Raw genomic sequence first — 144,179 nt, forward strand, 5'->3', positions numbered from 1 at the left:
AAAACCCCGTAGGTCACTTCATACCCCCACATCACACATAAACCTTAGTTTTAACTCGAAATAATTATTTAAAAATGATATAAATAAATAAAAAATACAACTTTAACAATCCTCACTAAGTCATTGTAAGATACTCTTTCAAACTCAAAGCATAATAAAACCAGTTGAGATGTATGACTTTAACCATATTTATTTGTAAATTATTATTTTTATTTTAAAATATCAAATATAGACTACAATGCACCATGATCCAAACAAGTCACGATTTCACAAAAATAAAAATATTTAAGAATATTATTTTAGTCGGGTGAACTACGTTAAAATATTATTCATTCATTTTCCAGCCGAACAGGTCAGGCATATAGTTTATTCCAATATTATTTGTCTGGTTGAATTTAGTTTAGAACAGTAAGATGCTCTGGTTCGAATCCTATCCAAGCCTGATATGAACTTGGAGACTCCAAGCGTGTAGAATTACTGCGACCGTGGCTTGGCTCGAACCTTGGTGGATGAGGGGCCAAAATATCGAGGGCGTGCAAGTTACGAGAAGAGATGACAAGCTCTGCCATTAATTTGAGCATGACTGTCTTGGGGTTTGCAGTGAGTGTGTTGTTCATTATTTTCGTGTGCATACGGCTTCTCTGCGCCAGGCTGCAGCTCATAGATCCAAGAACGGGAAGGCTTCAGCCATCAATATTACAGAGGGAATTCAATGGGGTTAGTAGCTTTAGTTTTACAATTTCACAAATATGGTGTTTCTTTTTTGGTTGGAGGGGCAGGGAGAGAATTTGTGTTGCTTATTCGTACCGATGTTGTTGGTGCGCACCGAGTAAGTTTATCTTTCATTCTCAATGTTACTAGAGAAGTACATTTACAGTTTGCTTATTCTCAGTTTTGTTTGGCAGTCCCTTCATGTTGCACTGAGTATAAAATCAGTTCATTGAAACATGAATCTCACGACTTGAAAAATTGCCGATACTGAATTTAAATTACAGATTGTTGCAAAACTGTAAAATTAAAATTAATCGTGTTTTGGACATGTCCATTAATTTTGGCCAGTAGAGTGAAAAAAGGTAAAACAATAAACTAAGATTATTTATTTTAGTGGAAAAAAGAGAAAATATTTATTTTCTTTGATAAGAAAAACTGCTTTTTATTTTATGATCTAGAAAACCAGTACTTAATAGAAGCTGGGCGCCGGTGCATCCAGCCTGTCAGTGCAATATAAGAAAAACGAGAAATTACATTCTTTATAGATAGACTACCTAAATGTACAGGCATACTGTTCTTCAGAAAATACAGATATATCTTCATTAGAAGGAGCATCATAGAGTATGCTGAGTTGAGTTTATTGGATTTATAAATCTGTACTGCGTCCGAGCTGCCATGTGATATTGGTTGCCTTCCTAGGGTAGTCGCTGTTGAGTAGCAGTAAGCTTCTAGTTCATGTATGTAAGCGGTTGATGGGACCAGCCAGCAAGCGTCTTCAATCAGTACATCCCAGACATTTAGGACCTTCCTCTTAAACATTTCGTCAGTTTGCCACGAATGATTTGTTCCCAAGCAACTGACTGTTGGCAATAAATGATTCAAAATATCAATGTGTTCAGTACTTCTTGCTTGAATCTAATTTGTCTCAGGTAATTCTCGTTGCCTAAAGTCCATTTTTCTCCTTGAAATTTTTTCCAATTGTCTCCCCGCATTAAGGATTCGTTCATTGGATACACTCGGTTCCTGAAGCGTCTTTCAGATGTAGTGGGATTCATTTGTGCCTCTCCATGAAACCTTCTCGCCACTCTCGGGTATAAAAGTGATCTCTGGCTTACATCTCATGACTTTAAGTTAAACGTCTCTGCCGCCTCAGCTCTTGTGCGCAAGCGAATCCTCCTTTTCTGCCAGATCCTTCCTCCATTTCCAATTACCACGGGAGTACAAAGCAGAAATCACTGAATGATTACAACATGGATGAGAGGAACGTCCTCCATGAATAGCAAGGGAAGATGGTTTTCAATTTGCGTCGAGGATGATAAAGAATGCCAAAGGGACTATATAACCATCCTGGGGGAATACCCCTCGCAAACATCTTTGCCCATAAAAAGCCACACCGTACTTTGAGTGATTTTATGATATCGGGGGTGTTGTCACCCGAGGCAATTCCTCTCCCGAAAGACCTCAAGTAAACAACAAGAAATGACGAGGCCGTCCCCAACACAAGTCCATTCTCTTCGGAATCAATTATACTGATTTGCCAGGGAGGGAGGAAGGGTGAAGGGGGGTGCCGGGGGCTGTTCCCTGCCAAATCAGAGCTGAGATATCCAATTTATGCAATGAAATAACTAAAATCTGACTTCACTGATCTGGAACCCTATATCAAAATTCTGTGTCAGCGCTTGTCAAATCAGCTAAGTAAACATTCAGATGTGCAATGCATCTTGGACATCTGAGTTGATATTGCTCTTCAAACAACAGAAATACTTTTAAACCAGTAAATAAATAAATGGAATTTGTTTATAGAACTTGGTCCCAGTTGTAGGTGTTTAATTCACAGCATATGGAGTCAACTCGAAACAAATGTGAGTGATAGAAGAAGGAAAGGAAGAAGAAAAGATTTAATAAGGCAGTGAGTTGCTCTAAATCCTTGCTGACAATGATCTCAGAAAACTGACTATCAAGATCTTAAAGGCCTATGAAATGCAAAAGAATCTTTATATCAATCCACAGTAATAAAGAACTGAGCCACCAACACCAACTGAAATTTGTATTAACCGAAGATGCCAATGGCAAAGTCAAGGTGATACTTACATCGACTGAAATCAATTACAAGAAGTCATAGAAGATCAAAAAAATCATAGACTGAACTCTTTTTTGCATTTCACTTCTAAAAGACAAATCTCCAAAGAAAGTGAAAGTAAAACAATTCTTTCCACCATGAATCCGAGCTCCTACATTCGAAATCTGAGGGATGGAAGAAGATAGAAGGAAGGAATGAGGATGGAAGAGAGAGTCAATCAACATGAAAGCCTCTAGCAGAAATTATGGACTGGAGGGAACACCTCTCAAGTTGATTAATCCCTTTTTTATTCACGTGTTTACTATTTTTCATCCAAAATAAAATTCTCCACAAATAATAATTAAATGTATGATATTATCGTAATCTAGGGCGCCCTCGTTCTGCTGAAATTAGAACTACAGCATGCAAGATAAGGATGCTGGTTTTATCCACAAACAAATATGGTCCTGATTGAGGTGGGCTAAGATCCTGAAAGGCTTTAGCTGAGGAGGAAGGAGAAACGGGGAAGAATAGACCTGCAAATCTGCCATTTAAATCCATGCAAAGAGAAGTTGTAGGTGTGAAGAAAACCAATATTGAAATACACATCGATGATAATTCAAATATTTTTACAAATGGCTGCAAGAAAATAAGCGTGTGAGAGAGAGATGCAGGGAAAATAGAATCTTTATTTACAACTTGGACAATTACAATGCATTGCAATGAGAGCCTAAGCACCGGGTCTCTCTTTCCCAAGTGACAATCTCTCTCTTTACTCATGATGAATCTTTTGACTTTCTCTAGTTGATGCCCATCATTGTGACACCTCATAAGGGAGTTACAAGAACTTATTGAACCTCTTGAATTAGGACTTGGGAATTAATTGGAATTCTTTTTATAACATATCCCCCATTCTATTATGGACTAAATTGTTCGATAATCATATAAACATCCAATAAAAATACGAGAAAGGAAAGAAATCCATATAGGACAAAATCTATATTTGTAATAATGGATGTGATGATTTACAAGAGCTTTTGTGATGGTATAAGTACTCATTCCTTGGTCACGAGATTGAAAGGTTACATCCCTTGGTGATTAATTATTATTATTATATAATGTATTATACATATATTTTATGTATGTTATACTTGCCTTTTAATAACCTAGGCATTGATGACCCAAGGACCTAATGAAGCACCATCGCTAAGATTTGGATCATTAATGAAGAGGCAAGGTTGGTGGAAGGCCCAAGAGTTAGGGGTATTGAGGTTTAAAAGCAAAGGTCAACTTCCTAGGATCATAATTTTCATCTGTCAATTCTGATAGGGGCGCTCTTTGGAAAGCTCTTGATGAGCTCTACGAAGTGTGAGCTTGAGAGCTATGGTTTTGTGTTTCGACCCCCAAATGACACGAGGAAGGGTGATTTAGATGAATCATAGTAAAGAACAGAATGGCTAATACAATCTTGAAATCATTTCTTAGGAGAAGGAACAATGAACTTATAAACTCTGCGGAGGCAAAACTCATGATTGTGAACTAGATCCACGAGACCACCATTAATATCCATTGAGCTTAGCACACCCCCAAGGGCAAGAAGGTGTTGGAGCCCACTGTCATGAGTCAAGACTGATCAGATCAGAAGCAAGAACCTTGCCACAAAGACTATGGACACAACTTGCATCCAAAAGCTTCATTGTAGAGTTCAAAGGCCTTGGAGCATTCACAAGGATCAATGTGGAATTCATCATCCAAATGAGCTCGAGTTGTGACCCACTTACAAAGACAGGTGGCTTTTTGGCATTGGGCATGGAATGAATGCATGGTAGGACAATGGTGTCAGTCCTTCTCATGTGCAAGCCATCAAATCAACTATTGATCTATAACCTATGCACTCCCGTTATGTTTTTAGGCTATCAGACCACAAGAGTGCACAATCTTGACAAGTGGCATGAGGGGAAGACTTGAGTCCGTGGGTAAATTTTTACAAAAATTGAACACACAAAGAAACCAAGAATACAAGAGAACTTGGGAGAGTGAGAATACTTCTCAGAGATCAATTGAGGAACATATTGCAAATCTGCAAGCATTCTTGCAAGCCAAACTACTTCAAATGTCCCTTTTACTACTGCTTTGTATTCTGGTTCTCTAGAGGAACGTGAAATTGCATGTTGTTGCTTGCTGATCCGAGAAACTCCCCTTGTGCCAAAACTGAACACATAACTTATTGTAGACTTCTTGTCATCCATGGATCCTATCCAATTCTAGTCTGAATAGACATGCAACTAAGGATCATTGCTTTTCCATATAGAATGCCTAAATCCATTTTTCCCTTGACATACCATAGACTCTTTTTTTTGTCACCGTTGAGTATTTTGTTTTTGGAGCTTGCATAGATCGGGAGATATAGTTGACTGCATAGCTTAAATCATGTTAAGGGGCTGTAAGATAGATCGAGCTACCTATTAGTACCAAATTTACCTACATGAGTCTCAGTGTTAATTTTGAACATATGTTCATGGATATTATTCGGGGTGAGCAATTACAGAGTCTATCATCTGGCATTGACGATTCATGAACATTATATGGGATGGACTCAATCCTATAGAGTTCATCATTTAGCTTCGACGTTTTGTGAGTAACTTAGTGAAATGGGTATCTTGTTGGAAAGCTTTGTTCTGGCCCTACCTTGTTCCATAGTTGCAATTTATGAGCTTTGAGGAGTATTTAGAGATGAATGTTTTAGGGGAATAGCACATCCCATGCTATGTTAGGAGATTTTCAGTTCAAGATTTTGAAATTCCTCCTTTAGCAGTTTTCCCAATGCATTAGATTCACACATAGACTTTGGAGGATGCATGGGGGATGGAGGATAGTCAAATGGGTGCTTTCAGATTCTTGATTTCTCTATTTTAAAAGGTTTCTAAATTCAGAAACGTGATATTTTTAGTAGCAGATGATAGTTTTGGAGACCCAGTATTGAGTTTTTCAAATGGGTACTTTCAGATTTTTAGCATTCACAATCTTGAAAATTTCTTTATTTTTTAATTCTTTCTTGAAATTTGAAAGTGGATTTGGATATTGGGGAGATTAGCAAGGGGTTTGTTTAATGAAATTCTAACATATTCCTGGCCTTAGGCAAAGCTGATCAAACTTAATCAAACTTGAGATCTAAAAATAGAAATTTTTAGTTCTTACTTCTTAGAGATGATCACATTTTTGGAGACCTAATATCAAGTAGAAAATGGGGGGTGAAATATTTGGCGGCAATTAGAGACTATGAATTTTTTATTTTTGTTTTTGTTTTTAGCAATGATATTTTTTGGATTTGGCACTCTTTCGGGAGGCCCAATATTGCTTATAGCACATGGGTCTATTTTTCAGTCCATTTTGAGAAGTTTGGTTATTGGTCAAATTTTCAAGGCTCAGATCTTTTTTGAACATTCTAAGAGGTTATAGGTGGGCCCCACTTATTGATGAGTTGCAATGTACTTGCTATTTGGTCTTTAGTCCTTAGGCTAATTCGCACCACACATTGGAGGAGTCATGGGGACCAGCACATGGCTTGAGGAGGCTTTCATGAAGGAAGAAAAGCACATCCATCCACAAAAGCCCACTTTTTGTAAACTTTTCCTTTGCACATTCTTTTCTACCCAAGGAGTAAAGCACATGCTTTGAGGGATCTTTTGCGCTTTGGAGGAGGGTTACTTGTGGACTTGCTTATGTTGTATGGGCCATCCTTCTCAAGAAAGGAAGTGCATGGAAGAGAAAAGCTTTGACATAAACAAAAGTTAGACTAGGAAAGTAAAAACTCTAAGATGCACATCCAGCCTTCAAAGGCCTCCCAAGGGCTTGTCTCCTCCACCAATCAAGCAACTCTTCCAAGTCTTCCTCCAAGGTGGAGTTGAAGTCTTCAAAAGTCAAATGTTTCCAGCGCAAGTCATGAATGGAATCCCTTTAAAGATGGATTCTTCAAGAAGTCTTCAAAACATGCAAGGAAGCCTTCTAGGCTTCCTCCAAGTATGGATATGTGGGAATCCGATTACTTTCAGAAAGGATGGCATCTCCAAATCAGTTCTATTTAAGAAGGAAAAGGCCATAAAATGATTTAGACACCTTAACTCATCCAAGTTGGGTGCTCCTCCACTTTGTGCCTTTTCTTCAACAAGACTAGCAAATTCAAATCAGGCTTCATGAGATGATACACAAAGAGGCTCTCAACACAATAAGAGGCGAATTTCTGTATATGTAGGATAATTGCTTCTTTGGGATCATCATTTTCAAACAGATCTGAAACCCAGCAGTAAAAAACACCTGCATTTATGACTGAAGACTATCCCAGCAGTGCCCTCAAGAATATCACCACATAAAGTGTATCTTGGAATCCTTCAGCACTTCAAATGTGCTGGAAATGACCTCAGGAAGTATATCATAAGTCTGCTTCTATGGAAATTGAGTGTTTTTTCTCTTACTGATCTGAAGTAAACCCTTTACACCTGCTGTGTATTCGCTTTGCCAAATATATATGTCAGGTTTGAGTGCATTACAGGGACTACAGAAACACACCAATTACTTTCAGCTGCTGAACTGATCCTTTACAGGCCAAAACTGGTCCTCAGGTATCCATTCCAGTAAGTGTGGATAATCAGGTAGGATTTGCCCATTTTGCTCTTGTGTGCACCAGGTTGTCCTTTTTTTTAATAATTTAAGTAGATCTGAAAATTCTAAAGCTTACACATTAGATTTCAGCCCTAGAACCCTAGATGCCTTGGTAGATTTTCATTGTTTCAAAGCTAAAAATTGTTTTTCACTTGAGAACCTATCTTGCTACCCCTTCATTTCTGCATTTAATTAGGGTAAATAACTCTTCTTGTGGCTGTTTTGTTGATTTAAATTTCAGATCAGTATATGACATTGATTTTCAGATTTTCTCTTTGTTTTAGCTTTAGACGACCATCATTTCATATCTGTTTTAAGGGCTGAAACATGCTGCTGCAACTCACTTGTTTGTGGTTCAATTTAACTTCACTTTTTAGACAAGTTTTATAACAGCATTGATTAAATTTCAGGTCTGGAATTTGTGGGAGTTAAATACACGGAGAAACTCTTCATAAATCCCCAAACTTGCTCAATCAAAGTCAACTTGAATTTGGAATTAATATTAATTAATCAACTTGATCCCTAAATCTCTTATCTTTCAAAGTTGGTTTTAATTGGGTAGTGACTTAGGTAACGTTAGACTTGGTTTGTCTTACCTTAGGGATGCTAATTGCTGCTAGGGAAACGTCCCTCGTGTTAAATTTATTCCAACCTAAAAAGAGGGAAGTGGTTGTCTGGGTAATAGTGCAACTCTTCTGAGTTATACTTAAGCTTAGTACTTTGCAATAGGGGGTGCAATTTTGTGTGATACTGACAGCTACTACTTGTTGTGTTGAGAGACCTTTTCTTGTGACTAATTTATCAACTTTGGTTGACATCCATGCTGTCATTAATCAAATGGAAGACTACAAGGGTTACTTGAGCATTAGTGTTTGCTTTTTGTGGATAACCACTTGGGTTGTAACATCTCTGGCCCCATTTGCAACTCTTAGCATGCTATTGTTGGATATGCATGATGTTATCAAAAATTTTGCTAGAGCATCTTAATGACTTTTGGAAAAAAAAAAAATTAATTTATTCAAGCAACCTAACGTTATATGCTATTATTTTTTTAGCTTGTTTTGTGGGTTTGATCTCATGTACATTATTTTGTGAGCTTAACGATGTTAAAATTTATTGCATTATAACTCTGCATCTGCTTTGTCACTTTGAAGTTTCAAGCTTTCGGTAAAATGCAAAACTTTTGATCTTCTTCATAAAACATTTTGATTTTTGATACATTTATTTCAGTTCGCTTTCTTTAATGTTATGTTGACAGTTGGCGCAAGAAGTAAATGGGATGGAACCCCTTGAGGTGGCTGCATTTCCAATCATGAAGTATAACAATGAAGTTTTTGTCTCTAGAGAAAATGCCATGTAAGTACAGTATACCTCTAGGCATGATCTGCGTATGCATGTCTATTTGCATTTCTTGCTTGGGAATTCATACTTTTGATTGAAAATTTGAAACAAACCCAAATGGGATTTGCCTTAAAATCTTAGAGAGAGTAATAAATAACGTTAACCGCAAAAATGCTAGTATGGAAATTGGATGGGTGTTATTAGAAGCAGAACCTGGTGAAAAGCTTCGTTTATGATTTAGATGCACATCATCTTAAAGTATATAAATCACCAAGGATGGCTATCATATCTGGGCAATTGATATTCCATTTACATGCCCGATATTGCCATTATGCAGTTTTTGTAAAGAGATTGTGACAGAAGTTTTATTTGAACAATCAGCCTTATAAGTGCTCGCATTTTTTCAGTTTGTCATGGAGGCACATTGCAATCCGTCCTTTATATATACATATATATATATTTATATATTTATTGAATAAGTCATATTACTTGGCTTAACTTCTTTTGTAACTGGTAAATGGGATGCATGCACAAACCTGCCACCTATAGAAATGGGTGTCCATGCAGGTTCCATGATAATTATTTTATTATAGAGCAAAATATTAATAAATATATCACATGATGGAATACTATTGTTCCACCAAGTCTCCAGGATGCAGGGATGTGGGGACATGTTAAGTGACCCCCAAAATTTCAAGGGATTTCTTAGAGTATGTTGGTGTTGAGAATTTACTTACAAATTTGGAGCTGAACTAAACTGCACCGATAGTAAAATAACGACAGTACAAACCATAGTAGCAAGATTTGAATACAAATGCAGATTCAAATATGATTTGGTACGACAAAAATAGGTTATGAAAAAAATCTAGTATGGCTCCAATATGGAAGTAAATATCTCATGGATAAGGAAATATGTATTTTTTTTCCAAATTTTAAAAGAATTTCAGCCTCAGGAACTCACATTAAATAAAAAGTTCTTCCTTGAAAGTTTGATGATTTGCATTTTTTATTGGTTGCTAGCGTGTCCGTGACTTACAAGATTAGCCTGTGGTCTAAGGAACTGTGATCTAGAGGCATCTAAGCCGTCAAAATTACCTAGGGATCGCACCCGGCCTGGGCCACACCAGCTCTTAATGTGACTGGATTTTAGGTGTTTCCTCCTTGCCACCACAGAGTTTCAAATTTAGGTTATTGCAAAATGAGTCCCTTCGAAACCAATTTTGCTACCGGGATTTGAATTTTATATTTGAAGGACATGGGGGTGGACTTTGATCCACTTATGTTGCACACAAGTCACAAGATTATTTAATTTAATTTCTCTAGGTGCAACCACACATTCAACCACTACCTCAAGGTGACTCCATGGCTTCCGGTTAAGCCCTCATGAGAATTGAACCTTACCCAATGGTGAAAAATTCACTTTCCACCATTGGATTCAATCCCTCTGGACAATTTGACAATTTACTTTATATTTATAGAATTTTAAAAGTTTCTTTTTAATGTTTTCAGATTTTTTTTTTTGGTATATGAGTGGATGGGTATCAAAGACATGAGGTCTATTTTTTCTATGTGGTTCATGGACCCCCGAGATCGGTGACCACTATGTCCATGGAATATTTGTACCAGCCAGATCCACCTGAAGGGATCACTTCCTGCCAACTCAACCATGGAGCTTGACCTCGAGAGTGTCAAGAGAATTGAACCCACGTCTTCTCAATAACAAAGGTGCTTTAACAATGGGGGCTCAACTAATTGAGTTAACCCTCGACGCTTAAAGACATGAGGTCTATTATCAAAGACATTAAAATTAAATTGAATGTACCTATCTGTACACATGAGAAATTCACCACATTTTATATCGTTGCTATGGCTGGATCTTGCTACTATGCTGGACGCCAGTGAACTGAATAACTTCTGCTCTTTGGCACAGTCTTAGAAAGAGGATTGATCATTCTGAGTATTTTACTTTGGATATTGGTCAATGAATGCAAATATAAATCTAACAATCTGATAAGTGGAGCAATCTGTGGACAATATTCCCAAGAGATGAAAAGTTAACTGGTAGAAAAAGGAAGCAGTGCCTTAATAATACCCGTGCATATTATGGACTTTCCACTCAACATGCTTGATATTGCCCCTCAATTATAATAAACAAATTAGTTTTCTATTTGAAAACATTTTTAGTAGGATGTTGGTTTGTATCTAACCTAATGTATTTTGTATCTCAGCCAGGAATTAGGTTAGGCACTGTTGGAATTTCTAAGTTTAACTTGTTAGAAATTCTTCCTATACTTTATGATTTATTTCTTCCTACTTGTTCAATTACATAACGAGTTATTTACCATGTAAATACTGAAAATAAATACAAGTACAGTATCAACACATACAGATCATCAACTGAAAGTAAACAAGCACACAAGTGACACCGTTTATTTTGGACTAATGTCCCCGGAAAAACCCAATGCGGGAAAACCGGTGCAACTATTCAGAGGGTTTTATTATTATGCAGTTTCAAAATACAACCTGGGTGCCAGAAATGGCTTACCCAACAAAGAATGCCCTCGACAGTAGTACCTCTCAGACGGAGACATATTCTGGCTAAAACACCGGATGAACGATCCCACAGCGACAATGCAACTTCTGTTGCTCTGCGTCACTCTGATAGGGACTTCGTCACCCTATCCGGCTCTCTAGCTGTCAGTTTGTCCCATGAAATGCTCCCAGCGCTGCCTCTAGGCCCTGCGCCAGCCTCTCTGGCCCAACGTCAACCTCTCTGGGCTTTGCGTAAGCTTCTGGAGCCTCTGCGTCAGCCCCTGAAGCCTCTGCGTCTCACACGCTGGCCCTCTCTAGCTTTGCACAGCGCCTGGCTGCCTCTGTGTGGCCTTTAGCTGGCTCTGCGTTCTTCTCCCGGCTTTGCGCTGATCCTTCTAGTACTAACTCCGCCTCTCTGCTATGTATTCACTGCCCCTTAGCTGCAACTCTGATCACTCACTCAATTTCCTCAGCAAACCCTGCCCCAGAAAATCGAGTTCTTGATCTCCAACGGTGTGTTCTCTTACTGACCCTCAAGCCTCCTCTTATACTTTTCTCGTTGGTCCATCAACAATCGAGATTAAATCTCTAATCAACGGCTAAGATTAGATTTGGCTTGATCCATGAGTTTTGGACCCTTCTAACCCAATTTTATATTAATACCCATTAATATTTTATTTTTCCTAAGTTTAGACTTAGGAACTCCATTAAAAATATTAATTATTTTAATATCTCCCAAATCGGTTAGAATTTGCCCAAACCATTTCTGGGTCTTGGAGATCTCATGTGCTTTAGCCTCTCCACCAATTTTCATGGCTAGAGCACATCCGATGCTACCCCAAATCAACACTCCCTCTTAGTGAGGACTGTGCTCTAGTAATACTCCTCATTGAGTATCACCCTGATCATCCAGCATCGGTCCCTGTGCTGATGCTAAGCCTTCCCGCCTAACATTCTCTGCATTGCTGCATTATGTACTGTTACCCATGACCCTGCCACTGCCACTGCAGCATTTGTACGACAACTCCCTCTACATCCGTGTTGCTGCCCATGGCCCTGCCACTGCCACTACTGCATCTGCACTGCATCCCCTTCTCCTCACGCTGCATTGTGCTGCCCATAGCACTGCCACTGCTAACTGCTGCACTGCAACCTAGTTACTGAGAAGGAAGTAATTGATCCACCCAACTTTGACATCCCTATCAGGCTAGAGACTCTCCCGATGCTAAAGCTCCCTTTGTCGCTAGCAAGTGCTCCCTCTACTGACCTCTGCGCTGCTGCAACAACTCCATGCATCTCGCACTGTTGCCTCACACTGTCTCGGGACTCCTGCACTGTAGCACCCTTTGTCACTCCATCCGCATCTGTCTCTATCGACATCTGCCAGTCTTGCTACTTCTCTTTGGGGCTCCCGTATCAAGGTATAATCCAAGAGGTTGGGTACTTCAAGGATCCTGCCCCTCATCGTCTGTAGTCCGTCTGACTACAGCTCGATGTCTCTCCACTTCCTCTCAAGTGGCTCATGAGCACTCATGGCACAGTCGTCATTTGTCTCCACTTCTTTCTCTACCCTCACTGGCGTTGCTTTGGTCTTAGAAGCCTCTCCCTTACTCTTCTTCCTCAGACATTGGTTCACATAGTGACCTAGTTCCCCATAATGGAAGCATTTGACCTTGGAGAGGTCCTTCTTCTTTCTCTTCTCCTGCTTTCCCGTAGATGCGAGAGCCGCATCTTCTTCTTCCTCCTTGATTTTGACCCTTTCCCTGCTACTCCTTGCCTGGGTCACTCGTCTGATCTCTTCTTGACGAAGAGCCGCCCATAGTTCCTCCCAATCTGGAAGGCGCGACCTGCCTAGTATGCTCTGGACAAATACCTCCCAGTCCTCTGAGACTGCATTCAATGCGGTCCTCACCATCAGTTCCTGATTCGGCGTGGCCCCTATGGAAGTTAGCTGATCACGCATCTCCTTCATTCTACTGAGGAAGACATCTATCTGCTCTCCCTTCTGCATCTGGTATGACCACAACTGATTTTCAAGTAACATCTTCCTCTGCACAGAAGTATGCTGGTACAATTTCTTCAGGGCCTCCCACATCTCATTTGTCGTGTCCTTCTCGGCAATATGCGGCACCACATGATCCTTGACCCCATCAAGGATGATGCACTTTGCTTTGACCATTACCTCCTCATACTTCTCATTTTCAGCTGGATCAACTGGGATCGCTATCGTTTTCAAGGCAAAGTGCTTGATGCGATGCCTATCTAGAATGGACAAGATCCTGGCCTTCCAGACTACGAAGTTGGAAGCTCTGTCCAGTCTATCCTGATCTCTTAGCCCATTCACTGCCATCTTGCTGCTCTTCTTCCGACTCCTCTGAGTCTCTTTACTTCCCTCCTGGGAGTCCTTGGTTTGACTCCCTTTGAGTCTCGATTTCCGTTCTGGAAATCCCTCCTCCTTGGTCTTGCCCTGTTAGGTAATGTTCTGACCACAGTACCCCACTAGCTTTGCTCTGCAAATTATTTACAACCCCCTATACCTCAGCAACTTGAAGAACCGAGCCTCTAGGCTCTGTGCAATCCCGACACTACAAAATCTGCACCTCTTGGCCACAGCGTCAATTCTTCCTGGCTAAGAAAGATGACCGAGCACTGCGTAGGTCAGGTCTGCTCCTCTTTGCCACTGCGCTGATCCTCCTCCTGGCTCGAACTGATGACGCAGGCACTCTGCGTCACCCCTTCCTTGTTGCTTTCTGCTAGGAACAACTTCTGTCACTCGAGACAACTGTTTTTTGCTGCTACTGCTCTGCTCAATTGATGCCTTCAATTATCCTGTGATCTGCAACCACGCTTTGATACCATGTTGGATTTCTAAGTTTAACCCGTTAGAAATTCTTCCTATACTTTCTGATTTATTTCTTCCTACTTGTTCAATTAATTAACAAGTTATTTACCATGTAAATACTAAAAATAAATACAAGTACAATATCAACTGAAAGCAAACAAGCACACAAGTGACACCGTTGTTTTTGGACTAATGTCCTTGGAAAAACCTAATGCGGGAAAACCGATGTAGCTATTTAGAGGGTTTTATTATTATGCAGTTTCAGAATACAACCTAGGTGCCAGAAATGGCTCACCCAACAGAGAATGCCTTCGGTAGTAGTACCTCTCTGTCGAAGATATATATTCCAGCTAAAACACCTGGTGAACGATCCCATAGCAACAATGCAGCTTCTGCTGCTCTGCGTCACTCTGAGAGGGACTTCGTCAGCCTATCCGGCTCTCTAGCTCTCTGTCTGTCCCATGAAATGCTCCTAACACTGCCTCAAGGCCCAGTGTCAGCCTCTCTAGCCCAGCATCAACCTCTCTGGGCTATGCGTCAGCTTTTGGAGCCTCTATGTCAGCCCCTGGACCCTCTGCGTCTCACACGTTGGCCCTCTCTGGCTTTGCGCAGCTCCTAGCTGCCTCTGCGTGGCCTATAGCTGGCTTTGCGTCCCTCTCTCGGCTATGCACTGATCCTTCTGGTACTAACTTTGCCTCTTTGCTATGTATTCACTGCCCCTCAACTGCAACTCTGATCACTCACTCAATTTCCTCAGCAAACCCTGCCCCAGAAAATCGAGTTCTTGATCTCTCTCGGTGTGTTCTCCAACTGACCCTCAAGCCTCCTCTTATACTTTTCTTGTTGGTCCATCAACGACCAAGATTAAATCTCTAATCAACGACTAAGATTAGATTTGGCTTGATCCATGACTTTTGGACCCTTTTAACCTAGTTTTATATTAATACCCATTAATATTTTATTTTTCCTAAGTTTAGAATTGGAACTCCATTAAAAATATTAATTATTTTAATATCTCCCAAACTGGTTAGAATCTGCCCAAACCATTTCGGGGTCTTGGAGATCTCATGTGCTTTAGCCTCTCAACCAATTTGCATGGTTAGAGCACATTTGATGCTACCCCAAATCAACAGGCACTAGGCTCATACAATGTTTTAAAAATCGAAACCGGTGACTGGAGCAGTCCACCTAATGAATCGGGTTTCGAAACGGAACTGGTCGAACTGGGACTGGTTAGGTCTAAACGAACCGGTTTAAAAAAAATACATTAAATTATTAATTTTTAATGAAAAAAACTATTTTTAAGATTTAAAACCATGATTCCAAGCCAATAGAGACAAAATATCCAAAGATTGCTCATTTATATACCATGTAAAGGTGAATATATCAAAATGGCACCGAGTGCAATACATATCTTCGACAAAATACATAAGAAAATGAGGCTCTAAATGGCCTCTAGAGTGCAAAGCCAAAGCCTACAAACTATGGGGCTAGTGGCCTACTACAAGTCTACATATATGATAATAGTGATCGACATTATCACTTGAAACTTCTCATGAGTCATCATGATCAAACTCAGTTGGTTGAGTCTCGACTCCCAAGCTTTGCAACTGCTTGAGTCACAAACTTCTCTATTGGTTCAGTGACTTGAGTCTCAAACTTCCGAAGGTATTTTGCCCTAATATGCCCTATTATTTCATTTGGTGCTCCACATGGCTTTACATGGCCTCCTATCCCAGCCAAGTGTTGCTTGAACCTGTTAATACCCCCTCCTTCAATAGATTTTTGGCAATGTTTGTAGATCATTTTGCCATCAATCATATCACAATGAGCCCATGCAGCATCCTTGGCTTTTGGAGGCATGATGACTACTACTTAGCTTAAACTCTTTGCTGTTTCACTACTCCAGCAAAAGCTCAACACTCTCCACGCTCCCAATCAAACTCACAAATACTACAAATGAGATGTGTGAGACAAATGAGAGGGAGAAGGGCCTTTTGAAGGCTTGGAGAGGGTGTCTTTGGAGGGAAAGAACCCTTACTTTCCCTCCAAAACACCCTAAAAAATTGGAAAACAGTGCTACGTGGGTCCTCTGCCGCCGTGGCAGCTAACCGGCTGGTTCCATCCTAAACTGGCCAGTTAGGGCGATTTTTAGGCGAAATGGTGGGTCAAACCAGGTTTTTCTGCTGGTTTGATCCGATGGGCTTGCTAACCGGCCGGTTTGACCGGTCACTGGTTCAGACCGGCTGGTTTTTAAAACACTGGGCTCATATGAGTAACAAGTGAAGCTGTGTTATTAGTATGTATAAGAGATATTCACACATATTACTTGTGTATATTGTATATTTTAATTTTTTACCCTTTGGGGATATTTGGAGTTATTCTCTGATTTCTTTGCGGTTGTGCAACTCCTCATCATTATTATGCTTTGGAGCTGCGCTCTTCCTCTATATTTGACATATTCAGTGTTTATTGTGCTATTTCTGGTATCAAGTCGTGTTAGAGTGAGCGATTCTCAGATCAACTTCTGAAAGCAGTACCTTTTAATTATGTGGCTATAACTTTCTTCTCTAGACAAATCGAACTTAATTGAGACCTGATTTTTTGGAAAGAGGAAATATCAGGCTTTCACAGGTCCAAATTTCAGCATATTTGGCATGGAATTCTGGGAGCTAGCTGCTACAGTTGATGCATGCTAGGTTGACGTGATTTATAGAGACCCAAATTCAGTGTGACCTAGTTCATTGTAAAAAAGAATATGAGTCTGTCACAAGATTAAAGTTCAGATTATATGGCGTGGATTTTAAAGAGATACAATCCATACAAGTTCTCTCTATAAGGAATGGAAAAAATAATCAGGGTTTCATAAATTGAGCGTAAGTCTTTGTTGGCTGATCCAAACTAAGTGAGACTCGATTCATTGTAAAGAAGACATTTCATGCCTTACACAAGAATTCGGTACACGGTCAACCTGTAAAGTTTAAACTAGTGCCCACAAATGGGTGAAAGACAACAAGCCAAGTTAAATTAGGTGTAACTATTTTTGGAATATCCAAAGCATGCGATTTAAAAAATGTTTGGAAGATAAGTTTAGTTTATTAATTAATAATGACCAACAAATGACCAGAGGTAGGTCAACAAGACTGCTTGGTACACAAGCAACAATCTACCATACAAAGTGGGAGTGCAAAGGCCACTCCTATAAAAGCAAGAATCAATGCTAACCCACAAGATCTAAAGCACAACTATCACAATGTCAAAATGAAGAAATACAATGCTCTGGAGCTGAGTACTAAGGAATGAGCCTCAATGCTCCAAAAGCCTGCTGCTAGACAGAGAAGAGTGGGGGTCTTCTTTTGAGGTTGAAAGGGAAGCTCTCCTACCATCTGAGGCTGAAGGAAAGAAACTCTATATAGAAAACTATCTGGAGGATATCGATCTAGTCTGGGAGATGTCTCTTTGTCTAGAAGAGATGGGCCCTTGCACAGAGTTGGTAGAAGGGGGCTTCTTGCCAGTGTAGTGTGAACTATCTTGAGATCCCCTACAACCCTACAACAACTTTGCATGTTTTGAAGAGGACACTAAGAGAAATTTTATTAAAAAAATGGGACCAATTTGGATGGTTGGAGAGATCTTGAATTTTTTTTGAGATACTTAATATATTTATAAGAAATATTTACATCAAGAGAAAACAAAAAGTGGAAGAGTATATACAATGGTATTATATCCTTTTCCTTAAAGCAATAAACATAACAATAAAATTTGAATAGGCACTAGAGTCTAACAATTTGGCATCCTTGATCCATAAATCCTTTTTGCCATCAATTGCATACGTTACCCTTCTCTTCACAAAAGATTAAACATAGACAAAGAGCTAGCTTCATTCTCAAAAACATATTTGCATCAAAGCTTCCAAAGAACAAACAGAGCATCAATTCTCAAGTAGTGCCAAATATCACTAAGAGAAGTATGAACCATAGTTTTGGAGTCACCCAACAACATTGCACGCCAATGACGATGCCCTTGAAGAATAGCAGACAAATAAGTTTGAACATGCTCCCAACGCGACTTGGCCAAAAGACAATCCCAAAAAATTGCTTCATCATTTCAGCCCTAAGGCATGCAGGGCAAATTCCATCCGAGGAGCCACTCTTAGTCAGGCGGGCCTTAGAAGAGAGGCCCTAATAGTCTAATAGATCACCAACTAGGCAAATACTCGAAACTTGTATGACATCCTCATTGACCATGCACCATGCAATTGTTGGATCCAATGACTCATAGTGTCAGAAGACGCCTACCATGCATTAAGCACTAGAGCAAGTTGATGGCCTCAATGGAGAATGGAGGACAGTTTGTGAGAATCATAACTAACCAAGGGACACCCAAAACTCCATTCCCAGTGACATCAAAGGGGCATGACATATACATATTCATTTTAAAAATATCTTCCTATGGGATTGTTAACCCCTAGGTTACATATGGTGTTGACTACTAGAGCGCTGAGATCTATGGTTTCACAGTTATTGGAGCTTGCCACATAGTTTCTTCAGATTTTGAGAACTAGGTATTTTTAGCAGTTCTCCTATGTTCTAGGAGCCATGGTTCCAGGGCCTACATGTTTAGAGTTAACTACATATTCCTGGTCGTTGTGAGTTCATGATCTTGATGAGTGTCTTTCAGGTGACATGCAAGGTGTTTCACGAAAATGGTGTTTTTTGTGATTAGGGTTATACAAGGCTCACATATTGAAACTTGAATTAGACAACTGATAAAAATATATAGTTCTCAAAATCTAAAGAAACTTTACATGAATATGATACTAACGGGACTATTTTCAATGACGTGAGTAGCAGCTATTTTTAGATGTGCTATTTGTAGTAAATGTTGCCATAGCTATTATCTTAACATTTCAAGACTGCAAGTTTTTATGTGGAACTACTATTTTTGACATATCTGTTTTTATCAGGTCGATTTTTAGTGGTGGAGTGTAGTGTCATGGTTTTGATGCACAGTGCTGGTTTCATTGTTGGGTTCCAATTTGTATGGAGGATGTGTGGTTATATTTCAGGATGATCATCAACAAGTCACAATTACCTCACATTTGGACATGCGGTAGCTAAATATAGATATACCAAAATTCTCATGATGGTTGATTTATGATATCAAATTTATGACATTATCTAGGCGTAGCGAATTGCTTTCCTAAGATATCTTTGCACTATTTGGAGGTTTGAGTTGATTAGTTTGGTATGTGCATGCATGTGAGTTGTTATTCTAGGAAAATTCAAGTTAACTCCAAGAGTTATCCACTTGACTTGATCTTGCATTATCTTTTTGGATACTGAAAATCATAAAAATGGAATCTATATGCATAGAGAGAGTTTGCGTGGGTTGATTTGCATGCATGAGTGTTCATGCTTTAATCTAATTTGGCATTAGGAGAGGTCAAGATATGCATGGTTTATGGCTAAGTTTACTAGTAGAGTGAGGGAGTTAGTACATGATGCAAGGGATTGACTTGGAGTTCAATATCTTCCTTATCTTATACCTCTAGTGCACATGCATTGGGATGCTCTTCTCCCATACTTTTATAAAGGAGCACTGGAGACCACTATTTTACAGATGGATTCTTCTTGCAGGTTTCAGGGGTAGTGCTTCCATCTTTCTTCCACCCTTTTGTATTGACGTTTGTAGCAATGGACAGGAACTTCCTTATGGGTCTAAGTGTCTAGACATGTGGAAGTTGTCCAAAGCCTTTAACCTTAGAAAATTCATTTTAATGAAAGTGAATTGCTTCTTATAAAAAGTGAGTTTATCTAATGAAATGTAAAGGCTTTTACTTTAGTGAATTAGATGAATCTTAACTGTTGATCTCAATTGAGGTGAGATATAATCTCAACTGTTAATCACTTTGGAGATTAGGGTTATGGATTTGGTCAATGACTCAGGATTATATAAGCAAGGCTAGGTGAAGGAGAAAGACACGAGAGAAAGATTGAGTGATTGAGTCACAAACGAGAGTGATTAAAGAATACAGCAAGGGTGATAAAGGATCTTCATCTAGTGTTCAGGCTAAGGGAGGAAAAAAACAGGGTAGCAGTGAGGATAATTCCAGCCGCAGAAAAATAGGTGGAGGCTGTACCATATTTCTAAGCACAAATTGCAGGAGTTGAAGGGTACTGTACTCAGCTGTACGAGTAGTAGCATGCAGCAACAGCTGAGCGGAAGGACGGGCTGTTGGACTCAGGTTGAGGAGACTGTATACAGGCTGCAGGGTTGCTGAAGGTTTCCACCAGTCTGTATGAGGGCTGTATGGAGCAGCATCGATGTAGATTAGATATCTTCAGGGGCAGATTGGCCATGTTCTAAATTGTTGTAATTATTACCAGTTTTCTTTGAGGTCCATTTTCCCAGTAAGGGAGCCCTTGTTTGCTAAGATATTATTTTAATGAACAGTAGATTTGAAGGGCAGAAAATTTCTTTGTGCATGTGTGAAATTGGTGTCTAATTTGCTTCTGCTGAAATTTATTTCTTTTACCAATTAAAATCCCAACAGTGCATTTTATTCAGTAAGTTGCAATTTAATTAATTCACAACAAGGAAATTACTAGGAAAAAATCTGCCTGTTTTCTAGGGTTAAGGAAATTGAACATTTTCGACTTGACAGCTCTTTGAGTACTACTTGCCAGAGATTGACAGGGTAACTCCTGGTGTATTGTATCTTTGGATAGTTTCTAACACTATATTTATATAGCAGATAACTTTAACTATGCTTTTTCCTGGCTCCTTGAGTTTTGTTGTTGCTTCCTGAGAGCAATCCTGTAGCAGGGTTTGTGTTGTCATTCTTGTGTACTTGTTTTGAATCTCTTTCACTCAAGGTGCATCTTTTTGTTTGTTTGTTTGTCAAGTTGTTTGAGATGATACCTACAGGCTTGACTTTTGGCTTGAGAAACTGCGACCCAGGGGCATCTAAGCCGTCAAATTCACCCGGGGATCACACCCAGCCTGGGCCACACCAGTCTTTAACATGACTAGATTTTTGCCCACGGAGTTTCGAACCGGTGAAGTCCACATCCTGGAGTGACTTAGCAGTACACCCCATCACCATCTATTCTGCACCAAGGTGCATCTTTTCTTTTATGCATTTGTTTTGGAGTTTTCTTTCACTCAAATCACATATTCTTCTCCATTTGTTCCATTTTGCAGCTGATTTAATTAGAGAAACTATTCTGCATTCATGCAATTTTCTTTGTAATTTTTATGTTGTTCTTGGGTGCTTGAGGGCAGCTTAGTGGGCAGGTGAAACTTCACACATTCACAATTGCTTTGCAAAAAATAGAGTTAGTGCCAAATTGCTTTAACACAAGAATGCTCAATAATAACCATGATGCCACATAAATTAATTTTGACACTGATAAAGCAAAATGCTAAAGGGACTTGTGAAACTAAGATGGGTAAATTAAACCAGTTTAAGCTTGCAAATTGTGTAAAATACTTGCTTGCTTTAAAAAAAGGATATTGCATGCGTTGTAATAGAAGCTCAATGCAAGCACTCAACAAATTAAAATAAACAAATGTCAAATTTGTGCTAAAATGAAAATGGATGTGAGTACCATGTCAGAAACTAATCATGCATGAGTGAAATGAAATTAGCAAATGAGAACTAGAGTAACTAAACTAAGATGATTAGTTCACCCACAAGCAAAGATCCTCCCTCTAAATGGGGAGAAGGGATTTAGCGTTTTATTAGTGAATAGTTACAATGAAAAGAGACCTCTCAAGAGACTTCGAAAAGAAAAGAGATCTTTACAAGATTTGTGCTTGTGATGCACTAGACTTCCTCCTTAGATGCCCAAAGTAATTGGCAAATGAATGGCATAAAGAAAATGCCTCTAAAGTCTGGAACTTGGAGAAATGTTTACATGTAAAAATCAGATTGTGAAACTTCCCAAATCTGCCTAATGTGTGTACTGTTTTGGTATTCACAAATCAGCCACTCCACAATCACAATGCATGCAAGAGGAGAGAGGCTAAGCCTCCTCTAGCTCTCGGCCCTTGAGAAAAAAAATTAGCAGCCCTCACAACAGCCCACGACCTCCCTTAAAAACTAGTCTTGAAGTGAGAGCCCAAGGTTTTGCACACAAGTTATTAAAAGTTTCAAACAATGAATCCTGCACGCTGCCACAAGAACAAGTTAGAGAGGGCTGCAAAACAAACCAAGTGTTACCTATGAAATTAATCAAGAAAATTACAAATGTATTTGTACAATAGTCTATAAAGGCCAACCTAAAGAGTATGAGTAAACTCTCCTCTTTACTTTGCCATAATTTGACTCTAAAATAGCAAGATTACAACAAATGAAGCACAATACTTTGAGAAATAAATATTAAATGGATTATGCTTGAGATATGAGTCCAAAGCCCGAAAGAAATCACTGCAAGTCAAATTCTAAAGATGAGGCTTTGGAACTTGACAAATGTGGGTTCTCATTGAGTATTTCAAGAGTGGGTTGGTACCTATGAGAATTTCCCCTCATGCTTGAAGCTTGATCCAAAGAAAGATTTTCTACACAACTTCACATAGACAAATTATATCCATATGGGCTTAATCACATGCAATGATGAGAAAATTTTAGAGATTTATTGGACATCAACTAAAGAATTCTTTATCTAGAGTAAGTAAATAATCCTTATGCTAATGTAAGATAGCTATACATCAACACAACTTGAAAAACATAATGAAATAAGTAGAAAGACAAGAGCAAGAATATCAAGATATTACCATAAGGAGAAGAACACCTCAAATATAACTGCGAAGTCTTTTGTATTAATTTGCAAAAGAGTGTACAATCTAGCAAAGTATCAAAGCTCGTATCAATAATTACAGTGAGAGCCCATAACTCTATTATATAGAATCTTGGGATCCAATCCCAAGGCAAATGGTGACAATCCCAAGACAAATAGGTGACAATCCAAATCCTCCCTCATGCAAATTCAAATTTCCCAAATGACAACTTGATTTCTTTGTTCAAGCCCCACACAATCCTTGAGGAGGGAGCTCAAATTAGATGAGAGGACATGTGGGAGAGTGATGTGGAGTGGTAAGAGACCACTCTCCACCTCACTCAAATAAACTCTAATCCAATCTTAAGTCAACTCATAATATCTCCTTGAAGCTCGAGTTAACTTCCGCAAATCGTGGATCTTGTCACTAGAACTCGTTGTCTTCTCCACAAAAATTCAATTTTTTTGATTTGTGGCTTATGTACATCATTTGAGCATGTGTGGATATTTATTTTTCTCTATTTATTTAATTTATGGACCGATTTATTGCCACATGTTCCACAAAACTTAGGAAAAGTGGGTTTTGAGGGTCTAGAACTTATATTTAATCCTTCAAAGTGTGTCATGGTAGAAAGTCGAGGGTGAGAAGTGTAATTTTGAGCACACATAACCCATACAACTTTTTTAGACATCACTTATTACATTTTACATTTAGATTTTATTCAAATTTCCGCCCCGCGGGAAATCTATAGAAATGATAGCCTTGATGGATGAGTACTTGACTACTAGAGCGAAAGTCTTCTTAGAGTCGATCCCTTTTTTTTGCAAAAACCCCATAGCCACAAAACAGGCTTTTAACTTCTCCATGTTACCATCTGCAACATGCTTAATCTTATACAATCATCTCGAGCCCACCACTGCCTTGCCTTTTGGTTGTAGCACTACCTCCCAAACGCTACTCTTCATGATGGAAGAATACTCTTCCACCATGGCATCCATCCACACATGATGCTTGGATGCCACCTGAAAGTTAGAAGGCTCTGCCTCAACCAGTTCACTCAGAAGCACCATATACCCAAAATAGCGCTTAAGAGCCTTACTCTGTCTGATTGAATACTGTGGAGTACTAACATACTCTTGGGCCTCTCTCAGTGTTTGCTCAACCCACTTGTTCCTGTTCCTCCCTGTGGTAGGAGTCTAAGGCTGAGGAATCCTCTGTTCATGTTCCTGATGAACTTGCTCGGTGTGCCTACTCTGCTCTCCAACCTCTATGATTGTACTCTAAGGAATGTGCATTGCCTCAACCTTGGGTACTTGCTCCTCCTCTTGAACCTCCATCAAGCTGCCAGACTTCCAAAGAGTCCTCTCCTCTTCGAACTTCACGTCCTTGCGTACAACTTTCTTCTTGAGGGCAGGAATGTAAACTCGATAGGCCTTCATTGTCTCGCTATATCCTACAAAGAACCCTTCTCTACATTTGGTTCCAACTTGGTTCTCCTCTCCTTGGGAACATGACAATACACAAGTTATTCGATGGTACAAATGTGCCCCAACTCCAGTTTCTTCCCCATGAATGCCTTCTTTGGTGTCAGTTTTCCCAACACCTTGTGTGGGCTTCTATACTGTAGGTATGCAACGTTGTTGTAGGCCTCTACCTACAAAAAGCTTGGAAAATCTTGATCATGGAGCATGGCCTTGGTTGATCCAACCAACGTTGCACGAAGCGGGGATGAAACGGGGACGTTTTTTGGAAGCAAGGACATGGAAGCGTCATTTTCTAAAAATCTAGGAAGCGAAGCGTCTCGAAAGTGTCTACTATATATATATATATATTTATATTTTTTGCATTTATATTCAAAACAAACACATCACAAATACCAAATTAGTTGTAGAAGACATGAAAACATGCATATTTTTACATAAATCATGATAGATATGGCATCCATGATTCCATTGTACATCAATGATTAATTATTTGAGCATCAACCATCTATATTCTAAAAATTACAAATATACATCAAATTTTTAAGCATATTATAAAACATAAAACATTTAAGCATATTATAAAACATAAAATGTAAAGCATATTATCTAGCAAGTGAGCAACTATCAACATTAGTAATGTCCAAAATTCAAATAATAATGTTTACAAAATAGGCCACTTGGCCACCACCAAGACAAAAAGGTTCAAATCCACAACAAGCCTACAAGTCTAATGATTAATCTATGACAAAAGTAGTAAATTCTGAATATATCTACCTATGTTGCACGGGTTCGCGAACCCAGGGTTGGGGTTCTCGAACCCATCTCAGGTTCTCATCCCAAAGTACCGGATTTGGGTACGGGTGCTTCTGAGAAGAACCCATAAGAACCGGGTTCTTCTATGAAGAACCAGGTTCTAAAAAAATTGGGTTCTTTTGTCTTGACTCTTGACGGGTACAGAGAACCCTGATGATGGGTACTTGGAACGCCAAAATCGAGTTCTTTGGGTTCATTTTAGTTTTTATTTTTATAATTTTAATTAATTTAATGGGCTTCCCCTAATAATCCAGGTAGCTAGTTCTTCATCTTGCAAGAGGAATTGGAGTATTTATGCCTTTATCCATTCAGTAAAGATAAACAGGTTGGGCTCAAAGAAGGCAGAGAACTTAGTGTACATTCATAGCACACTTCGTCTCATACCTCGAAAAGACCCTGGGTACAAGGAGGGTCCTTTCAAGAGATGGGACCAATACACAGATGATGCCATGTGTATGGACGAGGAGATACAACCAGATGGCCTTATTGAGCTACCTTCAGTTACTATCAATGAGCAGGAGCCTCAAGATGAGAGTGATTTGTACCTGGAGAGCATGCTAACTGAAGGTCTGAGTGATGCTGATGACATGGATGTTGATGGTATGGCTTCAGGAAGCCATTGTTGACTATTAGCTATTTTTATTTTAGTATTTTAAAATTTTGTAGTTCTTGTTTGGAGATGCCTTAAGGCAAATTTTGAATATAGTATGACAATGGACATATATCATGATTCTTATTAATATGTAAACTCCAATTTGCAATTGATATCAAACTAGAAATTTTGAAATTTCATTGTGAATGTTGAATGTTCAATGATGTGCATGTTTAAATATATAAAGTTTAAATAATAAATATTGTAGTTTTCTATTTTAAAGTTGAAAAATATACAAATTCATATATATTATAATCTATAAAATATAATATATATATATTAATATACTCTCGACGAACCCACACACCCTGTTTCAAAAAATGACCTACCCATCCTCGTCCCCGTACCCGTCCCCAAACCCACGTTTCCTGACAATATAGATATCTACTAATCTCTCCTACTTCCACCACGAAGAGAAAGTGGCGGTGGGCTTGCACGTGGTGGCAATGAAGAAGATGATGCCTGTGGAAGTTGTGGCACTAAAACTAATGAAGATGAACCCCCTGCTGTTGGTGTTGAACCATGGAACTTGTGAACCAAGGGACCAGATGGGGGTGGCATCTCAACTTGATCATCATCATTTTGGAATCGCTCAAAAAATTCGTACAAAAAAAAAACCACTAGTTCACAAAAAAATAAAAAGCAAGAATTAGAGAAATGCTTTATAAGCAAAATTGACACATTTGAATTCAATGGACATAACACTTATTGACTGAATTTTGAAATTCATGCCACAACGGAGATACCTGGAAAAGAGCATCCTCTAATTGCTCTAATTGCAACACTCCATCCTCCAAATTGGGCTCCTTTGGATTCCTGTTCCAAGCCTTAAGGTCTTTATTAGTCTTTGCATCATCACAATAATGGGACAATAATCATAAGTTGTAATGAACATAAACCAAGCTCTCTGCTCTGTCTAAACTCAACCTGTTGTTTTTAAAATTGTGGATGAAAGAATAAGAGCTCCAACACCTCTTTGCAGAAGAAGTGTTTACCACTTGTGATAGCACCTGCAATGCCAAAGTCTATAGAAGTGGAATAGCACCTCCATGCATGTTCCACCACTCAAGAGAAGAAAAAGTCTCTCGATCTCTAATTGCATGCATGCTCCCAAATGGACCAGTGCTAAGCGATAGTTGAGCAACTGTCTTCATACCATTGCAACGTCCTCCTCATCAGGGACTAATTTACTCAATGCAATCATATATTTTTCATGAACCTCTGGATCTAGGTGTGGTTTTCTCCTGCTCCCCCCTGGTGTTGGTGTTGAAAGCCATGATGGATGATAGTATTTAGTTGTCAAAACATATGCTAATGCATGCAATGGAATATTTAGCATTTACCATCGGTTTTCCACCTCTCCACGAATATAATTGTACAAGGTGATATCTCTAGGCTCAACAATGTCTTTAATCTGCCCCAACATGCTATCCATTTGCTCATACACCTCCCCAATTATTGGTCGATCTAAATCTGCAAACCTGATCATGTAATAAATTGGTTTGGTGATTTGCAAAACATATTTAACATGTGACCAAAAGTACATGTCAAGAATAGTGTCCTTGGCTACATGAGCACCATCTCTATCAGTGTTAATTTCCTCCCATGATTCAACGGTCACCATATTAGTTAAAGCTTGTCTCACCTTCACTAGTAGCCTAAAGGTGAGGTAATAACTTGCAAATCTTGTTTTTGCAAGTTTAAGCAACTGCAACTTGGAGTAAGTGCCATAGAAGTAGTTTACCCTTGTATGCCCCGTGATAAATTTAATGAGTTGCTTCCCTCTCGTGTAAAGCTCATTAATCCACCCACATTCTTTATGCTTCACAATATCAAGAATATTGTCCTTGTCAAGAATAGTGTCCTTGGCTAGTGACCAAAAGTACATGTCAAGAATAGTGTCCTTGGCTACATTAGCACCATCTCTATTAGTGTTAATTCCCCCCCATGATTTAGCGGTCACCATATTAGTTAAAGCTTGTCTCACCTTCACTAGCCTCATAAAGGTGAGGTAATAACTTGCAAATCTTGTTTTTGCAAGTTTAAGCAACTGCAACTTGGAGTAAGTGCCATAGAAGTAGTTTACCCTTGTATGTCCTGTGATAAATTTAATGAGTTGCTTCCCTCTCTAGTAAATCTCATTAATCCACCCACGTTCTATATGCTTCACATTATGACCAAAAGTACATGTCAAGAATAGTGTCCTTGGCTAGTGACCAAAAGTACATGTCAAGAATAGTGTCCTTGGCTACATTAGCACCATCTCTATCAGTGTTAATTTCCTCCCATGATTCAGCGGTCACCATATTAGTTAAAGCTTGTCTCACCTTCACTAGCCGCCTAAAGGTGAGGTAATAACTTGCAAATCTTGTTTTTGCAAGTTTAAGCAACTGTAACTTGGAGTACGTGCCATAGACGTATTTTACCCTTGTATGCCTTGTGATAAATTTAATGAGATGCTTCCCTCTCTTGTAAAGCTCATTAATCCACCCACGTTCTTTATCCTTCACAATATCATGCATCAAAAGGTCCAATGTGTGCACCAGGTACCCAGACCAAAAGATGTGTGGATGAGTACACTCAATAACTTTTCCTGCTGCCTTACAATTTACTGCATTATCTATGATCACTTGAACCACATTATTCAGACCAACATCTTTGATTGATTGCAATAGGAGATCTGCAATGTTTTGGGAAGATGCATTGATGGAGGAGGAGTCATAACATTTAATAAATACTGCACCACTAGCAGAAACGCCAAGAACATTTATCAAATGTTGGTTTCTAATATTTGTCCACCCATCTGATACAATGGATACCCCACAATCCACCCACTCATTTGTAAAACGTGTCAAAGCTCTTTGAACCTTTGCTTTTTCTCTTTCTAATAACATTGTTTTAACTTTCTCATAGTTGGGGGACTTGTACCCTTTTGGGGCTTCATTGATGGCCTTTACCATTTCATGCCAATAGGGAGAGCAAAGCACATTGAATGGTATACCGCAAGCACAAAGAAATCGGACTATCTTTCCATCCACATCATCCCTCCCAACAACATTCAGGAAATCCCCTATTGTTCTTTTACCTCCAGAGCTTGCAGAAGTACCATGAGGAGATGAGCTACCAAATCTAGAGGTTGCACTTGATTCAGATTGAGTTTTTTGTTTCTTGCTTTTTTGTTGTGCAACCTCCTCTATTTGGATGTATTTTCTTCTTTGTTCAACTGAAATGTTTGGGCAAATTTGTATCCCCACAACACCATTTTTATCATCACTGCCCATCATCCCACAAAGATGCCTCCTTAGATGGGTATATGAACCACTAAATGGTTTTCCTCCATGACAACCACGAGGGCACAAAAATTTGTAGCTTCCACCACCTTTTCCCCCTTCAAGTTTGGTCACATAGTTCCACAAGGGTGTCAATGCAACTTTCCCCTCTAGTGTTTTAGTGTTCCCTTCAGGTTCATCCCCTTCCTCTTCAAACCCTTCCTCCTCATCATACATTGGGTCACTCATATGGGGACCACTATCCTCTTGTTCTTCTTCCCTTCTATTCCTACTCCCCCTTGCCATCATTAAAACCAAAAGTGGAATGATACATAGAAGCCAAAAGAACACCATCTTGGAATATGAATATAGGTGGTGGACAACTTGCAATTAAATGAGCAAGAAGAAAGAATGGGAAAGAGTAGGAGAGGGAGGAGAAAAATACAAAAAACAATGACAAAAAATGAGGGAATTTGGGGTTTGCACTTACCTCTTTAGCTCTTGTAGGTGGAAGCCCTTCTTTACTCCTCCGAGCTCCTCCTTCTTCACTCCTCCAAGCTCTCCTCAAATCTCTCTTCTCTTTCTCCTCTCTTCTCGTCTCTTCTCCAAGCTCTCATAAAATAGAAGTGAGCAAATGAGAGATGAATGGGCCTTTTAATCCCTTCAGTCCTCACCCTAAGCCAACTTGGAACTACCCACAACCAATAGAAATTAATTTTTTTTTAACAAAACACCGAATTAGTGGGTCGTGCGGCAAAAAAGGCTTGCTGCTCAGCGAAGTGGTCGTGATCCGTACGGATCCGACTTTGAACCTTCGCGTTTCGTACAATCGATCCGCCAGCCGAAATGCGTTTCGGAAATTCCGAAACGCGGATCGGCTGTATAGTTCTGACAAGGCAGGAACCGTTTTTTCTGGCCTGATCTGTGTTTCGGAATTTCCGAAACGTGTTTCGGCTGGTGGATCACCCATGGATTTGTATGGATTGTGTTTCGGGCTTTTGATCTGGGGGGGGGGGGCGTTTCCTGCAACACTGGATCTAACTATAGCCCCGTTTTTCCATTCTGCAACCCCATTTTGCTGAGGGTTGTCCATAATAGTCAACTCTTCGATGCCTTCTTGAGCACCGAAGTCCTTGAAGGCATTCGAGGTGTACTCACCTCCGTTATCTGACCTCAGTGTCTTGATCTTCCTTCCTATTTGATTCTCCACAAAAGCCTTAAACTCCTTGAACCCACTGAAGACTTCGTCCTTTTTCTTTAGAAAATATATCCAAGTCTTCCTAGAGAAATCATCAATGAAGGTAACATAATAATTGTACCCACTCAAGGATATTGTTGACATGGGCCCACACACATCTGAGTGTACTAGATCCAAAATCCTTTTGGACCTAGTGTCGTTGCTCGAAAAACTGGTCTTGGCATATTTCCCTAGTGCACAACCCTTGCGCACCTCATGCTTCTTGACCTTCATCTTAGGCAACCTTGTAACATCTCCTTGAGCACATTAAGTGCTCCATGGTGAAGATGGGCCATCCTCCTATGCCACAATTCTTCTACCCCTCTACTGCTACTCACCAACGCATGCACTAGCCCAAACTGCAACTAAAACAAGCTACCATGCCTGAATCCAATCACTTTTGCTACCATGGAATCCTTGGGACGAATATAGACTTCACCCCCTTCAAGGGTCACAATGTAACCCTTGTCTTCGAAGGTAGAAATTGATATCAGGTGATGATGATACCTGCGTCTTCTGCTTGCCCTTGTTTTTGTTATTCAGGCACTCACTGGCATAATGACCCAGCTGATGGCAACAAAAACACTTCACCTTACTCAGATCTTTCTTCTTTCCACTCTTGGAAGAAGACCCCTCACTTGGCCCTTTCTTGGTCTTTTGCTTACTTTTACTTGCAAGAGCAAGGTTTCCTTTTCTTCAAACCTCTTCTTTTGATCTCCTTGTTGACCACTTTCTCAGATTTCCTCCTGGATGAAATCATCCCAAAGGCTTGCCTAGTTGGGTAGGTGATCCCAACCAAGAATACACTTGACAAAGACCTCCCAGTGCTTCGTAAATCCATTCAAGGCTATACGCACTAGCTCCTCCTCAACAATCGTCTCTCCAACAACAACCAACTCGTCCCTGACCTGTGTCAACCTGGACAAGTAAGATGTCACGCTCTTGCCCTTGGACATTCTTGTGCCATGCAACTTATACTTGAGCATCATCTTTCGACTCTGATAGTTGCTCCGATATAGCTTTGTGAGTGCATCCCATATCTTATTTGTAGTGTCTTTCTTCGATTGATGGGGTATCAGATGATCTTTAACCCTATCAAGGATAATCCTTTGCGCCTTGGCCTATCTGACCTCATGGGGATCTAGGGAAATGGGATCATTCATTGGCGGAAACACTTTTGTACTAACATTGCCCCACAACCTGTTCTCCTTGAGAACAAAAGTGATTCTAAGCTTCAATTACAAGTAGTTCGAAGCACCCTCAAGCCAATCCTCATATCGAACACTAGTTGCCGTTGTAGAATAAAACCCTAGAAGAGATTGAAAATTGAAATATAATTTTTTGTCCTGAAACCTGTGTCAAATATCCTTGGCTTCATATTTAGAGTTTAGAGCTTTGATACCATGTTAAATTTTTATAACCCAGTTACAGATTAATTGCTCAACAAATTTTCATAGAATAGAACCAAAACAAATTTTATCTATCTGATTTGTAACAACCAATGCTCTAGGTTAATTAACCAAATTCACATGAAACCAATCACATCAACAAAATAACACAGATATACCCAGGAAACCCTAGTGTGGGGAAAACCTACAAATGTTGGGCTCTTTTATTTAGCTTCAGGAGCAAGATTTCTTATAGCAGTTACACAAATTCACTATAGAATTACATGGCAATAATTTCGGCCTCAAAACCCTCACTTGGCCCTCTTATACAACCCTCACTTGGCCTTCTCAGTACACACGTGTGTCCCAGCTGATTTACTTCGGCACACAAGAGAAAACTCGACCTCTCAACTCTTGAGAAAAACATGCCTTGCTGCTCAAGGCACTCGACCTCACTCACCCCCCTTGCTGATCAATTCGCTCTTGGTCTCGCTATAGCTAGCTCGACCTCACAACTCGCTTTCTCTGTCCAGACACTCACTCCCATTGAATCTCCAACTCGTGCTCATCAATTCTCTCTTCGCCTCAACCCACAAGCTCAATTTATCAGTGAAACAGGAATCGCCGAGTATGCCGATTACTCGCGATTCATACTTTGCTTGCCAGTGAAAAGTTCCGATCCGAAACTCTGCGAGTCAAATTGCATTGACCGAGTTTGACTCGTGGTCAACACGAGTTTGACTCGCGAGTCTGCTGATTTTTCCGATTTACGCGAGTTTGCCGATTTTGTCGAGTCCCGCCAGATTTTGGTTTAGGGTTTATCGGGGTTCAGATTGTCGTTTTATCGGACCATCGTCAACGTACAAAGCCATTCCACTATGCCGCAGAGCTTCCACCGTCGACGTCGCAGAGCTTCCACCGTCGACGCCGCAGAGCTTCCACCGTCCACGACTCGCAGACTCGCAGACACACCGAAGCTTCAACCTTTAGGTAACGATTTTCCACGACTCCACAGACCACAACATAGTCTTTCACAACTCTGATAATGCTGATTGCTGACTCGATAATGCGTGACATTGGATAGTTTCCTACAGAAAATGTGATAATGCTGATTGCTGACTCGATATCCCAAACGCTGATCGCTGATTGCTGACTCGATATCTCGAATTATAATATAAACTGTTGAACATTCATATATCGATATCTCGATATCTTGAATGGCCATTTGGCAGATCCTCTTTAAATAGACTAACTCTTGGATGAGCTATAACATGCAATAAATTGTAAATGGGCAATAAGTATGATGTTTCTGAATGTTACATCTATAGGTTTAATGGTAAATACATTGTTTAACTAGTGCCTTTAGATACCACCTGTTCTTACTTGGACAGTGAACAGTCTTGTTCTCGTCAATCTTCAACCTTCTCTCTTTTCCCTTTCCCTAATAAGCATTGAAGTTTGCACCTCATCATTTTTGTCGTAAATCTATATAATAAGATATAAAAGAGGATGAAAAATTTTACCCTTGCATGAACTCAGCAAGTTTGCATAAATGTAAGAATTTTGAAGAACATTACTGTGTTATTTTGGACTGGAAATGTTGCTGAAGAAAATTTTCCACACAGTTGTACAAGATTAATATAGGATACTTCTGCAAGTCCTCTCTTACTTCTCTATGCCATTCATGAAAATCACTTTTTGATCTTCATTCTCTATAGAATTGTCCCTGTTTTTAGACACCTTTTGAGATACCCCAAATTCATATAATCTGAAAAAAGCCAATCCTTTCATTTTACAGTTCCAAGTCAGACGTAATTTGATAGCAACCCCAGAGGACACCCATGCTACAACAATACTGACTCTCAAGTTATCAAACTAATCTTCTACAATATGTTTCAACTTTCAGTTGAAGCAGGCTTTCAACAGTTAAGGTTTTGAAGGGTTACGGTATTGAAAATGTTGTAGCATATCCCTACAAGAAGTTTGGTACAACATGAAGAAGATCTTCATCAAGTCTAGGATGTATCTAGCAGCAACCCCATCATTTTTCAAAGTTGCTCCATTGTTACCATAGTCTGGTGGAAAGATGACATTTCTATTTTTAAAATTTTTAGAATAACAGTGATCCCCAATACTGCGCCATAAGTTATAACAATGATCGTCATAGAGTCACACCTATCTATCTCCTAGACTCCTAGTACGTTAGAATACTGCTCCATAACAGTGATCCTCACTCGCCTTTTGCATAGTCTCTATAATATATATGTTTAGTTGTTTATTGACATCTGTCTTCATTTAATTTTTTAGATTTCTAGCATATTTTAAATTTTTGGATCATTTTTAAATTTGATTTTTTATTGTCTTTCAGAGGAGCCACAAATTAAATAAAAGCCACGACACCAAATCTTAACAGAAGCCACAAATTAAACACAAGTTCAAAGCAACAACAATGCCGAGGGAGAAGGACTTTGCTTGGGCTTATTGTGACAAGATTCCCAGAGACCCTAGGCTCCTTTGTAAATTTTGCAAATCAAAATGTAGTGGAGGCATTTATAGATTCAAGTTCCACCTTGCACAAATACCTGGCCATGATATAAGTCTTTGCAGCAAGGTTGACGATAATGTCAAACACCAAGCAACCTTGGCCCTTGATATGTTGAGTCAGCATAATGCCAAGAAAGCAAAGCAAAAAACTGAAATAGGAACTCTTGGAGTTGATGGTTTTTCTACCACTAGCCCCATGTCACCTCACTCTGTTGAATCCTTAGTGCCATTCCCAAGTTTCCGACACATGCCTCCAAGGCCAAGTCAAACTCAAGGCCAAACGAGTTCTTCAACTCCTTCCTTCAACACTGGAGGTGGAAACATAAACACCTTTTTTGCTCCCCGCACAAAACCCGGTTCCCAACCTACCTTGGATGCCATTGGTTGGAAAAAAATATCCATAGTCAGGCAAGGAAGGCCATTGCTAACTTTTGGTACTATTCTGACATACCTTTCCATTGTGCCAGAAGTCCTTATTGGCAAGCTATGCTTGATGCAATTGCTATTGCAGGTCTAGGGTTCAAAGCCCCTACATTAGAGAGCCTTAGGATAGATATGTTGTTAGAGAGTGTTGAAGATGTCATGCTTGTGCTAGCTGAGTTTCGTGCATCATGGGTAGAAACAGGGTGCACCATCATGAGTGATGGATGGACAGATCAGAGGAATAGAACTTTAATAAATTTCCTTGTATCTTGTCCCGCAAGCACAATGTTTCTCAAATCAGTGGATGCTTCAGACAAGGTTAAGACTGCCCAACTTATCTGTGAAATGATGGAGGAAGTTGTTCAAGAAGTGGGAGAAGAACATGTTGTACAAATTGTCACCGGTAATGCAACTAATTATATGGCTGTTGGTAGACTTTTTGAGATTAGGCACCCCACTATTTTTGGGACCTCTTGTGCTGCCCATTGCATAGATTTAATGCTTGAGGACATTGGTAAGCTTCATTGGATACATGAGGTTGTGGAAAAGGCAAAATCCGTAACCAAATACCTATACAACCACACTATTGTCCTAAACACTATGAGAAAATACACTGAAGGTAAAGAAATGGTTCGACCTGCAGTGACTAGATTTGCATCAAATTTCATATCTTAGTAATCTGTGGTTGAGCAAAAGATAAATCTGAAGAGGATGTTCTTGGGACCTGAGTGGATGGGATCTAAACATTCCAAGACCCTTGAAGGCATCGAAATTGCTGCACTTGTGTTTAATGATGGTTTCTGGAAAGATGCCGAAGAGATTATTGCTGTGACGGAGTCCCTTGTTAGAGTTCTCAGGTACTTCAAGTCTTTTAACTTTTTCATTTTTTAAATTTCATTTCAAGCTTCTTTTTATTTACAATGTTTCATATTTCTTTAAATTTGAATGCTTGAACTTTCAGGATGGTTGATGGTGACAAACCCACTATGGGTTACATTTATGAGGCGATGGATCTCGCAAAGGAGGCCATCAAAAGAAGATATGGGGATGATGAGACGAAGTATACGCCTCTTTGGGACATTATAGATGCACGTTGGGATAGGCAATTGCATTCCCCCTTACATGCTGCTGGGTACTTCTTAAACCTACAATATTTTTATGATAAGAACAAATTTAATGAGGATGGGGAGGTTGGCAGAGGACTTATGACATGCATGGAAAGGTGCTTCCCTGATCCAAAACGTCAAAGTCGTGTCTTTTCCCAACTACAAGATTATAGGGCGCCATCTAAATTGTTTGCCTATACTAGTGCTATAAGAGAAAGGTCTAAGATGTTGCCAGGTACCCAACTTGAAGGCTTCATCAATTTATTAAATTTGTTTAAACTTTATTTTGTATGTTAAATGTTTTATTAAATTTTCTTTTCTTTTTAAGTTTTTACTTTTTAGTACTTCTACTCACAAACCCTTACCACTTGCTAGGTCTTTGGTGTCAAAACTTTGGTAGTGATATGCCAGATTTGAAGAGATTTGCCATTCGAATCTTAAACCAAGCATGCAGTGCTTCAAGGTGTGAATGCAACTGGAGCATGTTTGAGAAAATACATTCTAAGAAGCGCAACCGATTGACACAAAAACGCTTGAATGACCTTGTATTTGTCCATTACAATCTATGACTTTGCAACAAACAAATACTAGGTGAGACTCAAGAGCTTGAATTTGAAGGTTTCATAATCTAGTTCGTACTTTAAAGTTCAAACTTCAAACTTCAAAGTGAAACTTTAATTCACATTTCAATGTCTCATGATAATGACATGTATGGATCATTCACCAATTGACCTTGAAGAGATAGATTTGCAAACTACAAATGCGGCAGACTAGGTTCAATTAGAGGAGCCTCCTCTTTTAAGCCTTCATGACTTGGAGAACTTTGAGAGTCAAGCAAGCGAAGGAGTGGAAGGAATCACTTCTAGTTCTCACTCTTAAGAGTCTTAGACTCTTAGTTGCTGATTTTTTTCTGATTAGTATGCAGTTTTTTGTAAACTTTTAGAAGCATATGCTTCTAAGTTCTGGTTCTATGTACTATGTACTATGTAGTCACTGGTTAGAACTTAGGAGTCATGGGTCAAGACTCAAGACTCAGTGCTTTGGATCATGTTTGGACTCATAACATATATGAGATACTTATTCATTCATGATATTTTGGACATCTATTGATATTATGCATTGTTTGGACCTATGTCACAGGGTTCACCGAATTTGAAGGTTCAGGTTCGAAATTCGGCGAACCTAAAAAAAAAATTGAAATTCGTTCAGGTTCGCCGAACCTGAAATTCGAACCCGAAGGCAAACCTAATCGGATTCGAACCTGAACGAACCTGTTCGAAACTGAATGAACCTGAACGCACTTAAACGCGAATTTAATTGAATTTTTTTAAGGTTCGATTTAGGGTTTGATATAGGGCTCTGCTTCTAAATTTTATTAAAAAGGAGCCCCCCCATGTCTTTTTATTCATGTCGCTTCTCGTTGCCACGTGCATGTTCGCACGTCTCCGCCCTCGAAGTCTCCTTTTGCGTTGCGTTGGTTTTACGCTACCTATATGTGGATAACAACAACACGAGTGTGGACTTTCAAACGCTTACTCGCTTTTTCCTTTCATTGATTTAGAATACGTAAGATAATCTGTCGTATAAATTTAAGCAGGCAACTCTTTTGAATTATTTATATTCGTAAGGAGGAATAGCCCACTTTTCGGACATTTTCAGGCGTCTGTACTCAGTTCCTTTTCATTGGTATTCGTGGCACATTCACTATTTTGGATAAGTAGCAACGTTTTAAGTTTTGGTTTTAGTGTTGTAACCTTTTTATTATACGGGCACCACGAGTTTTATGAGGCTATGAACTCTCAAATGAAAATATATAAATATTACTATTCGAGAATCGATTGTCATTTTATGAAATGAGTGTACATGTTTGCCATATAGTTTATATTTTATGATAAATATGTAAATATGTTATATTTGCTATATAACAAAATATTTTTTATTATTTTAAAATTTGTTAGAGATTTCGTATCTCTTTTCAGTTTTGTTTTTCAGTCGAATTGATGGCATATCCATTTTTTTTAAAAGTGAAAACGTTTAAAGTTTTGGACCTTGGTTTTATATGTAAACTTTTTTTAATGATACACGAGGATTATGAGGAAAATATAGAAATGTTTTTTTGATATCCATGGATGTGAACTGACTATACGTGTTTTCCATGAAGTGTGTATTTTATGATACATATTTAAATATGTTATATTTAATATATTATAAATATTATACATACAGATATATATATATAATTAAAAACATGTATAGTCGAACCTAATGTTGAACCTCATTCGAACCTGATCGGAAAATTCGAATTCGAATCGAACTTATCATTGTCGAACTCGAATTTGAACTCGAACCGTGTGACATAGGTTTGGGCATGCCTTTACCGAATATTAATGAAAAATGTTTTTTTTTTTTCAATATCTGTGTATATTTTTATTTAATGAATTCAGCGATTTTTTGCCGATTTTTTCACGATTCGATTAAAACTCTTCGCTCTTTTGCCTCGCCGATTTATTGCCAATTCCGAGTCTGGTAACGTTGCAATTTATAGCTTTTCTAAGCTAAGATCGATGACCAAAATTATCTCGTGAAGTTAACTAAATATAAATTTCTTATCTTTAGATTTTTTTTACTTTAATTCAATTATTAGTCATAAATTTGGCTTGCATTACATGCATATCTCATGCATGCCACATGTAACTCATTCACATGCATGAAACTTCGCATCTAGCATGCAACCCACTTGCACACTCCGCATGTCGCATGCAATCAACATGCAAACTGTGCATGTTGCACGCAACTCACATGCATGCCTTGCATGTTGCATGCAAGCTCCTAAAGAGGCAAAACAAGGACCCTCTAGTTAAGACACAAGGCTAGAAGACCTTCCAGGCTTCCACAACTACATAAATCAACATGGGTCCACATCTTATTGGCACACATGTTGAGGTCACCATTTCTTTGAGGAGTTGTTATAACGACTAATGGATTGTTGATTACACGGTTATCAGTAAGATCCACTTTTACAGGACTCTGATAGCTTTATTAGAGGGGCATCTTAGCTCAAGAGTAGATATCTTTTGATAGAGTGCCTAAATTGTTGCTATATTAATGCCAATAGATGAAGAGGGCTGTAGGATTTCAAAATTGTTGTTACAATAGAAACTCCAACAAATATTGAGGGAGATATGGTGGTTGCAAATTTGCAACCTTAAAACCCTTTCAACATTTTGACTAATGTTATTAGAACCAGACTGGTCAACCCCAAAATTGAGAATTGGGTCGAAACTGAAAAAAAAATGGTTGACCAAAAAATACATAAATATACAAATTTTGAAAAAAACATATACGTTCTTGTGCATCCATAGGAATCCAAACCATTATATGCACAAATGCAAAGTTTCTCATATATATATCAAGAGTGCATATAATCAAAATAGCATTAAGTGCAATCCATCTCTGAACCAAAAATACATCATCAAAAAGGCTCTAGATGGCTTATAGAATCCAAAAATAATCATCCTACAACAAATACATACGTATCATCAAAAACATTGTTTATACTGGGATTCTCATCATCAATATCACTCTCTACGCATTAAAATATGATAGAAAAATCTTAACATGTTAAATTGAGATTTTGTTTGAGTGTTGGGTACATTTTTACTAGGCTCATGATAGAGGAGTTCAACAAGCAATACCACCAACGTTGCTGTACATAGAGGGCTCGGTGCTCTTGATTAAATGCTAGTTACAAACCCTCATATATGACAAAATGCAATATAAATATTGCAATTCCCCCAATCCTGATATCGTAATAATTGTTAAGTTTGCTAGATTTTGAGTGGGTTCTAAATTCTACTTTCTCCATGTGAAATCCAATGAGGTTGGAACCACTTTCAAGCATCCTCAAACAATCAATAGTAATGTTAGAAATATTATTATAAGCCACTTTTATTTTAAGAATTTAACATCACCATTAGTTACATAGCATTAGTAGGGTCCTAGGGTTGAATATTAGTCTACACCCACTCATATATTATTGTTTTTAAATAAAAAGTTGTGTTTTCAGGGTCCTTAGTCACGTTGTACAAAACCGGTTGGTTTGGTACCAAACTAGCTAGTTTCGCATAGAAACCATACTGAATTGGCCATTTCGGTTCCATGCCACTAGTCGGCCCTGTTAGGCCACACAATGGTTTGACCATCTAGTTCAACCAATTCTGGTCCGGTTTTGATAACACTAATTTTGACCAACATTTTGAGGAATGCTCCACTTTTATTGCTTGTTTTTTGGTTATTTGGAAAGAGTAGTCAATAAATGTTTATGGAGGACAACACCTTGTTTGCTTCGAGGCTATCCTTGAAGGGTATTCTAAAGGAGGAGGAGACATATCATCTCATTTGTTTGGCTTCACAATTTTATTGTTGATGTGGATACTTTGCCTTGGAGAGCCTCATTGATGTTTTATTTTAGCATTTTTCTTGAAGAAAAGCATGGATCTAGGAATATTTTATTGTTATTCCTTGGAGAAGGAAGTGGATCAAGAGTCCACTTGATAATATTATAGTATTATACTACAAGGAAGATTCAACTCAAATCTATATAAGGATTTGCTCTTTATTAAAAACATTGAGAGGGGGGGTGAATCAATATTTCTTTTCAATTGTTATTTTTACCAGTTAGATCACTTATAATTAGAACACAAAATGAACAATAAGAATAAATACTTTATTAATCAGGGATAACGAGGACTTCAATCCTCTTCTTTACAATAAATCAAGTACAATACAGTGTAGGGATCCAACCCTAGATGAAGACACCAATCTCCAATCCACCAGGCTCCAACCTGTACTTTGCCAAGCACCGACTTGGACTTCATGAGGCCCTAACCTCTAGGGCTCCAACCCTATCTCTGGTACAGGGTCCAATCTGGTCTTCTTGAGGACTCCTATCCTCTAGGGCTCCAACCATATACTTCAATTCTTCAAGATAAGATCAATAGTTCTTCACGACTCCCAATATCTTTTGCAACAAACCCTGACAATATCTTCACCTTGAGCAAAGCCTTCTCCAAATCACTTCATCAATGACAACTTTATTTTCTCAGAAGCTGTCACCGCTGCTCTTCATGTCACCCAAACAATTTCTTCAAGGTCACATTATGAGGGCTTCATCATGGTCTTCAAGAATCTTTAATAAGCAACTCCAAAAGGGTCGCTTCAGAATTGGCTTCACAATCTGCTCTAGGATGATGCTCCAAGGTCTGCTCAAGAATATCCTTATAACAATTCCAAACAATACTTCAGAATGCTCCAAGGCTGTCCTTCATCTAGAATTGATTCATTTCTTTTGCAAGGGTAAAGACTGTTTCAAGATGTTCCAAGAATTTCAAGGATCTTCAACAAGACTGCTTTCAAAAGTGTTGCTCCAATGCCTAGTGCAAGATCAATCTCCAAATTGCACTTCAAGGAGATCTTCAAGATTGCTGCTCACAAACCAAGAGATAGGCTCCAAAGGTCTCTACTGTTCAAGCCACAAGCTTGTCTATCCTTCAAATTTCCACAGTCCAACTCTCCAAATACTTCAAGGTCTGAGCTTAAAAGGTCAAATCCACACAATTAATAGTCCGAACTTCACAATGTCACTACTCACAGGCAACTGTCCATGCCTTTGTGGTAACGAGCCTCTTCACTGTGACTATCCCATAGGTTCGAGAGTATGATTGTACCAAAGCTGGGCTTCTCATTTTTGTTATCCGAGCTAAGTCCAAGCTCCAAGTCTGCAACACAATCCGAGATATGTCACAGTCCAAAGGTTAAGTTCAAGCTGTCACAGAGTTATCTTGTGTGACTGTTCCACAAGTTTGCTTCTTGTTAGGCTACAGGTCATCCACAAGATGATTGTCCACGAACTGCTCTTGTCCGAGTAGCTGTCCACACACACAGATTTGCAATTCGTAATAGGTATGTTCAGGTACGAGATGAACTCCTTCTACAAGTGGCTTTAATCTTGAGCCTAAACAAATATGACTGTGAATCCGAGCTGACTGTCACACAGATCTGTCCTCCAAACGGTCCGAGCTCCGTAGGCAGATCTATCACAGTTATGTCACAAAAGTATCCCTCCTCAGCCTTCTTTTTACTGTGTGCCTCTTATACATATTCTTCACAAAGATTGATGACTGGAATGATGAGTCTGAGTTTTGTAATTTGCTGGAGGTCCAAGTTTCAATCTTCCACAAGTTGTTGTAGCCTCTGGTCTGTCACAGATCCGAGTTCTAAACAGTATCCGAGCTATAATAAAGAATTAACCCAAAACACCCAAACAACGGTTTCTGTTTAGCTCTTCTCGGTCTTCTGTTCACTTCTGTGCCTCCTCTTCGTCCTCTTCACCGAGATGATGGCTAAAACGATGAGTTTAGACTTCAATATATACTGGTTTTGACCTATAAATGAAAAGACACATCCCCTGGTCATGGGGCCGACATATATAGGTAGGCTTAGGTTGGCTAGGGTAAAAAATATATTTATATCATCTTAAAAAATCATTTTATCACAGACTAGGAGGAGTTAGAGGGCAAGTGATAGCTCGCTAGAAAGGGAATAGTGTCCTCTACAAGTTGGTGTCAATTTCATCCTTCGATGAGGTCATTTTCCTACCAATAAAATTAAATTTGTGAAACTGTCATCATTATTTAATTTAAGGCTAAGGCAACCTTTAGGACTTTTTGTCTAGGGCTCCTTCTTCATAGATTTTAGGACTTCATTCCAGGGAAAACCTTGTAGCTAAGAAATATCACTTCATAGGAGGCTTTCATGCATACATGGAAAAGGCTCCTTCATTCATAAACAATCTAGGGTTTGCCTGAGGTTAGGGCAACATCACAAAAGAGTTATTCATGCATCACAAGAATATTTGCCATCTCCAATAATGCCATATTGACATCAATGACAACTTTGACCAACAATCTCCCCCTTTGTCATTGATGGCAATATTCTTGTCCTTTCAACAATTTCTCCCCCTTTGACATCAATGGCAAATGGGGTGCCCAAGTACTCCCCTATCAAGATGCTTCTTGACATGCTGCTCCATCATATTTTCTTCATTAATGATAGTTCTCCATGATAGATATGTTGCTCCCCCTGTCATGGTGCTCCTTCTTCTGGCAATGTGGTACATGATAGATGTGTTTGCATTTCTTCATGTGATGAACCAACTCCCCCTGCCTGCATAAACTCCTCTAGCTCTTCTTTTTTCTCAAGACAAGAAAGATTGTTGCCTTGTGATCAAGTGGAAGACATCTTCACAGTATCATGATTTTCTTCAATGGAATTACTGCCGAGAGATGATCTATCAAGAGATGATTGTCCATGTATGACTCATCAAGAGTTTCATAGGGCTCTTCACAGATAGCTTCTATAAGAATAATCAAGAATCAAAAGCTCCCCCTAACAGTATGCATGGTCTTCTTCTTGGCAGAATTTCATCATCAAAACTTGGAATATCATATCTGCCAAAGATGCATTCATCAAATCAACAACATGTGTTGTTGGCTTGAGTGTTCAAGAGACTTTCAGATCCAATTTGCTTCTTTCTCCATACTTGTGTAACTTTCTTTTCTTGCTTGGTAGACATGTTTTTACCTTATTTAGGTACCCAAGTCAAGTTACAATCACGAGCCATATGTCCAATGTTATGACAATTGAAGCATTCCATCTTGTTCATGAATGAGGAATCATGACTTCTTCTTGCATAGTTGCTTCTAGGGCGCTAATGTGGACCATTATATTTGTCCTTGTGGTATACCCTACAATCCTTTGCCATATGCCCAAAGTTTGTACAAGAATAGCAATAACCAAAAAATATTCTTTGATACTTGGAGGATGCAGATTGCCTTGATGTACTTCTAAAGTCATTTTGCCTTGGGATCCTTTGATGATATCCATTGCCTCTTGCATTCTTGACACCATCTGCATATCTTCTTGGAGGAGGGTTTCTTCCAATGTCATCTTGACTCTTCTCCTTGCTTTTGCTGGAACTGGGGGCATCAATATTTCTTCCAGGCTTCTCCACATCCTTGTTGTTTGAAGCATTAGGGTTTGCATCATTTTTGTTTGAGGGTTCACCTGCATAACCAAGACCTGATTTATCAAGAGGAGATCTTTGATGACTTAAGATGTCATCTAGGGTTTGAGAGCTCTTTAGACTCTTGTTTAGATGATCAACTTCTTTCCTTAGGAGATCAATTTCTTCTTTCATCATCTTGCATTCTTCATCCTTCTTTGCTAGATGGTTCTTCGTTTCTTCGTTCATCTTGGTTGGTTCACATGATTGGGCCTTAAGTGAGGTGATTTCTGATTTTAATTTGGTGATGTCTTCATCCTTTTCTTCTAGTTGGCATGTCATGGCATTTCTTTCTTTTTCTGCTTCATCGACTTGTCCTTCTAGGAGGGTCAAAACTTCCATCACCTTTTCAGCTTCTTGTGCTTGTTTCTTTGCTTCTTCTGGTTGACATTTAAGGGAGGAGTACTCTTCCTTGTATTGACCATTTTTTGCTTCAAGTTTGTTCAAGTCCTTGTGTCTTTGTTCAAGATGGCTTGACAAAGTGTCTTCCATTTTCTTTGCTTTATCCAATTGATTTGTCAAGGATATAACTTCTTCATGATGCCTTTTCTTGTTTTGATGAAGTTCCTCAAGCTTGGTGAGCTTCTCATCCTTTTCTTGTACTTGAAGCTTGAAAATGTCGACTTTTTTCCTTGTCTTTTCAAGGTCATGGTCACCATCTTGTGCTTTCTTCTTGAGCTCCTCATTTTCCTTTTTCAAACTGCTTATCTCTTCTAGGGCAGCTACAAGTTTTGCCTTGAGATCTTCTTTGAGATCATCTTCATTTTCTTCATCTTCTAGGTCCTCCTTGGTCTTGATGTCTTCATTCTTGTTTTCAGCTTCCTTTATGGGTTCTAGATTTCCTTCTTGCTTTCCATCATCTTCATGAATATAGGTCATGGTCAATGCTCCTTTTGAGTGAAGATCTTGAAGTTTGTCCCACATACCTTTTGCTGATGAACATTTCTCCACTTTGGCCTTTATAGGATCTGGTAGCCCACTCAAGATTGCTTTTATTGCTCTTGCATTATACTCCTTGGATTCTTCTTCCATCGTGCTTTCAATAATCACTGATTCCCAGACTTCAAAGCCTTGAGCCATTAAAAAATTCTTCATTCTTGCCTTCCATATATCAAAGTTTCCATTGAACAATGGAGCTTTCCCAATTTGATTATCATTAGCTTTCATGGTTGAAGAAGAGACATCTTTAGAAGGATTGGAGGCTTTCTTCCTTGGCTTTTCCATTTGTGTTCTAAGGATCTACCTTCAAGTTGTTAGGCTTTGAGTGAAGGTACTGGCTCTGATACCAATTGTTGGAAATACTGAGAGGGGGGTGAATCAATATTTCTTTTCAATTGTTATTTTTACCAGTTAGATCACTTATAATTAGAACACAAAATGAACAATAAGAATAAATACTTTTATTAATCAGGAATAACGAGGACTTCAATCCTCTTCTTTACAATAAATCAAGTACAATATAGTGTAGGGCTCCAACCCTAGATGAAGACACCAATCTCCAATCCACCAGGCTCCAACCTGTACTTTGCCAAGCATCGACTTGGACTTCACGAGGCTCCAACCTCTAGGGCTCCAACCCTATCTTCCCAAGGCACCAACCTTGTCTCTATGAGGCTCCAACCTCCAGGGCTCCAACCCTATCTGTCACGCCCCTACACCTGCGGTAGTCTTCCAACCGCTTGTAGCAAGGTGCGGCACCAACGAACGCGTTCTTTTCACCAATACTAACATTCGTGGACTACGCCTACTTTCACATTAACATACTTAGCTTGTGTTTCGCAACTAAGTAAAAGCAATTATCCTTTATACTTAATGAAGCCCATACCCATTCATTATCATCATGCAATTAAACCGAGAACAACAATTGCAACAAGTATAAAGGGGAGGGGCAACTCCCCGTAATGTGAGTCTGCCTGACAATATATTATATCAGTTTTTCAATAATACAATCATCAAGTATACTTGGCAAAACTCGAAGTCTATACTTAGAATATTTTACAACCAAGGCATAGAACAACCTTTTACAATCATGTGCACCCTTGCACAAAGAGAAGTGCTCACCCGAGCCACTTATACCTCTCCACCAAGTCCTGCACAAATCCGCATCCAAACTGAACCTCGGCACGCTTGCCTTCACCTCACCCGGCACAAGACTTCACCAAAACCGCACTTAGGTAGAGCGCATGAGCTACGCGCAGCTCCTCTTACCCCTTGCACAGTTTTACCCTTTGCTAGTGCGTAGAAGTGATGATCCAATTCGTTGTGTGTCAAATGAGTCTCAAACCTCACTTATATATATGAAATCTTGCGCAGGTTTCAAGGGGTGTGCAGCCCCCTGGCCGACCCCCTAAAGCTGCCAACGCACGCCCACAAGTAACCATTTACAAGTCGGCTTGCTTCCTTTTTAACATCGCATATATGTGGGAGTCCAACACTTAGTCGAATTAAGTGTTCCTCCATAACGTCGCATTATTTTGTCACATTTCCTCCGCACAAGTGTCACACCCGTCGCACACTTTGTCCGCGCGCTCGTGCGCCCGCGCGCGCACCCGCTCTCGTGCACGAGTCGCTGGTGCCCGTCGCACTTTGCTCACGAAGGCCTTACATCCTCCTCCACCTGAAATCATTGTCGTCCTCGACAACATATCATCCCGGTAGCCATCCACCAAGATCATCACTCAACTGTGATGTGAACTCCTCTTCACAAGGCAAACATCCTTGCAACATATGTAGAGACTCTTCTCCACTATGTCCCGGCTCAATGACCAGCTGCCACCAAGCTCACCATACCAAGGCATGTACCTCTACGGTATGCTCTCCATAAGATGTCATCTCGATCCATATGTCATCATGTGAACCTCGTCATGATACTCCAGCATAATGCCAACACATCTCTGTACACTACGCGTCCCCATGTCTGAACTAGTTGGGTGATCAGTCCAACCATACGCCCAATCCATGAGAGTGAACATCCTCATGTCATCATCAGCTGTTCCTCAAACATCTGCCACATCCTTGACTCATCAAGAATCTATCTCCATAATCCATGCTCAGGTCCATGGAAACTCCATCCATCCCATCTGCAACATGTCATGATGCTTGATGCCAAGCCATCCCTGCACCATCAATCATACCTGCTCAAACATGTTTAAGGACTCACTGCCATGAGCAGCTAACAATGAGCCCCATCTTCTTCATCCATCTAAGAAGATGTAGAGGGAGTAGAGCCTGAAGGCTCTCCCTCACTAATCAACTCGATCCATCTATCAGGATCCTCAATCTCCATCCTTTGTATATAAGCAACCTGGTCTTCCTTCTGGACATCCGGCCTCACATATACCTCATCATCATCATCATCCTCCACCAACTCTAGCCTTCTTGTCAAATCCAAGATGCTATCTGAAAGTGTCTTGATGACCAATGACTGCTCCACAAGCTTTGCCTCAACACTAGACAACCGCTTGTTCACCTTCTCCTTATCCTCCATTTGCATCACTCCCAATTTACAATCAGGCCTTGTCACACCAATGGTTGGCACACCAATGGGTACATCTTCCCTTCCATCATAAACGTAGAGCTTCTTCAAATGTGGTACAATCATAGCATCAAATTGTTTCATAAACTCCATCCCCAATACAGCTTCATAGTCATCAATCCGCACTATAGTGAAGTCCACCTTCCCGGTCCATTCACCAAGTGTAGTGTCCACCCTTTCAGCTATACCAAGAATCTCAATAGGAGGAGAATTCACTGTCTTCATTTGTGCCTTTGCCGGTACAAACTTCAACCCAATTCTTCTCGCAGTATCTTCGCCCATGAAGTTGTGAGAAGCCCCACTATCCACCATAGTGAGCACATCAGCACCTCCAACCTTCATTCGAACATACTCCAACTTGTTCCTTTCATGATCCCTTCTAGAGGCCACTTCTGTAGTAGCAGAAGCACCAAGTATCTGCATCATCCCTACAGAAGCATCATCATTCTTTCCATCAGACTGTGCAATAGCGGCCACCTTCGGTTTAGAGGGACAATTCTTCACCATGTGTGGTCCTGCACATATCCAACACTTCAAAGGTTTCTTCGTCTTCGAACCATCATCCTTCTTCTTTTCTTTCGGCTTGTCGGACTTCTTTTTCTCATCAGAAGTCTCATCATAATGATCCACCAACCTATCAACCGCAGCAAAAGCCTCCTCAAGTGTTCTAATCTTCTGCCTCTTCACCTCATTGCGTGCCCAAGGCTTCAACCCAATAATGAAGTTGAACACCTTGTCCCTTTCCGCCATGTCGGGAAGTTCCAGAGCTGCACTTGCAAACTCTCGCTGGTATGCTTGTAGGCTTCCGATTTGCTTTATGTACTTAATCTTCGTCCTTGCTTCCCACGTTTCATCCTGAGGACTGAAATGGGTCTGCAAAGCCTTCTTCATGTCATCCCACGAAGTGATGTCATTAGCACTGCCATTGACAATCTGATCCACCCTCCTTCGCCACCACATCTTAGCATCCTTTGTTAAGAACTGAGCAGCCACCTTGACTTGTGTCTCACCATCAGGAAGACTCAACCGTTCCAAGTACTGCTCCATGTCCCATAGAAAGTTACCAAGAGTCTTTGCATTCCTTGTGCCATCATAAGATTCTGGTTCCTTGACCTTCACATGAGGCACTCCTCCACCTGAGTTATGCCTCACGGCCTTCTTCAACACCGCGATCTCATCCTTGGCTTCATCAAGAGATTTGTTTACCTTGTCAAGAGATTCCTTCAAGTTCACGATCTCTGCAAGACCCTGATCCCTTGCTTCTTCAACCTCCTTGACCCTTATCTCAAGTTGTGTACACATAAGATCAGTGTACTCATGCTGCGTTCGGAGCTCATCAAGTTCTTCCCTTAGCTTTGAGCTGGCCTCTTGCTCCTTAGTGAGCAAGTCCTCCCTCGTTTCCCAAGAAGACCCCATAGCTTCCATCCTCTGCGGTATTCTTTCCATAAGTGATAAAGTCCTAGCTTCATGGCTAGACCCAACATGAGACCCAGCTGCCATTTCTAACAGCTTCTTCTTCCTTTGCGATCTAGTCTCCACCATCCAACAGCTTCACCGAACCGAAGCTCTGATAAGCTCTTCACCGAGCTCTGATACCAACTGTCACGCCCCTACACCTGCGGTAGTCTTCCAACCGCTTGTAGCAAGGTGCGGCACCACCGAATGCGTTCTTTTCACCAATACTAACATTCGTGGACTACGCCTACTTTCACATTAACATACTTAGCTTGTGTTTCGCAACTAAGTAAAAGCAATTATCCTTTATACTTAATGAAGCCCATACTCATTCATTATCATTATGCAATTAAACCGAGAACAACAATTGCAACAAGTATAAAGGGGAGGGGCAACTCCCCGTAATGTGAGTCTGCCCGACAATATATTATATCAGTTTTTCAATAATACAATCATCAAGTATACTTGGCAAAACTCCAAGTCTATACTTAGAATATTTTACAACCAAGGCATAGAACAACCTTTTACAATCATGTGCACCCTTGCACAAAGAGAAGTGCTCACCCGAGCCACTTATACCTCTCCACCAAGTCCTGCACAAATCCGCATCCAAACTAAACCTCGGCACGCTTGCCTTCACCTCACCCGGCACAAGACTTCACCAAAACCGCACTTAGGTAGAGCGCATGAGCTATGCGCAGCTCCTCTTACCCCTTGCGCAGTTTTACCCTTTGCTAGTGCGTAGAAGTGATGATCCAATTCGTTGTGTGTCAAATGAGTCTCAAACCTCACTTATATATATGAAACCTTGCGCAGGTTTCAAGGGGTGTGCAGCCCCCTGGCTGACCCCCTAAAGCTGCCAACGCACGCCCACAAGTAACCATTTACAAGTTGGCTTGCTTCCTTTTTAACATCGCATATATGTGGGAGTCCAACACTTAGTCGAATTAAGTGTTCCTCCATAACGTCGCATTATTTTGTCACATTTCCTCCGCACAAGTGTCGCACCAGTCGCACACTTTGTCCGCGCGCCCGTGCGCCCGCCCGCGCGCCCGCTCTCGTGCACGAGTCGCCAGTGCCCGTCGCACTTTGCTCACGAAGGCCTTACACTATCTCTGGTACAGGCTCCAACCTGGTCTTCTTTAGGACTCCTATCATCTAGGGCTCCAACCCTATGCTTCAATTCTTCAAGATATGATCAATAATTCTTCACAGCTCCCAATATCTGCTGCAACGAGCCCTGACAATATCTTCACCTTCAGCGATGCCTTCTCCAAATCACTTAATCAATGTCAACTTTTTCTTCTCAGAAGCTGTCACCACTGCTTTTCATGTCACCCAAACAATTTCTCCAAGGTCACATTATGAGGGCTTCATCATGGTCTTCAAGAATCTTTAATAAGAAACTCCAAAAGGGTCGCTTCAGAATTGGCTTCATAATCTGCTCTAGGATGATGCTCCAAGGTCTGCTCAAGAATATCCTTAAAACAATTCCAAACAATACTTCAGAATGCTCCAAGGCTGTCCTTCATCCAGAATTGATTCACTGCTTTTGCAACGGTAAAGACTGCTTCAAGATGTTCCAATATTTTCAAGGATCTTCAACAGGACTGCTTTCAAAGTGTTGCTCCAATGCCTAGTCCAAGATCAATCATCAAATTGCATTTCAAGGAGATCTTCAAGATTGCTGCTCAAAAACCAAGAGATAGGATCCAAAGGTCTCCACTGTTCAAGCCACAAACTTGTCTATCCTTCAAATTTCCACAGTCCAACACTCCAAATACTTCAAGGTCTGAGTTTTGTCCAATTAATAGTCCGAGCTTGAAAGGTCAAGTCCACACAATTAATAGTCTGAACTTCACAACGTCACTACTCACAGGCAGCTGTCCAAGCCTAAGACTGAGTTGTGGTGATGAACCTCTTCACTGTGACTGTCCCATAGGTTCGAGAGTATGACTGTACCAAAACTGGTCTTCTAATTTTTGTTATCCTAGCTAAGTTCAAGCTCCAAGTCTGCAACACAATCCGAGATATGTTAGAGTCCCAAGGTTAAGTTCAAGTTGTCATAGAGTTATCTTGTGTGACTGTTCCATGAGTTTGCTTCTTGTTAAGCTATAGGTCATGACTATCCACTAACTGCTCTTGTCCGAGTAGATGTCGACACACACAAATCTGCAATTCGTAATAGGTATGTTCAGGTCTGAGATGAACTCCTTCTACAGGTTATGTCACAGGGTTCGCCGAATTTGAAGGTTCAGGTTCGAAATTCGGCAAACCTCAAAAAAACTTTGAAATTCGTTCAGGTTCGCTGAACCTGAAATTCGAACCCGAAGGCGAACCTAATCGAATTCGAACATGAACGAACCTGAACGCACCTAAACGCGAATTTAATCGAATTTTTTTAAGGTTTGATTAAGGGTTCGATTTAGGGCTCTGCTTCTAAATTTTATTAAAAAGGAGCCCCCCCATGTCTTTTTATTCATGTCGCTTCTCGTTGCCACGTGCATGTTCGCACGTCTCCGCCCTCGAAGTCTCCTTTTGTGGTGCGTTGGTTTTACGCTACGTATATGTGGATAACAACAACACAAGTGTGGACTTTCAAACGCTTACTCGCTTTTTCCTTTCACTGATTTAGAATACGTAAGATAATCTGTCGTATAAATTTAAGCAGGCAACTCTTTTGAATTATTTATATTCCTAAGGAGGAATAGCCCACTTTTCGGACATTTTCAGGCGTCTGTACTCAGTTCCTTTTCACTGGTATTCGTGGCACATTCACTATTTTGGATAAGTAGCAACATTTTAAGTTTTGGTTTTAGTGTTGTAACCTTTTTATTATAGGGGCACCATGAGTTTTATGAGGCTACGAACTCTCAAATGAAAATATATAAATATTACTATTCGAGAATCTATTGTTATTTTATGAAATGAGTGTACATGTTTGCCATATAGTTTATATCTTATGATAAATATGTAAATATGTTATATTTGTTATATAACAAAATATTTTTTATTATTTTAAAATTTGTTAGAGATTTCGTATCTCTTTTCAGTTTTGTTTTTCAGTCGAATTGATGGCATATCCATTTTTTTTAAAAGTGAAAACGTTTAAAGTTTTGGACCTTGGTTTTATATGTAAACTTTTTTTAATGATACACGAGGATTACAAGGAAAATATAGAAATGTTTTTTTGATATCCATGGATGTGAACTGACTATACGTGTTTTCCATGAAGTGTGTATTTTATGATACATATTTAAATATGTTATATTTAATATTTTAAAAATATTATATATATATATATATATATTATTAAAAATATGTATAGTCGAACCTCATTCGAACCTGATCGTAAAATTCGAATTCAAATCGAACTTAATCGTTGTCGAACTTGAATTCGAACTCGAACCGTGTGACATAGTCTACAGGTGGCTTTAATCTTGAGCCTAAACAAATATGACTGAATCCGAGCTGACTGTCATACAGATCTGTCCTCCAAAACTGGTCCGAGCTCCATAGGCAGACTTATCACAGTTATGTCCACAGAAGTATCCTTCCTCGGCCTCCTTTTTACTGTGTGCCTCTTATACATATTCTTCACAGAGATTGATGACTGGAATGATGAGTCCGAGTTTTGTAATTCGCTGGAGGTCCGAGTTTCAATCTTCCACAGGTTGCTGTAGCCTCTGGTCTGTCAGAGATCCAAGTTCTGAACAGTATCCGAGCTGTAATAAAGTATAGCCCAAAACACCCAAACAATGGTTTCCTTTTAGCTCTCCTCAGTCCTCTGTTCACTTCTGTGCCTCCTCTTCGTCTTCTTCACTGAGATGATGGCTAAAAAGATAAGTTTGGACTTCAATATATACTGATTTTGACCTATAAATGAAAAGACACGTCCCTTGGTCATGGGGCCGACATATACAGGTAAGCTTAGGTCAGCTAGGGTAAAAAATATATTTATATCATCTTAAAAATTCATTTTCTCACAAACTACGAGGAGTTAGAGGGTGAGTGATAGCTCGTTAGAAAGGGAAAAATGTCCTCTACAAGTTGGTGTCAATTTCATCCTTCGATGAGGTCATTTTTCTACCAATAAATTAAATTTGTGAAACTGTCATAATTATTTCATTTAAGGCTAAGGCAGCCTTTAGGATTTTATGTCTAGGGCTCCTTCTTCATAGATTTTAGGACTTCATTCTAAGGCAAACCATGTAGCTAAGAAATATCACTTCATAGGAGGGTTTCATGCATACATGGAAAAGGCTCCTTCATTCATGAACAATCTAGGGTTTGCCTGCGGTTAGGGCAACATCACAAAAGAGTTATTCATGCATCACAAGAATATTTGCCATCTCCAATAATACCATATTGACATCAATGACAACTTTGACCAATAGTTCATTATCTGCCATGGTTGGATTTGGGGAGATTGCCCCTTGGAGTTTAGCTGAACATCTCCTATGAAGGAAATTAAATGTTAAGGGTCCCTCTTGTCTATGTTTTGGATTTAATTTGTTGAAGGATGAAATCTCTTCCATTAAATATGTTATGAAGGTCTATAATCTAGGTAACTTTGCTCCTTTTAGAAGAAGTTTAATTGTGTTTTGTTCTCCCCTTAAAATCCGCCTATTGCTGGAACTGTGGTTATGTATCTTCTTTATTAATTCAGATTAGCTACAACTTACATTATCCTTCAATAAACATACTCTCGTGCATGGTGCATGTTTGGAAATTCTCCTTAATTTGGGTTTTCACAAGGATTTTTTGTGTTAGTGGACAAAATATAGGATTGCTTTAGTTACTTCATTTGAGGTACATGCTTCCTTATCACATGAAAAAATGGCCCAATAAGATATCTCTCTTGATTCCTTTTGCCGTAGTTTGGATTGGTGCTAGACTCGGTCCACCCAACAATCTTAATTCTAAATTTATAATACTTTTTCCTAGGGAAACCCCCATTGTAATTTGTACTGGAGGAGATGTGGCCTAAAATGCAAGAGGGAGCTACTGTAATGACAATGGGTTGCCCCTCTTAGTTCCTTCGAGCCTAAGTTGTGTTTCAGGACTTTATCAAAAGAAGTGAGGGCTTGGATGGTAACGCCTCGTTCTGTAGCCCTTAAGGCAATGGAATTGCTGCTGTAAAATCTAGCACGCCTTGGAGAGGGGCACTCTACAAGGCTAACACTAGACCAAGTGACAACAATGGGGTGATGGCCCACTGTCACCATAGCCAAAATCCCCTGCTATTTATGGATTTTCATTGATGGGAGGAGTCTCAGTACATGAAAAGGTTACCTAATGGGTATTCTAAGGTTAGGGTACAAGTGACACAATGAGTACAATAAATTCACAATTTATGCTCATGGCTCCAATAGGAGGCGATTCACTTTCTTGATATAGGCCCTATTAGATGAGACACAAGTCCTAGGGCTTGTTTAGTAGGTTGATTGTTGGGATGACCAATGGTTAAGGCAAGGAGAAAGGATTTCCAACAATGTAAATCAACAAGATCGAGGCACATGAAAGCCTCACACAAGCCCCTCAGTGGAAGCAAGACCAAACTAGGGTTTATGCTAGGGAAAACAACTAGGGAAAAGGAATTTATGAACAAAATTGAAGTAAGAATAGATTTTGTGGAAAACATGATTCTCTTGACATTTAGACTCTTCAATTCCACAAATACACCTTGCCTAGGGATTCACACCAAGCCCTAGTTGGTGTGCTTGGCCTTAAAGGGGCCAAATTAAGGAAGGAAGAGTTTATGGATAAGAAGTGTGTTTGATCACCAACAAAATGGACTAGTGCCTTGTTCCTTGGGAGTATGGGGTCTATGACTTGATAGGATAGCTAAAAAGTTTCTAAGGAGGCCGAATACTTGATGCCCTAGCACCAAAACTCAAGCAATTATGTATGTAATGGATTAAGGAATTTTCATGGGAGAGTTAGTAAAAGTTCACCACTATGATATTCATTCACATATTATTCACGAGTAGTGCATGCAATAGTGACATGTAGATAACATTCAATAAATTTTCAATAACTTAGGGCACAATAGAAAACCCTAAATAGTGACATGTAGATAACATTCAATAAATTTTCTATAACTTAGGGCACAATATCAAACCCTAGATTCAACATATTCCATAAATTAGACATAGAAAAATAAATATTCAATAATAGGTAGACTTACAAGATAACATTCAAAGAGATTCCATCCATTTGATCGAAAGAATAGCTCCAAAGATAAACAAATCAGCTCCAAATGTCAACATGCATTCATAGATCTGAATTCTCCATAAGATAAGAAGGCCAATTTAGCTCAAGAGGTCGAATTCTCTAAGTATGTGATGATCATTTACTGCAATGAATCTCTCCTCTACTTATATGAGGAGTTCAAATGCCTAATTTACCCTAATGGCCCCTAAAACAATAAAATAATTCCACAACCACAAGTTAGGTCATAGACTGACGTAATAGCCAAGATAAAACTCAAAAAATTTCCCACACGTGTGAGCCATAGGGCTGATTTTGATGATATCAGCCATGCGTAGGCTCCTTTAGGCGATGCGTTGAGGTCTCTTGGTGCCAAGCTGAGTGCTCAGTGAAGAGGCCTCCAAATATCATCTCCTAAGTGTTGGCCCTCAGGTTTATGTAAATCTCCTTCTGTGGACACTCAAATTGCATCTTTGGGTCAAAATGTGGTCTCATGGGTCTTTAGGTGGTGGCCAAATGCCTATCTTTGCTCCAACGTTGGCAACTTTCAAGGTGGTGCTAGCTCTCCCATGTCTCAAAGTGTGAGAAGACTTCATGGCGAAGTGCCATGGTCAAAAGGATCAACAATTATGGGGCTCCTCATCTTGAGTATACAGATGTGGGGAGGGAGCAATCGTGGATGCATGATTTACCAACTCCGCCTTTATTTTTCCACCCCTCTTGTGCACCTTTTACTTTTTCTTTATTTTTCTTTGTATTACTGCTCGTAGCTCAAAGGGTTAGATCTTGCTTTGTATGATGTATAACCATGATTACCCCCTTAATGATGAGGCAACTCAATTCCCATTAGGGGTTGGGACATGCAAGGGTTCCTTCTCATAATATGAAGATCAACATGTGCTCAGGAACCGAGTGATGGCCATAATGAGTGAGGTAGAGCTCATGCTAGGCTTTTTCCCACGTGCTAATGTGTATGTCTTGGCCATCTTTTGCATTTTGATATTCTTTTGTTTTTCTTGTGGCCATCATGTGCTTTTTCTTGCTCATTTAGCCGCATCAACCTCCTAGGGAAAAGTTTCGGACTTGCCTAGGTATGAGGATGTATGGTGTCAAATCCTAGAGAACCAATGCTCAATTGAACCCAAAGAAGGGAGGTGGAATATAGGGTTTATAATGTAAGATGGAAAGTGGTAAATATGGAATAAGGAGAGATGGGAGTACGCTATCTCAACGGGGTTTCCTAAGTAGTGCCCCTCCTCTCCTATACCCATTGAGCCATTAGGGGAGATCTCACTGGACTGGGATGAATGATTAACCCCCCCATTTAAGGTGAGGGAACAAGATCATGGTCAAAACCCCCCTTCCTTCTAGGTTACCCAATAATCCATGTCAAATGCCCAAATGCAAACAAGCATAAGCACTCGAATGCAAAATAAATAAAGTACCTTTTGATCGGAAGCCCACCTTCCAACATGTGTGCTTGCCAAATGGGCGAGGAAACATGATTGATGCAGGTGGTGGAGATATGAATGGCACATCGTCATCTCCTAGTAATGGCTGTTAGGGGCTGCTAGCTGTCCAGCTAGAAGAGATGATGGGAGAAAAAAATTCTCCTACGGGGTCACCCATTTTTGGTGGGAAATAGACACTAAACAAAAAATCTCTATAATTGTGGCTAAAAACTCTTCCGAAATAAATCAGCAAGAGGGTGATCTGAAACCTTGGTTCTAAATCACAATAATAGTGATGCTACCAACCAATAGCCTCAGATATGTTGCTGAAAATCTCGAATAATATTAGCAAAGAAACCCTAATTTTGGGCACATCAATTTATGATCCAAATTGGATCCTTAAACATTCTCTAAGTTTTCATGACTGTTTCAAATTATGTCAAGCTTCAAAATCTTATGGATATCGAGCTTATCAGAAATAACCTCTAAACAATGGCAATTTGTGGTCAGCACGGAACAACGAGGACCCTCGGTCAAAGTGTGCAGACCGTTGGCCCATGGTGACCGCGCACTGGCACAAATTGACAAACGGGAGGTCAAATCCAAAAACAGAGGCAGTTTCTGATACGTGATTAGCGCTAAAGTGCTAATCGCGTATCACAGGGCGTCCCCCTCAGTGAAGGAAAGCCCCCAAGCGCTCGGTCACGAGGAAAAGCATAAAATCGTACGGAAATCGCCGATTCCGTCAGAAGGCGGGTCCCGCGCTAAAATCGGTAGGATATCGGAAGGGCTTCAAGCGGTAAGCGGGTTCGACCGAGTCTCGCCCGATGCCATACATTGGGTGACATGCGTCCAGCGGATGAGAGAGAAAACCGCTCACATCGCGCAGGTAAAGGTCATGCTACTTACCCGCCCGACATGGACGGAGACCATAGGATCCGGAGGCTCCATATCAACGGTGGAGAAATGATCCGATGGATGACTGGATTTGACGGGGAAATAGGCTGTCATATAAGATTTGAGGTCTGGCATGACCGATGAGTTGGCAGAGGAATTAGTTTCGCGGGCAATTTTGGAGCAACAGAAATAACGACTGTTCAAAGAGAACTAACACTCAGTTCGTGAGAAAACAAGTGGCCACCTCTCTGTGAAGCGTTACATAGTGATGATGACGCAGAGCAGGGGAATTCAAGCGGACGGAGGTAGGAGATCTAGAGAGCCAGGAAGCAGAAACGAACAGTCAGGGAGTAGATTGGCTTTAAGCCACGAACAAACAAAGAGTAAGGGAGGTAGAGAAAGAGAAGCAGAAAGCCAAAAGGCAAGAAAGAAGTGAATTGTAGAGAACAAAGAAGTTGAGCTGACCTGCAGAGCAAAGGCAACGTTGAGCAGACAGAGACAGAGAGAGTCCGAGAGTTTGTGAACTCCAGAGAAGGCTTGAGAGGTTCAAGCAACTCTTCTGTGTATACTTGTCAGGTATTGAGTACCAAATTGGACTCATACCACTGAGACCAGTTGAGCTCGAGATTCAGTAAGGGGAGTCTGTGTACTCTAGAGATTTGGGGAATCCAAGTACAATCCTACTGATCATCATTTGTTAAGTGAGACTCAAATTGAGCTCCTTATTGTAAAAACTCTGCTGTAAGACACAATAGAAAGGCCACCACTGAAGGCTGGATCAGGAGACGTAGCCCAGAAGGATTGGGTGAACTCCTTATTAAATTTGTTGTGTTTATGTGTTTGCTTACTGTTTCAGTGTCTGTGTATTTTGCAATCTTATCGATCCGTTGCATAAAATAACATAGGCACACCCCAACACTTACCTTCATTATTTTTCTGAGGTCATTTACGGGTGATTTCAGATCAATTTATTGACAAGATTTCTGTTAAATGCGCACAAAATAGCCCAAACGCCTCAAGAAAGTGCCTTTTTCCAGCCAATAATAACACCAGGAAAAGCAGCCCCCAAACTCCTCAATTTAGAGATTCTTCCATATGCCAATATCTGATCACAAAAAGTATATATACTATACCAGCATAAACAACCAAGAAGAAAAGCCTATCCAGCAGCGAAATAGGTAGAGAAATGTTTATACCTGCTCTGATACCACTTTAAGATCACAAGAGAAAGAGGGGATTAAATGAACCAAATAACAACCTAAATACCTACAAAAAAAAGGAGAAAACAGCACTAAACAAGTGTGTTAGAGCTGTCCAAAAGATGTGCTAGAGAAAACATTAAAACAGTCGTAGAACAATAGAATGCGAAAGATACAATACCTGTAGGCTTACTCACTTGTATAACAAAATGTTGTCCGTAGGATAAATAATTTGTACATGATCACATGAGATGGTATTACAAATAAGGTTTGAGTTGTGTATTTATGTGCAGGCATGTCCTTCCAAGAGGGTCATGGACCCATGTAAGTAGGATGCACTCCCCAAGAGGATTATTGAGCCTACATGTCAAAGTTGACTAGGTTACCATAAACTAATTTTACAATAAATGATGGCCTTAGCCATAATTAGTGCCTAACAAAATGCATCAATAATCCAATATAATCAATGATCTAATACAAGATGGCCATAGCCACTTGTGAAGATTACACCATTCTCAATATGCATGAAGTTTTGTTGAAATGCTTGCTACTATTGAAGTCATTGAGGTAGTTTGTTTACAGAAATTTGGATCTGTGCTTCTTGGGATGTGTCTATATTCAAGTGCTTTTGAATTTGTCTCTCTTGATTTACTTTGCTGATTTTGAGTTTGACTAAAATATTATGTATCTTTTAATTACTGAGTATGAAATGGCATTTTCTTTAAATGTGCTTATACAGATGTACAGTATGCCTTGGAGAATATGAAGAGAAGGACATATTACGGGTCTTGCCTACCTGTGGCCATGCATTTCACATTAACTGTATTGATGTATGGTTAAGGCAACACTCAACCTGTCCTGTTTGTCGAGTATCTCTTCGAGGTCCTTATGGTAGAAGAACTTTAATATGTCCATTTTTAAGCATATCAACCCAGCCAAGTTATACTCCTAGAGTCATTTCTGAAAGTCCGTTCGAACATTCTCATGCCTATTTTGACAGCAGCGGAGAAGATCAATATAGAGATAGAAACCCTGGTCAAGAGCAATCTACAATCTCATTTGCCTCAGAGCAAAACCAGTCTGAGAATGACTGTCATGGAACTGATCGATTTAATTCTAAAAGAGAAAACACTTTATGCTACATCACAGAAAACAGTTGTGAAGCTCAGGCTTTTTCCCATATGCAGCTCAATAATGCAATAAATGATGGTACTCAATCTGAATCTCAGGTTCTTTCTCAAAGTATGATTGATGAGATGTCTACAGTGCATGGGTTAAAGCCTTTTAGGGGGTTAGAAAATGGCAACATGGCAGCTTGCATTCCAGATGAAATTCAAGGAAGGCAGGACTTTGTTTCTTTGCAAATCGATTCTAGTGAAACCAAAGGGACTGTATCATCATACCATGGTCAGCAAATGAGAAATATTGGAGATTCTGAACAGATTGTTGAACTGTCCAGTGCACTAGACAAATTTCATAGTGGTTTAACTGCTTCAGGCATTATTGGAACTGGTATTTCCTTGAATTTGGATGGGCAAGAGAGATTGGATGTCATTTCATCTACAGATAACGCTGACAGAAATGAATCTTTGGACAGCAATTTGATCCTGTCCTGTAATGAAGATGAAAAATATGCTCTTGAGGGAAATGTTCCTTCTTGTGAGAGGACAGATGAAGACAGAAGCTTATTGGTTGTTCAATATGTCAGAAATGCTGAATCTAGTTTTACAGCAAACACAGGCAGAAATTCTGATGATACTTCTATTAAGTTTAGAGAATAAATCTGAGTTTGCATCCCAAGTAGCTGCTCCAAAGAGAATGCTAAGGTATCAACATGTGTCTTGTACGGAGCTTAGATGGTGAGCCCACTTTTGTGGGAAAGGGCTTCAAGAACACACTGTGAACAAGTTAAAGCTGGATTATTGAATCTGAAATAAATTCTGGAAACAAAAGTACAGTTCTCTGGAGGTTATTGAATGTTAATATCAGAAGATAAATGAAGTCTCATTATTATCCAACGTTTAGGGGTACAAAAGATACCAGAATTCCTTTTTTGTAATGCAATGGAGCTGAAGGGTTAAAATGTGACTGTACAATAATTTAGAAACATATAAATGAAGACTGGGATAGTGGTATGAAACATAACCTGGTTGAGAAGCTTGGCTACTTGATGTCAGAAGCATGGGATATATATTAGGTGAAGATGAGTGGGAGACAGATTTAACAGAAAAGGGCAGGTGGGGCATCAATGCCTCAAGAGTAAAGGGACTTGAGAGATTAATCTGAGCTTATTCCATTTTCCCAGTCGTTCTTAGAGGTTTCAAAACGAGATTGCCATTGTCATGGGCTGGAAGAGTACTGAGCCACTTCTGAAGGAAACATAGATAAATATGGTTTGGATTATCATTAACAACAGTATGGCATCACGAGAAGAGTTAATGGTGGTTTCCAACACTATGATGTTCAGATAAGTTTATGTAAGTTAAACAACTACTGCATATTGTTACTGAGATCATTCACTTGAGTCTAGCAGGAATTTCAGAAAGACATCTCTGACGCCTAATGAATTGCCAAGATGACTGCCTCTGGCATGGACAGTAAGATAAGCAACATATTGGAACTGATAACCTAACTCCAATGGTTTGACTTTTCTAGATAGGTTGGTAATTTTTCTGAGAAGCAGAGGCATGAAACTTGGATGGCATGTACTGAAGGCAAAATGAATAATCACTCGAGCTTCTCCAGTGTTGCACATAATTAGACCAGTTACACTCACATTAGCATTAGGAGATGCACATTGGAATTTAAGAATATGCTCATGATTGCCTTTTTGGTAGGGATGCAATATACCTATAGAATGATATTTATAAATATGCCAATGCGATGTGGTCTGCATCTTGGCTGAACATGGTCTAACAGTATTGATTGTTTGTGTATATCACTAAGAAATATCTCGTCAGCAACATGCAATCATGTTTTCCAGTGCTATGGTAAATCGATATTTAGTTATTTACTCTTTTGGGTAATCGGGGTAGAGGAATGAACACTTTAGTTTATTGCAATAGAACTTGTTTGATGAATTCTGCATTTTGACTAGTTATCATCTAATCTGCAGTCTAGTGTACTTTACCGTTTCATTTTGTGTCAACCCTTGACTAACTTTTTTGAAATTTAATTAAAATTTATAGTATTCATGTTGTTCAAATTGGTTTTGTGATTAATAAAGTAAAGCTTCATTCGATTTCACGCCACATTATGAAAATCTCCATATTCTATGATTCCATGCCTTTCTGCACCATTAATTTGGCAAATGTTCCATCTTAGTTCGTACTTCTTCCCTTGATTAAAGTTCAAACAGGTTACATCTTTACAAATCCCATGATAATGCTAGTTTTTACATATCCCGGGATAATGCTAGTTTTACTGTTGTTGCCACTTTGTACGTATTATTTCTAACCTCTTCCTATAAAAGTTTCTTGAATCAATTCTTAGCTCTATAATTACATGCTCCGCCTTTCTTCTTACCATCACAACAATTTGAATTGTACAATTAAACAATTTGTCATCTCTCCCTGGTGGACAAGTTTTTCTGAGTTCATTCCGTAAGGCTGATCTACCAAACTATTGATAGTTTGTTAATTACAAACTTGTCCTCCCTATATAACAAAAGTTCTGACCATGCTTTGGCTTTTAATATGCACTAATAATATTTTTGTAATAATCAAACAAGGTATTTTGGGACTGTCAAGGGAAGCCTGGGTAGAAGTAGAACTGGGGAGAGGGCTTGTTGCCGATTCAGGAGGTAAGATCTGCGTAAAATTACTGGAAATCTGAACTCAAATAATTTAGTGTTGGTTATGGGCCTGGAACTGGTACTTCCAAACAATATTAAAGGGTTAAATTGCTATGTTGATTAAAACTTAACCATGGAGATTATGAACAGTTTCTATACCTCAAGGAGTATAAAGTTTAAGCATTTGCAGGCTTAATGAATGGATTAAATTGAAAATTCAAAGATTTATTGTCAGCTTTACCCCTCTCTCTCTCTCTCTATATATATATATCTTGACAAGATGGCAAACATTTTGGCAAATAAGCGGTTCGATTTATCCCCAAAATCTTGATATATAGAAATTTAATTGCACTGGGACAACCTACTCAGATCATAATGATCTTGCTTGACCTGAGATTCAGGCAATCTTCCTTCAACCTGAAATGATTGGAGAGTTGGAGGGATGCAAATGAAGGCCAGTAAAGGAAATTGCAGGGGAAGACATAACATAAGTTGTTTCTGGATAAGTTTGACTTGTATTCATATCTAAATGTTATATAGACCAGACTAGATCCATATAAATTCTGGATTTACCAAGCCCTAAGAGGGATCAAATATCTTTTCACTCTAAAAGAGGTGTGCATATCAAGAGATTTGATCCTTCTAGCTGCTTGGTAGATCCGAAATTAAGATGGATCTAGGCTAGTTTAATTCCCCTCTTTAAATAGGATATATTCCACATGAATACCATGGGTTTTCAATATCATGGTATTTATGGGCTTTTATTTCTATTATGATTTTCTTTTTATAGGGTAATTTTTACTTTGTTATTGTTGTTTTTTTACCGAGTTAAAATGTTTACATTACATTATATTAAACTTTTTATTTAATTTTAATTTCTATCTTTATGTAATTTGGCTTAGTCAAAATGTTAAACATTTCATTACAACATCTCTCCCATAATATGTTTATGATACATTACAATATCTTCCTCATAATTTTTTCTTTTGGATTTAATTTAAAAAATCTTATAAAATAAAATAAAAATAAAATATTTTAATTTTGACATGAGTTTTGTATTTTTGGGATTTGGTATTGATGATACAACATGGTATTGACCCATGGTATTTTAACAAAGTTTATTTATAAGTTAATAATATCCATGGTAAAATGGGGTGAATATCCATGATTATAAATCTTGTTATATCGTAAGTATTAAGTTTTTATGTGCTTATTAATTAAATTTAAATATGGTTACATAATCATTATTTTACGCCTTCCCGTATATTTTTGCTTTTATATTAAATTTAAAAAATGTTGACATACAATCTTTCTTACATTACATCTAACTCTTATGCATCTCCGCCATATTGGGCTCTAAAGCGCCTCTCGGTGCAAACATCTAGGAGCATGACTTCGAAAACGTGTAGGACGCAAACTTCCATTTTCACCAAGGAAGTCGTTGCTCTAAAAGGTAAAGCAAAGTAGTACATAAGGTTGAGGGCTTAAAAGTTAGAACAATATCAAGACTTTGAATTTTGTGAGAGCAAAGCAGCGTTTGTGAAATTCAAGATGGAATTAAGAAGCATGGAATCTAAATAAATGAATGTTGTTGACTTCTCAATGTCGACATTGTTGACGACTCGACTTGAACCCTTGAATTGGTGTAGTGATTGTGGATAATGGAGGGTACCATTCTCTACTTGGATACATTTGTAGAAAATAGAAATAGAGAAAATGATCCATCATTAATGAAGAGAAAATACGACCTTTATTGTTGTTTAGGATATCCTTTTGCATCCACTAAGCTATAAATGGAGGAATATAAAACTTGGTGAGATCATTTAGTGTTAGGTATTCCCTTTTGTATCTAGATCATTCTTGTTGATCAATGGAGGTGGATCATGGCCATGTTTCAAAATGAAAGTTCAAGCTTGGTGTCAACTTTATCTACTTGTGAAATTTCCTTAAATTGCAGCAACTAGAGTTTACTCTTCTAACTGATTAGCAGTTTATTAATTTTCTGATTAATACCGAATAAATCACACTGCAATTCTTCACAAATAAATTCCGCGGAAGTTAAATAAAGTGTTAGAACTAAGAAAATAGATGCACACACAAAATAAAAATGACACCAATATTTTTGGATTAGTAGTCCTCGGAAAAACCTTGAAGGGAAAACTGATGCAACAAATGAGGGTTTATTTTTATTATTTAGTAGCAAAAGTTCTAAGTATAATAATTTGGATGCCAAATTGACAATCCTCTAGAAAATAATATCAGCAAAATAATTTGGAGAAAATTTTTCCCTTTTGCAAAATCATTGAGCCTCTCTCTGGCTTGCTCCAACTGCCTCCAGGTTGTTCTCCCTCCTGGCTTGCACATTTTGTACAACCCTTGGATTTGCTCCAAAATTGGTCGTCTAGCCTTCCCCTACCACTAGAAAAATTCAAACTGCCTTCCAAAATGGATTTCCAGCCTCCAACAGCTGGTCCAACCTTTTCCCAACAATTCGCTCTACTGATATGACTAACTTGCACCACCTTGATGGCTTTCTTTGGAGAATATTTCGGCCTCCTCTCTGTTGGCTCTCTAACACTAGAATAATCCTCTGGAACTCTACTGCTGCTCCCTCAATCATTGATGCTTCTCCTTCTCTAGCTCAAACTCTTTTTTTTGTTGAATTACTGCACTGGATAGCTCGATCTGCCCAAGGAACTCACTCTCCCTCTTATTCGATGTTCTCTCCCCTAATCTCTCATTAGATCACCAACGACCATGATTAAATTTTTATCGACGACTAAGATCTTCTCAAACTCTATATGTGTGAGTCTCTAGAGCTTTCTCGATCTTTCTCAATTAATTACATTTAATTAATTGGTTTCCCTAAGTCAGACTTAGGCATTTTTTAATTTATTGATCAATTAATTTAATTGAGTGGTCTCTAGGTGTTTTCTCCTAAAAGCTTTTTTGGGATTTGGAGATCTCGTGTTCTTTAACCTCTCCGATACAAGTTGAGACTAGAACACTTGTTTGATACTACCAAAACCTAACACTCCCTCTTAGTGCAGAAGGTGTTCCTTGTCCTCTCCACTCCACTATTATATTCATCAACCTGATGAATACCCTGAAGTTTGTTGTTGGACCACCTCACGCTACTGATGTTTGACAACTGTGATACAACTAGTTCTCACTGCCCATCAACCACTGCACATACTCTGATTCATCTGCAAACCCTATAACTGAACCACTTTGCATTTGCGCTATTGCGGACATTGCACTGTGCCTCCTTGCACTGCTGCCAACTTTGCCTCCACTGCATCAGATCTCACGCTGTTGCTGCTAACGCAACTACTACAACTGAGAATTGTTCTTCGAGTCCACTGTGTCCATGTACTGGCTCTACAACTGTTTCTCGAGTCTCTGATTGCAACTAGTCTCTGCATTGTCTACTGAGTAACTGTCTGCGCTGCATTTGTTTCTACGCCCCTCTAGTAACTGATCGCAACTAGTCTCTGCACTATCTCTCAATATTTAACTACGCCTACTGACATTGATTCTCCTGCTACTGAAAATTGTGAGCCCCTATAGCAAAGGTAATGATCCATGAGGAAACACCTATCCTATGTTGTGCCTCCTTGGATCTTGCCCAAACTTGCAACTTTAAATTTATCATGCTCCTCCATCTAGAGGTATAGCTATTATCAATGCAAACTCCTCCAACCTCGAGGTTAACTCATCTATCTCCGTCAGAGCTGCTGTTTGCTGCTCCCCCTTCTTGTGATTCTTTTTCTTTGGACACTGGGTGTTGTAGTGACCAAACTAACCACACTTGAATCATTTTATCTTTGGAAAATCCTTCTTCCTCTTCTCTCCTCCCTTTGAGCCTTGTCCCTAACTGAGACCTTTCTTCGACTTCCCTTTAGATGAAAGGACTACATTCTCCTCATCTTTCTTAACCTTCAGCGCTTTGCTACTGCTGCTGGTGGAATGATCTAAAACGATCATATGTTAAAATAATGTAGAATTGATTATTGCCATTGGTGAACTGAATGTTAAATTAAAATGCTTTAACCGTGAGAATTGATTGAAAGGAAAGACTTTATCACAGATGAGAAACATAAGCAAGATGTAAACAGAAGTGAAAAACAACAAAACACAATGACACCAGACAACGATATTGATTACAGAATTCGTCCCTAATGGACTGTCTCTCCGGGGGCGACCGTTTTATTAGGATTGAATCCGAGGAGGTCGATTACACAACAGATTAACCCGACTGATTGTGCACACAGACACGTCTGGTCACCGTCATAAGAAAGATCTCTGAAATAGCTTTCCAACGCCTGTCACGGTTCCCAACTCTGACTCCGAATGCCCCTGTTACACTGAAAACAAAACATCCTATATCCTTCAGAATCTCCATGCAAAACTCAAAACCACTCTCCCAACCTCCAAAGCACCAGTCTGTCATTATAATCCTTCAGATGCATTTGAACCCCTTCATAATGAGTTTAGAAATGGATGCGCTGATCTTTAGGATTATGTTAGGGTTTATGGCTAAGTTTTAATGTCACATAGTGACATTCACCACTTGTTTTAATTAATTTAACTCGAATCCGTTAGCGACTAGCTAATCGGGCGGAGGAAGCGTGGACAACGCATGTGATCAGGTGAGATAGACCGTTTGTGGTAACCTCTAGGCTGATGGTTCCGGTGACTCACCTTGACTGTTCTCATGCGCAGTGATGGTTGGCAGATATTCCGACAGTTCTGACGCGGTTTCCCCACCGTGGTTTGCAGAGTTGTTCACATGTCAGAGCTAACCCTGACCGCAACTGTCAACACAAACGGCGGAGACTAACCTTCTGTCTACGCGGTCTGCCACCTTGTGTTCACACGCCCGCGGTTCTGACGCGGTCTAAACCTGCGGTTAGGGACCTGTGGGTGTTTTATATGGTTTTGTAATGTTTTACAATGTAAAGTTTTAAATATGGTCCGAGACTTAGGTTTTTTAGGGTTTTAATAATGTTTTATGTCATAGGTTTAGTACTAGGGTTTGACACCATAGTTTAGTGTTAGGACTTTAGCATAGGTTTTAGTCACATATGTTTATGTAAAGACTTTAGGTCTATTTTTAGAACTAGTACTTAGGTTAAAGCATCTCTTTGGTTTAGATACAAAAACCTGTGTACATCAAATTGTCACAATGTGACATAACCCCACATGACGATACATGTTCCCTCTTTGACAACCAAACCCCGGCGGAATTGACGACACCCACATGTCGACAACCAGGTGTAAAACCATATCATCATGAAAACCAACACTGGACAACCATAACATTATTGTCAAAGCTGAAGATACCAGACACTGAAGGCTGACGACAAAACTGGAAAAACTGATAAAGTACAAGACCTCATCGACCAATGATCATTTGATGATCACTTTGATGTTGAACCACTGAAGACTGCGCTCATGTTGGACTGACAAGATCCTCCTGGATCAATCCTTTCCGCTTGAAAGCTTTTGGACCACAAAAGTTTGACTAGAAAGATAGCAGATGAGGGTAGAGCTCCCTCACTTTTCACCTTGCATTGATGATGTACCAATACATTCTATCAACCACATGAAAGTGATGACCTTGATGATGCTGACCATGGCACATTTTGAATTTGTGAACTGTTCCATCCATTTGCAATATGCACAACTTGCGAAGATGGTTAAACAACCTGTTATAAACATGGCAATTGACTTCTTTCCATGAAGTAAAATGAATTAGTGATTCATAAACATATTTGAAAACAATGTTTACAGGACACTGTTCAATACTATTGACATGTATTAACAATCTATATTGCGGAATGACAAAGACAATCAAAGACATTTTTGACATCAAACCAACTACTTGACTTGATATACTTTCTTGATTCCTCAGTACTAAGTGAACTTGTTGCAATAAACTCATCAAACTGTAAGGTGAAAACTGCTGCAACTTAGTTTGATTTTGAAAGTATTGAAATGTCGGATGATTTATTTGAATCACTGTTTCTTCATTCATTAAATGATGTTTCCATTGATTAGCACTTTCCCCTGATGCATAAGTTTCCCTTAGATGTATTGGATACTTTGACACTGCTTTAGAAAAGGCTTTGATATGAAAACAAATGGGCTTCCTCTCCACTTGAAAAGAGGCTTCCAAACTATTTGAAACATGAAATGGTGACACAATACAAGAGAAATTTAACACTGACTTTCCCCAATACTGAATTGCATCCCTGTAACTGATAACTTCAAAACTTGGACTGAATTGATTCATTATGACATTAGGAAGAGGAGCTTTAGGCATCAACTGTAACTCATGTTGTATTCCCTGCTTATGAGTAAGATGTTTGGTTTCTTTAAATAGAACTGAAAAAGTTTCTACCTCTTTGATCAAACTATCTTTAAACTGGGACTCATAACTTGAACAAACATCATGTCAATTCTTATGTTGTTCCTTTACACACATGATTACAAATATCTTATTTGAACTTATTAATCGCTTCATCTGATTAGCAACAACTAAATTCAATTGATTTTTACTTTGATGTGCCTTGACAATAAATTCAAACCCATCTTTCTTAAGGTGATATTTATGCTCTTTCCTATAAAACACTGCATCACGTTCATAAAGATAAGGACTTCCTAAGACAACTCCACATATGTCTACTGGAACCACATCTAATTCGACTTCATCAATGTAATTTAGCTGTAATGGAAAATCTTAATTGACACCGTTTTGTGACTTTTATCTGAGTTGATTTATTTAGCCATCCTAATGGGTAAGTTCTTGGATGATTCTGTGTCTCCAAACCCAAGTTCTTAACTAAATATTCAGATATTAAATTTCCCTATGATCCATTGTCAAACATTGTATCTATTTTTGTGTGCTTAGAAGTTATCCTTATGTTAAATAATTCAACTCTTTTATCCTCATTTGAAGGATTTATGTTTGATGAAGATGCAATAGTATTCAAACTTGAATCAGTGTTAGAAGTTTTACCTGTCGAAACCATGGCAGTTATCCTCCTTTCATCACCTAAATCAGAACCTAGATCTTGCTGGATTGCTGTAATTGCTTTCTTTTCATCCTTCTTTTTAAGGAACTTTTTGGGCTTAAGTTCGAGATAAAGTTTCCAACACCTAGATTCATCATGGCCGATTCTCTGGCAATGAGAACAAGTAGGTCTTTCCTTTTGAGCTATCGCTGATTTCTTTCTCTTCGAATTGTTCTTCCCTTTATTGTCATTGGAATCCTTGATTTCCAACTCTTTGGATGATTGTGGTGAAATCTTGAATGGTCTACCACCAGATTCAATATGTATGGCTTGAACACACACTTCATCAAAATCATAAGGATTAAACATCAATAATGTATGGTGCAAATATGAATGTAAACTGTCGATGTATTTTAATAAAGTTTCACGTGTATCCAATGAAATATCAATTGCCAATGCTTTCTTTATGAACTTTTGAGTAAACTCCTAAGCACTTTGTCCTTTACCTTGCCTCAAGTGCTGCCAATCAATAACAACTTGTTGCATGTATCCTAAAAGATAGAATTGTTTCCTAAGAGATTTTAAAAACTTAGACTATGAAGAAATGATTTTACCTTTCCGCTTTACATCTATCTGAGTTTTACTTTCCCACCATATTAAAGTTGTTCCCCCCATTCTAAGTATAGCTAACTAAATTTTCGTTCTATCATTAGAAATGTTCTGAATACAACAATACACTTCTAACTGCTTAATCCAGTTATCTAACTTTTCAGGATTCATTTTGCCATCATAAATAGGTAACTCAAATTTTACATCAAGTTTCAAAAGAGATGTTTTCTTAGGTTTCTTTTCTGTTTCAGATTCTACACTGGAAGAAGAAGAAGAAGAAGATGATGATGTAGATGATGAGGGTGAAGGAGGTTTATCAACCTTGCATTTACCTTTGTCCTTCTTCGATGTCTTTGAAGAAGAAGCTACATCTCTCACCTTCTTATCTTCGTACAGTTCTCCCAACATCTATTGCATACTTAAAAATGCTTGCTGAAAATGTTCCTCGCTCATATTAGTTTCAGGATTTACACCTGCATCAGATCTTGTCATGGTCGACTTATGAGCGACTCTTCGCTTTTCAATATTTGGATCAATCTCCTCGAGGATTCCTTCTCTACGTTGCAACTTTGACCTGGTTAACATTCACGGGCAAAATTCTACAAACACAACCTGCTCTGATACCAAATTATATGATCTGAAATGATCATATGTTAAATTGATGTAGAATTGATTATTGCCATTGGTGAACTGAATGTTAACTTAAAATGATTTAACCGTGAGAACTGATTGAAAGGAAAGACTTTACGACAGATGAGAAACATAAGCAAGATGTAAACAGAAGTGAAAAACAACAAAACATAGCGATACCATACAACAATATTGATTACAGTGTTCGTCCCTGATGGACTACGTCTCCGGGTCTGCTTTCAAGATGGGCGATCGCTTTATTAGGATTGAATCCGAGGAGGTCGATTACACAACAAGTTAACTACACTGATTGTGCATGCAGGAACTTCTGGTCACTTTCATAAGAAATATCTTTGACATAGCTTTCCAATGCCTATCACGGTTCCCAATTCTGACTCCGGATGCTCTTGTTACACTGAAAACAAAACAACCTATATCCTCTAGAATCTGCATACAAAACTCAAAACCACTCTCCTAACCTCCAAAGCACCAATCTGTTTTTATAATCCTTCAGATGCATTCGAACCCCTTCATACTGAGTTTAGAAATGGATTAACTGATCTTTAGGATTAAGTTAGGGTTTATGGTTAAGTTTTAATGTCACATAGTGACATTCACCACTTGTTTTAATTAATTTAACCCGAATCAGTTAGTGGCTAGCTAACCGGGTGGAGGAAGCATGGACAGTGCATGTGATCAGGTGAGATAGACTCTTTGTGGTAACCTCCAGGCCGACGGTTCCGGTGACTCACCCTGACTGTTCTCATGCGCGGTGACATTTGGTGGATATTCCGATGGTTCCGACGCGGTCTCCCCACCGTGGTTTGTAGAGTTGTTCACATGTCAGAGCTAACCCTGACCACAACTGTCAACTCAAACAACGGAGACTAACCTTCTGTCTACGCGGTCTGCCACCTTGTGTTCACACGCTCGCGGTTCTGACGTGGTCTAAACCTGCGGTTAGGGACCTGTGGGTGTTTTATATGGTTTTGTAATGTTTTACAATGTAAATTTTTCAATATGGTCCGAAACTTAGGTTTTTTAGGGTTTTAATAATGTTTTATGTCATAGGTTTAGTACTAGGGTTTGACACCATAACTTAGTGTTAGGACTTTAGCATAGGTTTTAGTCACATAGGTTTATGTAAAGACTTTAGGTCTATTTTTAGAACTAGAACTTAGTTTAAAGCATCTCTTTGATTTAGATACAAAAACCCGTGTACATCAAATTGTCACAATGTGACATAACCCCACATGACGATACATGTTCCCTCTTTGACAACCAAACCCTGACGGAACTGACGACACCCACATGTCGACAACCAGGTATAAAACCATATCATCATGAAAACCAACATTGGACAACCATAACATTATTGTCAAAGCTGAAGATACCAGACACTGAAGGTTGACGACAAAACTGGCAAAACTGATAAAGTACAAGACCTCATCGACCAATGATCATTTGATGATCACTTTGATGTTGAACCACTGAAGACTGCACTCATGCTGGACTTACAAGATCCTCCTGGATCAATCCTTTCCAATTGAAAGCTTTTGGACCACAAAAGTTGACTAGACAGATAACAGATGAGGGTAGAGCTCCCTCACTTTTCACCTTGCCCTGATGATGTATGAATACATTCGATCAACCACCTAAAATTGATGACCTTGATGATGCTGATCATGGAACATTTGAATTTGTGAACTTTTCCATCCATCTGCAATATGCACAACTTGCGAAGATGGTCAAACAATTTGTTATGAACATGGCAATTGACTTCTTTCCATGAAGTACCATGAATTAGTGATTCATAAACATATTTGAAAATAGTGTCTATAGGATATTGTTCAATACTATTGACATGTATTAACAATCTATATTGCGGAATGACAAAGACAATCAAAGACATTTTTGACATCAAACCAACCACGTGACTTGATATACTTTATTGATTCTTGAGTACTAAGTGAACTTGCTGCAATAAACTCATCAAACTGTAAGGTGAAAACTGCTGCAACTTAGTTTGATTTTGAAAGTATTGAAATGTTGGATGATTTATTTGAATCACTGTTTCTTCATTCATTAAATGATGTTTCTTTTGATTAGCACTTTCCCCTAATGCATAAGTTTCCTTTAGATGTATTGGATACTTTGACACTGTTTTAGAAAAGGATTTGATATGAAAACAAATGGGCTTCCTCTCCACTTGAAAAGAGGCTTCCAAACTTTTTGAAACATGAAATGGTGACACAATGATTCTTGAGTACTAAGTGAACTTGCTGCAATAAAATCATCAAACTGTAAGGTGAAAACCGCTACAACTTAGTTTGATTTTGAAAGTATTGAAATGTCGGATGATTTATTTGAATCACTGTTTCTTCATTCATTAAATGATGTTTCCATTGATTAGCACTTTCCCCTAATGCATAAGTTTCCTTTAGATGTATTGGATACTTTGACACTGCTTTAGAAAAAGGCTTTGATATGAAAACAAATGGGCTTCCTCTCCACTTGAAAAGAGGCTTCCAAACTATTTGAAACATGAAATGGTGACACAATACAAGAGAAATTTAACACTGACTTTCCCCAATACTGACTTGCATCCCTGTAACTGATAACTTCCAAACTTGGATTGAATTGATTCATTATGACATTAGGAAGAGGAGCTTTAGGCATCAACTATAACTCATGTTGTATTCCCTGCTTATGAGTAAGATGTTTGGTTTCTTTAAATAGAACTGAAAAAGTTTCTACCTCTTCGATAAAACTATCTTTAAACTGGGACTGATAACTTGAACAAACATCATGTCGATTTTTATGTTGTTCCTTTACACACATGATTACAAATCTTTTATTTGAACTTATTAATCACTTCATATGATTAGTAACAACTAAATTCAAGTGATTTTGACTTTGATGTGCCTTGACAATAATTTCAACTCCATCTTTCTTGAGATGATATTTATGCTCTTTCCTATAAAACACTGCATCACGTTCATAAAGATAAGGACTTCCTAAGACAACTCCACATATGTCTACTGGAACCACATCTAATTCGACTTCATCAATGTAATTTAGCTGTAATGGCAAACCTTAATCAACGCTGTTTTGTGACTTTTATGTGAATTGATTTATTTAGCCATCCTAATGGGTAAGGTCTTGGATGATTCAGTGTCTCCAAACCCAAGTTCTTAACTAAATATTCAGATGTTAAATTTGCCTGTGATCCACTTTCAAACATTTATCTATTTTTGTGTGCTTAGAAGTTATCCTTGTGTTAAATAATTCAACTCTTTTGTCCTCATTTGAAGGATTTTTATTTGATGAAGATGCAATAATATTTGAACTTGAATCAGTGTCAGAAGTTTTACCTATCGAAACCATGGCAGTTATCCTCCTTTCAACACCTAAACTGGAACCTAGATCTTGCTGGATTGCTGCAATTGCTTTCTTTTCATCCTTCTTTTTAGGGAGCTTTTTGGCCTTAAGTTTTGGATGAACTTTCCAACACCTAGATTCATCATGGCTGATTCTTTGGCAATGAGAACAAGTAGGTCTTTCCTTCCAAGCTGTTGCTAATTTCTTTCTCTTCGAATTGTTCTTCCCTTTATTGTTATTGGAATCTTTGATTTCCAACTCTTTGGATGATTGTGGTGAAAACTTGAATGGTTTGCCACCTGATTCAATATGTATGGCTTGAACACAAACTTCATCAAAATCATAAGGATTAAACATCAATAATGTGTGCTGCAAATCTGAATGTAAACTGTCGATGTATTTTAATAAAGTTTCACGTGTATCCAATGAAATATCAAGTGCCAATGCTTTCTTGCTGAACTCTTGAGTGAACTCCTGAACACTCTGCCCTTTACCTTGCCTCAAGTGCTGCCAATCAATAAAACTTGTTGCATGTATCCTAAAGGATAGAATCGTTTCCTAAGAGATTTTAAAAACTTAGACCATGAAGAGATGGCTTTACCTTTCCGCTTTACATCTATTTGAGTTTTACTTTCCCACCATATTAAAGCTGTTCCCCCATTCTAAGTGTAGCTAACTGAATTTTCGTTTTATCATTAGAAATGTTCTGAATACGACAATACACTTCTAACTGCTTAATCCAGTTATCTAACTTTTCAGGATTCATTTCGCCATCATAAATAGGTAACTCAAATTTTACATCAAGTTTCAAAAGAGATGTTTTCTTAGGTTTCTTTTCTGTTTCAGATTCTGCATTGGAAGAAGAAGAAGAAGAAAAGATTATGGAGATGATGGGGTTGAAGAAGGTTTATCATCCTTGCCTTTACCTTTGTCCTTCTTCGATGTCTTTGAAGAATAAGATGCATCTATCGCCTTCTTATCTTCGTATAGTTCTCCCAACATCTATTGCATACTTAAAAATGCTTGCTGAAACTATTCCTCGCTCATATTAGTTTCAGGATTTTCACTTGCATCAGATCTTGTCATGGTCAACTTATGAGCGAGTCTTCGCTTTCCAATCTCTGGATCAATCTCCTCGAGGATTCCTTCTCCACATTGCGACGTTGACTTGGTTAACATTCACGGGCAAAATTCTACAAACGCAACCTGCTCTGGTACCAAATTATATGATCTGAAATGATCATATGTTAAACTGATGTAGAATTGATTATTGCCATTGGTGAACTGAATGTTAACTTAAAATGCTTTAATCGTGAGAACTGATTGAAAGGAAAGACTTTACGATAGATGAGAAACATAAGCAAGATGTAAACATAAGTGAAAAACAACAAAACACAACGATACCAAACAACAAGATTGATTATGGAGTTCATCCCTAATGGACTACGTCTCCGGGTCTGCTTTCAAGATGGGCGACTGCTTTATTAGGATTGAATCCGAGGAGGTCGATTACACAACAAATTAACTAGACTCATTGTGGATCCAGGCACTTCTGGTCACTGTCATAAGAAAGATCTCTGAAATAGCTTTCCAACGCCTGTCATGGTTCCCAATTTTGACTCTGGATGCTCTTGTTACACTGAAAACAAAACAACCTATATCCTCTAGAATCTACATACAAAACTCAAAACTACTCTCCTAACCTCCAAAGCACCAATCTGTCTTTATAATCCTTCAGATGCATTCGAACCGCTTCAAATTGAGTTTAGAAATGGATTAGTTGATCTTTAGGATTAAGTTAGGGTTTATGGTTAAGTTTTAATGTCACATAGTGACATTCACCACTTGTTTTAATTAATTTAACAAATACTGTAACTAAAAACCCACTTTAGAACTTTAGTTTAGCCCGAATCCGTTAGTGGCTAGCTAACCGGGCGGAGGAAGTGCGTACAACGCAGGTGATAAGGTGAGATAGACCATTTGTGGTAAACTCTAGGCCGACGGTTCCGGTGACTCACCCTAATTGTTCTCATGCACGGTGATGGTTGGCAGATATTCCGATGGTTCTGATGCGGTCTCCCCACCGTGGTTTGTAGAGTTTTTCACATGTCAGAGCTAACCCTGACCGCAACTGTCAACCCAAACGGCGGAGACTAACCTTGTGTTTGCGCGATCTGCCACCTTGTGTTCACATGCCCACAGTTCCGACGCGGTCTAAACCTGTGGTTAGGGATCTGTGGGTGTTTTATATGGTTTTGTAATGTTTTACAATGTAAAGTTTGCAATATGGTTCGAGAATTAGATTTTTTAGGATTTTAATAATGTTTTATGTCATAGTTTTAGTACTAGGGTTTGACACCATAGCTTAGTGTTAGGACTTTAGCATAGGTTTTAGTCACATAGGTTTATGTAAAGACTTTACGCCTATTTTTAGAACTAGTACTTAGTTTAAAGCATCTCTTTGGTTTAGATACAAAAACCCGTGTACATCAAATTATCACAATGTGACATAACCCCACATGACGATACCTGTTCCCTCTTTGACAACCAAAACCCGACGGAACTGAAGACACCCACATGTCGACAACCAGGTATAAAACCATATCATCATGAAAACCAACTTTGGAAAACCATAAAATTACTGTCGAAGTTGAAGATACCAGAAACTGAAGGCTGACGACGAAACTGGCGAAGCTGATAAAGTTCAAGGCCTCATCCACCAATGATCATTTAACGATCACTTCGATGTTGAACCAATGAAGACTCCGCTCATGCTAGACTAACAAGGTCCTCCTGGATCATGGAACCCTGGACAAGATTGAGCCTTAGCTCCTCTTGTGTGAAGTCACTCCATAGGCATTCCTAATCTGACATTTTGTCTCGTCCAATGATTCCCTGAATGAATGTTTCCATTCTTTGGTAAACCCATTTAGTGCCATTTACACAAGTTCACTATCATCTAGTTTCTCCCCTATTGTTGCTAGCTCATCATGAATGTCCCAAATTCTGGTGATATATAGAGTGACACCTTCACCTTTAAACATCTTTGTGGTCCTCAATTTCTCCTTTAGAACCATATTACGATTCTATGATGGATTCTGGTATAGCTTCACAATGACACCCCACATCTCCTTTGTTGTTCCCTTCTCTGCAATATATGGAACAATATGATCCTGAACCCCATATAGGATCATCCTATTAGCCTTGGCCATTTCTTTCTTATAGGTTTCTTGTTGTTGAGGATCTGTCAGTACAACAATAACACTCTCCGCAAACTCCTTTGTCCATACTCATCCAATAGGAAAGTCATCCTAGCCATCCATACACCAAAGTTAGAGGCTTCGTCAAGTCTACTTTGATCTCTGAGACCTATTGTGGCCATTCTTACGAAAATAAAAAAAAACTGGAAATATCCCTCTCCTTCCTGCTTGGCCCTTCTCTCTACTACTCACACTTCCTTAGAAAAAGCGCAGATATACTCCACTTACCTTTGGAAATCCGTCTCTTATCCTCACATTGCCTGCAACACCTCAACTGGGAAACTCACTCAACCTTTTGGAATTCCCTCTTCGGAATCTAACACATGATTTGCTGCTCCTAAAGCTCAGATGATTGGAAAATCTTCTACGACCTACTGCAACTACAAGTCTTAGATCTCCTCCTCAAAACTGTATATGGAAATCCTCTGAGAAATTATGGAAATTCCTCTTCATTGTGCTTTTCTCTTCCACTTAGTGTTGATATGTTGCTACAAAGCAATTGCACCCATATCTGGTCAACAAAATCACTGATATGCTCACTGGAACCCTCTATCCGGAAAATCCACTGCCTGCAAACTCTACTTCTGAGGCTGATCGAATTTTCGTCCAACCCCAATTTGGAAATCGACCTCTCTGCTTCTATAATTCGCACTTCCTGGTGGTTTGTGCAGATTTGAGAAATTCATGCTTAGAACTCCCTTTAAACCTGCACAATTCTCCTTCTTTCTACTAAGCCTATGATCTGATCTTCAATGCTCTAATACCATGTGAGATTTCCTTAAATTGCAGTGACTAGAATTTACTCTTCTACTTGGTTAGCAATTTATTAATTTTCTGATTAATATCGAATAAATCACACTACAATTTTTCACAAATAAATTTTGTAGAAGCTAAATAAAATGTTGGAACTGAGAAAATAGATGCACACACAAAATAAAAATGAAACCAATATTTTTGGACTAATATTCCTTGGAAAAAACCTGAAGGGAAAACATATGCAACAGATGAGGGTTTATTTTTATTATTCAACAACAAAAATTTCGAGTACAATAATTTCGATTCCAATTGGCAATCCTCCAACAAATAATATTGGCGACATAGTTTGGAAAAAAATTCTCCCTTCTGCAAATCACTGAGGCTCCCTCTGGTGTACTTGCATTGCCTCCTTGCTGCTTGCACTTTTGGTCTGCGTAGTTTGTATGACCCCTGGATCTGCTCCAAAACTAGTTATCTAGCCTTCTCATACCACTAAAAAAAATCACACTAAATGGTTTTCTCGCTCCACTGATATGCCTAACTCGCACCACCTAAACAACTTTCTCTACAGAATATTTCAACCTCTTCTTTGTTGGCTCTCTGGCATTGGAATAATCCTCCGAAATCACAGATGATTCTCCTTCTTTGGCATGAAATCTTATTCCTACTGAATCATTGCACTAGATAACTTGATCTTCCCAAGGAACTTTCTCTCCCTCTTATGCAATGTGTCTCTTCTCAACCCATCGACCTGCTCTTATAATCTCTCGTTGGATCACCAATGGCCAAGATTAAATCATTCTCAATGGATAAGATCATCCAAAACTCGATCTGTGTGAGTCTCTAGATATTTCTCAATCTTTCTCAATTATTTTCCTTTAATTAATCGATTTCCCTAAGTTAGACTTAGGCATTTTTTTAATTATCGATCAATAAATTTAATTGAGTGGTCTATAATTGTTTTCTCCTAAAAATTTTCTAGGTTTTGGAGATCTTGTTTTCTTTAGCCTCTCTAAGATAATTCGATATTAGAGCATGCTAATTTTTGTAGCATATGATGGTTTTCTAGTCTCGATAATTATGAGAGGCTAAGAAACACTAGGACTCCAGAACCCAGAAAATGTTTCTAGAAAATCCACCTAGAAATGTATTAATTAAGTTAATTAATCAATGATTAAATTTTTCCTAAGTGTAACTTAGGAAAAATGATTAATTCGCAACAATTAATTGAGGAAGGTGAGATTTCTTTATAAACTCACACGAATAACCTTAGAAATGATCTCAATCATCGATAAGGATTTAATAGTGGTCATTGGTGATTCAACTGCGATTATAAGAGAAGGTCGATGGGGTTGGAGCAAGACACACTCGGAGAGTGAGTTCCTTGGTAAATCGAGCTATCCAGCTACAGAGGTCGAGCAAAGGAAGAGGGTTCGAGCCAGAAGGAACACAGAGGGGCAATGACAGTGATTCTGGAGGAATTTTTCCAATTCCATAGAGTCAGCTATAGGAGGGTTGAGTTTCCTCAGTGATCCAAAAATAAAAGTGAAGGTTTTATTGATCAATTTACAGGTTAGTTTATGTCCTTTGTACAGTAGATTGAGATTGCGAAAACACACAAACTTAAGTTAATTTGTAGAGTAATTAGTGAACTAAGAGGATAAAAATACAACACAAGACCAACACAAGTTGATAACCAAGTTCACCCATCTTGGGCTACGTCTCCGGGTCCAGCTTCTAATGGTGACTGCTTTATTAAGATGCTCAAGTGCTCATTACATCAAAATACAAGCCTCAACTTGCAAAAATAATGCTCCCATGTTGTCCATAATGCTAAAAAACCCTTGTCTAGGCTCTTGTTGTATTAAAAAGAGCCTCAAAATGGCTAAAATACACCCCTTTTCCAAAGCTGTCTGTAAACTTTGCAACACCATTCAACAAAGTTTCCCATGGCCTTTTGGTTGGGCACATTGGTTAGGAACCGGGAGGTCTTGGGTTTGATCCGTCGGGGTCAATTGTTTGGACGCATTGTCATTTTATTGCTGGGGCGGGGGGTGTTGGGTTCACCCTTTGATGTTTCTGGTCGTATATGATATGGGCCCATGGGACATTGTTACACGTCATTTTGTCACCATTAGGAAAATGACCGCCAATCTGGATCTCTCGCTATCCAATGAAATTTTCCAAAGCAATCCATTACAATGTTGGAGGAAAAGCAATCCCTTACAATGTTGGAGGAAAAGAAATCCAAAAGATAACAAGAATCTTGAGTTATCTTGCTTAAAACCCTATTTTCAAGCATTGTCACACTCTTCCTAGTCATTACCTGCCTAAACGCAGTTTCAGTCATTGGTCCTTGTGTAGACTATCGCTCTATTCTCCATTAAAAGGTGTGACAACCTCTCAACATAGGTAAAAATAAAAAGTGATTTCATGAAGCCTTGTTCTGGGAATATTTCCCAATTAGAAGGCGTCGAGCTCCTACCTACTTGGGCCTCATCCCTTGACTTATGGATCAAACTCCCTCTCTTTGTGGAACCCTAATCCCTCTCTTCATGGATCTCATCCCTTGAGAAGAGGATCTCAAACCTCTTCCTCTTGGCCTATAAATTCAACACAGACTGGAGGAGGAGAGGGGACTTTTTAATGTAGACTCATGCTGTCAAATTGAGGCTAGAAGCTTGTCACTTACGGGAGGATTGGAGACTATTGGAAGGAGGTTTGCAACATCAAGGCAAAGGTTGTATTTCTCCTTTTCATTTGATTATAATAAAAAATAATGTTTCTTTCTCACTATATTTTTCATTGGAGTTGATGTATTGTGTGTTTACTTCCATTTTTCCATTGATAATGATATTAGGTACTAGTCTCCTTGATCACCAGTATAGGTTTTATTGAATCATTTATAAGTCATATGCTTTTGATCCTTTGTTGTTATTGCGTTTGCATGTCTAGATTCTGAGCATTGGGAAACTACATCAAATCATAACAAGGATCTTCATCAAGTATTTCCTTTTAAAGGTATGGGTGTTGTACTCAATTAATCTTGCTTATGATTCAATAGGAATGGACTTAGAGAAAGATTTACTAGTTTTTTTTGTTTGTTACTGGATTCAATCATTGAGTCTAGGAAGATCTTGTCTTGTTCATAAGACAAGATTTTTTCTGCCTAATAGACATGGCCCATGTCTCAACGTCCGAACCTTCATTATTCTGCCGGTCTCGTGAACATGCAAAGAACTCAACCGACTAACCCAACCCTGTCCCCCAAATGGTTGGCCCATTCATAATAAATATAAATGACCCATGGCCTTATCCCAAGTCTCATCGTGGCATGCTGGTAAAGGGGTGGAGTAATGAATATGAGGTTAGCGGTTCGAATCCTGCGGAGGATGATTTAGACCAAACAATTTTGGCGCAAATGCTGAGCCACTTGGTGGCCTATCATAGGGTCACGTGACACCCTTTGATTGGACCATGTGGTGGCCTATGATTGGGCCACCTCAACCACCATATGCCTAGTCATCAATGAGTCAACTACCATGTGGCTTCATATGATTATCCCACATGTCGTCCATACACCCAATGAACCTGCCACATCACTTCCACATCAGCATCCATACACTTCCATGTGGCAATCCGTATTGCCCAGTTAACCTTGCAAGTTTTAATTTTTTTGTTGTTTGGCCAAAACCTCAGAACATCATAACTTCCTCATACGATGTCAGATTGAGGTGATTCAAGCGTCGTTGGAATTAAAATGACAATCTCTATGATTTGACACTAGTTTTGGGATATTGTGAGAAATTTTATTTTTGAGCATTTTTCGAATCGCCTAGATCACTCCTCCCCACTAGAAGCTTTTGGACCACCAAAAGTATTTTTTTACTCAGCAAGTGATGGTATGACTCTCTCACTTTTCTGATCTCTATCTACCTTGATTTACTTGGATTGGTACCTTTGAGCCCCACATGAAGATACTCCACATTGCCCTTGCGTGAAGTCCTTATTCTCTTGTCAATAATAGTGTCTTCCGGCAACTCATTCAAGTATTCAGGAGAAAAATATTCTATAGATGGAATCTTAACATTATCCTCTTGATCAACGATCATAGGAGGCTCATACAATCTCAATTTTTCCATATTCATAACAGAGTAGATTTACATATAAGGTGGCAAATCTAATCGAAAAGCATTATTACCAATCTTCTCCAAAATTTTGATAGGACCATATCTGATTGATTTGAGATTTTTACCCTCACCTTGCAATATTTCCTTGTTGATGTATAACCAAACTTGATCTCCACTTAGAAATCATGAACAACTCGATGCTTGTCATGCCTTGCTTTGTACTTGGCTTGACTTTTCTCCAATTGTTCTTGTACCCTTTGATGCACTAATTGGATTTGTTCAATGAAATGTTTGCTTTGTCCACATCACAATGGCCATCCACTGCAATGTCTTTACCAAAGATAAAATCCAAAGGAGACTTTGGAAAATAACCCAAACAAGCTTCAAATGGAGATCCTTGTGTAGATGAATGCTTGGCATGATTGTAGGCATGTTGGATGTAATGTAAATGCTCATCTTAAAGTTTAGGATGTTTACCAAAATATCCACAAAGGAAATGCACTACTATTCTGTTCACTACCTCTATCTGACCGTCGATTTGTGGAGGAAATGTTGTGCTCTTATTTAACTTGGTGTCCATGAATTCCCATAAAATTGACCAAAACTTCATGATAAATAGAGAATCTCGATAAAAAACAATAGAAGTGGGCAACCCAAAGTGAACCCATACATTCTGGAAGAAAATATGTGCAATTTGTTCAACTGTTACCTATTTCTTACAAGGCATCAACACAGACATTTTGTTGAATCTATCCACTACAACATACAAATAATCATGACCTTTTCTAGACATCGGTAGACCCCCTACAAAATCCATAAAACACTTTTCCAAGGACAAGAAGGGATAGGAAATGTAGTGTACAAACCCAATTTCCTATTACTTGGATTACTAGTAGCGCACATAGAACATCTTGCAAAAAATTCAAGTTTGAAATCGTATTGCAACAATTGGAATTAATTATTCTAATTGTTTGTTAATTAACAATTCATTTTCTACAACAAATATCGAATAAATCACACTGCAACCTTAACAAATAAAACTGCAGAAAATAATAGTGCTGGACACTGAGAAATTTTGTAGCACACACACACACAAAAATTGACACAATCATTTTTGGACAAATGTCCCTCGAGAAAACCAACTTGGGAAAACCGGTTCAACAACTGAGGGTTTTTATTATTATGCAACAATGAAATTCTGAGTGCATTTATGGATGCCCAACTGGCAATTCAATCAACAAAATAAACTGACTAAAATATCTATGAGGCAAATACCTCAACACCATGCTTGATCCCGCTCCGACAACTGAAAAAACTAGCTAGTTGTACAACCTATGTGTAGTGCTTGTGCATACTCCAACTCGCTAAGCCCAAAACTATAAGAACACATGACGTCCTAGCTAACACTGCCTCTAGGAGAAATTCACTTGGCCTCCTGGAGGATTTCTGGACCAACAACAACTGAATTTCTCTCTCCTTTATCAAAATCGATCTCCCTCTGAATCCTTCTGTGATGCCTTTGCACAACTCCATTGGGAAATACGACTCTTCTGTTACTGACTCTCTGGATCTGCAAAAAATTTCCTCCTAAATAGGCTATCCCTACCCCTCTTTGTCTTTTCTTCCCTTCTAAAGCAAAAACTCTTTTGACCACTGTTGCTGCTCTCTAGAAAATCGAACTCTCCAAGGAAAATCAATCTCAAGTGTGTGTTCTCCATCTACCCATTGAATTCTTCTTATAATCTTATGTTGGGACTCCAATGATTAATATTAAATCTTAATCAATGGCTAAGATCATTTCCCTGTCGATCCGTGTGAATTTCTAGATGATTCACACCTTATCTTAATTAACTCTGATTAATTAACTAAATTTCCTAAGTTTAGACGTAGGAAATATTAAAAAATAGGCTAATAATCTAATTGAGACACTTCTAGGTGGAATTTCCAGAAACAATTTATGGGTTATGGATAAATCCTGTGTTTTAGCCTCTCCACAAAGTTTCGAGGCTAGAACACCTTTGATGCTACAAAAACCAACACTCCCTCTTAGCAAGGAAGGTGTTCTAGTGCTCCACTATTGCTACAACACCCTATCTATGTATCACCCTTTGTCATGGTGCTGATGTCTGGCCACTGTGATTGAATGCCACTTCCCACCAACTACTGCACAACTTTGATGCTACTAACACTGCAAAATTGCTTCCAACTTTGCATCTACACTGTAACTCTCTCTCATCTGTTACTGCTGCAAATGCAACTGAGAAGTATCCTTAATATTGAATCATCTATGTCTGTTGCATCTATCTACTGTGTCCTGAATGATACTAGCCACTGCATTGTTTATTGAAGAATATGCACTGTTGTTGACTCTGCACTATGCTCCTCAACACCTGACTGCTAGTAGTCTGCAACTGTTACTCCAGAATTTGACAACATCACTGATAATGATCCATCCTGCTACTAAATACTGTGGGTCCCTATAGTAAGGTAATGATCCATGAGGAGGACATCTCAATGGACCCTGCCCAAATTCCGCAACTCTAGGACTTGTTGACGCGACGAATTTTTGCTATGCCAACAAGGGGAACTAACCTGATCGTAGGCCCCGATTAGATCTACTTTCGTTTGGAGTGGCTAGTTCCAACGGGTTTTAAAGGATCCCGTAAACTGTTATAGGTGTTGAAAGATTGCTCCCCGGAGGAAGACTTCAGTTAAATCAACAAAAGAAACAACTAACCTATATGTATTAAGTCCTATCTATACTAATTCTACCCACTTATACTAATCTTAACTATTCTAATCTATCCTGCAGGAGCATAATAAAAGAGATTAAACATCATATATAGATTCCAAGTCCAAATGAATCAATTACTGAGTTCACATATGAACCAGGATATATTAAAGCTTAATTGCAATCTAATTATTCATACAAGAATGCACATTCCTGTTCCTACAAATAAACTTGCAACTGATGTTTAATATAGTTTCGAATCGGGGATCGCTCATGAGTTAACCATGATAAAGAATTACATTCAAATAACCAAGACTAGTCATAAGCTGTACGGTTATCAATCTGTACAAAACAAAACACATTTATATTTATGCTAGCAACAACACCCTGATTCTAAACACATGAAAGAAGAGGAAAATAAATTTGAAAAAGGCTCCTTCTTGACCCAAATAGTCTTCTATATTAGCACAATAAATCAAAAGCCGTTCTGCCCAAAAAAAATTCCTTTACCCACATCCAGAGGTAATACTTATGCAGTAAGACAACTGACCCTTGGTCTTCCATGACTTTCCACCTTCCTGTTCTTTTCAATATACAAATTAAAATATACAAACATAGAATGGTCAATGAAACCGCTGACACGTCGAGGCCACATTTGCTGGAGTGTTTCATTTCTTGGGGAAATGAATAGATGTTAATTAAAAGAGAATGACTGCGTGTGATCTCTTCACACCTGTATTGAGCGGACATTATTCCCTATTATTTCCTGAATGAAATTGAAGACACTGCGCTCATCATCCCACATCTGGCATGATTGAAGGTGTGTTTGGAGGTAATAACATCTTGATGGATCAGTGCTGTCATGAGTGCTTCCTCTTGACATAGAGCGTGCCTCCATTATGCACTATGGCGGTTCGTATCCCTTTCTTGCAGAGTATGTCTTTGCAATATCGACATCGGTGGTGCAGAGGTGTCGTCTTGATATAAATCGCATTTATCCGTTACTGGGTCCACTCGAACTCGCCTTTCTTCTCTTGGTCCTTGCCTACAGAAATAGTTCATATTAGCTATGATTATGAGAAATATGACAAACATGCCCACAAACAAACCTTGCATTCAATCACAGTTTCTATTTAATCTCGCAACACAGAGCAACTATAATTATTAAACCACTGAACTTGTTGTAACATGTATTCTCGTTGCCCATAATATTCATTTTTATTCAAGAATTGCTTGACAATGCTTCAAAAGTGGAGTACTCACTCTATCGGATTTTATTTTAAAAGCCCAGACCGCAACACTTTATCGGAACACATGGGAATACATGGGAAAACCCGTAGTCGAACCCTAAGGTCGGACTTCAAATGCTATACACCCAGATCTATAATTATCTTTGGGTCCGCTCATTGCCCCTTCACATATCGCATGCCACTTCACTTTCTCCGACTGCCGATTGCGATTTGCGATTGGTCGGATCCGAAAATATATAAGTTGCGTTTAATAGTTCTTGCGGGTCCGCCATATCACATCACGCCTTATGTATAAGCCTTGGGCTCCGCCGATTGCGATTTGCGATAGGCCGGACCTGAAAAATATATGCACTGCGGTTAATAATTCCGACGGGTCCACCATATCGCATCGCGCTTTATGTATAAACACTGAACTCTGCCAATTGCGATTTGTGATTGGGCAAGGAGACCTGAAAAATATATGTGTTATGTTTAATAATCCTGGCAGGTCTGGTGTATCGCGGTGAACTTTATGTATCATCGTTGAAAGTGCCGATTGCGATATCCGATGCGATTAGAGACTTGATAGCATCGCAGTAACTCATGGGAGATAGTCTTTAGCCCTTTACCAATGCGAAAAACGATATGCGATGGAGGCATGGTCAAGAGATTGCGATAAGCGATGAAGGCATGCATCAAGAGATGTGAAAAGACCGAGGAAGTGCGAAGAGGGTGAGTTATGCATATTTGTATAGTATTTCTATTATCAAAGCATTGATATAGAAATAAGGATGCGAAGAAGGTTTTGAGGGTTGAGTCCATATAGACCCTTAGTAAAGGGTTGGGGTTGGTTATATGTGTGGGCATAGAGCACCATGAAGGTTTATGAGGATTTAAAAAGTCCTGATGAAGGATATGAATGAAGGGCTAGACTGGGTTATAAATGAACCATGCCATAGAAACTTATTCAGGGGGTCTTGACCATTAAGAATTAAAGATTTAACTCGGCAGAGAGTTAAAATCCCTAGGATAAAAACAAATCATTCTGAGAGTTATCATTCGGAGAAATGAAAGATCAAACTTCTAGGGACCCATTCAAATTTTCTACCATTGCAGGTTTTAGTAGGGTGGTGGTTGTGGCCACAACAGGACTACAACTCCATATCGCGCCACCTCACTTCTGGAGGTATAGTTGCAAAAATAATGAAATATTCCTCTAGCCTGGAGGACAATTTATTTATCTCCGTGGATGCTGCCACCTAGTCTTGCTTTTCCTTCTTCCTGAGAGGACACTGGGTACTGTAGTGACTGAACTCACCACATTTTAAGCACTTGAACTTACATAGGTCCTTCTTCTTCTTCTTTTCCCTTGTCCCTGATTGGGACCCTTTGATGCTAGGGACACATTCTCTTCTTCCTTCTCACCCTTCACGACCTTGTTGCTACTTTCGCTGATGGTGCTCTTTACTAGAGCCTGCCTCAATTCATCTTATTGTAGGTTGGACCAAATCCCATCCCATGTAGGAAATGTGTCTCTTCCCAAGATACTTTGGACAAACACTTGACACTCTTCTGAGACCCTGTTCAGTTCCAACCGTATCAGCTATGTGGGTTGAGGTGTGTCTCCTGTTAGCACTCTGTAAATTCCCTAGGCTGAGGAGAGAAATTGCAGAGGTAACCACAAGCCACTTCTAGGTTAGAATCTAACCCTTCTGGTCCTTGGAGAGGGCTCTCTCACTTACATTACTCAATCTATCTAATATTAGGCTAGGTATAAAGTTAAATAAAGGTCTATTTTCAAAGGTCTGTTGATGAGAAAAGAGATAAATCCATTGGGAACAGAGTCATGTCAAATCTATTTCGGTCTAGTGAGATTATGGAAACATAAAAGGTTTTCTCCATTAGAGCAAGGTAGGCAACATTGATGGTTTAATTTAGGTTAAATCGTTGTAGAGGGTAAGTGTAGAAAGGTGAAAGACAACACATAAAGCATCAATACCATAGATGAATTATAAACTGTTGCTTTATGATGAAAACATTGATAACTTGAAGAACTAAATCAGAGCACCATAAAAGATGAATTCTGAATTAAACATATGTTTTTTCAAGCAAGATGATACAAATTTAAGAGATATAAACACATGAGACAACTTACAAGATCAAAGGAGCACAAACCACCAAGATTTTGACACAGGAATCCCTGCAAATCACCTTCTAACTTTCATTCATTCACTGGAAAAGTTTTCAAATAATACAGTCCACAAAAAGTTTGTTCTTCTCTAATCCAACCAACATAACCCATTACCATGTTTTTCATCTTTAAATACATCATGAGGTTTGATCTCCCACTCTAGGTGGTCAAAATCATTGACCAAAACAAACTTCTAACTAAATACATCAAAGTTTTAGTGCATATACTGAAAAATAGGAGTGGTTTTCCTATCGACCAATACATCTTCAAAACATTAACTAAATGGAATATTTGGTTAACAACTTTAATTACATGACTTAATGCTACTAGACACCTATTCAACTACTCAAAACTTCTTCTAGAAGTCAAGAATTCAAATTTTGAAATGAAATGGTGCTGATTGTCCAGACTTGCAGCGCATTAGGCAGTTTCACAACAAAATGAGTTAGCCTCCATGTTCTACATGGTTGCAACCTTCCTCTGTAAAAAAGAATCAAATGGGTATGCTTCAAATATCCCTGTGATGGTACTGAACCTCTTAGATAATATTCAAAGTGCTTGCAGAACTCCCTTTGGAATATCCCACACTTTTGCAGCAAGATTGTCTCCTTTCGCAGCGCCTTCAAAAATATGAACATAAGGTGACTTTTATCTGATATAAAATGTTGGAAGCATGAGAATGTTGTAACCTTAATATAACTCCCCTTATGACAATAAAACCTTAAAAACTTCACTATCCCACCAGTACCAAATATTATACAAAATTGCAACAAGTCCTTGCTGTGTTTTACAAACTTCACAAAAACTAACTTATTTCTGAGCAAAAGACAAAACTTTAGAGCTGAGTGGTATCGGTCCTACTGAAGATTCACCTTTTTACTAGCCTCTACAAGTATGTCCAACTTACCTCTCTTTCTCTTTCTTCCAGATTGCTTGGCCTCAATGAGCTTTTGCTTTACCAATCTGAGCCTTCTTTTTAACACCAAATTTTGTACATACAATTTTTTCACTTGCCTATGCAGAGGAAAGGTCCACTTCAATTTGTATTTAGCCTTGTTAAGGACAGGCTCAACAACTTCTAACTACCTAAACAAATACAACTTATCCCTGTGATCCTTTTCTGCAAGCTGGTCCACCTGTTGTTGAACTCCTTCAAGCTGTTCCAATAGCTTCTCAAATTCTTTCTGCTCATCAAAAACCATCTTCTATTCAGGCTAAATAATCTCCTTTACTTGCATTTTCACCTTGGCAACAGACCTAGTTCTAGGTCTCCTTGATTGCTCAACTACCTCCTTTAACTCTTCAACATCAATGACCAGTTTACCTTTGCCTTTTTCAGCATGTGCTAATGTTTTATTTTATGGCTGTCCTTCACTAGGCTAAATATTTTCTTGTGATACTTTATGTCTAAGTTCCCTATTCTCTTGCTGCAAATATGCTATTGTCAGACATGCCTTGTCCAACTGATCTTGTAAATCTCCAATTTTCTAGTCCTTTTCATCAATTTCCACTTCCTTTTGTGTACTTTATGATTCCACAACTTGAATAGGTGTAGATGGATGACCTACAGGCAACCTCTTGGATGCAACTCTTGTTCTTGGTACTCTTGCCACTTTTCTACTTCAGGTGAGAAATGAAGTTTCTTAGCACTTTTCTCATCAATTGGTTTGATTTAAGTCAAAGGATTTTTGACTGAGCTTACTGCTGTGGGTGAATATTCTTTAGTCACAATTGATGGGGTGTCTTTCTTGGTCTTCTGGATGTTTGAATATTGTGCTACCCATCCCGAAGAAACCAAAAACTCCTGCCATGTCTGCTCCTTCTTCTTAAGCTCCTTTATCACTAGCAGTTTGGTTAATGAAAAATGAAACAAATTGGCTTCAATGTGATTTCCTTTTGCTTGAACAATTTCAACCATCTTACATAGAATCCTAAACAAATAACAAGCAAGATTCAAAGGTTTCTAGCTAGTAAAAGGCATTAAGAGCCTGATGTGATAGTGATACACTTTATTGAACCTCCCTTCAAATGTCAAGTACCTTTGAATCACTTCAAACAACTTACTATGATGGTCTTGTAGATGGATTCTTGGAACAACATAACCATATCCTTTCTAGTGTTTTGGTTTGATAAAATCTTTGAAATCATCCAAATTAAACTCCATACCTTTGAACCACTCCTCTCCATTCAAAGGGATCTTAGTAGCCTCAGTTACTGATTGAGTAGAGACTGGAAAAATTAGTGCTCCCACCTTTGCTTGAAAACCACCAAAACTCCTAGCAAACTCCTTTGTCAACTATAGATGATACCCCTAAATCCTTTCACAAAACTTCATACACCCTACTTGTTCAAAATCTATTTTGATGGCTGGATCTGCGTTGATGGTGTTAGTGTCAGTCTTTGCAACCTTCCTCCAGTGATCAAACATGCTCTTACAAAATGATTTTAAGGTGTTGTTGAGGCCTCGAAAATCGCTGCCACAACAAAGGGGAAACCACCCGGTCCGGACCTTGAAAGCAGCTCCTTTTCCGTTTGGAATAGTGGCTCCGACTGGGGATAATGGGACCAGTTTCCCAATAATAGATAAAAGTGGGATGGACGAGTAGCCTATGAGGTAGGATAGTGATAAGTGAATAGCTAAAACTATCAGCAAAATATATATAATCTAATAATCTAATCCCGGGACTTATCAATCTTTCAAAGCGTAGCGTTTGATAATCTGTGCTTTAAGGCAGGCATATAGATGACTCTAACACTAAAGCATAGATGTTTAAACCATTTAAAATTGCTCTGCATAATTAGTTATGCAGAGCGATTAAAGCGAATTACTACACATTGTCATTCATATCATTGCTACATGAATGATTAAAAGAAAATCATATCACAAAGAATCCAATAGTGGAATGAAATGAAGATTTGCTATTACAGCGCATACATGTATTCAATAATAGTAAAAGATAATAACACAGCAATTCATATGAAAGGAAAGAGGACAGATGCAGATAAAAGTACCATGTAAGCTGCTCAACATTCCATATATAAATCGCTATGTCACAGTCCTTCCTTCAAACCAGAAAGCATTCCAAACAAGAGACAATAGTGCACAGATGCATAAAACAACCTTCTCGTCAAATAAAGGACTATTGGTTGAGTTTCACAAAAGAATATAGGCTGAAACAAAGTAGTGCAAACTTCAGCCTTTAAGTCTATTACAAAATTTTACGACCCTTTCCAAAACAATGAAAGGGTCTATAAATACTATTCTAATCTAAATATCTAAGAAAAACTGAAAAACTATGAAATTGGCATCAATAAATATTTGTCCATCTTTCTTGGCAATCTGGCAGTCGGCAGCAATGCTTCATTCGGTGGGCTCTTTGCCTTTAAACCTCAACTGACATATCGCAAGCATGGGCTGTACTTCCGGTGGAGTGTTGAGACGCGACGTGAGCTGGGCATCATATGTGGCATCCTGAAAGTCGGGGATTAGGCATTTGAGAGCATCTGTTAAACACTTAAGAGCCGACCTTTGAGTGTGCGGTTTGATTAAAAAGAGCCAATATGCGTCGGAGGTTAAAGTTTTTACTCCAGCGATTAACTTCCTCTTTTCCTCCAGACCATGATAACTTGTTTGTTCAATCATGTTTGCCGTGGTTATGCTTCCAGGTGTACACTGAGAGATTATGTTGGTCCAATAGAGTGTGTTGTTGACCAAATCAATCATATTGTTGGAAATCATTTTACACCTTGAAGCTGCTCTTGCCGCTTTCATCATCTGAGTGTTCCATTCCGTGAAGAGTATGTCTTTGAATGGCTCATAGATCCTAGGCAAGTTTGCTTCTTTTCCCTCATCAGTATCTTGCCAATCAAGATATGAGGTTATGGTTTCTTCGGCCTGATCTAGCTCATTTCTGGCTTTTTCAATTTGCTGACATACTGCTGCAGATGCTTCACATAATGGCTCAGCCTCAGTTAGTTGTTGGCACAAGAGTCTAACCTGAGAGATTAATGCATTATTTATTCGAGCTGCCTCTGCTCTGAAATCTTCGATTTTCTTAGTGCCCTTGATATCTTCGAGCTGTGCTAATAGTCGAGCAATTTGCTCATCCTTTGACTTCGTCATTAGCTCGTTTGCCACTCTCAATTGTGCCAATGCCTCTGTTAACTCTTTCTGCTTCTGGATTGCGCTCTGATCAATCCTCTGTTTTTCAGTCTGTAGTTGCTGGGTTAAGACATTGTTTGCTTTCTGTTGCGCAAGCAACTGCTCTGCTACATGTGCTGCCTTGTTTTGTGCTTCAGCTACCTCTGCTTGTAATGCACAAATTTCCTGGTCCTTAGTTTTTAACAAAAGACTTACCTCCGATGCTTTATCAATAGTCGCTGCAGAATAAGCTCCCGCATACTGTGATAACTTGGTTAGATCATCGGAGGGGTCCAATTCTTCCTTCCAGACTACATTCCCCGTAACTGTATGCTTAGGAAAGATGGAAGGTTGATCACGCCTTCATCTCTTCCTTGAGCGCTTAACAACTGCTTTGAGCCTAGGGCTGTAGAAAACGTCCAGGGGAGGAATATCTTCCACCTGGAGCACAATCTGATCGGAAGGGTCTTTGGTGATCACCTCGAGCTCCTTTGAAATGGGTGGGCCGCTGGTTCCGCTTAGAACCTGAGAAGAAGTGGTGTCTGGTGTGTCTTTGGAGCCTTCCTTTCCACTGATAATGGAATCAAATTGATTCCATTGTTTCAGCAATTCAGGATCTATGGAGGTCTGGGATTTACTCTTCTCCTTTTCTTGTTCCAACCTCTTTTGCTCCTCCAACTCTTTCTGTTGCTGTTCTTCTGACTCCTTTCTTTGCTTATCTGCTAATTCCTTTTTCTGTCTATCTACCAGTTCTTTTCTTTGTTTTTCTTCTTCTTCTTTCTTCCGCTGTTCCTCCATCTGCTTCTGCTTTCTCTGTTCTTGTTCCTTCTGTTCTTTCTGCTGCTTATCCATTTGCTCCTTTTTCTGCTTCTCTGCCTGCTGCTTCTCTTGCCTTTCCTCTTGTTGTTTCTTTTGTTCTTTATTTATAACAGGAGGTTGGCGTGTATGTTTCTGACTTGGCTCGCTTGAGGAGGATGCTGTGGTTAATAACAATAAATCTAGGGGCAGAGTTTGCAACCTTTGCTCCCTAAGTTTACTGAATTCGGTTAGAGCTTCATCATTGTATCTCATCTTGGCAAGCTGCTTGGTTTGGCCTATTGAATCAGCAGCTACGAACAGGTCATCAAACTCGTCCTCTTGATGGTCAATCTTGGTCAATTTGGCCTGTTCTAGGGCATTGTAGGCAGTTTTATGTGGATCATAGAGTCTGGCTGGCATAGTGGGTAGGGATAAAGCTTGCATCTTTGTTGCCTCCTTTTCTGCATGCTGAATATTAAGCAGAGTAAAAACACCCATCCTTAAGGGAAAAGAGGGCCAACCCCTTTTCTTCTCTTTCTTGAGTGTTTGGGTTACACTCTCGGCCATAATCTGGTAGGAGATCTCTCGGGCTAACAGTTTGTATGGAACATATAGAGGGAGAACATGCGGTTTGGCTTGGCTTCCATAAACCCTAATATAGGTAAAGTGCTCTTCTCCAAACCAACTTGCTACAGCTGGTAAGTCGAAGGAAGCGAGATAGGAGATTTTGGGAATAGGCCGATAAAAAATGGAGTAATGAATGGGAACCATAAAACCATTGCAAATTTGATACAAATGGTTCTTGTAAGAGGACTTCCATAATTTCCGATGATACAAATGAATGGGCAAAGGGTCTTGGGTGGTCCATCTCCAACCGAGGATGGGAAACTCAGAGTTAAAGCACAATATGTCCACAATGTAGGCGCTATAATAAAATGGGGGGGATTTTCCTTTCGGTAACTACAGATTTAGCTCTAAAATCCCGGACAGCTACAGTCAATTTATCAGAAAGAATGGTGGCCCAATCCATGATAAAACCATTAACAGCTGCTTCCATTAGGGGAACCATTTCTATATCAAAATTGGCAGAATCATGTAATCCCTAGAGCCTACACATCATAATTCCCGCATAGCAATAGGGAGAAGCCAAGGAATCGACGGAGTACTTACCCGAGCTTTCATGCTTGTGTTTAGCCGGGTTCTGCCTCCAATCCCGAATAGGCTCGGATGGTACTTCATTTTCAGTTGCAAACTTCTCCACGAAGTCTTTGTTGTAGATTTTCTCTGGCTCGGGCAAATGATACATTTCCCTCAGGTGCTCTGGCTTGAACGACCCGAAAATCCTTCCGTCTGTTGTGTGGAACGTTCTGTCAACGATTGGAATTTCCTCAATTGCCCATCGCACTACATCAGTGTAGGGAAGGACTTGTTCTCTGGCCGCTATTCTGTGAAGAAAGGAATCAACCAACTCTTTAAGAGTTGCATCGGACTTTTTGAGCGGGTCCGCAGTAGCCACTATCCCTGAAACTTTTGGTTGCTCAGCTTCTAGCAAATTATATGTGCCCTGCCATGTAGTCTTGTTAAGACCAGTGCATGTAGTGTCTGAAACGAGGCCTTTCTTGCTATTTGCAGCAGCTTGACCTGCTATAGGTATAACAGTAGAGCCCGTAGCCCTCTTGGATCTTTTTCCCATCATGCTTAAGCTTCTCTCAAAAGACGAATTCTACACAATTGCAAGAGAAATCGTAACAACATAATAACAATGACGCTACACAGTGGGATAGATATATCATTTGAAGCGTGCCAAGATTAATTTCCAAAAGTGGCTGCGGATCCAATTGCTGAGAGGATATTGCAGATGCAATTAATGGTGATTTGAGGTCTGCTACCCATTAAATGTGATGATTATACCGTTATCTGAGTGAATGACTCAGTTAAGCGTGCAACAAATATTCTGGCAGTTAAACGCAGGTGTTCATTAATCGAAGGGGTAAAATCTTTTAAATACACACGCATTACCTTATCCCTTGCATTAACGACTTTTTTGGATTTGCGGTTTGTCAACCGGATATGAATATAAAATTAAAGCTTTGAGTGATGGCTTTTAAGGTCGCCGACGGCAGATGAGCGATATCGCATCGCTTCGGGGAATAGGTGCCGCACAATTATTACCAAAAGATCGTGCCGACAGCCGATAAGCGATATCGCATCGGGGGTAGGAACCGGGTACCTTACCGAAGTATGTGGAATTCTGCCGACGGCCGATAGCGATATCGCATAGGGTCGGGATTTAAATCATAAAGCGGTTTCGCATGAGGTATCGCCGATAGCTGATTGCCGACATCGCGTCGCGTCGGGACATGAGTTATGTGCCGTTAGTGGTGTGCATGTAACATTGCCGATCGCCGATAGCGATATCGCATCGGCGGAAACCAAAATGCCATTTGAATGCATCTCTCATATTGTTGCGATATGCGATCTTGCGATTGCTTTATCGCAATAATAAAAATATTATTTATTATTTGAAACATTGATGTCGCAAAAAGGCTTAAATACATGAAAATTCGTTTGACTATGCGACCTTCTTTGAACATGCAAGCATTGATGCCAAAATTTTAAAAGGGACCCATTCCATATGTTAATTTTTTGAACAATAAAAATGATATGAAATGGGGGGTTGTTGTAGGGCACAACAATTGGCGATTCGCTGGAAGAACCAGTTATCTCTGAAAGTAATGCAAACACTTAAGCTTTTCAAAACTAGAAACCTAATCAGAAGGAGAAAACTTCTAATTTAACTGGATATTCGCGCGTCCTGAACCAAGTGAATTCTGTTAACTTCTTTCCTTTTGGTTTCGAGAAAAATAAATACATTCTAAGTCTTTAAAATAGGCCTTTATTGGTTTATAATGATAAAACAAAAACTTTCCCATATTAGCTTTCATAATTAACCCCTCTGTCATAGGTAGAGCCTCTGTTGCCAGCAAACGTTTATAGTCTCGACAGGGATACCTTTTAGCCATAGTATTATTCGCTTTTCCATTCACATAAGCTTGTAGTTAACAGAATGAAACTAAAATATGTTCCCATATTTTATTTTTATCTGTTTTTTCATTCTTTGTCATTGATAAGATAAAAAGCCATTGTCGTGGTTTGGTGGCCAGCTATTGACAATGCCATTCACTGGTAATAATTTAACTGAACAAGCCGGCTCGTGATGAGACCTCTTGTCTTGAAATTTCAAGCCATTACCCTGTTATGATAGGCAGTATTGGTAATGTCAGTCAAACTACTTTCCTATGAACATGGTAAGCAGGCTTGTAATAAGACCTCTTATCTTTAATCTTCTATATTTTAGAATTACACTCTGAGTAACCATAAACTTTAGTGAATGGGGTGAACGATTTTCTCCTTAAGAGTAAATGGATGACAGGTTGCAGAGTTGAAGATGCTGAAAATGGGTTAGTTTTTAATCTTAAAATGAATAACCTTTGGAGACCATTTTTGAAAACCGAGAATGATTTACAGACCTTTTACCTTTTGAGAAGAGTCTTCAAAACGTTAGGTGGTGATTTCAGAACAAACAGATATCTAGTTCCCTAGAAATTATTCCTTTTGGTTGAGGGTTCTACCATCTAAAAGCAAATATTTGTATTATTTTGTGAGACAACTTTTTTAAACCAAGCTAAAGGTCAATGGAGATACTCTACAGTTTTATTTCCTATCGATCCTACAAACTAGACAAATCTACAAAAAGGAGAAGGGATCACCTTCTCAATTAAAGAATTTCTTCAAGACCAGGCCATTAACAGGGAGAGAATCTCTCACCCCTGATAAGTCTTGCAATAAAAAGGTCGAATGGCCTATCTTTTCATAGATCTGAAATGGTCCAAGCCACATTTTCTGAAATTTGGTATGCTTACCTTTATCTTCATGGGCCTTGTCCCATTTGAGAACTAAGTCACCAACTTGAAAGTGTTTGGAATCGGATGAGGTTAAGTCAAAGGATGCTTTGATCATTTGTTGATGTTTGGCGTGGGTGATTTTGGATTTCTCCCTTTCTTCTTCTAATTTGAGGATCTGGTCATGTCTAAGTTGAATAGAGGAAAAAGGAGTCTCTTCGATGTACTGTAGTAGGGCTAAAGAGGGTAGAACAAGATTGGTAGGCAATACTGCTTCTTTTCCATAAACTAGATTAAATGGGGAGGAACCTATAGAAGCTTTTTGTGTAACCCTATCAACCCATAATGCAAACACTAGAGATTTGTGCTAGTTTCTATGATTCTGTTCAACAGTTCGCTTAATGATTTTGATGAGATTTTTATTAGTAGATTCCGCTAAACCATTTCCCTGGGGATAATAATTAGTAGAATATTTCAGTTTAAACCCCCTCTTAATAGCAAAATCATATATAGCATTTCCTGAGAAATAGGAAGCATTATAAAAAACGAGAGCGTTTGGAACACCAAACCTGGTAATGATGAATTGGTCTATGAACTCGATGATTGCCTCTGAATTTGCCGCCTTTAAAGGAATAGCCTCTACCCATTTGGTAAAATAATCGGTAGCGGTGAGGATATACCTGTGTTGTTTGGAAGATGGTGGAGTAATCTCTCCAATGATATCTAATCCCCATTGTTCAAATGGCTGTTCAATGTTGACAGGTTGCAGGGGGAAAGCTGATTTCCGTTGTCTTCCACTAGCAGTTTGGCAATTGAAGCATTTTCTTACGTATTCATGAGCATCTCTAAACAGAGTAGGCCAATAATATCCAGCATGGATGACTTTGTGGGCTGTTGTGTCCGCCCCAAAATGTCCTCCCGCTGGCCCATCATGTAGTTCCTGTAACACCTTTTGAGCTTCAGGTTTCTCAAGACATCTTAACAGGATAGAATCATAGTTTTGTCTAAAAAGCACATCATCAATGAGAGTGAAATTCTTCGCTTTTAACCTAATGGCCCTTTTATTTTTGTAAGATAAATTTGGAGGAGCATAACCATTCTTCAAATAAAATATTAACTCTGCATATTGAGATTCGGAATCATTGACACTTATCTGATTGATTGATTGAGTCTGATCGATGTCGCTTGATTCAGGAATGTTTAATGCTCCTGCCAATATCCTGCAAAAACCTTGACCTCTAACAATCTTTGCTGGCTTTATTTCTAGGTCATATTCTTGAAGTGCTGTGACCCAATTGGCTCTTCTTTCACCCAATTCTTTTTGAATTAATAGTTGCCTTACCGCTGGGAAAGGGACTATTACTTTCGTGTGAGTTTTCAAAAGAAAGGGCCTGTAATGTTTAACTGCTTTGAACACAGCAAAGGCTTGTTTCTCCACATCGGAATAATTTAGTTCGGCACCCTGAAGATTTGAGCTAAAAAATGAAATGGGTGCTTCCAAGTTGTGAGCATTTGGCTGCGTGAGAACTGCAGCATAGGATACATCGGACGCAATGGTATATAATGTAAAATGATTAGAAAAATTGGTAGTATTCAGGGCTGGGGCATTGATTATTGATTGCTTGATAACATCAAAAGCTTGCTTTTCTTCTGGTCCCCATTTGAAGACTGAATTTTCCTTGATCATTGTTTGGAGTGGTAATACAATTTGAGAGAAATCTGGAACAAATCGTTTGACAAAATTAATCTGACCTAAGAATGACTGCATTGATTTTTTATTGTGTGGGAAAGGGATTTCGGAAATTTGCTTAATCCGATCAGGATCAATATAAATGCCGTCTTTGGATACTATAAAGCCTAAGAGTTTTCCTTGGTCAAGAGCGAAGAAAGACTTGTTTGGGTTCAAAGAAATACCATATCTTTTGCATCGCTGAAAGATTTGATTTAAGTCATGCAAATGATTATATCTCTTTTTAGAATAAACAGTAATATCGTCTAGGTAGACGACTACTGATCGATTAATCAACCCTTTGAAGGCTATATCCATGGCTCTCTGGAATGTTGCTCCTGCATTTATGAGTCCAAAAGGCATTTTCTGATATGCATACGTTCCCCATTTTGTTCTGAATGTAGTTTTAAGTTGGTCATCAGGATGAACCAAAACTTGGTTATATCCGGAGAATCCATCAAGAAAGGACATCAATTCAGAACCTGCTACTGATTGAAGAATTTGTTCCATAGTAGGTAACGGGAAATTATCTTTCAAGCTTTCTTTATTGAGGTTCCTGAAATCAATACAGATTCGTATGTCGCCATTCTTCTTCCTAACTGGCACCATATTAGAGACCCAATTTGAATGTCGGACCGGAAAGATAATTTTGGCTTTCAAAAGCTTATTAAGCTCTGATTTTATCTGGGTCTCCAAATTTGGATGTATTTTCCTTAATTTCTGCTGAATTGGTTTCTGATCAGGAAGCATAGGGATGGTATGCTGGATAATAGATGTATCATATGTCTTTAAGTCATCATATCTCCAAGCAAAGACCTGTTTGTTTTTTCTCAATAGTTTAATAAATGCTTCCTTTTCTTCTTGGGAAAGTCCTATTCCTAAGTTGATGTTTTGAGGAGCATCGTCAGTGCCTAGATTTATTAATTCAAACCTAAGAGTGGAACTTTGAAGCTTTGCATTAATCACAGGTTTAAACCTGTCTTTGATATCATAAAGGTCTTCAAGCTTCACCACGGGTTTGGGAATTGAATTTTCTTGAGGCACTTGTTTCATCTGAAGATCGTGATCATCTTCCTCAATGACTTGATTGTCATAGGATTTTTCCGAAGTTAGAAACTGCAAGATATCTTCGTCATGGTTAAATACTCTCCAATTAGTGACATTGTCAGGAATTGAAGGCCTAAAAAGTAATTCTACAGAAAATCTATCAAGGCTGTAGTCTTCGGAAGGTAGAAGCTTAGAAGCTACATTGGCTAGTAGGTCGGCTGCTGAATTCTGTGACCTAGGAATAGAAGAAATGTTAAAGGCTGAAAAGTGTGAGGTAAGATCCTGTACTAACGATTGATAATGCTTAAGGTGAGTCGAAAGGCAATGAATTGCATTTCTGACTTGTTTAACAATGATTTCCGAATCACCGAACACTTTTAGATATCGCACTTCAAGGCCGATCGCTTTATATAAACCTTGGACCAGAGCTTCATATTCGGCTGTGTTATTAGTACACTCAAATTCTAACCTACAAGACACCATTGTCTTTTCTCCTTGCGGACTAACCAAAATGCAACCTGCTCCAGAGCCTTCGCTGGACTTAGAGCCATCAAAATATAAAGACCAAAATAAAGAAGTATTAACTAAAATATTTACATTTTTCTCAGCATCATTAAAACATCTGGACTTATCTGTTTGTGAAAAATTTTCAATCTGAGATGTAAAATGATTAACTGAAAAAGGAGATGGTTGGGCAACAAAGTTGCCAAAGAATGATTCTGACGAATAGTTCCCCAAAATATTGTTGTTGAATGCCACAGGTTGGTTTTCTTGCTCAAATTCAGTAACTGTGTGGGTCATATGCTTCTCCCGATCGATCCTTATTTGATTTGGATTTCCCTTGTAGGGAAGCCACATATGTGACCAATCTGTGGAAATATACCCATGTAGTTTTTCGGACCAATCTCTGCTTAAAATCAAACCATAAAATTCAGGTATTTCAGCAATTAAGATGTCAATCCTTTGAACAATTATGGGGTCGGCTGACAACCTGATGGTTACAGCATTAATTTCTCCTACAACCTGCACTTTAGTCCTATCCAACTGTACAATATGAATGGCAGACTTTTGGGGTTCAATGTTCAGCTTAGAGAAAATTGAAGCTGGCATTATATTAGATGAGGCTCCTGAATCAATTAAACAGTTGTGCAGGTTTCTATTATAAATCTCATAAGTCAGCAGGAAGGGTGGGGTGTGAGAATTTGATTTATCTCCGATTAAAACTGAATCGATAATTTCAACCATACCTGCAGGAGGCTGGCCTGAATCGTTGGCAGCTCTTGCACTGGGAAGGGGAGTAGAGGGAACAACATTTAATTCTTTGAGAAGTAGCTTTTGTTGATGTTTTAGTTTACTAAGTTCAAACATGGTTATATTTGCCTTAGTTTTCTTCATGTCATCAACAATGTTATATTCCATTGAATCGGATACCACTAGAGTCTTGGATGTTGAAGGAGAACTAGAAGTTGAAGGCTGGTTTTGAGAAACTACTACAGGTGACTTCTTTGGGGGAACTCTTTCCTTTGGTGTAGTAGCGCCTGCACTCCTCTTCTTTGAAGTTTCCTGGGCGGGTTCAGGAGTACTTTTACTTCTTGTAGTAACCGGAAAGGCTTCTTCTTCATTCTCCATATCAGAGTTTGGGAGTATAAAATCCCACATTCCGTGGCATTCAGCTACTTCTTCTTCATCATCGGTCTGTGAAGGTGTTTCCTCTTCCTCTTCTTCTTGGTCTGAATCAGCGTTAGATATAACATTGGGTGGCTTTGATTCGGTTTTCTTAAAAGTCCTAAATGGTCTTTTGCTTGAAGTTTCGGCCACCTGCTTTTTTATCTCAACCATTTCATTAGACAATGTTTTAAGGACCTTTTGTAAACCTTCCATGTCATACGGGTCCTTCGGGGTTTTCTTCTTGGAATCTTCTTTAAACGAGACTTTTTTAGCTTTTCTATCTTCTAGAGCAGCTTTATTTTCAAGAGCATTGATGCGCTTTTCAACAGCAAGTGCCTCTCTCATGTTTTCAGCTAAGGTAGGTTTGCCAGCCCTGTCTACAAAAATGGCTATGTTGGCAGGTAGGGCAGTGATATACCATTCGCTTCGGATTTGTTCACTTGGTTTAGAAGCGGTGGGGATTTTATTCAGTAGTTTATTAAATCTGGCATTAAACTCCTTTATTGGTTCCCTGTGCTCTATTCTCAAATTGGAGAGGTCGTTTATTAAAGTTGCCAGGGACCTGTCATCTCCATATTTGGTGAGAAACTGCTCTTGGCATGTATTCCAACTGGTAATGGAACCAGAAGGTATGGAAAAATACCAGGATCCTGCTGATCCTTGTAAAGTGTAAGGGAAAAGTCTTACAACAACATCTTGCTCTGTCACTCCTTTTAGGTTAACTGCTAACATAAAGTTGTTAATGTGTTCTTCAGCCTGGATCCCATCATCTGGATTGAATTTAGGCAACCATTTTTCAGGATCACTGGGTAGATCATGCAATGGTCCAGGCATGTTGACTGCTCCTGGCCTAGTCCATGGATCTGCCATTATGATAGCAACAGTGGTTGAGACTACTGCTGGGATTCCAGAGGATTGGGAAGGGATTAAAGATGAGGAGTGAATAGGTTGGGATATTGAGGCTTGTGATCCCTGGTGAACGACAATTTGTAATGGGGGAGTGGATGGTCGACCTTGCAGTGGAGAAAATGAAATGGAGGACGTGGATGAAAGCCCTTCACTATCAGATCCTTCAGTAACTTTCTTTGCTCTTTTCCTTTTAGGTAAAGGAAACTCAGTGGGTTCAATACCGAGTTTTTCGCTCTGAAGTCTGGTGAGAGGGTGAGTGAGGTTGAACTGCGAAGTCGCACTGCTTTCTGATACCTCAGATTTCTGTGGTGAAATCGAGAAGCTCTGAAGTTTATGGATTAGAGACTGAACTTCAGGTGATTCAAGACTCAATTGTTCTGTGGTATGATGGGTTTGAGCAGTGGTAGTTGATTCCTCTTCTTCTTGTTCGGGTACCGGAGATCCAGTATACAAATGGGAAGATCGAGGGGATTCGGAGGGGGAAGTGCTCTTGGAATGGCTTATAGGTTTGGACTTATGTTCCATTCACAGCTGAGGCCCTCCTTCTAGCGCCAATTTTGTTGAGGCCTCGAAAATCGCTGCCACAACAAAGGGGAAACCACCCGGTCCGGACCTTGAAAGCAGCTCCTTTTCCGTTTGGAATAGTGGCTCTGACTGGGGATAATGGGACCAATTTCCCAATAATAGATAAAAGTGGGATGGACGAGTAGCTTATGAGGTAGGATAGTGATAATTGAATAGCTAAAACTATCAGCAAAATATATATAATCTAATAATCTAATCCCGGGACTTATCAATCTTTCAAAGCGTAGCGTTTGATAATCTGTGCTTTAAGGCAGGCATATAGATGACTCTAACACTAAAGCATAGATGTTTAAACCATTTAAAATTGCTCTGCATAATTAGTTATGCAGAGCGATTAAAGCGAATTACTACACATTGTCATTCATATCATTGCTACATGCATGATTAAAAGAAAAGCATATCACAAAACATCCAATAGTGGAATGAAATGAAGATTTGCTGTTACAGCGCATACATGTATTCAATAATAGCAAAAGATAATAACACAACAATTCATATGAAAGGAAAGAGGACAGATGCAGATAAAAGTACCATGTAAGCTGCTCAACATTCCATTATATAAATCGCTATGTCACAGTCCTTCCTTCAAACCAGAAAGCATTCCAAACAAGAGACAATAGTGCACAGATGCATAAAACAACCTTCTCGTCAAATAAAGGACTATTGGTCGAGTTTCACAAAAGAATATAGGCTGAAGCACAGTAGTGCAAACTTCAGCCTTTAAGTCTATTACAAAATTTTACGACCCTTTCCAAAACAATGAAAGGGTCTATAAATACTATTCTAATCTAAATATCTAAGAAAAACTGAAAAACTATGAAATTGGCATCAATAAATATTTGTCCATCTTTCTTGGTAATCTGGTAGTCGACAGCAATGCTTCATTCGGTGGGCTCTTTGCCTTTAAACCTCAACTGACATATCACAAGCATGGGCTGTACTTCCGGTGGAGTGTTGAGACGCGACGTGAGCTGGGCATCATATGTGGCATCCTGAAAGTCGGGGATTAGGCATTTGAGAGCATCTGTTAAACACTTAAGAGCCGACCTTTGAGTGTGCGGTTTGATTAAAAAGAGCCAATATGCGTCGGAGGTTAAAGTTTTTACTCCAGCGATTAACTTCCTCTTTTCCTCCAGACCATGATAACTTGTTTGTTCAATCATGTTTGCCGTGGTTATGCTTCCAGGTGTACACTGAGAGATTATGTTGGTCCAATAGAGTGTGTTGTTGACCAAATCAATCATATTGTTGGAAATCATTTTACACCTTGAAGCTGCTCTTTCCGCTTTCATCATCTGAGTGTTCCATTCCGTGAAGAGTATGTCTTTGAATGGCTCATAGATCCTAGGCAAGTTTGCTTCTTTTCCCTCATCAGTATCTTGCCAATCAAGATATGAGGTTATGGTTTCTTCGGCCTGATCTAGCTCATTTCTGGCTTTTTCAATTTGCTGACATACTGCTGCAGATGCTTCACATAATGGCTCAGCCTCAGTTAGTTGTTGGCACAAGAGTCTAACCTGAGAGATTAATGCATTATTTATTCGAGTTGCCTCTGCTCTGAAATCTTCAATTTTCTTAGTGCCCTTGATATCTTCGAGCTGTGCTAATAGTCGAGCAATTTGCTCATCCTTTGACTTCGTCATTAGCTCGTTTGCCGCTCTCAATTGTGCCAATGCCTCTGTTAACTCTTTCTTCTTCTGGATTGCGCTCTGATCAATCCTCTGTTTTTCAGTCTGTAGTTGCTGGGTTAAGACATTGTTTGCTTGCTGTTGCGCAAGCAACTGCTCTTCTACCTGTGCTGCCTTGTTTCGTGCTTCAGCTACCTCTGCTTGCAATGCACAAATTTCCTGGTCCTTAGTTTTTAACAAAAGACTTACCTCCGATGCTTTATCAATAGTCGCTGCAGAATAAGCTCCCGCGTACTGCGATAACTTGGTTAGATCATCGGAGGGGTCCAATTCTTCCTTCCAGACTACATTCCCCGTAACTGTATGCTCAGGAAAGATGGAAGGTTGATCAAGCCTTCGTCTCTTCCTTGAGCGCTTAACAACTGCTTTGAGCCTAGGGCTGTAGAAAACGTCCAGGGGAGGAATATCTTCCACCTGGAGCACAATCTGATCGGAAGGGTCTTTGGTGATCACCTCGAGCTCCTTTGAAATGGGTGGGCCGCTGGTTCCGCTTAGAACCTGAGAAGAAGTGGTGTCTGGTGTGTCTTTGGAGCCTTCCTTTCCACTGATAATGGAATCGAATTGATTCCATTGTTTCAGCAATTCAGGATCTATGGAGGTCTGGGATTTACTCTTCTCCTTTTCTTGTTCCAACCTCTTTTGCTCCTCCAACTCTTTCTGTTGCTGTTCTTCTGACTCCTTTCTTTGCTTATCTGCTAATTCCTTTTTCTGTCTATCTGCCAGTTCTTTTCTTTGTTTTTCTTCTTCTTCTTTCTTCTGCTGTTCCTCCATCTGCTTCTGCTTTCTCTGTTCTTGTTCCTTCTGTTCTTTCTGCTGCTTATCCATTTGCTCCTTTCTATGCTTCTCTGCCTGCTGCTTCTCTTGCCTTTCCTCCTGTTGTTTCTTTTGTTCTTTATTTATAACAGGAGGTTGGCTTGTATGTTTCTGACCTGGCTCACTTGAGGAGGATGCTGTGGTTAATGACAATAAATCTAGGGGCAGAGTTTGCAACTCTGCTCCCTAAGTTTATTGAATTCGGTTAGAGCTTCATCATTGTATCTCATCTTGGCAAGCTGCTTATTTTGGCCTATTGAATCAGCAACTACGAACAGGTCATCAAACTCGTCCTCTTGATGGTCAATCTTGGTCAATTTGGCCTGTTCTAGGGCATTGTAGGCAGTTTTATGTGGATCATAGAGTCTGGCTGGCATAGTGGGTAGGGATAAAGCTTGCATCTTTGTTGCCTCCTTTTCTGCATGCTGAATATTAAGCAGAGTAAAAACACGCATCCTTAAGGGAAAAGAGGGCCAGCCCCTTTTCTTCTCTTTCTTGAGTGTTTGGGTTACACTCTCGGCCATAATCTGGTAGGAGATCTCTCGGGCTAACAGTTTGTCTGGAACATATAGAGGGAGAACATGCGGTTTGGCTTGGCTTCCATAAACCCTAATATAGGTAAAGTGCTCTTCTCCAAACCAACTTGCTACAGCTGGTAAGTCGAAGGAAGCGAGATAGGAGATTTTGGGAATAGGCCGATCAAAAATGGAGTAATGAATGGGAACCATAAAACCATTGCAAATTTGATACAAATGGTCCTTGTAAGAGGACTTCCATAATTTCCGATGATACAAATGAATGGGCAAAGGGTCTTGGGTGGTCCATCTCCAACCGAGGATGGGAAACTCAGAGTTAAAGCACAATGTGTCCATAATGTAGGTGCTATAATAAAATGGGGGGATTTTCCTTTCGGTAACTACAGATTTAGCTCTAAAATCCCGGACAGCTACAGTCAATTTATCAGAAAGAATGGTGGCCCAATCCATGATAAAACCATTAACAGCTGCTTCCATTAGGGGAACCATTTCTATATCAAAATTGGCAGAATCATGTAATCCCCAGAGCCTACACATCATAATTCCCGCATAGCAATAGGGAGAAGCCAAGGAATCGACGGAGTACTTACCCGAGCTTTCATGCTTGTGTTTAGCCGGGTTTTGCCTCCAATCCCGAATAGGCTCGGATGGTACTTCATTTTTAGCTGCAAACTTCTCCACGAAGTCTTTGTTGTAGATTTTCTCTGGCTCGGGCAAATGATACATTTCCCTCAGGTGCTCTGGCTTGAACGACCCGAAAATCCTTCCGTCTGTTGTGTGGAACGTTCTGTCAACAATTGGAATTTCCTCAATTGCCCATCGCACTACATCAGTGTAGGGAAGGACTTGTTCTCTGGCCGCTATTCTGTGAAGAAAGGAATCAGCCAACTCTTTAAGAGTTGCATCGGACTTTTTGAGCGGGTCCGCAGTAGCCACTATCCCTGAAACTTTTGGTTGCTCAGCTTCTAGCAAATTATATGTGCCCTGCCATGTAGTCTTGTTAAGACCAGTGCATGTAGTGTCTGAAACGAGGCCTTTCTTGCTATTTGCAGCAGCTTGACCTGCTATAGGTATAACAGTAGAGCCCGTAGCCCTCTTGGATCTTTTTCCCATCATGCTTAAGCTTCTCTCAAAAGACGAATTCTACACAATTGCAAGAGAAATCGTAACAACATAATAACAATGACGCTACGCAGTGGGATAGATATATCATTTGAAGCGTGCCAAGATTAATTTCCAAAAGTGGCTGCGGATCCAATTGCTGAGAGGATATTGCAGATGCAATTAATGGTGATTTGAGGTCTGCTACCCATTAAATGTGATGATTATACCGTTATCTGGGTGAATGACTCACTTAAGCGTGCAACAAATATTCTGGCAGTTAAACGCAGGTGTTCATTAATCGAAGGGGTAAAATCTTTTAAATACACACGCATTACCTTATCCCTTGCATTAACGGCTTTTTGGGATTTGCACTTTGTCAACCAGATATGAATATAAAATTAAAGCTTTGAGTGATGGCTTTTAAGGTCGCTGACGACAGATGAGCGATATCGCATCGCTTCGGGGAATAGGTGCTGCACAATTATTACCAAAAGATCGTGCCGACAGCCGATAAGCGATATCGCATCGGGGGTAGGAACCGGGTACCTTACCGAAGTATGTGGAATTCTGCCGACGGCCGATAGCGATATCGCATCGGGTCGGGATTTAAATCATAAAGCGGTTTCGCATGAGGTATCGCCGATAGCTGATCGCCGACATCGCGTCGCGTCGGGACATGAGTTATGTGCCGTTAGTGGTGTGCATGTAACATTGCCAATCGCCGATAGCGATATCGCATCGGCGGAAACCAAAATGCCATTTGAATGCATCTCTCATATTGTTGCGATATGCGATCTTGCGATCGCTTTATCGCAATAATAAAAGATTATTTATTATTTGAAACATTGATGTTGCAAAAAGGCTTAAATACATGAAAATTCGTTTGACTATGCGGCCTTCTTTGAACATGCAAGCATTGATGCCAAAATTTTAAAAGGGACCCATTCCATATGTTAATTTTTTGAACAATAAAAATGATATGAAATGGGGGGTTGTTGTAGGGCACAACAGGTGTCAAGGTCAAATTTTCTCATTTCAGTGAGTCTTCAAGCAAAATTTGGTCACTAGGTATTAGGTCTAGGGTTTGCTTTTAATCCTTTTAAAGTTGTCCAAATGTCAGTCCATGTCACCATTCAGCTGAGTGTACCATCATTCAGAGGGTTTTCATCATCATGTCAAGTTCCACTGGGTCATTTTACACCTTGTTCATGCTTCAGTTGTGCCTAGGTAAGGTTCATTTCCCTCTCCTAGGGTTTTGAAGGTAATTTCTCTTGGATGGTCAAATCATCAGCAAAACTTGTATCCTGATATTCATACACCTTCCCCTATCCTTAATGTACTTTATTAAACACTTCCCATCACTTAGATCCCTCAAATTCCTCATTTTCGCACAAACCCTAGTTTCTTGCTACAACTCGACAATTTTCTAGACTAGGCCTGTGTTTTTCCCTTTTGGACCCCTTCCCCTCGCTCAATCTTTGAAATTCCACTTTCCCCTACTTTCTAACATCCCTCCCTACTTCCAAAAATTTTCTCAAGAATTTAGAAGCCCTTTATCCCCTTCATTTCACTTCATTTCGACAAATCCCCTGTTCCACACATCAGGATAGGTTTTACTCCAATGATGTTTCTAAGCAATAAAAGATGAATTTGGGAAAACTGAGAGAGGTTTTTGTCCAAAATAGGCCAAGGAAGAAAAAAATCCTTCACTTTTTACACAGGTGTCATGGTTTTAGAGAAATGTCAAAAATACAGTTGCCTCGGGAGAATTGATGCACCTCTGAAGTGACCTTGGGAAAATCAAGTTTTCTCCTAGCTTGGTTGGCCAAATGACTTGTGTGATGAGTCAAATGATAAATAGACACAAATATCTTTCCAATGAGCTATCATGAGCTCAATTTGGAGTTGAGGAAGACCTTCAAAAGTTGACTACAACAACACTTTTCCTTTAGGCAGCCTCATTTTGCACATTTTGACCAGTCTTGGGAGATTTGATTTTTGACAGGGCAAATGAACTCCAAATTGAAAAGTTACAATTGAGTTGGAAATTATACTTAATAACCTTTTCAACGAGCTATCCCATAACCAATTTGGACATCGGGAAGGCCTCCAAAAGTCTCTTGCAAAAAGCGCTACGCATTGGATTTGGTGGCGCGGCGCACATAACTCGCGCGGCGCATTGGGCTGCGATTTCTAGTGCAAATTTACACAGGCACGACGCGTTGGGTTTGAGGCGCGACGCATAGAGCTGCCAAACCCAGTTTCATCCTAAACTCTCTCAAGTTGCCAAAATTGCTCAAATCTTCGAATGTGCAAGTAAGTTAAGCCCTCTTCATTGCTAGTAAAGGAGTTTTTCACACAATCTATGGTGGTTGTCTAAAAGAAAAATCAAATCCTAATACCTTGCAATTTCTCGAAAGTCATTGCCTAGGGTTTACACTTGTCATTTTGCTGCCAAGTTTTTTCTACCACTCCCTCATTTTTTCACTCCTCCATTCATTTTCTCAGCTTATCCACCTATTTCCTAACTCCCAAATCATTCCCTAATTCCCTATTTCCCTAACTAAACCCTATCCCAACAGTCCCTAAAATCCTTCATTTTTCCACCCTCCATAGTCCCTCATATCACTTTTCCCTTGGTGGAAAAAGTAAAAAAACATCACAAATCACCTACTTCTCATCAAGACAGCTCCAAGACAGCTCACCCACTAGCAAACATGGAGTCTGATCCTTCATATGACCGTGATGAAGAGACATACACTGGAGCAAAGAAACAAGCAACTTGAGGATCAACAAGTGATTATGGAGTCATAAAACATTCGGGAGAATCGCCAAGCTGCCCAAAGTAGGAGGGTAGAGCTCACGTCACTTGAGCAAGAGATCAATTCTGATCGGGAATCATACCTTGAAAGAGCTAATATCCACTTGGAGAGGTTGTTGGAGAAGGCCAACAAGGAGAAAAACTTGTTGAGACACATGGCTTTCATTACATGGCGAGGAACAAAGTTTGCAAGGTGAGAATCAGGAGTTTAAAGGCAAAATTGAAGAAGGCATCAAAGAGGCGAAAGGAGCATGATCAACTTCAGATATTGGCTGAAGCTTCCTTGGCCCAACAACATACTTGATGGAGAAGACTCAACACAAATTTCAAAAGATTTGGGGCATTTTTTGCATTTTTGAAATTTTTGGCACAAAAAATAGGATTCTCTGCCCTATGCACCGCACCACGTGGCACTCGCTTTTGCTAGGAGCCTCTAAATCACAAAAACTCAGCATTTTTGGATTTGGCATGAAAAATTATGTTTTTCTACCTATGGCCAAGAAATTTGGGCAGGTTTTGAGCCCTCAAAAAGGTAAAAAACACTCTAAAAATGACCTTACTGCCCCTATTTTGACACACAGGAAGCACCGTTGGGAGAATTGAATTTTGGAGGGGAAGTGGATGCCAAATTGAAAAATTCCACTTGGGTTGGAAAGTAGACAGGTAGACCTTTCTAACAAGCACACTTGGAGCGAATTTGGACACTAGGAAGGCCTCCAAAAGTGGGTCCAAATAGGCACTACGCATAGAGAATCAGGTGTGACGCATAGAGGAAAAATTGCCAGTTTGACCAAGTATTTCTCTGTTTTTCACCTAGCTTTGGCTAGTTTGATTTTTTCACTTTCCTTATGGAAAATTTGTGATGTAATTTAATGTACATTGATGGATCATGATGTAAAGATGTCAAATTTTCACTTGGTAAGGTAGATTCATCAGTTAAAAAGTTATTTGAAATTGAATGAATTAGTTCCCTTTTTTCTAGAGGCATGCAGTTCCATTGCCTGATTTCTAGTTCCTAGTTTAGAATTAGTTGGATCAGCTCCTAAACATGTGAGATTGACCCCTAGAGGCTAGGATGAGCTATGCTTTTTCTATATTATGTGTTTTTTCAGTCATTAGCATGGTTGGACTCTTGAGAAAGTAAGGAACTTCATTGTACATTCACATCAGTATTTTGGCTAAGGATTTGAGACCAGGGTTTGCAGTACTCTTTGGGATCCCTGTGGAATTTGTTTTGGTACAGTTCTTTCTTATGTATTTGTGAATTTATTCATGTGTTATGTATGTCATTTTCTCTCTTACTTCTTCTCTGCTAAATCAAACAAGAGTGTAAGTAGAATACATTGAAATTGCAGTGCTCTACTTGAGGTTTGCTTTAGTTTCTTGATGTTTTCAGCTGTTTGGAGAGGATCCATGGCTTCTCTTTCCCTCTTCAACTCCTCCTTTGTCTAATCCATCCATCTCACTTGATTTAGAGTGCCAAATTCAGTTGCCTACCTTGCCCCATCGAGATCCCTGCAAGACTGAGCCTCATTCCCTGCACCCAAGATCTGTTTTTCCCTTAGAGCCCACAAAATCTTCATTTTATCGAATCAAACTCTTTGCACTTATACCTAGCCTAATATCAGTAGCCATATCAGTCGATCTCAAGCCCTTAGTGATCATAATTCGCTGAGATTGACCCGGAGAGAGCCCTCTCCTGACCTGGTAGGGCTAGCTACCAGGTTGAGCATGGTTTGATGTTGGTCCTGGATCCTACCTTTTCAGCCTGAGGTAAATCTAGGCTCTAACATCTTGTGGTTCAAATCACAGAATGGCACCTCCCTTGTGTTTCTTGTCTTCTGGAGTTGACATGATCTTTCTTTGCAACATTGACTAGATTTAGGGTTATGAGAAATTGGTTTTGTGTATTAATGGAGGTGTTATGATATTTAAAACCTTTGATGATGCCTCAAGAGACAACAATCAATTTCACAAAAAATTAAACAATGCATACAATATGAGGAAACCCCTACAAAACTTGCAATTTCACAAATGTTGATAGAGAGTTTAAAAGGGACAGTGGCAACGTAAAAAAAAAAGAAATGCAACGCTGAAGGTATTTGATCTTTAAAATACTTTCAAGCCTAAGCACTTAAGGGAAGCAACATTGGTTTAGTTTTAAAACCCTAAGAACCTATTGCATGTAAATGTTTAAATAAAGAAAATGTGAATTGGCAGTGGCAAATGAGGAATATATCGCACTGTGTGGAATTGCAAAGAATTAGGATAAAACATAGTGCAAAAGAAAAAACACAACAATTTCAGAAGAGCAATGATGATGGATTTATCATTCTTGTAGGCTCTTTATGGTTTCTCCTATTTTCTACATGCAATGTGAGAGTTCATTTAAAATTGAGGAACAAAGATATACTTCTATTTGCACATGTGAGGCAAGTTTTACCACTGACATGCGAGAATAGTAGCATTATGTGAATTCACAATGCCTCTGCCTCCCTTTCCCAACGAACAAATCGAGAAAACCAAAGCCTCCGATGAAAATGGTGAAGAGTTGAGTGTTGTGGAATGGGGATGAAGGTTCAAATAGACATGAAGAATGACCTGGAGTGGAAATGAGAACGCTGATCGTGATAAGAAAGGGAAATCATGAATGCACAATGCCTTATGAAAATGCAACACTTTTGGAAAAGGGAAGGATTGTCCTTCTGACCATTATTTCCTGCTGAGATCATGAGTTGTCTTTGAAATGACATTCAAATTGACTCCAAAGAGCCTCCAAATCTGTGCATATACCATCCCATGATTGCGTTGATGTAGACATAGCCTCTAGACTTAGGTGACCCACTTATAATGACTAGGATGGTGACCAACTCATAATAACTAAGGATATGCATAACATGATTTTTGTAATGTGACCAAATAATTCCTATGATTACCCTTTAGTAAGGAAAACACATGACTTTAGACATTGAACTCTTAACAAATAAACACATTTACATGACACTTGATCTAAACCTAGACCTTTTAAAACAATAATAGTCAGGTGATTATGACTAATATTTACAAATTTTACCTTAGATACATAGAAAGACAAACATGAGCAAGATTCCTAGACATAGGACCCTAACATCTCCAACTACGGAAAGTTGATCACAATCCTCTTGAATCCTGATGAGGAAGGGATTTATGCCTTCATCCTTTTGCATCCTAATACTTCTTAGCTTCTCTTGTAGAAACATCTTCCACTGCTCGAAATAACTCTAATATAGCTTGGTGAGAGAATCCCACATTTCCTTGGTAGTGTTATTTCTAGGATCTCAGATTCCATCCAAGATCATCTGCTTCGCCTTCACCATTTCCTTTTTGTACTCCTTCAACTAATCTACATCTTGGGGTACTGCTACCACATTCTCCACATAGGATGTCAGGCCAAATTCATCCAAAAGGAAGGACATCCTAGCCGTCCAGATGACATAGTTGGAGGCTCCCTCCAACCTATCCTGATCTCTAAGCCCTGTTGTGGCTATCTCTAAATCTGGTTGAAAATCTACCTCTTTCCCTATGTTTGGCTTTTGAATCTGCGACATGCACTCCCTTCTGGAGTGAGAAACTTTGCTCACAGTTGCTACCAATTTGCAGCTAGACAATTGGATTTCTAAAGCTTGAAATCCCCTAATAGAAATTTCCCTTAGTGTGTGTTATTTCTCTTCCACCCAACGTTGATTCTGCTTCTACAAACCGCAACAAAACCCTCTGCACCCAAAAAATGAATTTTCTCAACAAAAATATGAGCTGCTAATGCTCTCTTTTCCTGTCACAATCACTCAACTGGCAAGCTGATTTTTTCTTCCATCCTGCACTAAAAAATTGAACTTCCCCAAGCAATTCGATCTACTAGACTTAGGCTCTGTGCAACCCCTAGAGAAGTCGTCTTGCTGCTCCCTCTGAACAGTGAATTTTTTGTCTCCACTTCTGAGCTCCCCCTTCTGTCAATCATGCTTTGATACCATGTGAGAATTTCAAGTGTGAAATCCTATTGCAACAATTGGAATTAATTATTCTATTTCTTAATTAATTAATAATTTATTTTCTATGGAAAATATCAAATAAATCACACTGAAACCTTCACAAATAAAACTATAGAAGATAATAGCGTTGGAAACTAAGAAATATTCTAGCACACACACACACACACATAAAATTGACACAATTATTTTTGGAAAGTCCCCGAAAAAACCCAACTTGGGAAAACCAGTGCAACAATTGAGGGTTTTTATTATTATGCAATAGTAAAATTCTGAGTACAATCTATGGATTCTCAACTGGCAATCCATTTAGAAAAATAAACTGGCTGAAATATATCTGAGGCAAATACCTAAACACCACACCTATTCCTGCTCTGACAATTGACAAAAATGTCCAGTTGTACATCCTCTGTGTGAGCCTCTGCGCAATGCTTGTGCAGACTCCAACTCACTAAGCCCGAAATTGCAAGAAAAAATGATGTCCTGGCTGACTCTGCCTCTAGGAGAAATTCACTTGGCCTCCTGGATAATTTTAGGACCAACAACAACTAAATTTCTCTCTCCTTTAGAAAAAATGATCTCCCTTTGAAGCCTTTTGTGATGTCTTTGCATAGCTCCACTGGTAAATACGACTCTTCTGCTGTTGACTATTTTGGGAAAACATTCCTCCAAATTCACTGTTCCCGCCCCTCTCTATCTTTGCTTCCCTTCTGAATCTTGAACTCTTCTAACAACTCTTGTTGCTCTCTGAAAATCGAACTCTCCAAGGAAAATCGATCTCAAGTGTGTTCTCCATCTATCCTTTGATTTATTTTTATAATCTTCTTTTGGGACTCCAATGGCCAAGATTAAATCTTCATAGATGGATATTATTTCCCTATTGATCCATGTGAGTTTCTAGATGATTCACACGTTATCTCAATTAATTCTGATTAATTAACCAGATTTCCTAAGTTTAGACTTAGGAAATATTTAAAAATAGGCTAATAATCTAATTGAAACACTTATAGGTGGGATTTCCATAAACTATTTTTGGGTTATCGAAAAATCGTGCGTTTTATCCTCTCCACAAAGTTTTGAGACTAGAACACCTTCGATGCTACATAAAATATCACATCATCTTACATGCCTTGATACAATTTCATTCATATGAGGCCAATAAAAATACCTCTGTAGTTGAGCAACTGTTTTTCCTATACCAAAGTGACCAAAAATAAGAGAAGTATGGTCTTCCCTTACGAAATTAAATCTTTCATCTTGTAGAATAGACAACTTGCCAAGATGATACAACTACTTGTTATGAACATGATAATCCAATTCTTCAACATGATTGCCTTGACTCAAAGTTACATAAACATCTTTAAAATCTTCATCTTGAGCATATTGTTCAATATAACTTTCATGCATGATTGAGTTATGCTTAAGAATGATAGATGCATTGATTATAGGCCTTGACAACATATCTGCAACTTTGTTGTAAATACCTTTCTTATACCTGATGACCAAATGAAATTGTTGCAAAAATCCCATCCATCTGAAATGTCTAGCTTGTTGTAACTTAGTTTGTGATTGAGTATATTGCAAAGGTCGATGGTTAGTATGAATAATTGTTTCTTTACCCGTCAAACAATGCTTGAATTTCTTCACACTTTGTACCAAAGTGTACAACTCTTTATCATAAGTTGGATAGTTAATTACTGCATTGGAAAAGGTCTCATAATGATAAGATATTGGCTTACTATGTTGCATCAATCCATAACATATTCACTTGCATTAGTTTGAATTTCAAATGGCTTCTTGAGATTTGGAAGTGCTAGAAATGGTGTTGTACTAATTTTCTCTTTCAAAGTGTTGAAGGATTTTTGCTGCTTTCCTCCCCACTGAAAGACCCACTTCACACTTGTCAAAGCATGTAATGGTGCTGCAATAGATGAGAAGTTAGATATAAGCTTTCTCCAATATTGGGCTACATTATTGGGTTTAGTCCAATTCACAATGACTTCAACTTTGGAGGGATCTATTTTCAATTTGAAACCTCCCACAATATGACTTAAGTAAACCAAAGAGGTTTTCCCAAATTCACATTCAGACATCTTCAAATAAAACTTTTCCTTTTTCAAGACATCTAAAACTTGCTTGACATGCTATTCACCAGTCTTACTAAAAATCATAAGATCATCTAAGTAGACTATGACAAAATCATCATGGAATGGTCACACTACATCATTCATACGTCTCATGAATGTAGCAGGTGCATTTCAAAGCCCAAAGGACATTACTAACAATACAAACAATCCTTGTTTTGTCTTAAAAACAATTTTCCAAATATCATCTTCAACAATCCTTATATGATGATAACCACTTCTCAAGTCTAACTTAGTAAAATAAACATAATCCTTTAACTGATCTAGCAAATCATCAATGCAAGGAAGAGGATAACGATTCTTTTCCATAATCTTGTTCAAAGCTTGGAAATACACACATATGCTCCATGTACCATCTTATTTGGAACCAAAAAAATAGGATACCCACAAGGAGATGTACTAGGCCTAATGACCCCTTTGTCAAGCAGCTCTTGGATTTGCTTCTTGATCTCTGCATTTTAAAAGACTGACATTCCATACATGCCAATATTCAGAAGTAGTGCATCCTACTGCAGTTGTATCTCATGTTGGATTCCTATTTTTGGAGGTGATCCTTCAAGTTCTTGAAACATGTTATCATAAGTATTAAAAAATTCAATCAATTCATTCTTTATCTTAGAATCACATCTTGAGGAAGCTTCAGGTTCAACATTATCTTTAGCTTTTATCATCAACAATACAAAGTTTTTCCTAGCATTCACAAGCCTTTTCATTTTTTATGCACTAAAAATAGATAAGTTCATCTTCTTGCGATGTGCTCTAACAATATACTCAATTCCATTTTTGAAAAGATGATATTTGTTTTCATGACGATAGAATATGACTTTTCGGTCATATAAATTTGGACTCCTTAATAAAATCACACAAATGTCAAGTGGTACAACATCGAGCTCAACCTCATCTATAAAATCAAAAGTGATGGAAAATTTGAGTTACATTTTCTTGTCACTTTCAAATTGGCATCATCACATACCCAATTGTTGTCGCTACAACAAACACCCTCCAAAATTTGGTCTACACTTGAATTTTGGAGCCTACCGTGGACCTTGCGATTGTTCATTCCATAGTCACTTTATGTTTGATCCATAAGTGTCAAAGGCACCTGCTCACACATGCTTAGTCCACAAAAAGTTCATGAGAACACTATTTTATTCAAGGCTGAACATGCATGGCACAAGTCCATCAAGACAATGCCTATGCAATGTTCAACATGTGTCGACAATCAATGTGCACTTTCATCAACAACCTCTCACTTTTGGTTGTGATTGTTCTTCTATTTTCTGTGAGTTTTCCCAACTGTTTCTCTTACGCACCTTCGCTTTCGTAATTGTTGATTTTATGTTTTTTACTATCACTTTTACTTGTTTTCGCTGTAATAAGTTTTGTTTTCATGCTTTCCTCATTCCGGCATGTGTCACTTTCAATGTTGTTTACATTTTGCAAGTGTCGTTTTCACTTTCCTCTTACTATCGCAAATGTTTTCTTTTGGTATGGCAGGCATCATACATTGCACAAATTTAGTTTTTGTTTGTTTCAAGGGGTAAACTTGGTGCTAATGATTCATTTTATCATGTAGACATGTATCACACTCATTCACACAGTTTCAAGCACTATCACACAAAGGTTGTCACCATCGTTGCAAAGTGTACATTTAGTTTCACACTTGGGGAAAGTTGTCGCAATGTCATTGCATTAGGGGTATGATGTTGTTTATGTGTTATGAGTGATAAATGTTGTGTCATCAACTGTTCTAAGTGTGTGATCATACTTAAGTTTTATCATTGTTCACTTTGGTCTCACTGATCCCACACTTAGCAAAATATGGAAAAGTTCCCGCCCGGGCAACTTGGCATCACTCAACCTTTCTGAACTGCACACTGCAGAGTCTCAGTCCTAAAGGTTCAACCTTTCCTCTTAGCACTAAGAAATGCGCAGTCCTTGCCTTCCAGAACTTCACACTACATAATCTAAGTGATTAGTCCTAATTCTTCAGCTTTGGAACAACGCAATCCCTACCTTCAGTCAGTATCCTCTGCGTGTTACACAATCTCAAGAATCAAGCCTCAACCTTGAGCCTTGAACTGTGAAAATGTGTAATCCCTTGGCCTATGTCCCTCCATAATTGTGCATTTTGCAACCTCAAGGCTCAAGGCTCAAGCCTAACCCCTTGAGCCCCTCAATTGCGAAATTATCTTGGCCTGGCCTCCCCGAAATGCACATTACAAAATATCAAGGCCCAGTCCTAGCCCTTGACCTATTTATTTGTGAAACTATGTAACCCTTGGCCTTTGTCCCTTTGAAATTATGCATTGGGAAACCTCAAGCCTCAGGCCCTCATCTTGACACATGGAGCCCCTCAAATGCGCAGATGATTAGTCCTGGCCTACCTAAACAACACATTGCGCAATCTCAAGGCTCAGTCTTGGCCGTTGACCTCCTGAGGTACTCAAATGCGCAATTCTTGAGTTTGTCTCCCAGCCTATCACCTTGTTACAACTCAATTAGTGGTTTTCATAAAGCATGTTAGACTAGGGGTTTTATCAGATTGATATCGTCTTGTCATGAGTGGATTTTAGTTGTAAGTATTATATCATGTTATGACAGGATAGTAATGAAGAGATGAAGAAAGGTATCTTGCTAGAAGACACCTTTGTAGTTGTAAAGGAAAGTGGATCAATCAAGAAATATGAAGGAACCCCAGATTGCGAAAATCGCTGGAGATCAAGATCACATTAAATACTCCCTACCTTCAAGCCTTATGGAGGAGGAAGAATAAGAGCATGTTCCATCTTTCAGGAGACACAAAGAAAGAAACAACAAAGAATGACTTGATACTAACACATCATCAAGCAATACATGTCATCAGTTTGATGTCATGTCTTGTCACGAGTCATCATTTTCCACATCATCTGCAGATTATGTAAATTCAATATTGGAGTAATGTAATGTAAAGTGGAAGTCCACGAGACATGCATAGAATGGGAGAAGTCATGTACGAGTTGAAAGGTCATAGAGAATTCAAACAGTCATAAGGATATTCCAAGAGTCATAAGGGAGGTGAATGATCACCCCATTTGTTATATATACACCCTCATCGCTCATGTAAAGGACTTTTCACCTTGGCTCCTCCTACTAGGCATTCGAGAGGAAGATAGTTCTTTCAGAGGAGAAAGTGGTTGCTCTAATGCTCCACTATTAGAGCTGGTGGTGTTCACTGTCTTGAGGTATCTTGGAACTTTTACTTAATTTAAAAGCTCACTGAGCCAACACATTTCCATGAGTATTTTATAAATATTATAAGACTATTTTTTGAATGTTTTTGATGTATGTTGTTTTCATATGTACTAAGGAAATTGAACTATTTCGATGGCCTTAGTACTTATCTTATTGAAGGTTTGTTTTATTTGTTTCAACAATCATTGCTTCCATGTGAACTATTTCACTCGTTCATCAACAATTCATTCTTATGTACATGATCATGTGTATTTTCTAGAATCGTACTATTACTTATCTTCAACATGATCACTTTCCTTTCCCTTTCAGTAGAATAATTTTGATATGTTCCACAGTTGAACATCCACAAGGAAACTCACTTGCTAATTCGAAATTACCTTTGTATTTCTCTCTTGTGCTAAACTTTGTAGCCAAGGAAAACCTATAAAAATATATGGCAACTGAGCCTTATTTTCGGAAGGGATCCCACAACAAATGGTGCAAAGTCTAATTGGGACTTTTCATCGGGGAGAACCCCTTAGTTGACGAATTTCTAGCACCATTAACAAATGGCGCTAGAAGAAGGGTCAGATGACAAGTTGTACCCGTTGAGTCTATTTTGAATCTCTTATCTTAATGGCTCATCCCAAAGTCATAATCCTAGAATGTTTCTCTAACCTATCCCTTGGTAAATTTTCCATCTTCGTGGAACAACTTGATGACTTGTCACAACTGAAGTTTGATAGTGAGGGTGATACATCCATTACCGAGCATGCATCTATTTTCCTTAAGTTTTTTTAGTACTATCAAATTGACTATGAATATGTGTCTTGTATTCTTTTTGGCCTAGCACTTGAAGGTTGAGTTAACCGATGGTGTCATACCCTACCACATGCTTTCATTCATTCTTTTGAACACCTCATCAAGGAGCTTCATTTAGCATTTGATAGGTATGATTATCAGGGTATTCTTCAAAAAATAAATCAACTAAGAATGAATTCTAATGAACCAATTGAGGAATTTTTTAATCAATTCCTTCACCTTTGTTATGATTTCCTGGAAGAAGACACATATTGGGATTTCTTGAAACAAAATTTTGAGCATTTGGTTCGTATCTCTTTGCACGATGAATCTGAACCTCCTGATGTTTCTGCTTCCCCAACTATTGTAAATCATGAGACATCTCTAATTTCAAAGTAGGAACATATTATTCCTTTGGTCCCTTGTCCTCCTCCTTTTCATGTACCAATCACAGTGCCTCTATGTGTTAATGCTGAAGTTGGGAAATCTGCAAATCAAATTACCGATCCGCCTCTTCAACCTTTATCCACATCTCATGATTTGGATTTGATGGAGGAAACCTTGGAACGGTTCATGGAGCCTAGGGTGAAGGCTAATCCTTTCATTCCTCAAGATGAAATTAACTCTCTTAACCTCAATCTTGAATATGGTTCCATTGAAATGGTTACTTCTTTAAGGGACATATATTATCCCCTATCATCTACATGCCATGACTCTTTGTACCATGATTTGCTTGATTGATATGCTCCACCAACTAGTTCTTCTCACTCTCCTAATTTCAAGTTTCTATTTCAAATTTTGATAAGGTACAAGGCAGTCACATTAAATAGATAGAAGAACATAAAAGTGAAGATAATTTTATTCTCTCTTTCCTATTTCAAGGTTCCCCATGTAAAGATGATTTTGTTCCATTCTTGGATGATTTTCAGTGGACTAATCTTGGTAGTCAATCAAATGAAGTTGATTTTCTTAATAGATCTATAGTCATGGTTAGCAATAATTCTGATGAAAATGACTATGTTGATGTATGTGATGATGAATATCTAGGTGCATCAACTGACCTTTTGGTTTCTCATGAAGTTTTTAATTTGAAATATTTAGATCTAGAATCTGATTTGATCAAAGAATATGCTCTTATCTAAACTTCCCCTTCATCTCACTATTCCTTGTTCTCTACTGTTTGTGATGCATCTACTTGCGATGAAGATACTCCATGCTCGTCAAGTTCTTCATCAGATGAGTTAAATTCTTAATTGACACAAGGTAGTGAGGTTATCTATGATGAAAAAGGGATCATTGAGTATTCTTTCCATCCTTCGTCATCTCTTATTTTGCATGAAGACAACTCTTCAAATAAAATTTCTCATGAAATTTTTTTGATTCATACATATCTAGATTTGCGATCAGAAAAATATTTCAACTTAAGTAATCTGGTTATTGAAATTGTAAAATATGATCAAATCAGTGACAAATATGGTTTATATCCGGTTAGTAGTGGTCTCATTGAAATCGGTGGAAGCAGTTATCCTCACACCATGCATGATCTGATTCAATATTCATAATGTGATTTTACAATCCTTTAAATTTCTAGGACTAGTCAAGAAGTCGAGGCACTTCAACTTTCGTTGATGGTTATGTCAAGATCTCGTGACTTTGGTAAGATCCCCAAACTAATTCAGATCTGTTTTTTCTCTCAAAATTATTTTATTCTCTTGGTTTCACATGATGTAAGTTCCTTCTTGAAAGATGTGTGGTATTTCATATATCTTCTTGAAAACTTTCAAGGTTCAGTTTCTGATCCGATTCAAGATTCTATTTCAGTTGATTCTTCTCCATGCAAGTCTCTTGTACTTAACTTAGGTTTGGAGCGTGTGTCTCTCATAAAACCATGGAACTATGAAGTTAATAATTTCAAAGACTCTCTTTAGCTAAAGGAATCATGTCTATCAAATGCATTTCAGAATAGTCAGCTCCTGGTTTTTCTTGTGAATGTTATACGGTTAATCTGTTTCTTCATCACACCTAAAATCCTCTTGAGTGCTACTGAATGCATGAGTAATTGTGCGAATCAAATCCTTCGTTCGTTCGTTGTATCATGATTGTTTTCATCTGTTTTCTATACTAGAATTCCGTTTTACTTCTTTCGATGATTACAATGCTAATGTAGTGCATAACTAGTTACAAGGAAATGGTTTGTTATATTTATCACACGATGGAGATGATTCTTTTGTTCAAGGCATTTTCAAAACTGTTAAGACTAACCTATATTTGTTGTCTTATAATCAAGAATATCATGCCAGAAACGAACCATAGGATCATAATATTAATTTTCATTTGTATTATCATTTTGCCACCAATGTATCTGATGACATCTGTCTCACATTTATTCATATTTATGCTTTATCTCACTATTCAGATACTTGTCAAGTAGTGTAGGCACTTCAACCTTCGCTGATGGTTATGTTTGGTCCTCATTACCTTGACGAGCCTTTCGAACATGATCAAATTCATTTTCCCTTACAAGATTCTCATCTTGATCCTGCACTTTTAATTCAAAATTAATCTTTTTAAAGATTTCATGGTTCTCAAGAGGACTATTTCAAATTTCATGATCCAATCGCTGAGTGGTTTGAGCAATCTTACCTAGAAAGCTCCGTCACAAATAACAAGTTTCGATATTTTCTCATTCTTGCTAAGGAGGATAGTACAAATGAAGATACATTCATAAGAAGCTTCCGAGGTTTGTTTAGTTATGGTTTTCACTAAAAAGGTAAGAGTGCGAGCTGGTTAGAAGTAGTGGATATGACATATCTTTCTACTGAAAGGAAATACCTTCAATTTTTTGTGTAAGTTATTGAAGAACTTATCTTTTCTATTGCACATTGTTTTATATCTGTTTTAATCACTTGTATATTTGTGCATGCAGTTCAATAGCAATTACGATGGTTACATTGGAAATTTCATTACACTTGACCCTGACCTTCTAGCTAATAAGGTTAGGAGTAGGTCTTGCTGCATATTAGTCTTCCCTTGCACACTCATCTTGCACTTTATCTCTCTACTATTTCTTGTGTTTTCTTACTCTTGTATTGCATCTTGTTTTTGGTTAGCCTTCATTTGCTTTGTCCTTTTTATTTTGTTTTATTATTGTGTCTTCTCTCTTCTTTCGTTTTGTTTAATAAGACTTCGCATGAAGGATGTTCCCTTTGGCTCGAAAGACAATGTGGAAAAATAAAAGAGAGTCTTATGACACTGCAACATTTGGCTAAACTGTAGTCCTTCTTCTTCACATTGGTTCATGCCTTTTGGTCGATGATGTTTTGATGGAAAATACGATCCTTGCGTAAGGAGATATTTGTGTGAAACCATGATGCCCACATACATTTTAAGAGCCTCATTTGTATGCCTGGTTATTTATGTTTGGGTGCTCTCTGCACCAATCCAATCAAGTAGAGAAGGACAACGGGGAAACATAAATGAGAAAACCAATATCAAAGGTTTTATATATGCTTCTATGGTGGAACAACCTCTTCTACTCTCAATAAGTCAGGATCCTTATTTCGCCCCATGAAATGAATAAGTGTCAATGCACAGTCCTATATAAATAAATAAATAAAGGGTGAAAGAAGTGAAAGGCTTCGTGCACAGGGAGTTGAAGCAAGCAACTCTGTCGGGGTATAGTCCAGGCTCATTGGAAGTAGGGCAATGTTTGTGTTGTTGAAGTGACTCCATCGGGGAATTGTCCAAGCTTGTTGGCAACTGAGCAACACTAGAGATGAAAAACTATACTCTGAAAATCTAAAGCTTACGAATAAAATTACCGTTCTCATGATTCGAAACATTGTGATATGGCTAGATTTATGAATATGTTCAACCGAGAAAGAGATGAAGGGGACTATATTTATAACCGGGTTAAGTGGGGAAGCAATAGTAATCTATATGATGAATCAATACTTCCTAAAAAAGTAGGCCTTGAACAAAATATTAGACCAAAGTAGAGATGGAGTTCTACCAGTGTGTCACCAAGTGTTGTCGTTGCAAAAAACACTCTCTAAAATTTGGTCTACACTTGAATTTTGGGGCCTACCGTGGATCTTGCAATCATTCATTCCATAGTCACTTTATGTTCGATCGATAAGTGTCAAAGGCACCTACTCACATGTGCTCAGTCTGCAACAAGTTCATGAGTGTGGTATTTTATGCAAGCATGAATAGGCATGTAACAAGTCCCTCAAGACAGTGCATGTGTGATGTTCAACCTATGTTGACAGTCAATGTGCACTTTCATCGATAATATCTCACTTTTGGTTGAGATTGTTCTTCTATTTTCTGTGAGTTTTCCCAAGTGTCGCTCTTGCATACCTTCATTTTTGTAAGTGTCAATTTCATGTTTTTAACTATCGTTTTTAATTCTTTTCACTATAATAAGTGTTTTTTTCATGTTTTCTTCGTTCTGTCATGTGTCACTTTCAATGTCGTTCACATTTTGAAAGTGTCGTTTACACTTTCCACTTATTGTTGCAAATGTCGTCTTTTGGCATGACAGACATCACACATCGTAAAAATGTAGTTTTGGTTTGTTTCAAGGGGTAACCTTGGTGGTAATGAGTCATTCTTAACATGTAGACATGTATCGCACTCATTCCCAAAATTTCAAGCATTGTTGCATGAGTGTCATCACCGTCGTCGCAAAGTGTACCTTTAGTGTCGCACCTGGGGAAAGTTATCACAATGTTGTTGCATTAGGGTTATTATGTGTTCATGTTTTCTGAGTGATCAATGTTGTTTCATCAACTTCTCTAATTGTGCGATCATACTTAGGTTTTATCATTGTTTAATTTGGTATCAATGATCCCACACTTAGCCAAATCTGGAAAAGTTCCTGCCCGAGCAACTTGGCCTCACTCAGCCTTCCGGAATTGTGCACTGTGCAATCTTAGTCCTCAAGCTTCAACCGTGCCTATTAGCATTATAGAATGCGCAATCCCTACCTTCTAGAACTATGCACTGCTCAATATTAGTGCCCAGGCCCGACCCTTGAGCTCTAGAACTGCGCAATCCCTGCCTTCAGTCAGTCTGTGTTATGAAACCAACTCACAAAAAGAAAGAAAAGATAGTTGAACGCCTTAGAATTCAGCCTCTTCGAGGGGGAAACCTTCTTTACATTACACAAATTAACAATTGTTGGATGATTCAAATGACAAAACCTCCTTTCTATATATAGGAGTCTAAGGAGTCACAATATAACCCAGCCGACCTAACAATAATAATATAAAGACACAAAAATAATAATAGAGGGATTCTATGGGGCACAGTAATAACAATATGGGGACAATAGGGGCACAAAAATATTAATAAGGGATACAACTACAATAGTAATGGGGTAATCACTAGTATTATAGGGACCTAACATGCCCCTCTCCTTCAAAAAAAGTGTTGTCCTCAACGCTTGAGTAGTTCTGGATGCTTCTGTATAAAATTCTCATCCTCCCATGTGGAATATTCAGCGGATAAGTTCTTCCACTTGATGAGGTACTCCGGAATTGATCGATTTCGTAGTTGTCGAGTTCTTGTTTCTATGACTGCTTCTGGTTCCAATATAATTTTTCCTTCCTCGTCAAGTTCTGGCAATATTGTTTGAACTGGGAGCTTGTCGCCTATAACCTTCTTTAAACATGAAACATGGAAAACTGGGTGCACTCGAGAAGCTGCAGGAAGCTCCAATTTGTATGCCATAGTACAAATCTTTTGCAACACCTTGTACGGATCATAATACTTTGGTGATAATTTATTATCCTTCTTAGCTTGCTTGAGGGACATTTGTTTATATGGTTGTAGTCGTAGGAATACCCAATCACCTACATCAAAAATTCTTTCACTGCGATGCTGATCTGCCTGTTGTTTCATTCTATTCTTTGCCAACACGAGGTTATCCTTTAAGAGTTGGAGGACTTGTTGTTGATGTTCGATGTGATGTTCCATTACTTGAACCTTATAATTTTCTCTTAAATATGATGTGATGGATGGTGGTTGATATCCATAAAGTGCCATAAATGGGGTCATTTTTGTTGCTGTATGGAAGGAAGTGTTATACCACCATTCAGCCAAAAGCAACCATTTGACTCATTGTGTCTGTTTATCAGATACAAAGCAATGAAGATATCCTTCCAAACATTTGTTTACTATCTCAGTTTGCCCATCAGATTGAGGATGATAAGATGAGCTATGAGCTAACTGAGTACCAAGACAAGAAAATAATTCTGTCCAAAAATTTCTAGTGAAAATGGGATCTCTGTCACTTACAATAATCTTTGGATTTCCATGTAGCTTTTGAATTGTTTCCATAAATGCAGTAGAAACTGTACTAGCTTTAAATGGATGTGATAATGCACAAAAGTGTGCATACTTGGTAAGTCTGTCAACTACCACCATGATGACACTCTTTCACTCAGACTTGGGTAAACCTGTGATAAAATCCATTGAAACCTCCTCCCAACGTTGGCTTGGAATGGATAAAGGATGTAATAGACTCGGGGTCTTAATTGTTTCAACTTTATTTTGTTGGCAAACCAAACATTCCGCCACAAACTTTTGAATATCCGATTAAAGGCCATCCCAAAAAAATTCCTTCTTAACCCTGTGGTAAGTTTTTAAAAATCCTGAGTGCCCTCCTAAGGGAGAAGTGTGCAATTCCATAAGAATCTTTTGTTTGAGTTGGGAATTCTTACAGAGGTATAAGCGATCTTTGTACCATAACGAATCATTTTGCCAGCTAAATGTATTAGATGTACTGGAATCTTGTTGTAACTTTGAATAAGTGCCCACACTTCTTCATCATTCTTCCATTCCTCCCTTGCTTCGTTTATCCAATCTGGTTGGATAATAGAAATGGCGCACAACAATGCTTCCACATCCTCATCCTTTCTTGAGAGTGCATCTGCCACCACATTTTGCTTCCCTTTTTGTAGATGATTTCAAAGTCATAACCCAACATCTTTGTGACCCACTTTTTTTGCTATCATGATCTGTTTTTACCTTGAAGTGTCTCCCCATTAGGTAGGGTTGCCATTTTTTAAGTGCATGTAGTATTGCCAACATTTCCTTCTCATAAATAGCTTTTTGTAAAAACTTTCCCTTGATTGGACGACTTTCAAAAGCAATGGGTCTTTCATCTTGCATTAAAATGGCACCAGTTCCATTTCCTGAAGCATCACATTCCACAATAAAGGTTTTTGTGAAGTCCGGTGTAGCTAAGACCGGTGCTTGGCACATTTCCTCTTTAAGATGTTCAAAGGCCTTTGTTGCTTCTGGAGTCCATGAAAATGCATCTTTCTTCAATAATGTTGTTAGAGGTGCTGCTATTCTCCCATAATTCTTAACAAAATTGTGATAATAACCTGTCAACCCAAGAAATCCTAGCAGATGCTTTATGGATGTTGGGATTTTCCATTCCTTAATGGCTTTAATTTTGCTAGGGTCTACCTTAACTCCTTCATGAGATACAATATGACCCAAATATTCCACCTCTTGTACTCCAACGAAACATTTGGATCTTTTTGCATATAATTGTTTCTCCTCCAATAGTTGTAGCACCCTGTCAACATGTTGAACATGATCCTTCCAGGACTTGCTGTAGATTAGTATACCATCAAAAAATACTAACACAAATTTTCTAAGGGTTTGAAAATGGAATTCAGTAAACCTTGAAATGTAGAAGGTGCATTGGTAAGGCCAAAAGGCATGACCAAAAATTCATAATGACCCTCATGAGTTCTAAATGCTATTTTCGGAATGTCTTCAGTCTTCATTCTGATTTGATGATATCCTGAACAAAGATCCAACTTGGTGAAGTAAATTGATCCATGCAATTCATCCAGTAATTCATCAATGACAGGAATGGGAAACTTATCTTTAATAGTGAGTTTGTTGAGCTCTCTATAATCTGGACACATGCGCCATGATCCATCCTTTTTGTGCACCAATACTACTGGAGCAGAGAAAGAACTTTGACTAGGTTGAATTATACCAGCCTCTAGCATTTTTGCAACCATATGTTCAATTTCACTCTTTTGGGCATAGGGATATTTGTAAGGCCTGATGTTTGGAGGAACACTTCCTAGAATCAGATGAATAGCATGATCATGATCAGGAATAGGTGGGGGACCTCTGGGAGTCTCAAATGCCTTGGAATGATTGTCCAAGACTTTTTGGAGATCTGGAGAAATAGATGATTCCGATGTGGAAACATCTAGCGAACATAATTGCGCAATTACACCTCTTTGTTCCTTTTTTAGAAGCTTTGTCATACCGTTAGAGCTGATTATCTTTCCTGGTTTCCCTGCAATACCCCTTAATTCAACTTCCTTTCCTTTCATAGAAAATTTCATGAAAAGTTCTTGAAAATTAAAAGTTATTGTACCCAAGGATTGTAGCCATTGGACTCCTAGTACAACATCAACACCTCCCATTGGAATGGAAAGCATTGGGCTAGTTAATACATATTCTCCCATGGATAGCTTGATATTATGGCACTTTCCAGAGCAATTTATCGTTCCTCCATTTGAAACCATCACTTGACACTCTGGTGCTGGATATAGGAAGAAATTCAATTCTTTTGCTACCTTACAATGAATAAAATTGTGGGTACTTCCTGAATCAATCAACACTATTACCTTTTTCTTCTTGATTTGTCCTTCTATCTTGATGGTTTGAGGAGTGGTAATTCCAGCCAATGCATTACAAGATATGGTCGGATTCATTTCTTCTTTATCTAGGCTTTGTTCTTGGAGTATATCCTCTTCTTTTGACCTTTCTTGCTCCTTTTCTTCTGCCTCTTCACAATCTATGTAGAATAATTTCTTCTCAGCACACTTATGACCTTTAGTGTATTTGCTATCACAATTGTAACAAAGCCCTTTTGATTTTTTTTCTTCCAATTGTTGTGGTGTCAACCTTATAGGTTGTGGAAGACTAGGGGCAACAACACTTCCATCCTTATAGTTGTGAGTGGTATGCTTCCTGGTTGCCATAATTTTGCTTTCCATTTTTCTTGCTAACCTGAATGCCTTTTCTAATGAATCAGGTTCCCAAAGGTGAACATCATGTTGGATATTATCCTTTAAAGTTCCTATGAACACATCAATCGTATGCTCCTCTGGAATATTTTTTACCCTTATGTTCAATTTTTGGAACTCCTCAATGTGCTCCATTATTGAACCCTTTTGTTTGAGACTTATCAATTGGCTAAAAAAAGTGTTGCTTTTTGTATCCTCATAATGTGCCATCAATTCTTCCGTAAAAATTGCCCAAGTGATAATTTGTTTACAAGGGCAAAGCCATTGATACCATACAAACTGATTTGGTTCCAAATATAAAGTTGCAATACGTACCTTTTGTGTGTTTGCACATTATTGAGATCGAAAAATTTCTCCATCTGTAATATCCATGTTGCGGGATCCTTGCCATCAAACTTCCTCATATCGATTTTTGGAATATGGCGGGTCTTCGATCCAACATTAGTGTCTATGAAATCATGATTAACATTTCCTTTATTCTCATCATGAATTTCCTTTACTACCCTTTCACCATTAGTAATTATTTCTTGTAGAAACTTTTTCAAATCTGTCTTCAAATTTGTCTTCAAATCTTCCATGTCTGTCTTCAAATCGTCCATGCTTGTCTTCAAATCATCCATCTTAGCTTCCATGTCATTCATCTTAGTTTCTATGCCTTTCTTTAAACAATCCATCTTAGCTTCTACGCCTTTCTTTAAATCATCCATCTTAGCTTCTACATATTTCTTTAAACCATCCATCTTAGATTCTGTTGCTTTTGTGCAAGTGACACTTGTTGCACTTGGTCTCGTAATTTTGATATATCATGTTGCATTTCTTCCTCTTCTTCATGAGTCATGCTAGAGCTTTCAGGTTGCTTACTAGGTGTTTGCATTTTCTTTCCTCGGGGCATCAATTACTGATAATAATGCTTTACTATGCCCTTTGAATTCCTTCAAACTAATTTTTCAAACCAAGCTTATTAAAAAATTTGAAAAAAATTACACACCTTTTTTCACTTTGTAGGAGCTTGATATTGAATCTGATGTATCTCTGTAATTTCGAATCATCCAGTTCTAAAATTGCGATTTATGGTAGCCCTCTGCGTCCTCTTTCCAATGCCACCAGTCTGATCCAAATTGGATTCTCCAGGGAAGAGTTATGCCAAATCTCCCACAGTGACCTGATTATAGACTAGTTCAGTAGAGCGAACTTGTACGACATGCCACGAGTCATTGTTTTGACCTTTGACTCTGGAAAATATATACAAGAAACTGCAGTCCGTCTTCTTTCTGTACCTTCTTATCAAATTTCAATCCGATTCTTAGAGAGAAAGTTATGATGATTTTCCTCAGGTCACCTATTTGGAATGTAATTCAGGAGTTTGCAAAAAGACCAAGTTCCTCAGATCATATCTCCGTAAATATAGTGCTAAAAGCTCTGAAATTTGGACCCAAGGTTTAGTGATATTTTGTCTCAAATGGGTTTTTTTTTTAGCTTCTGAAACGTTGCAGAAAAAAAGTTATAGCGAAAATTCCACGATAACCTATTTGGAGCAGCGAAACCCTAGAATCCAAAGGTCTGATACCAAATGTTATGAAACCAGCTCACAAAAAGAAAGAAAAGATAGTTGAACGCCTTAGAATTCAGCCTCTTCAAGGGGGAAACCTCCTTTACATTACACAAATGAAAAATTCTTGGATGATTCAAATGACAAAACCTCCTTTCTATATATAGGAGTCTAAGGAGTCACAATATAACCCAACCGACCTAACAATAATAATATAAAGCCACAAAAATAACAATAGAGGGATTCTATGGGGCATAGTAATAACAATATGGGGACAATAAGGGCACAACAATATTAATGAGGGATACAACTACAATCGTAATGGGGTAATCACTAGTATTATAGGGACCTAACAATATGCTCTGTGCATTGCGCAATTTCAAGCATCAAGTCTTAGCCTTGAGCCCTTGAACTACGCAAATGTGCAATCCCTTGGCCTTTGTCCCTTCGAAACTGTGCATTGGGAAACCTCGAGCCTCAAGCCTTGATCCTGACACCTTGAGCCCCTCAACTACGCATATGACTAGCCCTATCTTGCTTGAACTATGCATTGTGCAGTATCAAGGCTCAATCCTGGCCCTTGACCTCCTAAGCTTGTCAACTGCGCAATTCACCTAGTTACAACTTAGTTAGTCATTGTCATAAAGCATGTTAGACTAGGGGTTTTATCGGACTGATATCGTCTTGTCATGGGTGGATTTCTATTGTAGGTATTCTATCATGTTATAAAAGGATGATGATGAAGGAGATGAAGAAGGAGACCCTGCTAGAAGACACCTTTGTAGATGCAAAAACAAGTGGATCAATAAAGAAAGACAAAGGGACCCCAGATTGCGATAGAAATTAGAAATCAAGATCACATTAAAGACTCCCTACCTTCAAGCCTTATGGATGAGGAAGAAGAAGAACATGTTCCATCTTTCAGGAGACACAAAGAAAACAACAACAAAGAATGACTTGATACTGCTACATCATCATGCAGTCCATGTGATCAGTGTCATGTTGTGTCCTGTCACGAGTCATCTTTTTCCACATCATTTGTGGATTATGTAAATTCAATATTGAAAAATGTACTGTAAAGTGGAAGTCTAAGAGACATGTATAGAATGGGAAAAGTCATGTAGGAGTCGAAAGGTCATAGAGAAGTCAAACAACCATGAGGGCAGTCTAAGAGTCACAAGGGAGGTGAACGATCACCCCATTTTTTATATATACACCCTCATCCGTCATGTAAAGGAATTTTCACCTTGGTTCGTCCTACCAAGAATTAGAGATGAAGATAGTTCTTTCAGAGGAGGAAGTGGTTTCTCTAAAACTTCACTATTGGAGCTAGTGGTGTTCATTGTCTTGATGTATCTTGGAACTTTTACTTAATTTAGAAGCTCTCCGATCCAACACACTTTCACGCATATTTCGTAAATATTGTAAGACTATTCTTTAAATGTTTTCCATGTATGTTTTTTTCACCTGTACTAAGGAAATTGAACTATTTCGGTGGCTTTGGCACTTATCTTATTGAATATGTGTTGTATTTGTTTCAACAATCATTTCTTCTGTGTGAACTATTTCACTGGTTGATCAATGATTCATTCTTATGTACATGCTCATGTGCCTTCTCTAGATTAGTACTATTACTTGTATTCAAAAGGCTTGCCTTCCTTTCCTTTTCGATAGAATAACTTTGATACGTTCCGTAGTTGAACATCCACAAGGAATACTCACTTGCTAATTTGAAATTACTTGTGTATTGCTCTCTTGTGCTGAACTTTGTAGCCAAGACAAACCTATAAGAATATATGGCCTCCAGGACTTAGTTCCGGAAGGGATCCCAGACCAAATGGTTCGAAGTCTAATTGGGACTTTTCATCAGGGAGACCCCCTTGGTTGACAGATTTCTAGCACCATCAACGCCAACCCAAAGGCTAAGGTTTTGCATGAGGAGTAGTCTCTAAATTAGGTTTCTTGACAATTGCTTCAGAAATAAGATTGACTTGTGATCCACTATCATATAGTGTATCAACCTTTGTATTCTTTGTGATGACCTTGATATGACAAATCTCACTTCTTTCTTTATCATTTTGATATTTAATAGAATTATTAGAAGAATTAGTACTTGCATTAGAAGCTATATTTTCATTCCCATGGCCGTTATTTTAGTTTTATCACCTGAATCAGACCCTAGATCTTGTTGAGTTGTAGCAACAATCTTTTGTTTCCCCTTGTTATTAAACTTCTTTGGTCTCAATTTTGGATGTAATTTCGAACAATCGTCTTCATCATGGCCATATTTTGAGAAATGTTTGCAGGTAAGTTTCTCTCCCTCTTTCTTAACTGTAACATTCTTCTTTCCTTTTCCTTTACGTTTCCCCTTTCCTTTGTCTCCATATTTAAATGGTTTCTTGTTGGACCCTTGAGGAACATTCTTGCCTCTTGATTCTAAATGAGTAGCCTGAACACATACTTCATCTAGATTGGTGGGATTAAACATAAGTATAATATGTCTCAAATAACTATGCAATCCACCTATATATTTAGGGAGAGTATCTTGTGAGGTCAAATCAACACCCAATATTAATGCTCTTTTTCTAAATTCTTGAGTGTAACTCTGAACACTCTGACCTCTAGTTTGCCTAAAATTTTTCCAGTCCATTATTTCTTTTTGCACGTAAAATAATGGATAAAATTTCTTCCTTAATGCAACTATAAAATCATTCCAAGAAGAGATAATTTTACCACTTTTCTTCAAATCCTCTTGAATTTTTAACTCCCACCAAATAGTAGTTGCACCTCCCAAACAAAGAGAAGAAAGTTGGATCTTTGTGACACCATCATCAATCTTTTGGATCTTGCAATAAACTTCAATTTGACGAACCCAATTATCCAACTTTTCAGCATTTAATTCTCCATCATACATTGGCAATTCAAACTTGACATCAAGATTAAGAAAATAAGACTTTGCATGTCCTCTTAGAGATGTAAGAGGAGTTGGTCTATTTGAAGAAGGAGGTGAAGAAGGACGTGAGGAAGGAGGTGGAGGAGGAGAAGGTGGAGGCTTTCTCCCCTCACCACCATCACAACACTTTCACCATTTTAGTCATATCAAAGAAATTTTTCTGAAATCTCTCTCATCCTCAGACATTAATTCCTTTCCTTGTCCTTCTTCATGAGCCATCACTTCTTCTTGAGGCAATTTGAGGGTTAGGTTCGTTAAGTGATCCTTCTCCTCTTCTCAATATAGACCTTTTAAGCATTCAAAAACCATGAAAATTATGTCAATCCTTCACAAAAACCATGCTCTGATACCAAACTAATCAAAAAATAAAAGTGACTGTTTTATTGATCAATTTGCAAGTTAGTTTATGTCCTTTGTGCAATGGATCGAGATTGCAAAAAAAACACAAAATTAAGTTAATTTTCTGATTAATTAGTGAATTAAGAGGATAAAAACACGACACAAGAAAAACACAAGTTGATAATAGAGTTCACCCATCTTGGACTATGTCTTTGGGTCAACCTTCCAATGGTGACTGATTTATTAATATGCTTAAATGATCATTACATCAAAATAAAAGACTCAACTTGGAAAAATAATGCTCCCATGTTGTCCAGGATGCTAAGAAACCCCTGCCTTGGCTCTTGTTTCACTCAAAAAGGCCTCCAAATGGCCAAAATACACCCATTTTTCCTAAGTTGCCTCTAAACTCTATAAAAAAACCAAAATTCTCCGCAACGCCATTCAACAAAGTGGCATGTGGCGTATTGGTTGGGCACATTGGTTAGGAACCCATAGGTCCAGGTTTAATCCATTGGGGTCAGTTGTTTGGGAACATTGTTGTTTTATAGTTTGGGGGGGTGAGCGTTGGCCCTACCTTTTTATGTTGCCAATTGCATATGATATGGGCCCATGGGACATGGACCAGGTCCCGAAAACCTTGCCTCTATTATGCTTCCGGTCTCATGAACATGCAAAGAACTTGGACATGGATAATTAGGCGAGCCCGCCGACCCGACCCTCTCCCCCAAATAGTCGGCCCTTTCACAATAAATATAAATGACCCATGGCCTTATCCGAAGTCTCATCGTGGTGTGCCGGTAGAGAGGTGGAGTAATAAATATGAGGTCGACAGTTCAAATCTTGTGGAGGTCAGTTCAACCCAAATAATTTTTGGTGCAAATACCGAGGCCACTTGGTGGCCAATCATAGGGCCATATGGCACCCTTTGATTGGGCCATGTGGTGGCCTATTATTGGGCCACCTCAACCACCATACGCCTAGTTAGTGATGAGTCAACTTTGACATGGATTCATATGATTCACCCACGTGTCCTTCGTATACCCATTCAAATTTCAATGTTATTTCCATGCCAGGGTCCATATTGCCCAGTCAACCCTACAAGTTTGACCTTTTTTTATTGTTTGGCCAAAAATTCAGAACAACATAACTTCCTCATACGATGTCAGATTGAGGCAATTAAGTGTTGTTGGAATCAAAGCAATGAGCTCTACGATTTGGCAGTGGTTTCAAGAGATTTTGAGCACTTTTATTTTTGAGCATTTTCCAAATCCCCTAGATCGCTCAGTGAGGTTACGCAGGAAACTTTAGGGGGATAGTTTGATTTAGCTAGAGCGAGGGTTGATTAAGTTTCTAGAGGGAATGATATTTTTTGGAGGGGCTAGAAAGTCATTTTAAGAGGTTAGTTGGGTTGGACGACTTGATCAGAGTAGCTTCCACACAGTGGCACGTGTGAGCGCCTGCAAAGAGGTGATGCAAAGGCTGATGCAGGGATGCTCATGTGACATGTTTGTGCCAGTTGTGGAGCTTCATAAGTGTCAGGTGAGACAAATTTTGCCTCACTAAATTTTGTGGCAAGTTTATCTTGTAGAGGATTGACAGTTTTGGGCATCCAATTGTTCTCAGAATTTCTCACTGTTGCATAATAATAAAAACCCTCAACTACTGCACCGATTTTCCCACAATGGGAATTTTTGATGACATTTGTCTAAAAATAACTGTGTCATTTTTATTGTGTGTGTGCTAGCATATTTATCAGTTTCCAACATTTTATTTTCCGCAATAATTTTATGGTGAAAAATTGCAGTGTGATTTATTCATTGTTTTTCATAGAAAATAAACTGCATAATTTACAATTAGAAGGACACATTTCCAATTGCTGCAATTGAACTTGTAAAATTTCATATAACACCTATTTTATGCTACCAAAAACTAATACCTATTGTCAAGAAGGTTGCAATTGTTGATAGAATTTTAGCAGCAAGGGACATCTATTAGTCTTCTTATATTTTCCTTCACAATCAACATATAGAATGTTGGAATGTATTTTCATAAGTTTTATTTGGGGCAAGTAGGGTGGGTTGAAAGGGATTCCTTTGGTGCTAGGATATCAATGCTTCCAAGGTGATCAAGGGGGTCTCGATCTCTTTGGCATAAGATCTCAATGAGTGATACTTGTTAATAGATGGGTAGTCCACATAGTGTAGGGGGAAGCTCCTTGGTGACTTCTATTTTTCCACCAAATCCATCAAGATCATCATATTTAGTGTAATGAAGGACCTTTTCCATTGTTTGAAATGAATGATAATGCTAATGCTTTTCATCTATGCTCAAAAGGGCATGTATTACATGGTAGATAGTTTCTAGGCTCCCCACATGTCAATTTAAGGTACCATGAAATGCATGGGATTTGGCGTCAACCCCAATTTGGGTGTTTGTGTCCCTAGGTGGACAACCTAACCTCTTAAATTTGTTTCTAGGTAAAAGGGGGCCTTTTGATCTTAACCATGCTAAAAGGTTAAAATTGGTTAAACAAAGTTGTGTTAGAAGGCCTCTAATATAAGATTTTGAAAGGTTGTCTCATTGAAATTCAATGTCATGCATCAAGGTCATTTTGGAGGTGTCATTGTGAAATTTTAATACTGTTGCAATTAACTGGTTATTATTCTCCTATCAATTGAATATTTTTCTTCTACAATTTATTTGCAACAAATACTAAATAAAAAACTACTGCAACTTCATAGAAAATAAATAAACCACATGAACTGAGAAAATATTGCACAAAAAATAATAACGAACACTAATAATTTTGGACAATAGTCCCTGGAAAAACCCCATTGTGGTGAAAACCAGTTCTGCGTATGAGTAATTTTATTTATTCTTCAACAAAATTCTATGATTGTGTTACCCACCAAAAGTGGGTGACCCTATAGGATTATTTTTCTCCTAGATAGCTCTTTAACTGGTAGCCAATAGCCCTTGATGGACACCAATGTAGCTGATATGTTGTGCCATTTGATCTCCGATCCTTGCATCAGTCATATGCCCCCTTTCCCATCAGTCTAGAGCATATGTTAGAAGGTGGGAAATCCAACCCAAAAGGTATGTTTTTCAATGTTCATTCAAGTGCTTATGGTTGCTTTTCCTTGGGCATCTTGGGCATGGATTATTGTGTGACTTGGAAAAAGGAAGGGCTTTGACCTTGGTTTTGTTCCCTCACCTAAAATGGGGAGTTAATCCTCAATCTTAGTCTCGTGTTATCTCCCTGATTGACCTTTGGTTTTAGGATGGCCACTATTTAGGAAACCTCGATTTTTGTGGTGTGGTCCTCTTTTCCTGTCCCACATTTTTCACTCCCATCCTCACATTACAAGCCCTATTCCATCATTTTCCTTCTCTGGGTGCACATGACCACTGGGCCCACAATGCACTAGCACACCCCCTCCCCTTGTCCACATATCTAGGTTGAGCCTAGAAATGTTGCGTCAGAGGTTGATGCAGCTAAAAGAAAATTAAAAGCATAACATGGTCACAAGAAAGAAACAAAAGAAAAAGAATATTATAAAATTCAAAACATGAGCTCTACCCCTTATCATCATGGCCATCACCTTGGTTCCTAAGGCTTGTGAGTGCCCCCACATCATTAAGGAATCCATGCACGTACCAACCCCTGGTGGGCGATGAAATTCCCCACCTTAAAGGGGTTAAATAACTTCTTTACATCATACACAAAATGCTCTCATTTCCTAGATCCCCGAGCAGTAATATAAAGAAAAAACAAGAAATGGCAACAAGAAAATAGTAAATAAGTGTGGAAAAACAAAGGGCGAGGTAACTCATGTATCCACGATTGCTTCCTCGTACATATATACACCCAATATGGGGACATCCCTCATCATTTCCATCCTTGAACCTGTGGAATTTGGCCTTGAGACCCCCATGTCCCCATACATTCATCATCATTTACATGACACATATCAATTGAAGGATATATTAGGGGCTTGTCATTCCCCTTAGGGGCTGGGAACATCTAATAGGGTTGTTTATTAGCCACTCCTACCTAGGGAGGTAACACTGTTACGAGTCAAAGCCCTAAATTTGGAAGGGAATCACACTATGAAGTCTCAATGTGCCCTTGATAAACAATCTTGGTTCACTTAGATTCACTAATGAATTATTGTACCTGATTGTGAGGATGCAACGCTGAACATTATATGTAATTGGTAGGTTGTTTCATCATGGGTTGGGAAACTTAATTGGGGACCAAGTCCACCGAAGGATCATATTAACACCCCCGAGTGAAGCGTTGAGAGCCATGGGATTCCCATCATGTGAAAAACATCATTTCACACCATGATAACCTTTAGCACCCTCAATAATTTTCTCATTGCCCCACCTTATTCACGAGATGATCCACTTGGACTAGTGTGCCCTTACTGACCCACAATTCACCATATGGTGTGGAGGCTGATCTAAGGACTACAGGAGATTTTTCTTAACCTCTTGAGACATGGGAGGGAAAGCACCATCATCATAGCCCTCAGTATTGGAGCATTACAAACTATTATATCATCAAGAGACCCATGAGACCAGTTTTTGTGCCCCAAACACAAGTTGGGGCCCCACATGATGATTTACATGGATACTGAGGTGTCATCCCCTTATTTGAGATTTATGGATCCCTCTCACACATGTTGTGACCAAGAGGACTCAACATGGCCTTTCAATGGCCCTACATCAACATCACATCTTCATTTCGGTTAGAATTTGGATGGCTAATTCATATTTTTTAAAGGCTACTTGATCAAATTATGACCAAGGAATGTATCTTTCCCAATTTTATAATGTTAGGGGGCTCATAGGAATAATTTGACATAGTAGTACTCATATAAATAAAACATAACTTCATTTTTATTGGATCATCATCACACTTGGGAATTTTGACCTTCTTGGAAAATTCACACTTTTTCTTGGATTGTCTATTGGAAGATATTGGATGCATTGCAATATTTGGAACTAAAATTTTAATATTGTTTGGAGCTATCTCTTGAATTGGGGATGGATATATCATATTGTCATACTGTAAGTGCTTTTTATTGAATTTTTTTCTCTTGGAATAATGTCTAATGTATGGAATTGTTGAAACTACATTAATATTAATTTTCCCCTAATTGTTGAATATTAATTTTTGAAAGCTATTTGGTTGTAAATTGCATATGTTACTAATGATATGACATATGATGAATGTTCATGGTGGTGAAATATTATTTTTCTCCATAAAACTCCATAATTTTTGAGTGGGTAATTGTTGAGGGTTGGTACCTAGGGCATCAATTCTTGACCTACATAAGGATAAATTTGGATAATATAAAGCATCTAGGACTCCATATGCCCAAAGGATAAGGCATGGTTTTAAGAGTTTGGTGATCAACTTCAAATCTTCTCCATAATTCTCTTCTAAATTTCTGTCCCCTTGAATAAGATGACTATGCTAGGGCATAAAGTGAATTGCATTAAAGGAAGAATTGGTGGATTATGGGAGCACATACACCAAGCCTAGGATCTTATCTACAAGACCTAGGTTTGGAAAAAATCCCATAGGTTTTCATATATAAAATCTCTTGCCCTAGATGTGCCCTAGAAGGGAAACCCTAGCTTGTATTTCCTTGACTTGTCAACTTCTTTATGGGTTTTATGAGCTTAGTGCTCGATGGAGTAAATCACAAGAATCCTTTTCTCCTTCTATTCTTGATCTTGGCAGTACTATTGTCCTAGATAATTCACGAAACCCTAAATCTTGTGCAAGTTATTTCTAGGTCTCTTAGAGGGAGTGAAGTACCTATAGAAGTGTCATACTACCACATAGAGCTTCCCTTGAGAGGTCCTATTGTTACATAATCTAGCAAGGGTCTTAGGAGGGGTACCTAAGGGAAAAATACTAGACCAAATGAAAACATTGTGACAAATATCCACTGTCACTTCAGTCAATGTCCCCTGTTCTTTACAAACTTTCACCGATGGGAGGAGTCCCAGTGTGAAGGAAATCACTTATAATGATGGGAACAATGATAAGATATTAAGTGATTTCCATGGCCCATTCAAGGAGAGGTTGATGGCTCAAGGCTTCAAGAGAAGCTAAGGTCTCTTTAAGAAAAACATATGAGGAAGACCTAGACCTAGGGTTAAGGATATTCAACAATAATGAGTATACAAGACCTCTCTAGGGGTTTTGCAAGATGATTCTTCTTCAAATAGGGTTTTCACTCCACTAGAGAGACTTAGAAGGAAATACAAGCAATACCTAGGGTTTTTGAGTAATCGTGGGAGGAAATACTCCAATGTGATAACCAGGTGAAGCAAGGGTGGAAAAAGGGTCAAGAATAATTGACTTGTTTGAGTTTTATGTGAAAATGACCCTTAAGAAGACCTCTCATCTAGTGACATTGAATATGAGCTTCCAAAATTAGAGCTAGGGCTTGCGTTTTCCCATAATCCAATTGTGGGAATTTCTTGTAACCTTGGGTATCCCCAAAGGAGAGACCAACACAGTTCCTTTTCCTGACAGAAGTTGGAAATTCCTCCTCTAATGGAATTCACACAGAGCCCTAGCAAAGATGTCTAGGATGGGAGGCCAAAAAATTTAGAGGAGAAAAAGAGAAATAAAGTAGGGGTGATCGCCAAGTTTTCTTGGACTAGTGCATTACCCTTGGGATATAGAGTCTATGTGATTCGAAATTCAGCTAAATAGTTTCTCAAGAAGCATAAAAAGTGATGTCGTAGCACCTACTGCTTAACAATCAACCGCCAAAGATCTATGTACTTTCATGGAAGAAAAACAAGTTTCAATCCACTAGGAACATTCATCTACTTTTATTCAATGAGTAACATGTGAAATTCCACAATCTAACAATATTTACAATGATTTTCAATAAATTAGGGTACAAAATAAATAGCTAGTTGTAATAATTCCACACATTATACATCATTTATGAAAAATATTCAACAAAATTTACTTACAAGATAAAAAGAGATATATACAATGCAAGATCAAGAAATAACCTCCAAGAGACAATGAATTTTCTAAAAGACAATGAATTCAGCTCCCAAAATATCGAAATGCATCAAAATATATGTAATATACATCCAAGGAAAAAGTGTGAAATTGTCAAGAGATAGATCCAAGTGTGATGATGATGATCTCTCTCAATGGAGAGATCTAAATATATATGATCATCTATCCTATTCGAATTAGCTTAAGATGCCCCTAAAAATATTTTAATGTGCAAAATAACATAACTTTAGTGACAAGCCCACAAATTAGCTCATAATGTAACAAATAAGCCATCCAAAATGGAGCCGAAATGATGAAACATTGGTGTAGGAGGGCCATTGGAGGGCCTTGTTGAGTCCTAAAGGTTCCATAATGAGAATCAAGGCTCCATGAATGATAGTTAAGGTGGCGACCCCTTTATCTCCAAGTAAAACATCATGTGGTGCTCCAAAGTGGCTTTGGGGCACAAGTGGTGGTCTCATGGGTCTCCTGGTGTAAAATAAGCCTGTAGACTGCTCCAAATGAGGGCAGGTGAAATTATGCTCACCCTCCCATGTCTCATGGATGTGAAAAAACTCCCCTGGGCCTCAGATGAGCTGCCAAACTCTATATATATACTCCTAAGCCAGCTGGGGGCACCATCGATCCAAGTGCATCATATCACATATAATATGGGGAAATGAACAAGTTGGATAAGCTATTGAGGTTGCCCATGGCATGAGATAATTCTCTGTCACATGATGGAAACCCATGGCTCTCAACGCTTCCCCAAAAAGTTTCAATTTAATAATTTTGTGGAATTGGGCCCTAGTTAAGTTGCCCAACTGATGATGAAACACCTGCCAATCCTGTATAAGATCCAATGTGTCTCCTCACCTTCAGACATAACAATTGAATAATGCAATTGATTGAATAAGCTTGTTATTCAAGGGATCAAATGAGACTTCATAGTGTGTCTCCCTTCCAAATTTTGGGCTTTGAGCATGTAATGGTGTTACCTCCCTAGGTAGGAGTGGTTAATGAACAACCCTATTAGGTGTTCCAAGCTCGTAAAGGGAAGGACATGTCCAAGGTACATCCTTCAAGTGGTAGGTGTCATGTGGATAATGATGAGGTGGATTGGGACATAGGGATATCAAGGCAAAATTCCATGGGCTTAAGGGTGGTAATGATGAGGGATGTCCACATATTAGGGTGTATGAATGTAGGAGGGAGAAATCATGGTACATGAGTTACCCCAACTTTTTTTTTCCACCCTTCTTCATTTTCCCTTTTCCTTTTATTTTACTACTTGGGGCTCTAATGGATGAGAGAATGATGTGCATGTTATTGTAGTGATAATCCCCTCAAGTTGGGGTAGTTCATCACCCACCAGGGGTTGGGACATACATGGGTTCATTAATGATGCAGGGGGAACTCATAGGGGTCCTAGGAACCAACGTGATGGCCATAATGATAAAGGTTAGAGCTCATGTTTATCTTTTTCCCACATGCTAAATTTTATTTTCCTAACCATCTTTTGAATTTTGTGGTATGTTTCCTTTTGTATGTGGGCACGATATCATTTTATCCTTTTTTTAGTTGCATCAACCTTTGGGGCATCGTTCTAGACTTGACCCAGACATGTGGACAAGGGGAGAGGGAGTACCAGAGCCTTATGGACCCAGTTGGTCATGTGGAAACAGAGAGGGAAGATGATACAATAGGGCATGTAATGTGTGGAGGGGAGTGAAAAATTTGGAATGGGAAAATGGGATCACATTACAAAAATCAGGGTTTCCCAAGTAGTTCCCGTCCTGAAACAATAAGCCAGTAGGGAAGATCCCACGAGATTAGGGTTGAGGATTAACACCATAGTTAAGGTGAGGGAACATGACTATAATCAAAACCCTTCCTCCTTCCAAGTCACCCAACAATCCATACCCAAGCGTGCCCAAGAAAAACAAGCATAAGCACTTGATTGCATGATGAAAGACATACCTTTAGGATTGGATGGCCCAACTTCAAACATATGATCTCGACATATGGGTGAGGAGACATATGACTGGCTTAGTGAGCGGAGACATCTAACACAATATCGTATATAATGGTGGCTATTGCGGTTTCTCGATGTCGACTGAAGAGGAATATAGGAGAAAACATTTCTCCTATGGGGTCACTCACTAGTGGTGGGTAACAACTCCTACCTCATCACCTAACACCATAAACCTTAGAATATATATTAAAAGGCGATTATCATCCTACTAGGACTCCTCCCATTGGTGAAATTCTGTAAAGAGTAGGGGACATTGGTTGTGGTGACAGTGGGCCACTATCCCATTATTGTCACTTTGTCTAACTTCATGTCTTATAGTATTTCCCTCCTTAGGGCTTGCTAGATTTTGTGGTAACAAATAAAAATTACAATTGTTTGTCATAAATTAGCAAACCTCTAGAAAATTATTTATGTCACTTTTACAAGTCGATTTGGATTCTTAGAGACAACTCGACCCTCCTAGCCTCCCCCTGGCTCACTAAATCGTGGCTGAATCAAAACATAGATATGACCCTGACAAATCGGTCGTCTCCAAAAAAAATCACACTGCTGGAAAATAATCTTAGCCTCTACTAGAATTTGACTTCTCCTGGAAATATAAACTTAGCTTGTGTAAATAGTTCACTCCGACAAATATATCTTTTCTCCAGCGACTCAATCTCTCTAAAGAAACTCATACCACTGGGAAACTCAACCTCTCTCCAAATAAAATCAATCTCCTACAAACTCTAGAAATCATTGTGAAGAATTTCTTTCGACAATCTTATCTTAAACCATTATTGATCTTGATCTGTTGTCACCCTCACGCT

General features: G+C 38.8%; 1 protein-coding gene across 4 annotated transcripts; it reads left to right on the top strand.

Annotated features, from left to right (window-relative positions):
• The first annotated feature begins 293 nt into the window (after nucleotides 1-293).
• Nucleotides 294-61,729, top strand: LOC149214759 (uncharacterized). Of its 4 annotated transcripts, none has more exons than XM_089392406.1 (3): nucleotides 294-717; nucleotides 8,688-8,785; nucleotides 59,456-61,729. In XM_089392406.1, the coding sequence occupies exons 1-3, from the start codon at nucleotides 553-555 to the stop codon at nucleotides 60,495-60,497; spliced, it is 1,305 nt and encodes a 434-aa protein (XP_089248532.1). In that variant the 5' UTR covers nucleotides 294-552; the 3' UTR covers nucleotides 60,498-61,729. The 4 variants fall into 4 exon arrangements, with proteins under 4 accessions (XP_089248532.1, XP_089248535.1, XP_089248533.1 ...); XM_089392407.1 differs by having other exon boundaries at nucleotides 704-829; XM_089392409.1 differs by lacking the exon at nucleotides 8,688-8,785 and having other exon boundaries at nucleotides 581-717.
• The last annotated feature ends 82,450 nt before the right edge of the window (nucleotides 61,730-144,179 follow it).

The sequence above is a fragment of the Pinus tabuliformis genome, chromosome 1_1 (genome assembly GCF_031772625.1).
Source record: "Pinus tabuliformis cultivar Carrire ecotype Pingquan chromosome 1_1, CPIR1, whole genome shotgun sequence".
Taxonomy (NCBI): Eukaryota; Viridiplantae; Streptophyta; class Pinopsida; order Pinales; family Pinaceae; genus Pinus; species Pinus tabuliformis.

Excerpts from the sequence above, each read along its gene's own strand:
- LOC149214759 (XM_089392406.1), top strand. The coding sequence starts at position 553 with ATGACAAGCTCTGCCATTAATTTGAGCATGACTGTCTTGGGGTTTGCA. Across the intron at positions 718-8,687 it reads TACAGAGGGAATTCAATGGG|TTGGCGCAAGAAGTAAATGG; the intron begins GTTAGTAGCTTT and ends TTATGTTGACAG. Across the intron at positions 8,786-59,455 it reads GTCTCTAGAGAAAATGCCAT|ATGTACAGTATGCCTTGGAG; the intron begins GTAAGTACAGTA and ends GTGCTTATACAG.